The sequence below is a fragment of the Scomber japonicus genome, chromosome 23 (assembly GCF_027409825.1).
Source record: "Scomber japonicus isolate fScoJap1 chromosome 23, fScoJap1.pri, whole genome shotgun sequence".
NCBI lineage: Eukaryota > Metazoa > Chordata > Actinopteri > Scombriformes > Scombridae > Scomber > Scomber japonicus.
In genome coordinates, this window is record NC_070600.1 from 2,714,358 (window position 1) to 2,858,536 (window position 144,179).

General features: G+C 40.5%; 1 protein-coding gene across 1 annotated transcript; it reads left to right on the forward strand.

The window, feature by feature from the left end:
* Positions 1–56,573: 56,573 nt before the first annotated feature.
* lmo3 (LIM domain only 3) lies at positions 56,574–98,040 on the forward strand. The gene is made up of 4 exons (XM_053314089.1): positions 56,574–56,607; positions 59,807–60,020; positions 88,844–88,969; positions 97,842–98,040. Exons 1-4 carry the CDS (start codon positions 56,583–56,585, stop codon positions 97,945–97,947), a joined length of 471 nt encoding a protein of 156 aa, XP_053170064.1. The 5' UTR covers positions 56,574–56,582; the 3' UTR covers positions 97,948–98,040.
* The last annotated feature ends 46,139 nt before the right edge of the window (positions 98,041–144,179 follow it).

Genomic DNA, 144,179 nt, shown 5'->3' on the forward strand with positions numbered 1-144,179 from the left:
CGGCCCCCATTATCTGTAAATAGCAGGGAAATCTGTTAAATTCAGTTAAAATCTGACATTTCCACATAATCTTCCCTCATCACTAATAGTCCACAGGTATACAGTACTGTGCAAAAGACTCAGGCCACCATTAGATTAGTTGTTTTAACAATGTTATAATAACCACATATGATTATTTATTGTGACCTCTTACACTGGAGCAATAGCAGGAACCTGGCTCTATTAAACCTGAAGGGAATGGAACCTTAAATAATAATATTTAATAATTCATGTTAAATTTGTGTACATAGTTCCTGTATTTTTCTGTTAGTATGATGGTGGCCTAAGACACAGTAAATTGAATGTTGTTTTTGTAGAATATGGAAATGATTTCTAGTAGATGGGTTGTGTTAATTGTTTATATTGTAAAACACTGATATGTAACCTATTTTAGGTGTGAGGACTCTTTAAATATTGTATATCAGTAGTACAGATGGGAAATGCATACCATTGTATATCCTATCCCTCCTCACCCCATCATCTGCTGACCTTATGTAATCAATCAAGTTATTAGCTGACCTGTAAATATCTCTGTATCTAAATGCTAAATGTCTCTCAATACTAGTCCCAGAAATGCCATGTCCATGTGATATGAAATATATGAATTTGTTTGGCCCACTAGTGTGGCTCTGGTCCAGTGACAGTCAACAAATAATTGACATAAATAAATAAATCAATAAATAAATGAGATTATTTACTTGCAGTAATATATCCAAAACCCCTAATCAGTAAATGTTCTTGTATCATATTGTGCAGTCAGGACATACATGTCTTATGAATATCAGATCCTACCAGCTTTTAAAGTTGTTTTCAGAATTAAACTAATCATACCTTAAATAATATAGTGTGACTATGCTGTGGTTGAACTTGGCCACCCTGCTGTCATCTCCTTGTTGGAGCATCTTAAAATGAAGGAGTATCACTGCATCCTCCTGCCTGTCTGATATGTTGAGCCAGCCTCTGGCAGGGAGATGACTCGAGCGCACTGACCTTTCCTTATCACTGTGGTGGAGAGCTGAGGACCCTTATCCAGGGTCCCTGTCGGTGCAGCCACGGGGTAGTCAGGGTCTGATAACAAAGCTGGCCCACAGCTGTGACCCTCAAGTCCATCACAGCTGAGTGTACTGAACACAAGTGAGGAGGAGGTTAGACGTCCTGGACTGCATGCTGAAGTTCGGACAGCAAAGTCAATTTAATAGACAAATTATATCAAGTCTGGCAACTACACATTACATTACATTTAGTATAACTGCAATAGACAACCAAGAACATTTACTACCTCTGTGGGCTTCATTCTAACACACCTGGGCCAACAGGTCAGAGCTGTGTAGAAATCTGAAAGAATTGTTGTCAATAGCAGATCATTCCTCCCTGCTACGCCAGCATCCTCAGTCCCATTTAATGATGCATTACCTCTGCTGCACTGTCAAAAACTCAGTCAGTTGTACAATGATAATGAGTAAATCTGAGATTGATACTCAAGGAAAGCAATCAAAGGCAAATTCTGCTTCATTACAATTTATCTTTTTTGATTTTTGTTTGATCGTTCCTATCACTAATCATAATAACAAACACATCAAGTGAACAGAAGACACAGTGACGCCATTAAAAATGACTACTCAAGTTACACGTATCCCCAGAAACCAGCTATTAACTTGGTACATAGAAATCAACAGCAAAAACCATGAAACTAAGACCCAAATTGTAAAACCAGAATTATCCTTAAAAAATCCTTTAAAATTAATGAATTAATGAATCATACAGTCAACCATATATGAGTAGGGAACCGAGAAATTCTCAGAAGCCAGAAGAAATCTAGGAATCACAAGAAGCTCCAGACACGCTGATAAAAGATGAGTACAGGAAACATTTTCAGCAATGGGAGAAGCGCTGGATCAGGCATGTTGCATTTCAAGGGGATTAGAAAGGTACTGTTACATTTATTATAATGGTTTTTATGCAAAATTACGATAATTTTTCGTTTCCTTCTATCGATCTGTCCATTCTAGATAGATAGATAGATAGATAGATAGATAGATAGATAGATAGATATGTTTACACAGTAGTCTAATGAAGGCAGATGACGACGTTACTTGTACTGTAATGTTCCTCTGTGTTTTTTTGTAGTGAGTACACAGATGACATTGTGTCACCTGGCCTGGTGAATCCTGTCTTGTTCTGCAAAGAGCATGCAATCCTCTTGTGTGCAGCAGATGCATATTTAGTGTGTTTTCTAAGGACAGAACAAAGGAAATGCTCTTGTGTTTGCGTTGCAATTCTCGGGGCACAGTGTTACCATAGTTTTTATGTTTATCGTAATTCATCAATGAGCAGGGGAAGCTTTGAGGAGCTGACAGAGAATCATTGAAAAACAGCCTTTGTGGGGGAAAAAAACAAAAATGGAGCATTGAAATTCTGCACCAGAGGAAAGATAGAGAGGAGGGGAGCTTTGAACCAGTTGGCTGTCAGTCTTTTTCTGTGTTTTTGTGTTGGGGGATGAGTGAGAGTTCCCTGTTCCTCCATGCTACCTCTCCCCAGAGTCTGGGCAAACCCACTGCACAGGTTGGAGAAAAGTTGAGTTTGTGGACTTTGAAAGGGGAAAGAAAAAGAAAACCTACCTTGCTTTTGAACTTTCACAGCAACATGCACAACAGCCGTTCCTCAGCAGAGTGTGCATGGGAATAAAAATATAAAGTCAAATAACTTGGGAGTGTAGCACATGGTCAGGGTCCTCCCTCCCAGCTGTGCTCTTCTATTCATCATTTGAAATTTACCGCTGGGTTTATTTTCTATACTTTCACTATCTTAGCTTTTTATTTCAGCAGCTCTTTTTTCTGTCCCCTGGGCCTCCATAATACAACAGTGACCACATGATGGCCATTCTTACTGGGACACAATCATACAGCTTTACAGTATGTGTGTGCCTATGTGTGTCTGTGGAATATGAATACTAAATACTATTTTGACGTCTTGTACTTTAGTTTCATTTTTACTCAACTATACCGGTTATTAGTCTGAGAGGGGCCAGTCTTTTACTTTTGATACTTAAAGACTGTGTAAAGTGAATTCAGAACACATTAAATAGGTCATAAATGCATTTTTAAAAAAGGTGTAAAAAGCATTTCAACCATTTAGATTTGAATTGTGGAGCTAGGCTTCACAAACTGTTTCAAGATTTCTGTGTTCAGGATTTAGTGGGCGGGTCTGAAAATCATAAACCCACCCCTGCTGCTGTAGAGCTATAAATACATTCAGCGTTCACTACTACTGCTACAGTCTACAGTTAGCCAGTTAGCTGAGTTAGCCGCCGAGCTAGCAGCCGAGTTAGCCGCCAAGCTAACAGCTGAGTTAAAGCCAGCTGTCAGACATAGCGTCCATGTTTCTGGTAGAGGTGGTGACCTTGATTGACAGTTGACACTTGGTAGGGGGCGGGGTTTCAGTGAACTCGGCAGGCGCTCTCACAGCGTTTGGCAGCAGAGAAAAAGGCTGAGTTTTACACAACTTTGAAGCCTAATTTCATTTGGCTATTTTTTTAATCATTCAAATTTGGCAGGGTGGTTAACAACACATTTTTCTGTGGTATGTCAACACATATTTATTTTTACTTTACACTGACTTTAAAAGAACATTCTGCAGCTAATTTCTCGTGAAATGTTTTGTTAAATCTGAATTGTTACTTGTCATTAGTATTCATATATTGTGGTATCACTATTTCATTTTACCCTTACATTCTGATCATATTCAGGCATTCCACAGTATTCCCTCATAATTCATCTCTATACATGATTTTGGGACCACAAATCATCATCAGCTTTTAATATATTGGTGATTAATCCTTAATGAAGCTTTCAGAGAGCAGAGAGAGTTTATTCTTTAGTTTTTATGCTTTTTGTTGACGGAGAAAAAAACATTATACATCTATGAAACACATTATATATATGTATTGGTCCAACATTACATAACAGAGGAGGACTTGGAATGTGAATGAGCTTTTTTTTTAATGGTTTTTGTTTTTTGAATTTTTAAATAATTATGTGTCAAACACTCAAATATGTGTATCAGCTGCACAAAAATGTTTTAAAAAGTTCAATTATTTAAATAAATATTTAAATGTTTTGTATATTCTAGTAGACAGGTGACACTTGGTAGGGGGCGGGGTTTCAGTGAACTCGGTGGGCACTCCCACAGCGTTTGGTAGCAGAGAAAGAGGTTGATTTTTACACAACGTTGAAGCCTAATTTCATATATTGGGCATTTTTTTAATCATTCAAATTTGGCAGGGTGGTTAACAACACACTTTTCTGTGGAATGTCAAACTCAACACATATTTATTCTTACTTTACATTGACTTTAAGGGGTCTGTGTATCTCTTCCACCATTGCACTAAACTAGATATCAATAAGAACATACAAACCCTCTGGTCAATCAGATCATATTTATACTATAGTCTTTCATAATATAAATATAATCTGAGATATGTGACATGTATATATATATATATATATATATATATATATATAGTATCTTTCAGCAGGTCTGTGAGTAATTGTCACTGTTGACTGTCACTGTGAGCTCTAATGATCCACTAGACTAGTCTCATTGTTTCGTCACTATCTAAGCACTACGGCTGTCCAAACCATGGATATTAACCAGCAGCCCTGACTGCCTCTATTTGTCTCAACTTCTGTGTAGCCACATCTTCTCTAAATCACTCCTCTCTGAAACATCTATAGCACTGGAGCAGTTTGAAACAGAAGAGAAGGCCTGAAATGGTTCGCCTGATTGGTTCCACGCTGCAGTTGCTGAGCTCCAGTCAGTGGAAGAGAAAACGAGGGCGAGAGTGAGAAAGTCGCGGCCCGGAGAATAACAGACAGCAGCACATAACGAGCCTCATCCTCCAGCTTCATTAGAGAGGAGGAGTCCCTAACCCCGAGGGGAGAGGGGCTATTCCCACAGCGCCCATTGCACTTTTTAACAAGCCCCTGTTCCAGACAGAGCCCACCAGAGATTTGTCCCGTCCACCTGAATTGTGGAGTCCGGCCCACTAGCACGTTTTAGTTTAGATAGGAATCCGCCCCAGATTATGGCGGTCCTTTGGGAACTGGTGGAGCCTCCTCTGACACCGTCTGCTTGTGTTTGCAAACAAGGCCAGAGTCTCTGTGGTAAACAAGGTATTAGCAGCAAAAGAGCCACTGCCTCAGACAGCACACATATTACCTCAGCACAAGTCAGCAAAAGCTTGTTTAAACTGCCACTGCTGTGCCTGCATAACCCAAAGTCAACTACATGTGTTTGAACTTGAAATTGGACTAAATTGTGAGTTATGTTATTGCTCAAAATGTCACCTCTTAATGACTGATTCTACAGATTACAAATCATCTTTTTTTACCCATATAACTATCATCATAAAGCCATTTTTATTGCAGGCTTGACTTCATTAAGATGTTTACAGATACCTGTTAATACCACTTCCCTCATTTCCTCCTGATCTTTCCACAGGCTGCAGGCTTCATAGCCAAAACAACATTATCATAGTGACTGCGTGCTACAATCCATTTACTAGAGGGGTCTCAGTAATAGCTCTCCAGGTATGTTTAGCTCATATTCGCAACAACTGCTTCTCCTAACAGAAGGAGGAGACGCACACAGTAATCACTCGCTTTTCTCAGAGAAAATGCTGTTATTATTCAAACTTCACTGTGAATAATTGAGCAAGTGAATGTGCTGGGAAGGGCCCAGAAATGACACAGTAAGTGTGTGTGTATGTGTGTGTGTGTGTGTGCCTTCTTAGCATTCGCCTGCTGCCTTCCCTTTGAGGAGCAGCCATTACTAATCGCTAAGAAATTTCCTCCCTTTCCTACCTGCGGGCCTGTCAGGTCGTAAATGAAAAGGAATTAAGTAGAAATCCATACGTTTCCAAGCCTCCTTCTATCCCCACCCGCCTGAACCACCACGCCGTATATCATTAGAGGAGCAAATTAAACATTAGCGCTTCGGCTGCCGCTAGTTTGGGCTAATTGCTAATCAGCAGTAAAAGTTGCCTGGCACAGAATATTGCTTACCATAAGCTAAAGGTAATTTGCTTCTCAAGAAGAGCTAGACCGGCTCGTCTGTTGTTGTCCAGAGTCCATGCCTAATTACTGCCGCAGGGTGATGACAGTCACTCAATGGAGATTAAGACCGAGGCGAAAAATGGAAATGTGCCATAATGCTGGAATGAACTAGAAGTGCTTCTGTCTGCTTTTCTTTAATTCCCCCTCTTTTCCCTGCATGGTTTGCTGCTGAAAGAGATTCTGGAGGACGAGACTGTTGCTCTCTACAGCACAAACACAACACACTGTCATGTTTATACAATATAGCCTTTTATTAATACACCTGGCGTGTTGGATATATTATTTTTCAATCAGGAAGGATCCTAAGTGAGTAAACCAGCCCAGAATTATGTCAGTGGTTAAATGGAAAAGAAGGGATTTTCAATGTTTCTCATTTAACCTTTGGAAACACTGCATGATTCAGAAGAAAATATAGGCTTCCTACAATGCTTTGCTCCATATGTGTTCATTCAAGTTGTATACAGTATGTTTAAGATACAGATGTGGGTTTGTGTAAAGATGACATAGAATCAACTAACACTCTGTGTATGTACTGTATGTGTATATTCTTTTGAATTAAATTTAGGCTTATTTCTATAGTGAATATTTATAACATGCACAGACCAAATACATTTACAAAGAAGCAATCAAAAAGCCCTCACCTATCAAGGTTTGGTTTCAACCATGTTCCAACCCAGTCTCATGGCAGTTCATGAAATAGTAAACTAATCTATTTCACTTGGAAGTATTTGTTTGTGCACAACATCTAAGTGGTATATAAGGTATGTGTTTCCATGTTTGGTGGTGGCAGGTTGAGTGGATGGTTAAATACATAGATAAGACTGCATCCCGTTTACAACCCAGAGTGTCATGTTTCAAACCGCAACACAGGACTTTTTGTTGTTGTGGTGTTTATGTTGCCAGGACAATGAACTTGCCTGCCTTTAAAGTAAGTAGTGTGATGTTAGTAATTTTATCATTTAAGTGATCATACCATGATATTTCCCTGACTCTAACCAAGCCAGTTTTATGCCTAAACCTAAGCCCAACAGAAAAAAAGCTTTTGCAGATAGAGATACATTACGGTCTGAAAGTTGTGCTAAAGGTCATAAAAAATGGAAACTTTTGTCTTTGTACATGTATCATTAGATGAAATGTGTGACTATTTCAGGAACTGCTGTGAGACTGTGTGTATGTGGGCCTACACAGCATGAATATCAGAATCCATCTCTGACTCTCCACACACACGAATAGCATATCATTTATTTATTAGCTAATATTACATTTTTGTCATTTTTTAGCTTTGTTTAATGCTTAGAAAGATGCATTCATCATTCTACACTTGTAATCATTGTGTTTATGAAAATGTATTTGTGGGGCAATGGGTGTCAACTTTGGCTATAACACCAAAATGAGCTCACAGGGAAGTTGTCAGGTAAACAGTCAAATGAAACCATTACATGTTACACCAATATGTTACAAAGTATCATTGAATGTAGACTGATCACAACATGGTAGGTGAGGAGAAAGGATGCAAGTTTTGACAATAGGTTTACCCAAAAAAGAATCAGTGTACTGGTCTAATATGAGCATTATTATCACATCATCATCATGTGAGCTCAATGTTATCTGACATCTGACTCCTCCTCTTCAGTCAAGTCATTTCTCAACCACTTCCTGTCTGCTGATCTTTGTCCTACCTGCCATACCTACAGTAGATGCCACACCACACATTATTGAGTACTGTTTCGTCTCAGCTCTGTGGTGAACACACCTTCATGTTTCCAGAGCCTAGGGCTGTAGAGCAGGTGATAGAGATCAGAGGCTGGCATGGTTATAATGGCCCAGGTCACATTTATCATAATTAACTATCTCCAATTACTTCTCTAGATTTTCAAGGTAACCACATTCACAACTAAGATGTATTTATTTTTTCAGGATTCGATATTGAAGGACATGGCAGGTATAGACACAGACTGCCTCCACTGATGAAAACAGTGTTGAAATGTTGGGTCTCTTTAAAGTTAAAACCTGAAGAGTTTGGTTTAGAACCTGCTCTATGTGTAAAGTGCCTTGAGATAACTCTGTTGTGATTTGGCGCTATACAAATAAAGATTGATTGATTGATTGAAACAATGTGATGTGACTGGATGCTCTACAACAAACAAGTCAGTATGGATTATTTTTAATGGTTGTTCAATGACACATTCATATATTAATTACCCTGAAACAAGGTCATACAGAGTGTAAAAACCTGCTGGGTTTGTGTTGCCTCCACATAAATGTGGTTCCTCTCAATGTGCTGCGTGTTCTGTATTTCTTCATTACACTAATGATGACACCAGTGTTGGGAAAGTTCAGTTCACAAATTTTAAAATAAACTAGTTCAGTTCATAGTTCATAATTCAACATTTTGAACTAAGTTTACAGTTCCAAAAATGAACTACTTCATAGAACCACAGACAGCAATTATTTTATCAGTTTTAACACTGAAACTATGCGTCAGATTCAGAGGTAGTGCTGCTGCTGCCTTCATTTGTCTGTGCCTCCATGCTTTGCATTTTGATGACGCATGCAGTGGTGCGACTCTGTGGTGGCTGCTGTTGCCAGATTGGGTGTTTTTTCCGCTACATATTAAGGCCTGTTTACGCTGTGTTTTAGCCGGGTTTTCTCCTGGAAGGCTCTATGGAAATCTGGTACTCTGTTGAACAAAGTTAAACTGTGAGAGAGCGCCGTTCACAAACGCCAGAATGAACAGAAGGACACATCTGGGAATGACACATGGATGATCTGCTGTTGAATGGGGCCTCATTTACTGGCCCTCCAAAATACTATGGGGTAAAAGGCCTCACATAATGTTCTAACCCTGTTCAAGAAAATAACTTCTTGCAAGTGTGCATGTCTTTGTGTGTGTGTGTGTGTGTGTGTGTGTGTGTGTGTGTGTGTGTGTGTGTGTGTGTGTGTGTGTGTGTGTGTGTGCGCGCATGTGTGTATCAATGTCTGTCTTCCTTATTTCAAAGTCCAAAATAGCTCCAAACCAAAATGTACAGCAGCCAGATACTGGACGATGGAGAGGAGGTGTAGGTGTCTCTGGCGTGAAAAGCAGCCTGGTTGGATCCTGGTACAGTCCAATCAATACATCGTTATAGATCGTAATCACGTGAAGCGTATAATCGCCTAAAACCTATCAATTATAGAAAGAGAGATAGCCAGGGCCTCCAAATCCTGGCCTGCAGCCCTCTTCCTCCTTGGATTAGGATCTGAGATTGGGTCAGGATCATAGGGGCTGCGCCCAAGCCGACCAGATATCAGATTAATGACCACTCCAGGGGCACACATCTCAGCCAGCAGTTAGAGGGAGAGGGAGCAGCAAGTTACTGCAAAATAAATAATACATCATTTGGTCTGGGAGCTGACATAATTATCACCTAAGACACAGGATCTCTGGCCAGTGCATGAAATATTTCATAGACAGAGTGATATCCATCTGTTTGGAAAGCACAGTTCAGATACATGTGACATAAAAAAGAAAGAGAACTCATCAGGAAGGCTTGTAGTAAAACATGTTGTTTTTACTGAGATAAACTACTTTCCATAAACTTGTTCTGTAGGATTCATTAAAAAATATGTAGTAATAACAAGCACAACAATGACTTATTACCACCTTATAAAATAGTTATTTATTTACAACATAATCATCTCATGGTGTGATGAGTGGTGTTTGCTTCCAGCTGATGAATGTAATACTTAAACGTTTTTATCTCTGTTTTGGGTTCCACCAACTACTGAGAAAAATATGTAGCTGTGTAGCTGCTAAGTGTTCTACTATGTTCACAACCTATCTCCTAACTGCCTCTGTTCTTGGTGCTGGTCTGGTAATGTACAGTGAGTTTATTTGAGCTTCACACAATCTCCACCTTGACAGACAAGAGTCCTAATTTTAAAAAAAGCACTGTGTCAGGGAATAGTCTATATACTGTGTTGTATGTTGTTGACTGATGCTGTTGTTCTTCATAGAAGGACATGTCTGAAACTAACACATGGATTGCTCTGCTATTGAATGTGGCCTTACTGTCCTGACCCTCAGTAAACACAGTGAAACCAGCCCATAGTGTGCTGCAGATCATAAAGATGCATATTGACCCATCCTCCATGACCAAGCTGGTAAGCAATTCGCGTTCCCCTGCTGAAACACCTTGTTGCCAACAGCAAGGCAATTAAAGTCACAGTAAGTCATTTCACATGCATGTCTCTGCAGCTGAAATCTCCAATCAGGAGACTGCCTGTGAGGTGAGGCTCTCTCATTTCCTACAACTGCCATATGTGGATGGGGAGGCCTCCTGCTTCCAGCTCCCCTCTACCCTCTGCTTTCACTAAAAAATGAAAAACAGTCTGATGGTTATGGGAAATCCAACTACAAAAACAAATATGTATATTTTCAATTTATCTCACCTCCCATACCTGTCTGTGCTCCCCACAAGCCTTGGCATCTCTCCTAGCTGCCCCTCCAACTCACTATTTAAATTCAGAATTCCTAAGCGGATTTTCTCAATTTAGCCATACTTTTAATCTTTGGCGAAATGAGTGATGACTTCTTTCAATAAAAAAAAAAAAAAAAACCTGACAGGCTTACAGCGCACACCGGCGGATTAGTTTCCCGTGGAGATGAGGTTTTCCTTTGTGCCGCTGTGTGTCTGTTTGATGGGGTTTAACAGGAAGCGTCGGTGCTGAAATTGGATGCAGCAGGGATCGTGGGTAGATGGCCTGGGTTCGATACAGACCCCCACACTGCAACTTTGCCCTGTGCCTTTTCCTTCATTTTCCTTTCCCTCGGGACCAATGACTGAGCCTTTAAACACTCATAGACTGACTGACACACAGATACACACCTACACACATGAATACAAACAGAAATACTGCTTCTAAACAAACACACAAAGTAGCGCACACACTGGCACATATGCTGTTAGGAATATGCACACCCCTCCAAAGCACCTGCTTTGAACAGTCCAGTCGAGTATTAAATCCCACCTGCTCCATAATCTATTGGATAGTCCACACTTTGTTGTGCTGGCTGCTCACTACCTTTCATTACACAACAGTGGAGCACCACAGCATGTTCATCATCTTCCTAAAACAGGGCCGCTGCTGGCCTTTTAGGTACCCTAACTATAATTGGTTTGTGCCCCCCCCCCCCCCCCCCCCCCCACCTCCCCCCACAAAAAAGCCTCACACAGATATTTGGAAATCTTTGTTTTTATTCAATATCAATGTTAAAAATATCAATATATGATAATATATAATACACTAATATAGAACAGCCCCCTCCCCCAAAAAAAGTTAATAAAAGTAATGATATAGTAAGCAAAAGAATTACACTATTATTATCAGTGTTACCATTATTGTTAAAATAATTTTAAAAAACTGAACTGCTCAATTAGTCACATAACAGAAGAAAAGTCACAAAACTTCACAAACTTTGCAAAGATGGTAACTAGTACACTGTATAAAAGTGAAATTATGTAATATTCAAATATCCAAAAATTATGCAAAAGGACATTTTTCCAAACTAAGTGTTGTATTATAACCAGCAGGAGACCATTGATGTGTGAAGTGATTTTGGGGACACTGAACTGCATATGAGTGATGTTATTGAATATTTCAGTGTTGTACTTTTTAGATGATGGCTAAACTCACAGCTGGCTGGACATAGAGATCAATGTTAGTAGTCCTTTTAGTGAAAATTAGGTTGTAGCTCATTGTTTACTTTAAGAAACAGACGTTTATGTTTTAATGTTTTGCTTATGAGTTATAAATCCACAAAGTTTTAATATGTGACTATATTTCAAACTTTACAGAAGTGCTGTTTGGCGCCCCCTCTGGCAGTTGGTGCCCTATGTGCTTCATGCTCATGTATTAAAAAAAGGGCACCGTGCTTAAACAATATTCACACTGTCTGTCATCATTGCCACACAACAGAATTTAACATTACATGGAGGGTGAGTAGTAACTGTGATGGCAGTGTGTTAAAGGCAGCACTGTTACCTTTTTCTAATGAAAGAAAGAACTGATGTCTTAATTGGATTGGAAATTAGATTTGATCTATAGGAGATCAGATGAGTTGGATAACCTTGCCTGACTAGCACTGTTCTGTGGAAAACATCCTCTGAAGATTGACTGAGACTGGTGAAGGTGGCTGGACCAATCAGTGGGAGGAGCTATTACAATTTCCAAGTATTCTTATAAATGAGTAATTCAACATTTTGAGAAATACAATTTGCTGAAGCAGTGGGAAACAGCTCGACTTCCAACACCTCTAAAGCTCACTTATTACCAATTTGTGTCTAGTTTATTTAATCCATACATGAACAGAAATGTATTAACAACCATTTGTAGTTTTAGGGTGAACTTGGTGGCAAGCAGATAAAGCTCAGGTTTTGGTTTTGGTCTCCCAGCTGCTGCATGAATAAAAAACACACAGCAGACCCTGCATCAATAAAAAGGCAAACACACATGTTAATCACTGATAAAAAATGCTCTACAGGTGTTGTTAGGTATATGGTCTATTTTTTAACTTAGGAAAGAGCCAGGCCAGCTTTATACTAAACACACGAAGAGTCTACACAGTTCAATCTTTAGCTCCAGTTAATTATTAGCAGCAACCAGGAGAGTCTAATGTCTCTTCCACTTGTCTCTTTTGCTGTAGGTCCTGTTTAGATGATCACATGACTTGCTCTAATGAACAAATCTTTAAACCAGATGTTATCAATAAAAAAAGATTGGTAAAGATCTGTATCATTTAATTTATTTCCTTTCCTCGTAGCAAAGCCAGGTCATCAATGTGACTGTTTGACCTGTTTTCCTCACACTCACACGTATCTCTGCTCACAACATGCTAATTTTTGCAAGCTCTGCAGGACATTCTGGTAATGTTTCCTCAAGAGCTGCCTTATTTTCAGGAGCAGTGTGCCAGTGAGTACTGTGTTCAGAGCAGGAAGACTTTCTGTCATCTATAAAGCATTCTTGAAATGATGTCTGTCTTTTGTCAATACTTATATAATCCTTAATCCTTAGTGACAGTAACCACTGCATGTCGCTAAAGGTCCAGGACCAGGGTCATGACAGATGGGCTCAGCTAGGCTGGGCTCAGACAGTCTAAGACACTTGGCTTGCTGTTACTGGGTGCCTGGGGTTAGGAAGCAGAAGCTGTGCACTCACTGGGTATCTATGGCCCACCATTATTCCTATACCTTCTTAATCCAATATAGAGGCCTTAAGCTTCTTTGTTTGCTCATTTGACTGTGTGGGTGCCATATCCCAAAGCTGGGCGTAAGGATTAGTTAGGCATTGTGTCAGTAGCTTGTGATGATGCTGGGGAGGGGGATGGGACTGCTTGATTAAACAGAGGCAGCAGAAACAACAACACAAGCTTTCACAAGGAGGGACTGCACTGAGGTAGGAGGGATCCCACAAGGATACCAGAGCTGATTCTATAAAATCCATGGGATACTTTACCTTTCCATAAGATCTGTTGACTCATTTTGCGTAGACACAGTCTTGCTCACCAGCAGGAGAGGCGTTTAAGTAATCTAACAATGCAGAGAGCGCTGGTGAAATAGCCATTCTCATCATTTCCTTTGATGTGTACATACATTTAACGTGAGCCAGCACTAGCTGAGAAGCATGACAAATCGCTGGAGAGAGTTTCTTCTTCTCTGCACGTTTTTCTACGGGGTCGGACTGGTGGTAGGGGTAGTGCAGGGGTGGGAGATTTTGGCATTCCTTTTGGAGCTCTGCACTTGACCTACTTTTCATTAATGAGAGTTCTCTGTGAAAAAGAGCCGTTTATCCTGTGATGAAAAGCATAATGACATTTGGTTAAAGGCAGTGGACAGAGTGGATGCAGTCCCATCCACTGACCCCCACGGGTGCGCTGCCTATTGTGATTGGGTGAGGCTGTTGGTTGGAAGGGCTGGCTGAGTGAGGAGCTAGATGAGCTTGGTGACACAAACACCTTTTGAAAAATGTTTGGTGAAAGCACTGCTGGGAGGCTTTCAATGCCCTCGCTCATGAATCCACAAAAAGGCAATTTCTGAGATGCTCGGAACTTAAAGTCTAAAGGGGATATATTGTATGAAGAGCATTCACATCCATCATACTGAGTGGAGATGAGCTAGCCTTAGGTGGTGAGATCTCTAAAGTTTGGCTCAGGCTGAGTACAGTGACAGCAGGTGAGAGAGAGACATGTGAACACTGTCCAGAAAGAGTGGAGGGAAGAGAGAAACGGTACAGAGCCATGGCAATTAGAGACTCACTTCCGAGGTCCACCTGACATCAAAGAGAATAATTCAGGTCCCACCCTTATTCCTTTATTTGATTATGGCCACTCTGACCTCTCATTGCTGTAGCCACAATGTGTTTCACCAATTAGCCTTGCCTTGTGGATGCAGCTGATATGTTGTCAGAGCATGAAAGGTGGCACAGCATACCTAATGTTGTGTCTCAATCTGCAAATTATTCATCCCAGCACATAAATATATGATGACTGTACCTCACAGCCATGTATTGGATTTCTTCGACCCCCAAGGTCATATATATAGAATGTTCAAATTGAAAATATAGATGTTTCATAATAATATTTTTGCCTGTCTTAAGCATCTTCTCCTCTCCCTCTGTCTCCCTTTTCCTTCCTCTCTTATTCTCTCTTATGCTCGTATTCCCTCTCTCTCATTTGCTATTTGAAGCAACTATTAGTGTTTTAACACCACAGGAAAGCGGCTTCATTGAAATGCAATGAAAATTGCACAGAGAAGGCAAAGTTAACTAATGGGCTCAAATTTTCAAACGAATGCAAGATTAAAGTCAATTGAATCTCCCATTGGGTTTTGACTGAAACCCTTTGAAAAGAAGCCCCACAGTGGGTTTCAGAAATGAAAAATAGGGCTTGTTCTAAAATATTAATAACATTTTATACCCTCATTACAGCAAGCAATAACATTTGTTCAGAAACTTACTTCTATCTTTACCTTGAGGTGGTTCAGCAGATAGGACAGGAAGGTGGTTGTGTGTGTTCACCTCTTCCACTGTGTCTCTGCACATGTTAGTCATTGACACATCACAGGGTGGGATATCACTGCAAATAGACTAGATTCATATTTGATGCGCAGCTCTTAAATCAGCTGCCTTTTCTGATGCTTGTTTCATTGTGAGCATTTTTTCAGCCATGATCCAGATAAAATAAATGAGAGGGAAGTTATTGCCTGACAATATTATGGCGTCTTGACTGCCAAAAAAAAAAAGAAGAAGAAGAAGAAAAAAAAACATTGGGGAACAGAACTACAGAATAACCAAACAGAAGAAAGAGAGCTGAAGCAAAGGGGGAGGGAAGAAAGGGAAAAGAAGGTGTTGTCTGACTCAAAACCTTAGAGAGAGAACCACACAGATTCCTTGGAGGGCGTTTTTTTCCTTCCTTTGCACTATTATTTAAGGAGCACACACAGCAGATCCTGCATCAACTACGATGGCCTACTTTTTCAACTTTATATACCATGAATTAAATATATTTTACAATACATGCCCACATTCCCATAAATGAAGTGTGCATGATAAACGAACAACATAGAAGACATTAAGGAAAGTTGCTCTCATTCTTCGACAACAGATTCAACAACTCTTTGTCTCTGGCTCACACACACAGACACACACACACAGGCATCTTTTCTCTCTCCCTGACTGTCTTTGGAGGATTTAAATGTGTCAAAACTCACATTCAAGCCTGACACAAAGAGCAGCAGGCCCACAGGAGTGACAGGAGGAAGATCTGAAAACTCTTCCGTCGCCTGTAATGGGCTAGAAGTCATTAAAAACATCACTGCCGGCCTAATTAAGACGGGACATCTGGTCTTTCCTCACAGAATGGATCGCAGCAGAGTACAAATAGCTCCTCTATGACAAGTTGAGAGGTGTCATACATCTCAGTGATCGTCAATCAACATGGGAGTTACGGAGAGCTTTCATCATTAACGAGCAAATGCTTTGTTTTGCCCGTATGAAAGAAAACAGTTAGACAAAAAAAAAAGAAAAAAAAAAAAAGATTTGGAGGTTTTTCTTCCAATACTGCTCAATCTCCCTTTTATGTTGCTGCCAATTAGTTGGAATAAACTTTACTCTGTCTTTGATGATATCAGTCTTTGCATAGAGCAAAAGTTGGCTTGAGATTTCTGCGCTGCATTTGGTCATTTCCCATTAAATGGGTCAATCACTTATTTGGTTGTTACAGTTAAAATTACTTTATATTCACAAAGGATTTATGTACAGACACAATATAAATCTATAATAGATCATCGTGAATTAAATGAACTAATTAAATGAAATGTCAATCAACATAAGTCAATTATCAATCAATACATTGAACTAATCTCGTCAACCCTGCTGCCAAGTATCATGTTTAGGCTAAGTGAACATTCAGAATGCAATATGAGAACATTCAGGTAACCCAATATTGTGGCAGTTCATGAAATATTGACAAATTTAATCTATAGATTTGTGTATATTTTTCCTTTTTTTGGTGACAATCAGCAAGTATTTCAAAGTAATGTATTGTAACTGGAATATATTTTGTGCCAGAAATAACTATAAGTAACTGCTACATTACTCAACATTTAAAGTCCATGTAAAGCAAGAATAAATATGTCTTCTGAGTTTGACATGCTATAGAAAAGTGTGTTGTTAACCACCCTGCCAAATTTGATTAAAAAAATCGCCAAATATATGAAATTAGGCTTCAAAGTTGTGTAAAAATCAGACTCTTTCTCTGCTCCTAAACGCCGCTGAAACCCCGCCCCCTACCAAGTGTCACCTGTCAATCAAAGTCACCACCTCTATCAGAAACATGGACGCTACGTCTGAGAGCTTTCTGCTGCTAACTCAGCTGCTAGCTCGGCGGCTAATTCAGCTAACTGGCTAGCTGTAACTGTAGTAGTAGTAGTAGTGTGTGCTGAATGTATTTATACCTCTACAGCAGCAGGGGCGGGTTTATGATTTTCAGACCCGCCCACTAAATCCTGAACACAGAAATGTTGAAACACAGATTGTGAAGCCTAGCTCCACAATCGACAATGACGTTCTGACACGTTCTGTGTACATTGTACCAGCCAATTAGCAGCCGGAATTGCGGGTTGCCAGGGTTGTCTGTTGTTCCGGCGCAACTACTGTAGACTGGCACTGGGTGAAATGGAGTTGTAAACAAGCAGAGCCGTGTTGGACTTACTAAAACCAGCGTTTTTTGCTCTCAAATACAACTTTTCATCACAAAACTTCAAAGGTAAGACAGAATATCTGTTAGTAGCTGTAAATAAGTGGTTGTTTTGCCGCTGAGTTAGCAGATGAGTTAGCCGCCGAGCTAGCAGCTGAATTAGCAGCCGAGTTAGCCGCCGAGCTAGCAACCGAGTTAGCCGCCATCGGGGAACATAGGACCCGGGGAACATAGGTACGCTCCCCAGGTTTAACTGCTACTCCCACTGGCGTTACAATGTAATGTACCTCGGTGGTTTCAAGTCAGTTACAGCGAGGTTATGTTCGCTTCCTGTTTTCAAAATAAAAGCACCAACTCTATCGTTATGGTTTTCTTAATAATAAAAGGCAACGGGTGTTTTATTTTGTGAAAATGACCGGAAGTGCGTTACTCGCTACTGCTAACTTGAGTGGCTCCGAATTCGCAGGAACAAAACTTTAAGCAGATGTTATTTGGACAAATTAGCGTCACATTGTGGATCTAAAGGGCTACTTTCTCGCCTAAAAAGGTTAGACATGTGGATAAAGTGGTATATTTACAGAGTTAGAGCTAAAATAAAATCCGCTTCAGCCTGCTGATTTCAGCTTGGGTAGGAACGAAATGCATTATGGGTTATCGTGTAGTTTACTGACTGGTCTGCTCACGCCGATCAGGCTAGAGAAACAAGCAATCATTTTGAGTTTGGAGCTAGCTAGCTAATTGATTACACACCACTCAAAGAAAGACTTCCAGTTGAAGACTGGCTAACGTTAAATACTGTTGTAAAATTAATTGGTCGAAATTAGTCGTTACCCTGTATGATTCATCACTTGACATGACGCTGGCTAATCGACTGACGCACTCGGCAGCGGACCTGGCTACCCGACTGCTGGAATTAGTTTTTGGTTGTTGCGACTACGATCTCGAGACATTAGATGGCGTTGTTCTGCTCATTCTACATATTCTACCTTTAATGTGTTTAGAAGAAAATGTCTGAATTCACTTTACACGTCTTTAATCACAAGATTTGTTTGTTGTTTTTATTTCCTAATTTCATTTCATCACTAAAGTCAGTCACTCAGACTTAGGGCAGACCACATGACCTGCTGGATTTTCCTCACTGTAGATTTGAATGACATCCAAAACATTTCTCAACACAAAAAGACAAACGTGTCTTTGATAACTCAACAATATGATAGGTACAGTTCGAGTTTTTAATTATTTCTCCTTGGATTCAGAGTGTTTTTGTCTTCTTTTGATAGCAGAAGCTACAATGCCCATGGATGGAGACAAAGACAGTCTGCTTTGCATTACGTTACAACACTTTTATTAACAATTATATTTGCTATTTACTTTTAATTACTTTACCTTTACTTTTTACTAATTACTTTACCTTTTACCTTTAATTTTTCGGCCATCCCAACACTGCCAGTATTTAATATTGTCTATTAGCGAGAGAGAGAGAGAGAGAGAGAGAGAGAGAGAGAGAGAGAGAGAGAGAGAGAGAGAGAGAGAGATAGGGTTAGACATTCAGTAGATGATCTAGATGCAGTGTAATGACCAGTTCAGTTGCACTAGATATTTGATGTATCTTTTTACAAACCTATTTACAACCCTAAACTGGAAGAACTACAACTGCTGCATGGCTTGGATTTAGGGAATTGCAGTTTTTAAAAAAGATAGTTTTTCCCAGAATACTGAATGCAAAATACATTGAGGAGTTAAAGGGGATGGTAATCAGATTTTAAATATTTAATTGTTAAATGGCTATAATATAATTTTATCCACAACGCCCCCACTGATTATCCTCACATAACAGCTGAGGTCAACAGCTATCTGTAAACCATGTCTGCAGCCCCTTTTGTTGTTGAAACCAAACATGGTTCAGAGGTCAGTATACATGTTGAATCTTCATACTGTCATATGTAACTCTCCAGGTAGAGGCCTTTCCAGTGATTTATATAATACTTGGTTTAGCTCTACAGCAAAGTTTTAATTTTGAAATTTCATGCCATCCTAAGATGACTTTCTTTAAGACCCAATATCTAAAGTGAAGCTTTTGTTTGTGTGGTTTTCTTTTTTAGTGGAAATATTGTTAAAAATGAGATATACAAGGAAGGCCTGAAGTGCATGGGTTAGGGTTAGGGTTAGGGTTAGGATTAGGGCAGAAAACACTAACCTGGGGCCTGTTTCAGGAAGCAGGTTTAACTAACTCTGAGTTAAAACCTTAACTCTAGGTTGACCAACTCTGAGCTGTCAAACTCAGAGTTTTCTGTTTCAGAACAAGTGTTAACAGTTAGTTCAATCAACTCTGAGTCAAAGTAACTCTGAGTGAAGCTCGTGCATGAGAAGATACCAAGCCCTCATCAATGGAGCACAGATAACATGATTCACCATGACAACAGGAGAAACAAAGGGCTCAGTCCTCCTACTTCTCCCCAGAGGAGTTAGAAATATTAATGAATACATGCAGATGATGAGTATATATTTAAGAAAAAAAGCAATACAGTAGTAGCAGCAAAAGAACATGAGCTGATGTGGCAGAAAATTACTGACAGTCAACAGTGAGTATTAATGAAGAAAAAGAGAAACATTTTGTCTCAAGTGGTCGATTTATTCAACATTTATATTCTGTGTATGTGTGTGTGTGTGGCACATTTAATATTCATGCAGACCCCAACAGGTACAAAACGTAGGCCTACATGGCAGCAACTGAATATGAAATATAAAAATATAGCTAAAACCAGTAAGGTATTGATTACAAGCAATTGTGGTGTTGTTTAGCCTGCCCTCATTAAACAGCATTTAAATGCTACATTCAACATGTGATATATATTTCAGTAGTTGATGAAATCTTCTAAGCAAAAAAGAAAGTCAATTTTTCAGCCATCCCAACACTGCCAGTATTTAATATTGTCTATTTGAAAGCAACACCTATGCCTTTATACATACAACACTACAAAAGTGTAAATGTTTCAGTGCAATAAGTCAAGTTTAGTTTTATTTAAAGATTTATGTTTGGGCACTTTCATCTTAATTTAACAGTAGCTGGTATAGAGGCCGAGAGAGAGAGAGAGAGAGCAAAAGTTCCTCACTGGTATCAAACCAGCGACACACTATGAAGCATGCGCAGTAACCACTTGGCTATCAATCCCCTACAAATATTGCATTTGTGACAGCCTGACAGACGGTTGCCTTGGAAACATGAACTTGATCAGAGAACTTATTCTGAACTGAGAGCATGTCCATGTGGTGTCGTACGGACGATACGAGGGCTGAGAATATTGTTCAGATAAATTATCGATTGTACAGAAAAATGGAAACATTCAAACAGAACATCATCAGAGAATGATAAAACCAATCACCCTCTGACGGAGATTTCTGCATAATATTTGTGTTTCAATATTAACTGACTCTTTAAGAAAAGGACACACCATTTTCTGACAGCTCCTTCAGTCTGCAGGCTTCAACTAAAAAGGAGGAGAAACTCAGGGTTAGTTGATGAAAACCTGCAAGCCAGGAGGTTAGGTTCACGGAGTATGTTGCCAGGGTAACTGACTCAACCCAACCCATTCAATAAGCATCTCTCTTATTAGCCAATGTAAGCATGAAAGAGAATACAAATAGACTAAATCAAGATAATAATAACGATAATAATGATAATAATAATAATACATGTAAATTAAATTGAATTTTGAACCTGCAATATTACATACAGAGGTAAAGTTTCAGATAGTATAAGAAGACTGAGTAACATAATGTTGGTTTAGATTAGATTTTTCAGTCAACATCTGACATTTGCATTATTCCAAAATCAAACTCAATCAGACTCAGTGGACCCTCCTGCCCTGCTCTGTGTGTTTAGTCACATATTTCCATGACCTAGCTTCATAATGCATCACGTGCCAGCTTGATTTTTACACACAGAGTGAAGCAAAACACTTTTTTTTAGCCATAAAAACAATCTAGTCAGACACTGAAGGAGTCAATGCATGAAAATAATTGGAGCCCAAGGGGTAATATTTGTTCTCCTGAAATAATAATTATTCTTATGGTCTTTGTGTGCTAATGCTGAGCCACAGAGGGAGAGCAAAAATCCACCATTATGTTTTCATCAATAAGTGTTTGTGGTGGTCTGTGGAGGCAGCTGTATTTCATGCATGTCGCCAGCCTCACTGTTTACATGGATAACATATCTCCTGCCACAGAGCACTCTGCTCATTTACCTTGTGGCTCTCTGATGGACCACATTATATTACTGCCTTTTTTGTTTTTATATCAATACTGTGGTTGGGGTATTTTTACATTTTCAGCAGGCATTTTGCATCAAATATATTTCCTAAATAACACAAGAGAAGAAATGAGGAATGGATGCAGGTAAAGCAAAGTGAATCTCAGAAAATATTTTAACCTTACATGTTATTATTGGTCATTAAGAACCAAATATGATATGGTTCACCTGTTATTGAAAGCACAACAGCCTTTTGTCAGTTTTATAATTCAAGGATAAAAGAGAAAATAATGACAGTAAGCTGGAAAGGCTGGAGCAAGGCTTTGTGGAAGGCCAGAAGTCATCAGCAGAGCTACATCTGACTCTGTAAAGCATAGTACTTAAATCATTGTAAAGAGAAGTGAAATAATTATAATTGTGTGTTACCATAATGAGTGAGATCATTGTGCATTCTTTCACTCACAATAAAAAGGTCTGAATCTAAATGAGCAGAAATCCTCACACTTTAACACTCACAGACTTCAGGAGCATTTACCTGTCAGGTCCAAATCTATTCATTCTATTCTGTCTGTTCAGGTTTCACACTTAATCACACATCATTTGGAAGATTACCAATAATAAATAGCAATATGAATATGATGATATCATAATCTTCATCATCATCATGCCAAACTACCAATATGATAAACTAAATGTAGAGGAGGCTGGTTGGGTGAACAGATAGATAGATTAGTTGCTCGAGATCACTGCTTTCTTCTGTCATGTTTCCAACCATGAGTCGGGACAGTTTTTAAAAACTGTAACTTTGATTGTATTGGTGTTTACTGTTGCCTAGCAAGTGTTTTTTGTGGCCCAACCTAACCAGGCCTTAACCTCAGTATGTCACATCATAAAACATGATTATATTTTATGGTTACAGCAGATTAGAAAACACTCCTATGGACTGTTCTGGAAACATGAGTGCTGTTCCAATCGACCCATGTGGTCATTTCATTATGAGGATGTGTTGAATTTAAAATATATATATAAGAGTAAGCTTTATTCTTCATATATGTTTTGTATGCTGTGCTCTGTAATGAACTGGAATAAATGATGTGATAGTGTAGCTATTTTTTATTAGTTAACAACAATTTATGGACCAGTAAATAATACATTTCACATTGTTTATTTAGATAATGATGCTTGTACACAAGTTGCCAAATTCTAGTCAGAAAATATTAACATGGATTGTAGGGTCTTGGCATTATTCATGGCTATGAATGACATTTTACAGTCAGACAGCATATTCAACAACTTCTTGGGACATGTTTTGCATGTAGAAACATATAACATAGATATAATCAGGTATAAGTACTTTAAACCTGCACTTTAGTACTTGAGTAAAATGTACCTTCATTACTTTCACCTTAAGATAAACAACAATAGAAGGGGAAGTGTTGAGTTCAGTGCACTTGCATAGAAACATTCTCAATCAATACTGAATTCTTTCCCTGACCTCAGATAAAGAGCTATAATAAATGAATGAAGGAAGTCCTTGTTTAGTCTAAAATAAGGCAATTCCTATGTAAATGAGCAATACAGCAGCGTTTTCAAAATCATCAGCTTTCCTATTGTTGACATGTGGTAGCTGAAAATCGTTCAGCTGCTTGATAGCAGTCCACAAGTATTTGCTTATCCTTTTCTTATATTAATGTTTCCTGCAATATTAAGCTATCCTCCCAGGAGATAAATATCTGCTGTGTAGCAGCCACTCACACTATAGCATTTGATTATTTAGCCAGGTAATTCCTTCATAGACATAGAGCCTTAGCTGAGGAGCCACATGATATTAACTGCAAGCAAAATATCAATTTCAAATTGAACCTTGGATGCATTATTGATTGACCGCTGATATTGTTCTCTGAGAATAAGTGCCATTGGGTTATTGTTTAATATGAATGATAATGCTGAGCCTCTATCTGGAAATAAGGTCCTGGTATCCTACCCTAGCCCCTGGAATGAGCTCTGATTGACTCAACTGATACCGTGGGATTGTGAGGGAGGCAATACTAGTGGAGGCTAAGGTTCCTTCATTATTAGATCCACATAGACAGCACAGAGGGACATGTATGTTTGGAGGATTTTTTACTCTGTTCTTTTATATGACTTTGATTTTATTTGGTTGTTTGTGTGCAACTTTTCTGCTTGTCTTGCTGTATCACAGATAAACACACATTGCAGTATAGTTTTACCATGAATAACATTACTACATTCCAATATTAATATAACCATCATTAACAAACACTGCAACCTGTAAACCTGAATTTTACACTTTATACCATAGTTGTTGCAATGTTTTATGAGTGAGTCCCTGTTTGTTTGTTTGTTGTTGTGGTTGTTGTTGTTGTTGTCGTCCATGTGTATGAGTACATGGATGTCACACTCTTCCATTGATGTGCAGGTGGGCAGTAACATGCTATGCAGCAATGCACAAAACTATGAGTATAAAAATGCATACAAAATGCATTCAATGTTCAGTAAATTATGCCTTTCAAATCTCCCAAACACATTGTGTGGACTTTCATGTCAAGTCAGTTGTTTGATTGACCTGTTGGGAGGCGGGTCCAAACAGATAACTTTTTCATTTTTGGCATTTTCCAGTTAAACTGTGGGTTCAATAGATGCTACTCCCTTCAACATATACCAAAAATAGAAATATTTAAGCAGCTTTTCAGAGACTCTTGTGGTCGAGCTTATAATAACTTTCTCTCCTCAGAAGCAAAGGAGAAAGTAGTGTGACATCATGGTGAGCCTGTCCTCCCAAGAACAACACTATAGATTGTAAATGTAGTTGCCAAAAATGACCTATAGTTACATTTGAGTGACACACACCATAGCAGCTGTACTGTGGTAATGATCTTCTAGAGAAGTGCTGTAGTTTGGATAACATCAGTATATGGTAACTTGATGTAGGTTGGGTGGATGGCTAGAGTTAAATGGCAAAAAGTGGCAAAAGCTGCAGACCATTGTATGCTTTCTATCTACAACCACAAGTCTCCAAAAACAAAACCGTCACATGGTGTTTACTGTTGCCAGGTTGACGACAGTTACCACGTTTAAACACATTTCAAGTGATGATTTTAATCCAAACCATAATCTTTTCCCAACTCTAACCAAGTGATTTTTGTACCTGAGCTTTAACAGACCTTAACCACAGTGTGTCACATCATAAAACACATTTATATTTAATAGTGATTTGTAACACGTTGTAAAGCAGCATATTACACTTCAGTAGTGCAGGTACATCCAACCCTTGTGTTAGTTTCATTAGGAGGACTTGTTGCTTATGGAGGTTTGACTTTGATACCAGACATTGTGGTTCCTCTCTCTTACTCGTACTTGATATTGGTTTCTTTAAGCCATAACTGTAATTTTCCTTTTCAACTGAACCAAATGTTATCCAGCAGTGTCACTTGAAGTCATTTGCGATGCCAATCCTGTTTTTTCATTGTTCTACTGTTTATACTGACCATATATGAGGAATTTGACATAAACTAATGAATGAAGAAATAACATTAGACAGCAGGTAGAAACTGTTCTTCATTAGAACTGTTTGGTTGGCTCATGTTGGTAAAACCAGGGTCTGTCTCAATTAACACAAGGACTAAATAACATCCACTTGATATTCCTGATAATTGATTGATGGCTCTCAGGATCAGTGCCAGCCAAACAGATGCATGATGGTACGTTGCTGATTGCGCAACTGGATAGTTTCCCTTGTGGTGAATCTATGGCAAATCTAAGCTGCATAATGTTTGCTCATTAGCACTTGTCACTTCATTTTGTTTCCTATATTCCATTGCTGATTGGTTGAAGGCTCTTGTGTAACTTGAGATGTATAGTTGCTGTGTCTAAAGCTAGATTTCCTATAACCAGTCTGATTCTGTGGTAAATATGAGGTAAATTTGGAATCTGAAAGTAATTGCTTGTGCACTGTTTAAGTGGAACATATCTGGTTTTGAAGATGCACTTGGATAATTACACTTCATAGTCATTCTAAATGAATCTCAAATCTTCATTGTAAAGCCCAAAAAAGAAGTACAGTCTACCAATATACTGTAAATCTCAACACTCATCTGACACACTAGAAATACTTTAAAATATTCAAATTTTGTTTCCACTGAGGCTAGAACTCCTTTGCAGCTCTACTGTAACAATTTGACAACCATGCAGCTTTGCAGCCACTGTAGCATATTTGTGATTCTTTCATTACTGTTAAGTCCAGGCTCAGCACATACTGTAACTGCTCTGTGTAGCAGCTGTGATTAATAAGGAGACTAATAAAATGGCTTATGAAAAATAGAAATGAATATCACTGTTTCTCAAAGACCATAAAGTAGGTGTCCTCTGCCAGGATTTCTGCAGAACATACAGTATTTGAATCCCAGTCAAGTGTGATTTATCTGAACCAGAGGCTGTTTGGATTTGATCCAGTTGTCTGTCACAAGCTCTGGCTGCTGATAAGTACATCCAGTAGTAGGGCATTGATTTATTCATGGTATTTCCTTTAAATATTCACATTGTGGCAATCCATGGAGACATGCATTCTGTCTCCAGAGCAATAGATGAGGTGACATACAGCCAAAGGAAAATGACCAAGGGCAGCTCATTATTAAATTAGTCAAAAAATAATCAGCAACATATCTCATGCCTGTGAGGAGCATGGGCATCAGCTCTAGAGGGCACGTCATTGATGTGATGGATGAATATCAGTACTAAATAAAAACAGTGCAGGGCTCATCAGCTGCTTAAGTCAGTCTTTAGAAGCAGAAGCTTGACCTCTAGCCTCATGTGTTTCACACTTCATGGAAATAGGAACACATGTGCTCTACCGTTAAGCTTGTTTGTCTGTGAATATTGGTAGACATATTAGACATATAGGCAGTGATTGTGATAGGCTGAGCTGCTTGCTTGTGGAGTCTTACTTTGTCATGATACAAGATCTGCTTTAAATTCATGGTTGAAAGCTATTACTCTATTGGTGTCTTGATCAGTTACAGATACAGTCAGTAGTTCATATCAGATACACAAACTGTCCAATGCTTGATTCAGCCACCTTTCCTTTACACTGTCAACTATCAAACAGTGGGCTTGGGGCAGACAGCCACAGAAATTGTATGGTGTGGTATTTTCATGGGAGTTGTTGACAATAACACAAATATTTAATAAAGATAGCATTATACTATAAATGTGTTATAATACAGATTTTAAGGTTAAAGAGCATGTATGTACATGTTATGGATTCCTTGTTTAATCAGGGTTCACCACAAATATTACAATAGCGAAAGGTTGCTGTAACAGTGCAACGTGCAGAAACTTGCAGACCCTAAACAGTCCCTGCTGCAATGGTTTAAAGCTGACATTTTAGTATTTTGACTTTGCGGGCTCATGATAATGTGTGCTCATGATAACTAAAACAAAAGTCTCTACATTGGTTTTATTATTACCACCAAAAATACGTAGGGAACTATTATCACATTTAATTTCAGACTATGTGAACTTAAAACTTGAACTTAAAATATAAGGTGGACAGATATATACTTAAGTCATTTTTTAATTCAGTTTTTTTTTCTTTAATTTATATTCCTGTTGATGCACCACCTTTACATGCATTTGCAAAATATCTTTGTATATTATTGTGTAATTCAGATACATCCTATTTATCCAAAATATTTGCACAATAAATGATGTCAGATATTAATGTATAAATGGTAAATGGACTGTACTTCTATAGCGCTTTTCTAGTCGTTATGACCACTCAAATTATCACCCATTCACACACATTCATACACAGGGTGCCAACCAGCTAACCATTCATTCTCATTCACACACCGTTGGCACCGTTGGCACAGCAACGGGAGCAATTTGGAGTTAAGTGTCTTGCCCATCGACATGTGGACTGGAGGAGCCGGGAATCGAACCGCCAAACGACCACTCTACCTCCTGAACCACAGTTGACTCTGTGTTCAGGAGCAGCCTGCAAAGGCCAGAATAAAACAGGGAGACAGTCATCAAAATGATTAGCCATCAAATTTAGTTTCTCACCCAGTATATTGTTTTAGTGCAGTGATTTCCCCCTGATGGCCTGTGAAGGTATTGTAGGGGCCTGTGGTCATTTACAAAAATAAAAAAAACTTTTTAATTGTCAGTTTCAAATGGCCATAAAACACTGATGATCAAATATTATATCACAATAATATTATCAAACTGTATTTGAGCAGAAAATGGATATTGGGCCTGATCTCTGTTGAAACTGACATCCATTCAGTCACACATCAAGACTTTGACAGTTGCTATGCTGCAAACTTCTCATTACATGAGTTGCAGGTGACACATTGTATTATTATCCAAAGTGTGATTGAGATCCAGTGTATGTATAGTAACTGTTTGTGGGTGGTCTCACAGAAACTAGAGTATGTCTTGTGTTAATTTCAATGTAAGGACTTGTGAGAGTGAATGCTTTGTTTATATTATTAAATATTACACTGCAATGAGCCGTGCTGATTGTAAAAACTGCACCAGAATGCATGTGATGAAAAATATGCACATGTTGGCCTGATTCAACATTCAAAAGAAAAGATATTTTCTATCTGTGTCCTATGATTTTTCTTCATGTTTTTATTTGGTTGAATATTGTGAAATTTGATGTATAAACTTTTTAAACTAACTTGACAGCTGAATATTTGCATTTCCTCTTTCACATTTGTTGCTTTACAAGTTGTTGCACGTATGTGGATGGAATATGAATTTACATTGTGTTGCCATAGAACCCTGTTTAAACAGAATAGTTCTGTTCATAATATTTTTTAAAAATACAAAGAGTTGTGATTTAAGGATTGGGTGGGCCACACAAGATTGTCAAATAGCAGAATGGGCTGTGGCATTGTAAAGTTTGGGAATAGCTGTTTTAGTGCATAAATATTAAGGCAAAACTAATGGAATTCAGTGGAGCAGACTATCTGGCATATTAGAAAATTACAGTATTGACCAAATGTCAGCTATAGAGCAATGCAATGATTGAATAAAAGAGGATACATAATCGAAGCTGAGGAGTTTGCCAGGGCTGACACACACACACACACACACACACACACACACACACACACACACACACACACACACACACACACACACACACACACACACACACACACACACACACACACACACACACACACACACACACACACACACACACACACACACACACACACACACACACACACACACACCACTCTTTAATATTATCATTGTTGATTCTTCAACAGTTTAAACTACTAATCTGATAAAAACAGATTCATTTTGGATTCAATCAACGTGGCTAAATACAATTATTTTAGAAAACAAGTATTCCCTTTTTTTCTCTTAAGCTTTCTAAGCGGTTCCTGACTTGCTGCCTCACATTCCACGCAAGCAGGTAGCTGGTCACTAGGCTGAAGCCAATACGCAAGTTCCATATATATATTCTTTCTACGAGCCAGCAAGCTGGTCTTTCCAAAAATATATCACAGTTCTGCTCTTTTCCTGCAATTTCCACTCACCCCACCTCTGCTCCACTCCTCACAGTTAACCACACCCACCTCATCAGTTAACTCTATTCACCTGGGCACTCAGCTGCAACCAATCAGTAATCACCTGGACTCTCAGCTGTCTTCAGTGACCCTGAGCCCTGCCTGTCCCCCTACGCATTCTGCCATACACCTGCACAGTTACAGTGTGGACTATAATAAAGACTGTTTTCAAACTGCTCACTGGTGTTCTGTGCTGCACTTGGGTCCTACTCCTCCACACCCGTTACAGTCCCATCTGGACAGCCATGGACCCAGCACACAAACTCGACAGGAATGAGGGCAACTTCAAGAGAACCAGCTCACTGATGACTGCCTTTCATGCTCAATCAAGACATTCGTTTGATGCCTGAGCACAATAACTGCATTTACTGTGCAGTTACAACAGTTAACGGCTGCAGTCAGTGCAAAAACCCAGGCTGCAGGGCTGTACCATATACCTCCTGTTCTGACTGGCGTGCAGCTACCTGCTGCTCTTGCTGACATGCAGCAATCCCCAGCCTCGGCCTCTGCTGACGAGCAGCCTGCCTTGGACCCTGCCCCTGCCTCACCTGGCACAAAGCCTCTCCCGGCGGTCCAGCTCCCTATACCTCTTGGGTCCAGTGTGCAGGCAAGTGGTCTTGGACGCAGGCCACCAAAGGGGTCCTGTCTCCACCTCAATTGCCGGCATCAGGGAGGTCCCTGCCTTCTTTGGGGAAGCCAGGGAGGGGACCACCCTCAGATTCTGCCTCCGCCACCGGCCTCCAGAAGGGTCCGGCCTCAGATTCTGTCACTACCGGCCTCCAGAGGGGTCCTGTCTCTGCCTCAGTTGCCGCCATCCGCAGGGGTCTGGCCTCAGATGCTCTCCCTGTCACCGGCCACCAGGGGTTTCCCCATCTCAGATTCTGCTTCTGCTGCTGGGCCGACTGTCTTCAGTGACTCTGAGCCCTGCCTGTCCTCCTACACATTCTGCCATATACCTGTACAGTTAACTTGCAGACTGCTTTCAAACTGCTCACTAGTGTTCTGTGCTGTCTTTGGGTCCTAACACCTCCACACCTGTTACACTGTATGAGAAAATGACTCTACTTGATTTATTACTTCAGTAAATATTTTCCTAATGAGTTTATGGTCTATTATGCATATTGCATGTCAATTAGACTATCAAGTTTACATTTATGAGGCATTATTCTTAATACTGTATAAATAAATAGAGAAATAATAAAACAGTTCTTCTGGAGGATCAGGATACAGCAGGATATTAATCACATTTATTAAACACTTTATACAAAAATATAACAGTGCTTCACACAAACAATAACCCACCCACACACAGCACAAACACACACTTTGTAATTAATGAAGCACTCATTGATAACAGCACTCAAAGACTAGCAGGAGTAGAAATAGACAAACTCAAAATGGCAAAATAAGGTTATAATAGAAAAATAAGGTATGGGGGAAAAAAAGGAAAGAATAACATAAAATACAATATGATTATAAAAGTAAATGCATAACATAAGATGAAATAATAATATACTAAAACACAGATGTATTACGTATGGGAGCTCTGTCAGGTGACAAACACATTGTGACACTGTCTGTAAATTGAGGTAAACACACAGGCTCTGGATAGTTTCTGAATTCTCATTTGATGTGTGGACAGCGCAGCCCCATCTGTTTCACGCAGACCCTCAGAGCTACCCTTGCTATCACACACTGTTTGATGGTAACAATACTTGCTTAATGGACCTACAAGAGCTCATTTGTTTGAAGCAATTATTCTAAAGCAACTACTGTGAAGTTTCCCTACAGGCAAAGGCACAGATTATTTGCTCCTTGCCTTACACAATGAAGGACATCTGAACACATCCTATTCCTTTGCAGTTTTGCTGCTATCAATAAAAAAAAAAGGTTCGACTTTGGGGAAAGCCATCTGCCGACACTGTATGCAGAGGTGGAGGGGATCATCCACTCAGCTCTCAATGTGGGAAAACAATCTCAAAAATGAAAGAGAAGCAGGCCTGAGTCAGCAATGGGCTTCCTTTTGGTGGCCCAAGACTTCACATCAAAATGGAGATTGAAATGCTCCCAAAACTGCGACAAAATGATCATATGTCCTCCTTCCTCAACAGGGGCATAATTACAGATGACCTAGCTCCATTTAATACATCCTGACACGGGGCTCATCGCTCAGATTTGCCACATCCAGCAGTTTTTCCATCCAGAGGAGTCCAATTATCCTGCTTTCTCACAGCCTTTTCAACCACACAGTCGCATTTAGTTTGGAGACTCTGCCAACATCTCGACGAATACTTCAGCAGCAACGGCACAGTCAAGGCAACAATGATAGCTAAATGCCTATTAGATGTGTCACCCACAGTATTGCTAAAATAAATTCTCATTCAAAGGCAGACAGCTACAGTGTGTTGACAACTGACGTCTGACATGTAAAGACATTAAATATCAAATTCTCCTTTTTATCAGTCAACTATTTTGGATTTCCAAACCTGCTGGATTCCCTCGCTCATCCTCCCCCACACTGATCAGTGGAGTGCATTTGAAAACAGCCCTTAGCCAAGCTGAAAGGAGCCTAAGACGCGGGAAAATATCAAAATGGCTACAGAAGATGACAGGCTCAATGTGATGCGAAGCCTGTATCTCTCAGCCTTATGCTTTGTGATTCCCTTCCTTTTTTCCAGCATATCAATGCCCCCGATGGATAAGAGTGAAAAGAGACTGCTCTTCCTGTTTCTCCTGTCTCTATTAGCTCCCTGGTGGATCTGCCTGATGTGAAGTGACTCCAGTTATAATCTCTTGCTAAGTTGTATGTTGTACAACTTGGCATGATTTAACTCAACTTCTCACACTCTTTTCTTAGTTTTTTTTTCTCCAGTCAAGCTGTGGTGCAGTGGCACTCCTGCATCAGGCAATGAAGGAGTGCTGCTATATTGTGGCCTCACACAGAGAGAGAGAGAGAGAGAGAGACTCAGTAATGCAGTCAACAGTATAAGAGCAGCTGCAGTTTCAAACTGCTTATCTAGGCTGAATCCAGATGGGAAATCATTCCCTTACAGTTTCCTTTCATAAACCTGTAGCTACATGAAAGGCTGCAAAATGCTCACCATGCACACTGTGACACTTCCACTGGCCATTCTGTATTTGTCTATATCAGGGGTCTTCAACGTTTTCCAGGCCAAGGACCCCCAAACTGATGGAGAGATGGAGCGGGGACCCCCTACTTTTTATTGTTTAAAATTGTGTTTTAGGCTATATTAAACTGGTCCTATAGTGCCATGTATAAATGTACCTTGTTATTGTGCATTCAATAAATAATACCAGACATCCCAACCTGCAAAAAGTCATTTCAGGGAGGTCCGTTCCGGGGGTGGGGCTGTTACACTTGGTGTCGGTCTGGGGGGGGGGGTTTTGCGATCGGTGCTGGTCTGGGTGGGGTGGGGGTGGGGTGCGACCGGTCTAATAAGCGGCAACACAGAGCTATAAGGACGCTTTGCTCTCACACGCGCTGCATTTATAGTCACACAAACACACACACTTGTGCAGTCACTCTCTAGTTTGCGCTCTTGCTCGCTCCAGATTCTAGGAGATTGGATCTCATTTGCGGATGTCAGGGAGCTGGAACTTCTGGGAGAGTTGGGATGTAATACACAGGTTCATATATTCATGTTTTTATTTTAAACATGTGCAAGGTACGGCCTCGTGATTGGCACAGCAGCGATAGGGGCGGGTCCTCCTCGTTGGCGGGACAGGTGTTGTGAATGAACTGGTGCCCAGCTTGAAAGAGCCCCTGTATGTCGCTGAATGTGTGCATTGCTGACCGAAAGACGTCTTCTGCCTCCATTTATCTGTTCACTACAGTGTGTTGGATTCATGTTAAAGACATGTTGTGTTTGTATTTAAAGACATTTCAATTTGTGGAAAAAATTGCGAGGGGGAATGTCTAATCACCCAAAACTTTCGCAACCCCTCTGTAGCCCAGTATCTCCACGGACCCCCTGTTGAAGACCTCTGGTCTATATGTTTGTGTGATTGCATTTGTTGGTATGTGTGGGTTCTACTGTAATGGAAATTACACCAAACAGCCAAAACATTAAACCACCTGTATCCCACCTCTTTAACCCCCTTTGTCCCATGTTTTTCTTGCTGTAGTCATTCCTCCTGTTCATACAAGAGAAAGATACAATTTCACAGGATGTGACATCATGTTCAAAATAAAAGTCTCTCCTCTTCAAATTGGGTAATTATATATTCTTTTCCTGACAATTTTTCTTCTCTCTGATTCTCAACACTGAATAGGCTATTTGATAATCAAATTTTAGTTAACTATTAAACAAAATGACTTGAAATGTGTAATGGCAGAACATGATATATGTGATTTCCATATTAGACAGAAGTCAGAGGGTGAAAGATCATATTTGGTTGTGATCTATTTCAACTATTCAATTTTTTTTTGTGATTTTTTTTCTTAATTCCTACCACATTTTAAAATAGCATATTTCAACTGCCGACAATTGTATGTGTGTGACATGATTAATATGCTTATTGCTGGACCAGCATTTTAATATGACCTACTGTTAGGCTCTCTGCAGAATTCAAAGGCCTTTAATCTTATAGCACCTTTCCACCCCTTGCTCACCATCACTGTAGATCATAAATGTTAGAAATGTCCAGCTTGTTTTTTTTTTTTTTAATCATGTCACTGATACCAAACAACAGATACTGAGAAGAAGAGTGACAGAGCCTGCAGCACTGTGAAAAGTGATTAGCCATCTTAATTAGTTGTCGTCTTTGGCCCTGGCCTTCTCTGCATAATAGAAAGTTGTGCTTGGAGGATCAATAGGGAGAAAAACAACAGCCACCCACAAGCTTCCTCTTAAACAACCATTCTTCTGCTTGGAAAAAAAATGCAAAGGTTGGCAAGTAGGGTAGAGGACACTGTGTGCCTTCTCTATTGGCATCAGCTCAGCTCATTATTCATCCAGGGAATAAGTGTTGTACTTTTTGCATTTCACATCAACTACTGTCAAACTCAGTACCTCTGATCTCTTCTGTGCATCAATATGAAAGGACATCATACTGCAATGTTTACTTGGATCATACAGGAAACACTGTGATCCTTCACTTTCTCCAACCACTGATATCCAAGTCAAGTCCAGATCCTTTAATAGCTCTTTCAACTATGGGAACTTAAAGGACCTGGAGCTTTGCTTGAGTACTCTTGCGCATTAATTATGTACAAGAGATGTACAATGGAATTCTAAAAATTTCACCATTGTAAGGCAAGGCAAGGCAAGGCAGTTTTATTTATATAGCGCATTTCATACACAATGGCAATTCAATGTGCTTTACATAAAACAGAAAAACATGTAATTTGAGAAACTTAAAACATACAATTAACCCCCCCCCCCCCCCCCCCCCCATAATAAAAACAAAGTACAGAAAAATAGAAAGACATAAATAAAATGATTGCAGCATAAAATAATAAATTAGCTTTAAAATCATTAAAAGGACAAAGAGTGCAAATGAAAGATTAAAACGTAAAGTGCTTTAAAAGAGCTCAATCATAAGCACAGGAGAAGAGAAGTGTTTTTAACCTGGATTTAAAAATGTTCACTGTTGGGGCTGATTTCAGTTCTGCTGGTAGTTTGTTCCAGTTGTGTGCAGCATAACAGCTAAAAGCTGCTTCACCATGTTTAGTTTGAACTCTGGGCTCAACTATCTGACCTGAGTCAGTAGATCTCAGAGCTCTACTGGGTTTATATTCTACTAACATGTCATTCATGTATTCTGGACCTAAACCATTCAGTGATTTGTAGACCAGTAGCAGAACTTTAAAATCTATTCTATAGCTGACTGGGAGCCAGTGTAAAGACTTTAGAACTGGAGTAATGTGCTCTGATCTCTGTTCTGGTTAAAACTGGAGCTGCAGCGTTCTGAATGAGCTGCAGCTGTTTAATGCTTTTTTGTGAGAGTCCAGTCAGAAGACCGTTACAGTAGTCGAGTCTACTTGAGATGAAAGCATGAATCAACTTCTCCTGGTCTGTTTGAGACATAAAACCCTTCACTCTGGATATGTTCTTAAGCTGATAGAAGCTGTTTTGGTGATTGATTTGATATGACTGCTGAAAGTCAGATCTGAGTCTATCAGCACGCCAAGGTTTCGGACTTGGTCCGTAGTTTTTAGAGAGAGTGACTCCAGATGTTTACTGACAGCAATCCTCTTCTCTTTATTGCCAAAAACAATGACCTCAGTTTTGTCCTGATTTAATTGAAGGACATTTTGGTTCATCCAATTAGTTACTTGCTCTAAACAGTGACACAATGACTGTATTGGACTGTAGTCATCTGGGGACAGTGCTTGTAGTCAAATTCATGTAGGCTTCCTAATCAGATTAAATAAATGTGTGAGGGTTAAATATGCATTTATATCATTTGTTTTTCTTTGAGTCAATTTTATGTTTCCTGTGAGTTTGAGGGTTGATGACCCTTTGGCACAGCACAACTCTATCTATTTTGCAAGATAATGTTTTGCAAAATAAAGCAAGACAACTCAAAAGTAGGTCTTTATTATGTTTTTTCTATGGCTCTGTACAAAACACCATGGAAAATGAACAGTGAATTATTTTTCATACATTAAAATAGATGTCTAACAATTTTTTTTAACATTTTTATATGACTATTTTCTGCACTACGTACTGCAACTAGTACTGCACTTACAGCACAAGTTCAAGTCTTATGCCCATACCAAACACACAGCTCAGCTCTGGCAGATGAAACCAGTGAGTGAGCTGTCCCTGGCTTGCTCTGTCTGGTTTTGCATGGTTATGTTCTGCTTGACCGTGGCTCAGCTGTGCTCCCCTCCAGGGGGGCTCATTTGTAAGACTCCCTCCCTGCGCTGCTTCCATGCACTACTCTGAAGCAAGGACTACTTGCTTACATATGGCCCTCAATTAGTTTGGTTACTGTGGGGCTCAGAGAAACTGCGTTGACAAATGTACTACAGCAAATGACTGACACGTTATTGTTTCGAGCCAGAGGAGGTTGTGACTGTTGTTATTGTCCTCTCATTAGTGCTGGGAATATAGAGAGAATCACTGTATGATGATGATCTATTGTGTGGCAAAGCTCATTCTGTTGGAGCTAATGCTGAAGTCAGTGTTGTAAAACAACTGCAGTTTGTTAAAAATCCAAATTAAATATTGTCTGATATTCCATAGAAAATAATATGTCACCTCTATCATATATCATTACTTTTTGACAAATGAGTCTGCTTTTCCTTCTTCTCATTTCCTCCCAGTGTCTACTGCTAACTAATCAACCTAGAAACCCTACCAACTGTTTCCATCTTGTGTGTTTATATCTGTAGTGAAAGCATGGAAGTTGGAACTATTAAAGACCGTGTAAAGTGAATTCAGACATTTTCTTCTGAACACATTAAATAGGTCATAGGCTACATGTATTTCTAAAAAAGGTGTAAAAAGCATTTCAACCATTTAGGCTTCACAAACTGTGTTTCAAAATTTCTGTGTTCAGGATTTAGTGGGTGGGTCTGAAAATCATAAACCCGCCCCTGCTGCTGTAGAGGTATAAATACATTCAGCACACACTACTACTACTACAGTCTACAGTTAGCCAGTTAGCTGAGTTAGCTGCCGAGTTAGCTGCTGAGTTAGCCGCCGAGCTAGCAGCAGAAAGCTCTCAGACGTAGCGTCCATGTTTCTGGTAGAGGTGGTGACTTTGATTGACAGGTGACACTTGGGAGAAGAGAAAGAGGCTGATTTTTTACACAACTTTGAAACCTAATTTCATATATTCAGAACACATATTTATTCTTACTTTACACAGACTTTACGTTTTTGAGAATTAGCTGTCTTGAGTGTAAAGCAACAATAGTGAAATAAAAGGAAAATACTTTTGGCCTTGACTTTGTAAATGTGAATGACCAAGGTATGGTCAGTTTGGGTTTTCCTCTCAATGGACAACAGCAAAAGATCTGAGAGCCTTCCTTCTCTGTTTCTAAGCTGAGTGTTTGGAGAACAATCACTCGATTTATAAAGTTGTCACTGGCAATGTAGCATATATTTTTAGGAGTTTTGCCAGTTGTGGGAAGACTGTGTTTATATCATTTTCTTCAAGGAAGGGCGACTTCACCTTTATTTCAGTGATAATACTGTCTTCTTGCATGTGGCAGAATAAAGCAATAAGCTCCAGCAGGCTGTGGTTTACAATGATTATAGAACAGGTAAGAAGCATTGTTCATTGATGTACCAGTTAAGCCCTAACTGCTGAAACCATCGCTTATTTTTCACAGTAGCATAAAACTGACAGAGATCCTGGTTTAGCTCCATTTTGGTGATTGATTTGAAATCAATAGCCAGAGTCTCATTTATAACCATTGCATACACACAGAATGGGGCATAAAACAGGTGGACGCCAAAAGCAAACTTGATGGGAAAATGTGCACACGTGTATGTACACTCTGGCCAATGCATTCAAACATTTTGGAGACAGGAAATTGGAGGGACCACTAACTAAACAGTGGAAACAGAATATCTGAGAGATTATTAATATTATAGGATGTACGGTGAAGGAGGAGAAACAAGATGGCAGATGTGAACCACGTGGGGTTACGTCAATGACAGGGTCGGTCACAGGCTGAGGGTGAGAATTGAACACAGGCTGTGGTTAAATGGTGACCGCCAGTCAACACATGCCTGTGATCAATACAATGGCGTCAGACTAAGTAGCATGTTTCTGTTGCTAAGCAACACATCTCTGACTACAGTGTAGTGTAGAGTATTTAAACGTGCGTGAACATGTAAATGAGGTTAGTAAAGAAAGAGGTCAAACTATTAAACACAAGATCACTATGACAGTAAGGGGAGTTGATGTTTGTTTTTATTTCCACAGAGCCATAAAATGGCAACATCCTTATTCTGTCGCTTAATGAGGGGGGTAAGGTGTGTTTCAGCTTTTGAGTCCAGCTTGGTTCCTCTGCTCAGATGTCCTTTTGTTCCAGTAGTTGTGCTTGGTTGAACAGAGAGAAGAAGGTACACATGCACAGGACTGGTTGCCTCCTTCATTGAACTGACTCACAGGGAAAGCAGAGCTTCTTCCAGCAATAATGAATAAATGCAGCTGGTACTTATAGCTAAGGTGACATCATGGCTGCATCACTGCATCTCCACCATTGAGACACGAGAGTTTGGGGCTCCCCCAGATTTCACACTAATGTGATCTGCAGAGAACACTGGGAAATGTAGTCTGTATGAGCAACCTTTGGCGCAGGGACAGAAGGAACAAAGGAAGCCTCCTGGTCAGGCCTCAGAGTTTTCATGCAGGCCTGCCTTTCTGACCACATGGTTGAGGCCCAACAGTTGGATTACCCAAGCCTGATTGTTAGTAGAACAATTTAGTGTGCACCCGAGTGCAATTGATGCTTTCACACCAACGAAAACGAACCAAACTAAGAGCTTTTGGTCCGAATGGACTGTTTAGTGCGCACCAACTGCTGTTGGTGTGAAAGCACCCTTAAATACTTGTCAACTGAAGCGTCTCGAAGTTTTTTAAAGTTAAACAAGCCGTTCAAAAGTCCAGTAGCTCTCTTACTTTCCATCATCGCGGTAGGTTTACTGCAGGAGGCCACTTCAAAGCATAGCGCTACAGCTAGAGGAGCCGTCTACGGCCCTAGTTATTACGAAGTAGTTTTCAAGTGCCACACAAAATCGTAGGAATACAACGTTTTGTCATTTGCGGTGGATTATGTTTGCTGGTAACGTTTTCTAATTACGTTTCTAATAACATCATTTAGTTTTCCTACAATAAGCTCGGCCACGCGCTGTAATATTAATTCAACAACCGTCTTGTCTTCATTATTTTTCTGTGAATATTCTGAGATGAACAGTGATTTAGAAGAGCTGTAATATTGGTGACAGACTGATGAGGTTACATTTAACAAGTGATTTCAGATTGTTAACAACAAATGATCTGTGTGTGTTTTCATTGGACGAACTCATTTTAATTAATAGATTCTTTTATAATTCCTGTGTATCTTATAACTTCACTGATATCTAATGCTTTGTGCATCATAATCGCTTTTTGATCAGCTGTCATTGTTGAGAGGAATAAAGAAAAAAACAAGATGACCGGGGGAATCCCGAGTGACATCATGCGCTCCCATAGGGAAACCCCTCCGCCCCTGCCCCCTCTCACTCACACACCTTTTATTTCTTTATATTATATATATAATATTTAATTGATAAAAAACAAGAGTTTTGGTTACATGAAGTATGTCACCTGCCTTCGTCTCCTTCGTCTGGGTTTTTTTTAACCAGACACGTGACTCCAAGCGCCAGACACATGAGCGACCCCACAGTGTCTACAGTAAACTACATCATGCAACCAAACTACCGTCCCAAAAAGGCCATTTCTAGAATATTACCAAAAATATCTGAAATAAAGCAACATCTAGACTTTTTCTTAACATAGATCATCTAGACACAGTGTAATTACTAGTTTTGCTGTAGCAGATATTTTATATATTCAGTATAAATATTGTTTTAAAACCCTATTTTACAACCCTACTTTAAGCTTCCTACAAGCACCAAGTTTAAGGTGTAAAGGTTTAAAGATTTTAAAGCAGGAGCCATATAAAGTCTTCATACTGACATATGTTACTCTCCAGGCTGAGGCCTTTCCAATGATGTGTTTGGTTAGCTCTATGACAAAGTTTTAATTTTCACATTTCATGAAGCCAGGCTTAGTTTCCAAGAGCACTTTGAAGGACCAGTTGATATAATGAAGCTTTTTGTTTATTTGTTTTTTATGTTTTATCGGAACTAGGGACCGAAATGAGATTACAATACTGATAACAATCTATGGCAGCACTATAGGCTTTAAAGAAGGCCTGGAGTGCTTGATTTAGGCTTAGGGTTAGACCCATTCTCAGTCATACATCAACTATTTACACAACGCTGGATTTTGTTTTTTCTGAGGAACTTGTAAACTTTGAACCTGAACCACCTGACCCTTTATTAATACTATATTTGAGGCAGAGGGGAGACCTTCTGAGAGTTCCTGTGGTACTTGGCTCCTTGCATATAATGTGGTTGGTCTGACGGGTGGTGGTCACCTTATCCCGTTTGCAGGCTGTAGTGTTTGTCATGATCAGTGTGCACACGTTCTGGTTTCTGTAGACGTATGTGATAGATTCCCCCCCGGCCCCCCTCCACCACGTATCATACAGTCCTCTGTGTGTTAAAAACAAGGGGATAAAAGGGGTAGGACTAGAAAGGCTCCTTGCTTCATCCTACACCCATTCGAACATTGGATATTTATTGTTTTGTGTATGCCTAAAACATTTTTTTATTTCTATTTTGTTATAAACCACAGCCTATTTGTTTTGTTTCGTTATTTTAACATGTTCGAAATGTGTTTTTTTTAATTAAAAATGGACGTGTCTACATTGTTTAGTGCAAACCAGGCACGGACTGGTAATCTGGCATACCGGGCAAATGCCCGGTGGGCCGACGTGCTATTTGGGCCGGTGCAGGGACGGACTGGGCGGTCTGGCAATTAGGCAGATGCCAGAAAGGCCACGCAGAGGTCTAGACTGGCCGAGCACGCCAAATTGATCACAGCGGCCCCTAGTGGCACTGACGCGGCCCACTCTCTCTTGCATGCTGAACAAGTTCCCAACGTGCTTCTAGGTTTCATATCTCTTATGATTTTGCATGCAGTACTTGGCACTGTTGACCTGATTGGTATTTATACCACATATACCTGTATACATCATAGTCATGGTGTATTTCAAGTTTTTACATCAGCCTGCTTTACTTTTGAAGGGAAATTTCTTGTTATGATTTTAAAAAATGTTCATGGTTTGAAATAAAACAAATCTACTGGTATTTTGTATTTGATTGTTTGAGAAAATTAAAATGAAGCAATGCCTTCTGGGAATTTCATGGCAGTGTAGTAAATCGCGTAAAAAAGTAAAAAAGTGTAGTAAATCACGTCTGCGCATTTGTGTGTTGGAAGTTGGACTAATGGTGGTCAAGTCATTCAGTAGATTGGTTGTGGTGGTGATTATACGATTAACTGGTTAGAAAAAATGAATAGAGGCACTAAGCGACAGAAAGGGGGAGCGGAGAAAAAGAGAGACAAGATCAAGAAAGCGCTGCTGTTTGAGGGTGAAAAATGCGCCAAATTGGATAAATTTTTTTGTTGCGGAAAAGAGCAGGCTCCTTCGCAATTTGTTAACTGCATGACGGTAAGACAAATGTTTTTATTATGGAGCGCGGCTGGCTCTAACAATCTATTCATAATGGTTTATTTGTGCATTGATATGACAATTTTCTTATGCAGTTGTTGAAATTATGGGAGTTTATCTGCACCATCATTGGGGCTATCAAAAATGCTTCTCTTTCCGTGCGTTGGGTCTGCATCTGCGAGTTGGGCCGCTTGTGGGTGCAAATGCCAGGGCCGTTTTTTTATCCCAGTCCGTCACTGGTGCAAACCGATTTTTTTAAATTTTCAAGGTACACTCCAGACAGACAGATAAAATGAGGTGCTACCATATGTCCCTTGCACCACTGGCAGAGGCAATGATGGGTTCAGTGTGACTATTGTTTTGCTCCTGGCATAGGTAATCACCTCTGCTTTGAAGAATGGAGTACAACACAAACAATCCCTATGTACAGCAGATGGCTTAATGTCAGAGGTACAATGACTGTTTCAAAGATTTCTGTTCATTTTCACAGCTTTAATCCAGAGTAAGATTAAAATGTAAAAGATAATATCATGGCACTCTTGCCAATTTTCTCTCCAATTTGTTCACAAGTAAATCAGCTGTTTTTCTTTGGCCTGTGTGACCTTTTTTGTCTCTGTTACAGTGTCTTGGAGAATAGAATGGGAAATGACTATAGTGAAGATGTCTGGAAAGCAATATCCCATCTTCAGTGAGGGGAGAAATGTACTCAAAGGTATTAAATTGACTATTCATTCATGTGTATGTAAAAATGGCAACCGCAAATCCAATATAAACGTACCATTCTAAGCGGCACAGTTTGAAGTTTGTCAACTGATGCTCTGCACTGCAATCAGGGATTGTCGGCAAGAGATTAAAAGATATTTTCCTCTTCAGGCGGAGTAAATTGGTTTTGGATTAAGGCTGATTGATTGCTGCTGAGGTATACAGCAGTCTGTTTGAAATGCTCAGTTCTGAACACACAAGTAATTTCAGCCCAAGCTACTCAAGGAAATCGCACCGGATGGAATCGATAGATATTATGTAGCAGTTACCAGCATTGCATTGTTCAAGGTTATCATTAAAGCTTGGAGAAATGTCTTTCAAAGGCTCATCTTATGGTTCTGAATGAGCTTGCGTGGTAGTGTAGGATACAGACAGAGAATATATGTATACTGACGTGTAGTGGCATTAAACATGTATGTATTGTCATTTCCATATCTATATTAGTGTTTACAGATGAATGGGTCTTGGCTCCAGGAGTAAAAGGGGTTTGAAAAGAAGCAGAAGATGTTCAGCTTTGTTCCCCTACATTCTCCATGTTATACTTGAACTCTGCTCGCTGGATTAGATGCAGGGGGTTTTGGCACCAGAGGCCTGTACTACGAAGCTGGATTAACCTATCCAGGATCTCTCTCCGTTACCTGGGTTGACTTAACCAGATCTTCGCAGTCCAGGATAAGCGGTACTACGAAGCTGGATATCAACTCGGTAATTGAACCCAGGGTTTTCCAATCTGGATCTCTGCGCGCTCACATAAAGGGGAGGTGTTTGCAGCGTCTGACCAATCACAAACATGCAGAAACCCTGCAGAGCAGACTAAACCATGGAGGAGCAGACAATTATTCTTCAACAATATGAAGAATTCAAACATCATCCAGGCCAAAAGCAACACTGTTGCTGCAGCAACAGCCAGGAAGCAATGCTGGCAGAAAATTGCCGACTCTGTTAATGTGTAAATTCATGAGATCATACAATATTAATTTATTGGTCAATATAAACGGACAGCACTCTGATCACACAATGTCACTTTTAACCTATTATGCGCTTCAACCATTTGAGTGAATGATTTCAAACCAACTGTATAACATACAGAATAATATCCCTCATGTGCCTCAATATATTTTCTACAATTTTTTACAATTACAATAAATAAATACCGTTATTATGCTCCCTGACACTTTGATCTCAGGATGTCAAACCTACAGAATAATATCCCCCACGTGTCTCAAGGATTATTTTACAAATATATAGGCTATTTTGGCCAATTAAAAAATTGCATCTATCCCTAAAAACTCTTTCTCTCCTAAGCGCTCCTCTCGCGATCCGCGCACCAATGTTGACAGGATCTTTTAAGAATGGGCAGGTCATTTTGTAAGAGAGCTGATTGGTCAGGAGGTGGTGCTTTTGTACTCATTGATCTCTTATCCAGAACATAACCTGCTCCGGAGCAGGTTAGCCGTTCAGCATAAGTTACCATGGTGATTTACCCCGGTAAGAAGTGAACCAGCTTCGTAGTACGGAAAACCCAGGGTTAACCCTGAAGTTACCTCGATAAGAGAAAATCCAGCTTCGTAGTACAGGCCTCAGGGCCTTATCCAAAAATAAACAATGCAAAATATACAAGAACACACAAATATTTCAACAATGTCCACCCCAGTACAGAATATTAAGCACACAAGTTGTCGTTTCAATGATCATACTCAGAACCCCTCAACTATGAAGGATGCAAGAAATACATTTAAATAGCACTTAATCTGCAAGTAAGTGTTTGTTTTTTTGAAGGATGGTTTTAGATTACATTTTTATCCTTGGATCAAACATGGTGTTTTAGTCATATTTAGTCATATCCTTTCTACTTTTGTTAAACTTCACTCATTTTAATCACGTATGATCAAAGAAAACTATAAACATTTTATTCTGGTCTTGACCTAAGCACCTTTGCTTATGTTTTACCCAATAGTTACAATAAAACATCAGATGACAAATATTTTGTGAATATTTCAGTCACAACACAAGCAAACTGCTTCCAGTGTCAGAGGTCGTGTTTTTTTTAACATGCAGAGAGGTGTCCTAATAAAGGATCTTAGTAATTAATTCAGATATGAAACATATTCTGTTCAGCATACTGTATTTATTTTATGTGAAACCAACATAGGAAAAATAATTGATATAATCCAGTCAGTCTGCAATATGAAGGGATCAATACAAGGATGACAAGATCCAAAGACACACAATGCAGATTTTTGTTTTAGAAACTGTTTCACGAGCAAGGACCACACCACCAATGAGGATGAAGGATCTGCTGCAGCACCTGGGCAGCAAGGACCCCTAGGGACCTATGAGAGGATTTGATGTGAGAAAATATTTGAGTTCTGAGTTTAAAGTTGGCATTGAGAGTAAAGTCAGAATTCTGACTTAATTTAACTTAAAATTATTTCATCAAAATAGAAAGAAGTCAGAACTTTTTTCATGTGGCCCTAATCCTTGGTTATTTGTAGTAAACCAGAGCGTATCTGTTCCAAATGTTCCACAGTGACACTTTTCATTCCATTTTAAGTCCTCTTCATGTTTATTCTTCTTGTTGAGCTGATTTTGAAGCAGGTTTTATTTTCCTCTAGCCACAGTAAAATTAGATGTCTTGACCTTGTTAGGTCTGTCTCTCTATAACATATTCACAAGATTCCATTCCAGTCATTTTACAGCACTGTTTTCATGCCAAACCTAAGTCAGTCTCATGTACATAACTTTAATTTGCATTCATTGCACAGAAGGCCAAAGGAAAAACTTGTTATTGTGTTGTTCCAATCAATATGTGCTTGAATTTTACATTTGAAATGTAACAAAATGATTCTTTACTATTTGTCAGAAAATATGGATTAGAATATATTGCTTTTTCTTTTTGAGAACCATGTTCACTAGAGATTTGCCCAATATAATCAAACAACAATATCTTTTCAACAGTAATATCATTTTAGAGCGTACCTGACATCAGTCATATAGTTTTAAAGATATTCTATCATCTATGACATTGTCCATTTACACTGATGCACAGGTGGATTACAAATGATCACATGATTAGTACAGATTGAAATAATTCCTCCTGAATAAAGGCAGTGTTGATTACGTTTGAATATTGCTTCTTTTTTCAATCAGAAGAAACTGATGGATGTATTCAGAGAAGTGGCGAACCTATCTGTTTTCATTTTCACTTTAGTATAGTAAATATATAAAGCAATAAATATCAGGCTTTTAACATATACGCTAGTTGTCAGGGTCATCATGGCAGACAAAACGTTACTTTTATTGACATTATTACTAGGGTATATTAGGGTCTATTTTTAATGTTATGTTATCTGTTCGCTGCTGGACCTGGGTAACAAATTTTGTTCCTTCATATTTTCAATATTTTTAAATGACAATAAAACTGAGCTGAACTGACCTGAGGCCTGTACTACGAAGCTGGATTTTCTCTTATCGAGGTAACTTCAGGGTTAACTCTGGGTTTTCCGTACTACGAAGCTGGTTCACCTCTTACCTGGGTAAATCACCATGGTAAAGTTACCATGGTGATTTACCCAGGTAAGAGGTGAACCAGCTTCGTATGCATAAGTATGCTGAACGGCTAACCTGCTCCGAAGCAGGTTATGTTCTGGATAAGAGATCAACGAGTATAAAAGCACCACCTCCTGACCAATCAGTTCTCTTAGAAAATGACCTGCCCATTCTTAGAAGATCCTGTCAACATTGGTGAGAGGAGCGCTTAGGAGAGTTTTTAGGGATAGATGCAATTTTTTTAATTGACCAAAATATATATTTAAAAAATAATCCTTGAGGCACATGAGGGATATTATTCTGTATGTTATACAGTTGGTTTGACATCATTCACTCAAATGGTTGAAGCGCATAATAGGTTTGTATTTTGAATGTTGAATATTAAACTAACTTAATGTCGCTATGAAAGGAAGGGCACTGAGGAAGTGCTCTGCCCCAGACGTCTGTGCCGTAATAAAGTGACATTGTGTGATCAGAGTGCTGTCCGTTTATATTGTCCAATTTATTAATATTGTATAATCTCATGAATCTACACATTAACAGGGTCGGCTATTTTCTGCCAGCATTTCTTCCTGGCTTTTGCTGCATCAGTGTTGCTTTTGGCCTGGATGATGTGATTGACTTCTTCATATTGTTGAAGAATTATTGTCTGCTCCTGTATGGTAAAGTAGTCTGCTCTGCAGGGTTTCTGCATGTGTTGGGATGGCTGAAAAATTGACTTTCTTTTTTGCTTAGAAGATTTCATCAACTACTGAAATATATATCACATGTTGAATGTAGCATTTAAATGCTGTTTAATGAGGGCAGGCTAAACAACACCACAATTGCTTGTAATCAATACCTTACTGGTTTTAGCTATATTTTTATATTTCATATTCAGTTACTGCCAAGTAGGCCTACATTTTGTATCTGTTGGGGTCTGCATGAATATTAAATGTGCCACGCACACACACACATACACAGAATATAAATGTTGAATAAATCGACCACTTGAGACAAAATGTTTCTCTTTTTTTTCATTAATACTCACTGTTGACTGTCTTTTCTTAAATATATACTCATCATCTGCATGTATTCATTAATATTTCTAACTCCTTTGGGGAGAAGTAGGAGGACTGAGCCCTTTGTTTCTTCTGTTGTCATGGTGAATCATGTTATCTGTGCTCCATTGATGAGGGCTTGGTATCTCCTCATGCAGAAGCTTCACTCAGAGTTACTTTGACTCAGAGTTGATTGAACTAACTGTTAACACTTGTTCAGAAACCGAAAACTCTGAGTTTGACAGCTCAGAGTTGGTCAACCTAGAGTTAAGGTTTTAACTCAGAGTTAGTTAAACCTGCTTCCTGAAACAGGCCCCAGGAGGAGGAGAAAGAAACTGATTTCTTTAATGTGAAGAACACACACACATTTCTTTTTCCAAATGCCATCCTATAGTAAAGTTCAGCTTTGGAATGACAACTAAAGGTGGATGAAGACTAAATCAGTTTGGAAAGTCATTTCAGTCTTTTTTCACTTTTATATAAGTCAGACTCTGTATTGTATGTGCTGTAAAATAATATAAAAAATAAATAAATAAATAAAAATATAAACTGCAAGCAGAACTTCTGCCAAGGTTGGATTATCAGCAACTGTACAACTGTCCCTGGGTTTTAGCGCTATGTGTCAATTCATTTGGTCATTTGATTAGTTGTAAATTGTTTGTGTGAGTATTAACCAAAGAAAGTTCTGGATTATTCATTTATCTTGGCCCCTGCCTTGCAAAAGGCCTTTGTGTTGACATCTAGTTTTTAGACCTTATTTTAGTTTACACTGCACCCACATTGTGCATTGTCCTTCGGTGATGTTGAATTCAATTAGCCAAGTAACTGACAGAGAGCAATCCAAGTAGTAACTTTTATTCCAGCATAAGAGTACTGGTGTGTTGTACTTGATAGGAACATAGAGGTGACAGGAAAACACAAAGCAGAAATGGTGGTAGGGGTGCAAGAGCACTTAATTAATAGGGTTCTCAGTTACCAGGACAGGTGAATCCTGATATTACTTTTACAAAATGAGTTCTTTTAAAAACACAATTGGAGTAGTTTACTTACATGTGAACATGATCTACAGGTGAAGGCAACACGCCAAGAAACACATCACAACAGCAGAGAAGACTGGAAGCTAGTAAACATTCATGTAAAGAAAAAATATAGGTAAGAAACATTTCATGTAAACAAAAATATTTAGAAGAAAGCTCCACAGCACATATTCAACATACATGGTTTAAGAAACCATTATAACAAATTCTCTTTAATTCACAATATTGCATTAAAATGACACATCCAGTATGAATGTTAAGTGTTTTCAAAGGGTAAAGCTGCTCTTTGATTGCAGTTTCTCCCACTCACCCATCTCCCCCATCTCACCCACTCACCCATCTCCCCCATCTCACTCATCTCACCCACTCACCCATCTCCTCCATCTCCCCATCTCATCCATCTCACTCATCTCCCCCATCTCCCCATCTCACCCATCTCCTCCATCTCCCCATCTCATCCATCTCACTCATCTCCTCCATCTCCCCCATCTCCCCATCTCACCCATTTCACTCATCTCCCCATCTCATCCATCTCATCCATCTCACCCATCTCACTCATCTCACCCCATCTCCCCATCTCACCCATCTCCTTCATCTCACCCCATCTCACTCATCACACCCATCTCCCCCTCCCCCATCTCACTCATCTCACCCATCTCACTCATCTCACCCATCTCACTCATCTCACCCATCTACCCCATCTACCCCTCCCCCATCTCACTCATCTCACCCATCTCACCCACCTCACTCATCTCCCCCATCTCATTCATCTCCCCCATTTCCCCCATCTCATCCATCTCACTCATCTCCCCCATCTCACCCATCTCACTAATCTCCCCCATCTCCCACTTGCCACAGGCCACTGTCTTTTATTTGCCGTTGTTGAGTGTGAGGGGATAAGCCAGCCTATACAATAGTCCCAGCTCTTTGACTGCTGCTGTTCTTGTTTTATATTCAGACTAAATGAATGGCGCTTGAATGAAGTCATCTCCATTAACTCTCTTTGGACTAATAAGAAGGGTCAATACTCTTTGGCCCAGCTATTCTTTAGATTTGGAGGGTTCCCTTCTGACCTATTACCGAAGGTGATTCTCCTGACTTTTTGTGGAGAGACGGCTCTGGAACTTAGTTCTGCCACTTCTCTTTCTGCCAAAAGACAAAATTGGCCTGCGGGGGAGAGAGAGGAAAAGTTGTCATTAAAATTATGTATCCCTGACCCAACTTGAAGGTCGTATACTGGCAGCAATTACTGAGTGTGTCTTTAAGGAGAGGCTCTGCTGGTCGTTAGTGAAGATAGTCCCCTGGGTTATCCCCTGGGGGAGAGGGGGGCGTGTATGTGTGCATGAGTGTGTTAGTGAGGGGTTGGAGGACCAGGGTCTAGTGTCCAGTCCTTAAGTTCCTGGGTGGCCTGTGAGGATTTTATGTGGGAGGAAAAGGACCTGGAATGTCCTCCACTAAATGTTAAAGCACTCAGAGAGGAGCTTCTAAAAAGATTACTGATGGGACAAGCAACTCATATCTGGTAATAATGACAGCTTGATATCAACATTCTGTATTGTTCCTGTCTGTTGCTGGTTGTTAATGCCAAATAGTGAGTCAGCCTACAGCCAATTCATGAAAAGCTTTACATCAGCTGTTCTGAGCACCTGCTGTCAAGGAAGTGTCTCATTGGAAAAAATCCTCACACCGATTGATATGTTTGTGCGTCATATGTTTTACATTTCAAGGGTGTTTGGAATAAATTGGAGAAAAAGAGTTGAGTAAAGATGAGCAGACACAGCTGAACAGACAGTAACAAATGTTAACAGAATATCAAAGTAAAATTCTGTAAACATACTAAACTGACTTTGACAAGGTATGTAGAAGAAATGCAGACATCACGCTCTATGTATTTGCATTGGCATCTCACTTTTGTCAGGAGTGAAGTAGTGGCGAATGTAAATGATTTGCTCAAGTAATGTTCTTAAGTACAATATTGATGCACTTCCATTTTATGCTGCTTTTTATTTCTGCTGCATTTATCTGACAGCTGGAGTTGCAAGTCACTTAGCAGATTAAGAATTTAGATACAAAACACACACACGTATATTTGTGTCAATTAACTAAGTTTAAAGTCTGTGTAAAGTAAGAATAAATATGTGTTCTGAGTTTGACATACCACAGAAAAGAGTGTTGTTAACCACCCTGCCAAATTTGAATGATTAAAAAAATCACCAAATATATGAAATTAGGCTACAAAGTTCAAAATCAGACTCTTTCTCTGCTCCTAAACGCAGCTGAAACCTCGCCCCCTACCAAGTGTCACCTGTCAATCAAAGTCACCACATCTACCAGAAAAATGGACGCTAGGTCTGAGAGCTTTCTGCTGCTAACTCAGCTGCTAGCTCGGCGGCTAGCTCGACGGCTAATTCAGCTAACTGGTTAACTGTAGACTGTAGTAGTAGTAGTGTGTGCTGAATGTATTTATACCTCTACAGCAGCAGGGGTGGGTTTATGATTTTCAGACTAAATCCTGAACACAGAAATGTTGAAACACAGTTTATGAAGCCTAGCTCCACAATTCAAATCTAAATGGTTGAAATGCTTTTTACACCTTTTTTAGAAATACATTTATGACCAATTTAATGTGTTTAGAAGAAAATGTCTGAATTCACTTTACACAGTCTTTAAAAGATAACTATGTTCACAGTAAAAATAAAAATAATATACAATGAAGTAAAAACATCTGGACAATGATACATTCAGTACACTTTACAGACAATACTACCATACAATTATAATGCAAGACTTGCCTTTACTTGAAGCTGTAAATATGTATACTATTTTTATATCAACAAAGGACTATGTAGAATGTGAAAGCTGTTGCTTATAGTGACAAACCACGGCTCTGCTAAGCATTTTAGCCTCTTTGAGCTCATTGTTTTGGTTTTAAGACCACAAACTTTGCTCTCATCAACCCGGTACTCTGTAGATAACTCTCTGAGGATTGTGAGGTAGTGATAGTTGTATTGTATCACCAAATGCTTACATGTGTACTTCTGGAGGGCATTAACTGTAAAACTGTATATTCTCTAAGAGGAAGTAACTAATCTGTGTGTCCATTGTCTAAAAAACAGAAAGACAAGCAAAACCAAATAGATTATTATTTACACACCACTGTGGATATTTTGACAATGCTGCCATTTAAGAAAATGTCTAACAAATATAGCTTTGTACTGGCAAACAGGTGGTTGAGTGGTTAGAGTGCATGCTACATACACAGCAGACCCCGGTTTGAATCCCAGCCGTAGGTCCTTTGCTGCATGTCACCCCCCCCCCCCCCCCCCGCCCCCCCCCACCCTCCTTTTCTGTGCTGAAAAAATCTTAAAAAAAGAAAAGCTCTAAATCTGACTCTAAAACTAAGTGTGACTATTTAACTTTAAAGTGTTTCCTCTCTTTCCTCTGTTATTCAGACATTATTTGAATTAGCAAGCACAGATGTTTATGCTGGTACATCTTCTGTCCACAAGGCCCAATTTAAAATCACATCTTGTGATATTTTATATTTTTCTGATGTTGAACAAATTCAGTGAAACTCAAAACCCTAACCCTAACCCTAACCCTAACCCAACAAAGCTCCAAGAATCTTTGTTGTGACGTTCATGTTTTTATGGTTCAGTAATTTCCTAAAACAGCTGGATACTGTAGTTTTTAGTTCAAACTTTCTTCTATTTTTGTTTCATTTCTTGTGAGTTTTTCTAAAAGTTAGTCAAATAAAACAAACTTAGGCCTTTTTCTAGAGCTGCATGGCTATTAATTGATTATTCCATCAACAAAATATTAATCAGCTACTATTGAATAATCACTTAGTCATTAAAAATTAAGCAGGTTTCAGCTTCTCAAATGTGATGCTTTATTTATTTTATTTATCAAACATGATCATAAAGTGAAAATCTTTTGACTGTCTATTAAAATCTGAAGGTGTAATCTTGGACTGTAGGGAACTTTAACTGATGTTTTTCATAATTTTCTGACATTTTATGGATTAAATGATGAATTGATGAATCAGGACAGTGTTGTAAACTACAGTGTGTGTGTTCATGCTAATGAGAACGTGTGTTTTTGGTCGTTTTTGAACTACAATGGAGCTCTATAACACAAAGCATAAAACACATAGTACTTATAGTAGGATGAGTTCATTGTTAGTTTGTGTCTAAACAGGACGTTTGTTGACAATAAGAAAAATATTGAATATCTTAAAACTTTTGTGACCTTTAGACTTGACCTCCCACAAAAGAAAACACCTCAAACTCAAACTATACATGTGTGCTTCCAAAGAGACATCATGCATATACTGATGTACTATCACCATCATGTTTATAGATCTGTGTCCTCCATTCAGGAGCTGCAGGCCATACGAGTGCTGCTGTTGTGGTAACACACAGACATAAAGCAAAGTTTCAATCTGGGTCATGTACATCTGCGACAATATAAGGATGTGAGAACATTTTATTAAACATTGCTTGCTCAGAAAATCCTTGATTAAACCCAATCACAAATAGTTTATTATGCGTCAGTGTGAAAATTGCCTTCTTTTTAAAGTGCAAAAGCGTGACATTACCATCTCCCTAGTTTTAGCACGCTGGCTAATTAGATGGGTGATAGGAGTGGCACTGATTGGCATTATAAAAGCTGCACTATCACTTCTCACCGGTTCCCAGCACCAGCTCCCCTCTCTCTCTGCTCAAAGTTGCCATCAGAGGAATTATTTAAGATAAAAGACACTGGAAAAAATATTCTCCCCTGACAGATATTATCATTACAACCCTTTATGGAAAGTGCTAACTTACTTTTTTCCCTTCCTCTCTCTTTCTCTCTCCATCTGTGGCACTCACTCTGTCTCCCTTTTACTGTCTCTGTCTCCCGGCGGGTAGAAAAAGCCAAGGAGAGAGACAGGAGGAATAGAGGAGTGTGAGTGAGCTCTGTCAATTGGAGTGAGTGCACTGCTAAGTCTGGCTTCACTACAAAGGTTAGCAGATCTGACTGTCAATAGTGTCTTGTGGGTGGGAGGGGGAGGAGGAAGGAGACGTGGAGGTGAGGTGGTGGGGGTGGGGGTCGCCTTGAGAGAAAGAGATACTTTGATATTTCGGAATGTTAGAAGGGTGAATGTGGAGAACTGGAGGTTGGGGATCTAATTACCGGGCCATAATTGGGGGCTGGGGAATAGGTTGCCGTCCTCTCAACTCGCTGCAGATCAATTATGTTAAGAGAACATCTGTAAGTAGAGCTTAATGAGGTCCATTAGAGCAACATGCGCTGCCTTCCCTAACGGTGCTTGTCAGCTTCTTGGATGAGCTGGAGTGTGCTGCTGACTGGGGACCTGGTGGAGGGGTTTAAATAGGAGAGGAGGCTCGACTCTCAGCCGCTTTTCCCTACCAGAGAACCAGAGAGACACACAGACAAACAGGGAAGGGAAGGGAAGGTGAGGAAGCAACAAGGGAGAAGACAGACGCCCTGTGAGCGGGGTCCAGCAGGCGCAGAGCCGCAAGGGGGGGGGAGAGAGTCGAGTTTAGGGTGCTCCGACATCCCAGAAAACTTGAGGGAAAGAAGTAACTGTTCTCTAACTACAAGTGTTCTGTAGACAGTGTGGAGTTGAACGAGTTTTGTCAAAGTTGCCTCTTGGACACTTTGATTCAAAGTCAAGTAAAGCAAGAAGACGCGCCGCAGCTGTGACCGTGACCATTGTTTTTGGGAATCCCTTGCTGTAACTTCAAGGTACGTGTGCTGTCCTCTGTTGTGTATATGAGTTTAGAAGGCTTTCCGCAGACTGACGGCTGAACGTGAAGAGTCATGCAAGCTCCGCAAGAAGACATAAACACAGGCAGCGTTTACCTGCTGAGGGAACGACATCAAAATAATTGGCTTCTCCAGGAAAAAAAAGACTTTTTCCTCTGGTAATCACTCATTGGAGGTTAAATGAAGCCGCCGACGGTGCTGAGGATGTAGTGTCGGGTTTTTTGGTGGTGGTCCCCGCTGTCATTTTATTTCTTCATTAGAGTCAGAGGCGCAGGGCTGGCTCAGGTACAAACATAACAAGCTTCTACCTCCTGTCCGTTTGCGCATACAATGTGTGAGTGTTTCCGTCGGGATAAAAAGACTTAATCCGAGCCATGTGACGCTCTCCTCCATCCTCCATCCTCCACCTTCACCACTGCCTTTTGTCTCCATTTTCCATTCATACGGAGGATGAATAATTGGTGGAACGCAGTGAGTGAAAGGAGGGTGGAAGGGCACCGGGAGAGAGGTGGCAGCCTCACACACTATACACCTCTGCAGCAAATTGCATGATTGCCAAGATAGGCCGCCTTGAAATAATTCAATCCATGACAAAACCTAATTACTGGCAGGTAATACCCTGTCAGCTTTAATGCATCTCATCACTCATAATGGCGCGGAGAGCATTTTATGACCCATCTCATTATCGCTGCATTTTAGGCTGGAGCAGCATGCCAACTATTGACTTGTGTCTCCTCCTCTCACAGCGCCCCCCCCCCCCCCCCCCCCCCACCCCTCTTTCTCTTCCTACCAGAATATTCAAGAGAATAATTTACACTTGTCACGCTGTGTGTTGGAACTTGGTACCTTGAGTGTGTGTGTGTGCAATAGAGACTTTAGATGGTGTTGGTGGAGGTGGGGCGGAGGTGTAGGAACACCGTGCCCTAACATGTGGGCCTCATCATGGCCTACTCCAGTCCAAACTGGGCCGCTAATTGATGCGGACTGGTATAATAACAGGACGAAGAATAATTCCGTCCTTTAATTAGGTTACAAGAGTGATTTAAATAAAGAGTGTGGATATAGGCGTTAATCAGTCCAGGCGGTCACAGAGGAGACTGCTACATATGCTCCTGAGGAGGGATCAATGCAGTGACCTCGGCAAAGATGTATTTAATTGCCCATGTTAGTGCTTCTCCCCCTTTATTTGCACCCCGATGTTCTTATTTTTCGTACCAGTCTGTCTCTGAATTGAATGAAAAAACACCATGTTACCCAAAATAAACATGTAGACTATGAACAAACGGTTGACGAACAGTCTTCTCTCGCTTTTGCGCACAGACTAATTGCTTTAAGGTTCATTAATTCTGGCTCCTAATGAACTTGACTTGAACAGCCCAGTTAAACCTAACACATTAAACCATCAGTCTGGCTGCATGACTGAAACCATTTCATTATTTAAATCATCTCGTGATGCGGGTGATTGGTCGTCATGCACTCAGATGTTGGAGAGCTAGTGTTTGTCCTGGAATCACCTCTATATACTTCCATCTGAGCTCCTGTTTAAACAGACAAGCTACACTTCAGTTTAACACTGTATGGAATTTACATTACTGTCGCAAAGATTTATAGGTTTGAACATTCTCTAGTATATTTACTGAAGCACAGGTGTCCGTCAGGGGTCAGAAGAGAAGCTGTTTTTTTTCTCCGAATAATAATAATGAGCACCTGAAAGCAGCTTTAAACAAAAGAAATGCTGATAAGAACTCATGCTGACACCAGCTGCTCGGTGTGTACCTCTAAACAAACCTACCTGTGTTTCTGTCTCTATAATGTAATGAGTGTCGTGCCTCTGCGCGCTCCCGCTGCTCCAAGAATGAGGGACGTTGGCAAAAGTGGGCGTTCCGGAGGCGCGCACGCGATACATGCTCTCAGTTATAGTGGAGCGGCTCGTAATAAGTGAATGACCTTATCGTGGCGATGTTATGTCTCACCGGTGAGGGATTGGGGATTTGGAGATAATAAAGGTTTACTTCTCCCGTCTCTCGCCACTCGGACGCTGATGCATGGAGACACCGGCCTGAGCCACACACACTCCCTGAATGGTCCACGGCGGGCGGATGAACACCTGTAGCTTGGTAGTATCCAACAAACCAGTGGCTATGATCAATGTGGAGCTCATTATATCCACCCTAAAGATCAGTGCTGTCCCACACGTGATGTCAGTTTGGTGAACTTTTTTGCTCAGAGAGGATCTGTAGCTGGAATCCGCTGCTGGAGTTCAGGATTCTACTTAACTTGTTGAGAAAGGTGAGTGAGAGAGAGACGTTTTTTGTGACATTTTTTGCATTTTGAACAACATTCCTTGTTGGTAGCTACTTCATTTTAATTCTCATTAAAATAGGCGGATTCAAATGTCACGCACACGCGATTATTACATTTAGATACATGAGAGAAAGATCTTTGGGAGTGTGTTTTATGTTCCTGTGGTGATGCTGGGAAAGCGGAGTGTGGCTGTGTGCGCGGTGCTCTGTGGCACGTCAAAGCTGTGATTAGAGAAGCAGCGTGCAGCAGGAGTCGGTGTGATTAGGTGGCCAGTAGGATTAGATGGTCGCTGCGCCGCGGAGGAGAAGCATCTCTTTGTCGTCCTGTCATTCGCTGTCTGCGTCCCATCGCTACATACAGCTCTGGTCGGCGATAAACGTGCTTTCACACGCCGTGTGACGACGGCAGCAGACAGCTCGCTCTAGCTCCTCCGCCTGCGTTTTGTTGGCCGGTTTTCCCCCTTCTTTTCATTCCTCTCTGATCGCCGTGCTGGATTGTTCCCTCTCTAACAAAGCCCGATCCCAGCCTGCTTACAGACAGCTGCTTTCTGGACCAGGCGGCTCCGGGTTGCATGGTGGTGCTTCGGCTACTGAAGCGGGTCAACAAATGCAGAAAAGGGAGAAAAGTTTCGGTAAGGTGCTTTCTTTGCGTTTTGGCTTCTATGAAGAACACGTTTCTTGTGTGTTTAGTATGTTCTGCGTCGACAAGTTACAGCATCTCTCTGCGTCGACGAGTCAGATGTGACCTGCTGCTGCTCTAACCTGATCTGTTTTCTCTCTTGTTCCAATGATAATCTTTCATTAAGACATTAAAGAGAGATCCCCATGTGTTATTGTCAGTGATCACACAGCTGATATGTCCCAGCGTTCATAATGGCTTCATTTTTCGTTATGTGCTTGTGAAAGCTGCATGGCAAATTGAGTCTCTGTGTTAAATCCGTTATTGGCCTTTACCGGCACTCCGCTGCCATGGCAACAGTAATTAAACTGATAGGGTGAAATGTCAGCATCTCGTTGCCGAACAGCTGGGACTGAAATAGCAAGCTTTTCTCTCCTCCATCCCTCCATCATCCTCAGGGCTCAGATGATGATATGTGGCCGGGGACGCGCAGCGGCAGCAGCCTGGAAGCCCACAATGAGAGAGTGGAAATGAGGAAAGGGAGGATACGAGCCAGCGAGCAAATAAAACAGATATCATTAGGGGCTTCGAGCAGCTGTGATTTCCCTTCCTGTATTGAAAATGAAGCTTTTGTTCAGCACTTCCCCCCGGTAATCGGAAGAGCGAAGTGGCCAAATTCCTTCCATGCTTCTCCCTTTTTTCCTCTGAGTTGATTGCTCAGTAAAAGGGGAGTCGAAGCTCTGCCTTCTTTTGGTTTGGTAATGAGTAGCGGGGACTTTGTAGTGTTAAAGAGGCTGGACGGATCAGTGCCGCTGAAGAGGCGCTGCGGAGAGCAGCCGGCCGAGCAGCCGTGCGCCCCGCTCTCTAAATCCAGCCAATTAACAAATCAACAGCCTCAACGCACTGTAACAAATGAGCTGAGCTGCTCACCACACTGCAACCAGTCTGATGCTGTCTCTGCTCATTCTTTATTATCAAAGTTTGTAGAAAACAATGTGTGTCAAGTTAATAACATTTATCTTTATGTCCAGGGGCAAAATTTTCTATTAAATACAAGTGTTTTATTTATGTTTTGAACCTATTTATTACAACTCAGGTGTAGTGCTCTTCACTGTCATTGAGGCTTAGTTTGTTCTGTTTTACCTACTATATGGCATTCTAGGCAGCCACTGGTTTCTATTTGTTTTAGATTACAATTTAAAGCTTAAACCCCACTTGAGGTTAATCATCCATCCTACTGAACATCAGTTTAAAGGAGGTGTTGCATGGTCAGTACAGACTGTGACAGACTGTAATAATATCAGCTGACATGGTTTTGACTGAGACTTACAACAACTTACAAGTTTCTGTAAGTTGTGTGTAGTGAATTAAATGGAAACCACTGGCTATCAGGAAGGTAGGAAAAAAAATATCTGAAAAAGTAAAATACTACAGCATCCCTTTAGTAATGATCTGCAGTCATTATGTTGTCAGTAATAAATGGATGAAAACATTCAGAAACATTTAAAGTGTGCTTCCATATTAAAATGTTACAGTGTGAGAAATATCAGGAATGGAATTTACTCCTTTACATATTTGAAAGAAAATGGTAAAAATAAAGTTTCACTTTTTCAAAATGAGTAAAAGTTCAACTATACCTTAAGAAATATTGAACTGTGTGTGTGTGTGTGTGTGTGTGTGTGTGTGTGTGTGTGTGTGTGTGTGTGTGTGTGTGTGTGTGGTGAATGGGGGACAAAGGGGAGTGGGGGTGTGCCTCTCCTCAGGGAATGGTAGGAGAATACTAATTCCAGCCTGGTGCGAAGCCACATTGTCCCTCCCTCTCACCCCCAGTGGGCCAACAAAGGCTCTCCACAGTCAGCTCAGGCCAAACAATACAGGCGCTGCAAAGCTCTGCGCCTGTAGCCACACCCCTTTAAACACAGAAGAGGTCAACGTAAGAAAAAAGTGTCCGGGGGGGAAAAAAAAGTGAAACTGTGGCTTTGTGTCTGTGTGGGCTGCTTGTTGGTCTCACAACACATACATAGTTGTGCTGTTAGTGTTAGTGTGTGAGCTAGTGTCAGCTGCTGTCAGGTCAGAGCCAGCTGACTACAGTCTACATGCTCTTCGTCTTTGTCACTACTAGAAAAGTATATATTCACACAGATGTTGAATTTGATTTTTACTAAACATTGTTTTGAATTACTCTCTTCAAATGACAATGGAATTACAGCCACGCCTGATGCAGTAAAGCATAGGTCAGGTATTATAGTTCAGGCTAGTATAACATGTGGTGCGTGAATTCAAAGTTAGATATAATCTTTGGTTTTAACACAGACCTTATTTTTTCCCCAGTTTGTACTACACACTGACTGTATACTGTATATAATTGTTGTTTTCACTTAGTATTCAAGAAATATTTTACATTGAGAGGAAATAATCAGTGACATGTCTCATCATCATTTGCAATTTATATTCATGTTTTGCATGTATGAGGAGAGGCTCCATTTCCTTTGTTATTGCATTTTATAACAACACTAAAATAATCTAGTGATGTTTAATCTTTGTACTGAACAGTTTGCTTAATAATGATCTTAAAATGATATAATTGTAATTTTAGTATACTTTCATACAGCAGACTTATTTTTTAGTATACCTAATCTCATTACATTTCATGAAAAGTTTACATGCTGCAAAACCTGCTTATTGAATTAAGACACAGATACATTCTGGCTTAAAAATATTAATGCCAATTAAACTTACAAGTGTTTTCTTTTGTGTGATCTTCCTGAAGCTGTTTCATCACTTCCACATTTGTTATATTTTTGCAGTTCTTTGTGAAGTATACAAAGGAACAACACACTCAAAAACCAAGCAGTCTTTAGGTTGCTAACTGACTTTCTGAGTATAATTTTAATGTTGCACTTTTCCAGTGTACATATAGAAATATTACTGTGTATGAATTGCACCATTGTTGCTTAATCATCAAGTAGCACAATGAAAACAATTTTGTTATCTTCGACATACTAGTGGTCTTCTATCCATCATCATTTCACTTTTATTATTAACTAAACTTTTAAAAATCATCAAATGTTAAAAAGTATTTTAATGGATCACATTCTTTGCTTGATCACATGGATTTTTTTTCATGATTCAGAAAACATGTGCTGTCTCCTCAGTTAGCAGTCTTCTGGTGTTCAATGAGTGCTTGACGCTTCTCTCTGTTCTCCTCCCAGGTATACAAATGCTCTCCGTCCAGCCGGACACCAAGCCAAAAGGCTGTGCCGGCTGCAACCGGAAGATCAAGGACCGCTACCTGCTGAAGGCCCTCGATAAGTACTGGCACGAGGACTGCCTCAAGTGCGCCTGCTGTGACTGCAGGCTGGGCGAGGTGGGCTCCACGCTCTACACCAAAGCCAACCTCATCCTGTGCCGGAGAGACTACCTACGGTAAGAGAGACAGCCAGCATCCTCAGAACGTTTGCATGATGTTAAACAAACACTGATCATGATGCGTAGAGACTGCTTCCAAGTGTTAGCAGTGAAGAGTTTTCTCATCGAAATGAACTCTCACATTTTAGGAATTGAGGTTGAGCTCCCTTTTATTTAGTGGAATGGAGCATAGTCAGATTTTTAGGAACAACAAGGCTCTGCTTGTATTTTGACTCGTGGTCTTGTTTCATGTCCTCAAATTCTGTCACTACCCAGCAATCAGACAGCAGCACATAAGACATTTAAATAGTATATATAAGGGCATGCTATTTCTAGGTTTTTCTTTTTTTTAATTTGTGTAATACTTTGTGATTTCTTTCATATTATTTTCATTTTTTAAATTAGTTTGTCAGTAACTTATTAGTCTTGTGTGACCACATTTCCACAAATTGTGCTTTTGTATTGTACACATTTATCTTCCTCAAACTCTCTAATTAGTTTAAAATCTGGATGGCACTTTTTCTATTTCAGGATAACCACAGATATTTTAAAAAATGAAGAAAGATTTTTAATTGATCATAGCATGTATATAAGTAGAATTTAAGCTTGTCTTGAAAAATCCAGTTTCAAAATACATGAATATACAATTTTGAAGGTGTGAAACATGACCAGTCATCACTGACCTAATCAGTGAGGTCTGTGAGTTACAGCAGCTATGGTCTGACAATAAAATCATAGCTTATAAATAAAAACAAGTCGTTCCTCTTCAAACCATGTCACTATCCTTTCTGGGGTCAAAGGTGAACATCTAGAATGTGAATGATCTAGTCAGTAAAACAAACATTTTACAGCTTCTGACATGAGAGTGGGACATAACTAAACACACAAATAAGAAAAGCTGATGATGATAGCACACTTTGCTCAGGAAGGTGACAGCTGATAGTCAGTGTAGACTGAGACAATGAGATATACATTATCGTCATTCACAGTAGGACTGCTGGTGTTACGCTGGGACTGACACTGTTCATTTATGTATTTTGTTATTTTTGCCTGGAAGTGAGCCTACCTTTTTTATTCTTTTTCTGGGAGTGAAGTTGGAGCTTTATTCACAGGAATCAATTTTACCTTTGCTGGAATAGAGTTGAGTCACCTGTTTATTTGCTAGAATAGAATGTATCACTTTTGGATTAGAAGAAATATAAGTTAATGCCCTTTTTAATAGCAGGGTTCTACTGTCAGATTGGTAAATCTGTAAGGTAAATGTAATATTTTTGTTGCCGTAATCTGCTGATAACTATCAGCAACATCTGACTCATTTCATAAAGCCACTGTTGTCTTTTTGCATCTATAAGAAATTCTTTAGTTGTATATGTTTTGTATGGTCAAAAATTCGTGAGCCATTAAAAACAATTGGTAGAAAAAAATTGGAATAAATTGTGAGATAATTAATCAATTTATTGTGTCTGTTTTTACTGACACCTATTTCAGAAATTCTCAAAGGAATCTTATCTGCTCACTAGCAGATTATTTTCACTCATTTTAAAAGCCCAATATCTTTTAACATGTAATAAGAGGCTGAATGATGATTAATATGGAGATGTTTTTTGTCAGACTGAGGGTACATGTCGTCATTGTTGTGGGGGTCTTACTAAAGCCTGCTGAGAGACAACAGCTGCTGGCAATAAAGCTGTTTACATAAGAAATGAATTAGTAGCTTTTGGAGGCCTAACATGTGTAGTGCTGTATACTTGTGTTTTCAGCTGGAGTGAGCTGTGAGACATCCAGGATTTAATTTCTGAGGGACAAAATGATGAATAACTTTACTGTATTTCAACAAGACATAGTTCATACACTGAATATAATTACCATCATTTTACATTCATTTTTGACTGATTGAAATGTATTCATTTAAAACAAAAAAGGATGACAGGCATCATATGTCATATATTGCTGCTGACACAGGATCATTGTAGATTTTTCTTGCCTACAGTCATCCGTCTGTTCTTAAACAGTTCTTTTGTTTTCCGCTGAGGCCCAGTCATTAATAATGATCATATTAATTACGGGAACATGCCCATATATAATGTGATCCAAATCAGCAATATGTTTTGTTTCTCAACTGATCAGTTTTATTGTTGCTGAAAAAAGTGCAAGTAATCAAAGTGACATTGTCAAAGTGTCTGAGCCTGAAAACAGAGTGTGTGTCCAGGTGGTTGTGGGAAAATCAGTTGGGACATTTTTTATTTCAGAAAGTATATTTACATTTGCTTACTTTATGCATCTATTCAATTTTCACATAGAAACCCTGACTGAAGAGATATTGTGGAAGTAATGCAGGGATGCTGAATCTCAGCTGATAGCATCACAAGCTTCCATGTCCATTATGACACATTGAAAAAATAGTTCCTGATGTGTGTGAGAGGTGAAATGTGAGTTGCTTTGGAACAGAATGTCTACTAAAAAACACATTAGATGAAAAGTAGTAAACAATGAGTTACAGGCTCTGTGTGTATGCTTACTGAGTACTGAAGGAGCCTTGCAGACCTGAGGAAGCAGGGATGATTCACGCACATTTTTTCTTCTGATATTGATATTTCATTACAGTTTTATTAATGTTATCCTACCTAATACAGTTGAGCAGTGTGTGTTTATTGCACATCAAGTATTTCACAGCAGAATACACTGCTTGGACCAATTTTCAGACCTCAGCTGACAACATCATGTTTCTTAAACACATACTGTAACTGAAATAAGAAATAGAGATTGAGTCTCCTGGAGACTTTTATTTTTGTTCAGTTGTTGGAAAACTGAAACTGTGATAACACCTCATAACTCAGCTGTAGAAATTCTTAATTACAGATATTTCAGTTTCTATTGTCAGATAACTGTACAAGCAGAAGGTAGCATTTTGAACACAGCTCATAAATGACACCTTAACTCCTGCATGACCTAATGACCTCATGACCTCATGACCTCATGACCTCACCTGGTAATCAGCTCATTTAATAATAAAAATGAGTGATCACAGATGCTAGGCTAATTGTATTGCTACACAGCACAAGCTTGCATTATCAAAAGGCTGGTATGAAAACTGTGTACAGAAGGCCACAATGTACAGGAAAGTGTTAATGTCCTTAGACTCTAATAGATTTCTGGTACAGAGTTGTTGAAATGTTGATGAACAGAATGCACAGAAACATGTTTACATATCTGATAAACATTTATAGATCTTCACTTTACATCTAGGTGACACCTATAGCCATGCCTCTGAGGTGTTTGTCAATGTGGTGCCAGTGTGCACATGTCCTTGTTGTCCTGGCAGTTGCTGTGCAAAACAAAAACTGTAAATGTCATCAGAGAATCAGTAGATGTGTACATTGTTTGCTCAACACCGATGCATATAGTAGCAGCGAGGCTGGCCCAGCATTTCTGAACAGGCATGAAGGCTAAGAGGGAGACCAATTCCAACATGTTATTCTTTCATCTTCAAAGTTCAAGGTGACTGAATTGATTTGACGCTCGCTATCACGCGAGTGGCCTGCCTGCGAATGCGCCCTGACATCTCCTCACTGCCGGCTAATGAATGGCAAATATAGCAAACCGCAGCACTCCACATCTGATCTGCAGAGCAACAAAGAAAGCCAGGCTCCATCACTGAGGCAATCAATGGCTGCAACATCACAACGCAATACAATTTTACACACACACACACACACACACACACACACACACACAATCCCTCACTCAAAAAGCAACCTCAAATACAGTATATTATTTCTACTTGTGTTTATCTCAGTGTGTCAGCCCAGGTTAGGGACAAGAGAAGCAAAAATAAGGATGACTTCAGATTTGGTCCATTTTTGTGTTCCATTGGCTTTAAAAGTAAATTATTTCTGCCTTCATTATACCCCAACCACCCCCTCCACCCTCTCCACCCCCTTCTCTGAGTCAATCCTAGTCTGTTTAGCAGGGTGGCATGTTATTAGGCCTGACATAACCAGGGTTAATAGAATTCTTCAGGGGTCTAAAACCATGAGTGATGTGATCCCACCAGCAGAGAAATAATAATCCTCTATCGTAACACATGCACACAAAAAAAGAGAGGGGGAAAAAAACAAATACTAGGAGGAAAAAACATAAAGCTTCAGCAGTCCCTGTGTGATCAAACATGATATACAGAGAGGGTTGTGTAACTAAGCCATCCCTTCATAAACCTGTGACTGCAAACATAATTACAGGTATTATCTCCTAGAGCTTGATTTGTGCCTTGTTCTCTCTGAATATGGAGAAATGCAGCAAGAACATTTTTATCAACAAATGATCCCTTTGAAACCAGAGCTTCCATTGAAGATACTGGTAATAGCGCGACGCCACTGTTTATGCTGATGTGTGATTTTCACAGTACTGAGCGATAATGTTTGAAAGCCCAGAGGAGGGAGGAGAGCAGACAGACTGACACATTTAAGTTAAAAAAACGCTGAGAAAATGAAGACTGCGGCACAGCGGCCTGCTGAGTGTCACGGCACACACACACACACACACACACACACACACACCGCTGGCTCCAAGGCCACGATGCAGGCATGAAAAAGCTGTTGGGCATCAGTTAATGGAAAACTGTAAATTCCAGGCATCCATTTTAAAGACAGCACCAGGAGAACACTTATTTATTTATCTATGTATTCATTCATTTTTTAATCCAACTTCAATTTTCCTCTACAGTGGTTTTACTAAGATTGTAAATGCAAGCAAACTCACAGAGCCGTCAACATGGCTGGATTTATTAATGTTTTGGAAAGCTGGCTATCAGTGAGAGATAACCAACATGTAGAGCATGGTTCAGTGTAATAACTTACATTTCTTCCTCCTTCAGAATCAACTTTGTAGTCCACCACCACCTTGTATAACTATGTATGTAAATGTAAATGAAAAATGTATCTTTTTTCATCTCACATTGGGCTTGTGATGCATTGTCAGTTTGTATGTCGGCATGAGGCGTGACTATGACATCAAGTCAAGCTTTATCTCCAGAGACTAGCAGGGAGTGAAGAGAGAAGGGTGAAACTCATCAATTCTTTTCACAATTCTCATTTAGATATATTCTTTCTTATGAACACGTGTCATATCTTGATTTTTTTTTAAAACAGATTGGTGTATAATTGCAAAATAGCAAAGTATAGTTTTCTGAGCTCAGAAACGCAGATTTAAATAAAGTAGTGAAGGCCATGACCCAGACAATGAATCTTCTGCATCATGGGAATATTCATCTCTGGAAATGTCTTCTTTTTTAACATTACTTTATTTATTCTGTGTGTTGATTTATAAGATATAGTAAATTATCATCTTAAATAATATAAGATGCCGTAAATTCACAGCTAGGTCTCTGATTGTAGTGGAGGTGTGGTCCACACAAAAAAACACAACAAAAACAGGCGTTAGAAAAAACAAGAGTGGATAAACTCCAGGTAGACATGAATAATAATTACATTGATGTAACTCCAGTTATATGAGTACATGCATATCCTCTAGTCAATCATCACAGAGAGGACAGTGGGACTGTTTAAATACCAGGATAACAGATAGCAGACCAGGGAACAAGTACATACATAGTACATGCATTTTACCATTTAAATATGAACACTCTTAAGGTGCATTCAAATTGAATATGAGGAGAAAATCTGCTTTGTATTCATGTTGTGCAAATTTGACAACTCTAATTTTCGTGGAGTGTGTGTTTATTTTGCCATACCAGTAGCGAGCTGCATAGAGTGACGCTGCAGCTACCATGAAACATCATCTGTTTTCAGACTAAGTGTGAAGTTAGATTCATGACTGAACACCACTCACACTCTCATCTCTGAGGCCCTGCTCTTCCATCAGTGGTTGTGGCCATCTTCAATGTATTTGTTACCCAATTTCAGATTTTTGACGGTAAGAAACAAACCTTGTAGACACATTTAAAGCACCACATATACCTAATACAGTTGGTGGCATGAGTAGAATGATAACATTACAAAAGCAGAATAGTCAGAGTCTAAAAACTAACTATTTTGAAGTAGACTGAGCATATGGAAGCACAGCAGAACATATCATGATTGGAATCATTGCTATCATTGACATGAATCCAAACTGACGTAACCACTGTGAAAAACTAAACTACAAACTCTTTCCAGCATCATTTCAGGCCTCACAAAGGACACAAAGAAAAGAGCTAAAGAGTGGGCATGTCAGACTGAATAATGAAGTGGTGATTAAATGGACAATCAGTGTGAGTATCAGGCTAAACACATATCATAGTTCCACCCAAATTACACATTGAGCGGACTGGTCTGCAGCTCGGTCAGTTATTATTAAAGCAGCCATGGATTGCAAACAGCACTAAGAAAGCCTGTGATTTGAGAGTAACCACTGCAACATCCCACTCACTTCACAATAGATGTGCTCCTGGGACATTTGCAGGAAGGTGTGTGTAGTTTGTCATCAGCTCTCTCCTCCCTGAGGCTGAAAGATTTGGGCCATCTCCTCTTCCTTTAATGACTAGCGCAGATGTTCAGCTGTTCTTCCAGCTAACACTGAAGGGCACAAGGACATCTTTAGCTAGGCTGCTGGTCAATGACACCATGGCTTACTTTTCAGCAGGTACTCTAGCTGGAGTGTAGGGTCTGTGTCTTTTAGCCAACACCTCACTCCTTACTGTGGAACATTTCTAAAGTATTTTGTTGTGTCACAATTTTTGTTATGGTCTGTACCTTTTATTCACGGAGATGGGAAATGAGGATGTGGAGCTACTCAGCATGGATATTCATGCATGCATGGGGCCCACATGGGTTGAACCTGTTCAAATTAACATGAGAAGAAATGATCTCATCTTGCATGTTGCAAATTTGATGAAATGCATGAATGACACCTAGAAACATTTTCTGATCGGACACCCATCAGCAGTAATCAGCAGGATGACATCACTTTGTCAGCACTTTCTAAAACTGTTACAAATCAATGTTGAAGAATATGTATCAACAACACTATTGTTAAGGTCTGGCTAGATTTATGGACCTTTGTCACCATGGCTACAATAATTACCATGTGGTTAAGGTTAGCTTTGTCTTGGTTTTTAAAAACCAATGTGGACTCTCAGTTGGAAACAGAAAATGAACAATGATCAGATGTTGAGCACCCATATATCCCTGCCTAACTGCTCACCATGCATTTTTCATCATCAAAAAAAATCTGACTCTGTATTATTATACAGTTTATAATCATTGCATTGAATGCCATGTAGCAACCACTCAAAATACATAGTTCTCAAGGAAATAAATGTAATCAAATTTTGATATTAAAATCTGAAAAAGAATTGAATGGAAACAAGAATCATAAATATTTGTTTCTGAAAATCAAGAAGAACTGATCCATTTTGTGTCTTCCTCACTCTTGTTTAACAGCTGTAAGGTCAACTTCAGCAAGTGTGCAACATCAAAGATAGTGTTTCTTTCTTTCTCTGCCATGACTGCACCTGTGCTGTAATTGATTTTTTTTCTTCTTTATTGGAGGAGAAAGGGGAGGGTTGTGTTTTTTTGAAGGATGTGGTTCTCTAAAAGGTTACAGTGCCTGCTGCGCCAGTGAATGCCACCAGCATCCTTGTGCCTTGCAACATTTTTGTATTCCTTTGCTGTGACAGCAGCAGAATGGAGCTCTATCAATGGCTGCAGTTTAAATCTAAAACAGATCAACCCACAGTCCGTGCAAAGTAAGAATAAATATGTGTTCTGAGTTTGACATACCACAGAAAAGTGTGTTGTTAACCACTCTGCCAAATTTGAATGATTAAAATAATCACCAAATATATGAAATTAGGCTTCAAAGTTGTGTAAAACTTTTTTCTGCTGCCAAATGCTGTGGGAGTGCCCACCGAGTTCACTGAAACCCCGCCCCCTACCAAGTGTCACCTGTCAATCAAATGGCGCTTTTCCACTACACAGTTCCAGCACGACTCGACTCGGCTCGACTCAACTCGTTTTTTTTTGCGTTTCCACTAGAGATAGTACCTGGTACCTGGTACTTTTTTAGTACCTGCTCTGCTGAGGTACCAAGCGAGCCGAGCCGATACTAAATGTGACGTCAACAGACTGCCGACCACTGATCGGTCAGAAGAGTTGTCAATGGAAGAGTCTTGAGCTGTCCCACACAAGAATCAAACCATTTTTAAATACCAACAACAGCGTTACAGCCATACGGCTCAATTTTCTTGCTTTGTGTGTGACATAAAGCCACATACAGCAGCAAGTACACCATTGCTTTCATGTCCCCCGTTGTTTACGTGTTTGAGTCGCGTATAAAACAAAGTCACAGCAGTATCGCGGAGCCGTGCTATGACGACCCCGCCCACGTTGAGTAGGTACCTTTTTGTAATGGAAAAGGTTGTTCCTGGAACCGTGTTGAGTCGAGTCGAGCCGAGTAGTGCTGGAACTTTGTTGTGGAAAAGCGCCATAAGTCACCACCTCTACCAGAAACATGGACTCTGTGTCTGAGAGCTTTCTGCTGCTAACTCAGCTGCTGGGTCGGCGACTAGGTCAGCTGGTAGCTCAGCGGCTAACTCGGCGGCTAACTCAGCTAACCGGCTAACTGGCTAACTGTAGACTGTAGTAGTAGTAGTATCGCCACTGTGCGATTTTCAGACCTGCCCACTAAATCCTGAACACAGAAATGTTGAAACACAGTTTGTGAAGCCTAGCTCCACAATTCAAATCTAAATGGTTGAAATGCTTTTTACACCTTTTTTAGAAATACATTTATGACCTATTTAATGTGTTTAGAAGAAAATGTCTGAATTCACTTTACACTGTCTTTAAGCTCATCTGCTCACTTGATTTCAGTACATCAATCAGGAATGTTAAGTTACAAAAAAAAAAAAAAAACACGATAAAGTTAAGTTTAAAATCTGGAATGAGTAGGCCTTCATCTCTAACTCAAGATGAAATCATTTTTGAGACTTCCAAAAGAAGTAGCCTTCAATTTGTTGAATCCTTTGAGCACTTGAGGGGGAGAATTTGTCTGGAATGCATCGTTTTATTCAGACCCCAGATTGAATCCTGTCTCTGCTGCTTGTTATTACAATAGAGCACTCAGCATGCACAAAGGGCCTCTCCTGCTCAAGCTTTTAATGGGACTTCTAGGTGGAGAATGCAGCACTCAGTCTGTAAGCCTCGCCACTTTACCTTCTTATTCCTTCATCTTTCTCAAACACCCACATAAACACACACACACAAACACACACGCACACACACACGGACACACAGACCATACCTCTCCATCTCCTTCTTAGTCCCAGCCCTCTTGGCCTTCTTTGATGCTGCTAATCAGGCTCTCCATCACTTTAGAGGGGCCATAGATGATTACCTGATTCTAATTACATGCAAGGGGGGAAACATTTGTTTGATGTCTATTGTGTGTATCTCTTTCTGGCCTCTTATAGCTGCATGTGCTACACACACACACATATACGCACAACCTTCTCCTCCACCCACCTCACCCTCCATCCCGCTCTCCCCCCTGGAGACCCCTCTGTATGAGCCCAGACATACACGCAGCAGCCTCAGCGCTACAAGGTGAACTATTCCCTGGCACGTGTTATTATTAATAACTGCCAGAGAGAGGGGTCACCCAAGACAACTCCTTGAAAAGAACCCCGGGCGAGGCAAGTAGACTGCAGCTGGGTGTGTTGTAAAACAATACACCCCCCCTTCCCCCTGAGGACGTGCTGCTTAAAGCAAGAATAATGCATGGGGGAGAGAGGGGAGAGCCGCGCAACTACATTTCTTGGCTGTGAAAAATTAAGATCTCACCACCTGGCACTTTTAAGCATACCTTTACTATTGAAGTGAAGGTATTAGAATATGAATAGGTCGGGGGCTATAACTTTCAACACCCTTTTTTCTCTGTCTTTTCTCCGCACCCCTGCGCTGTCGTTAAACTTCTGATGGCAGTGTTAAATTCAGACGGCTAGGTGAGCACAGAGTCACTGGGAGGAGCCGACATGAAAATGGGAGAAATGCTAATCACCAGTCAAATTATTGGACATCTCTAGTTAGTGGAATTCATGGTGGTTTTATAGATGTTTTAGTAGTGCAGCACAACAGTGTAGTCTCAGTAAAAATACAGTAGTTGAAATGAAGGTTTGGTTTACATGTCTCCACTTATTAGGGCTGGGTGATTATGACAAAAATCAAAATCACGGTTAATTGAACTTTTAATCTCGATTAATGAACAATTATCTCCACCCTTGATGAACAATGATGTGTTTTCACAGTTTCTTTAGTTTAGTATTTTCCACTGCTGCCCTCACACATGAGGATCTTTAGGGAGTGGAAGTAATGATGTTTTAAGGTGTGCTGCTGTGGTTAATGTCTAGTTTACTTGATTAGAACTATGTAAAGATCATGTTTGGGTTCAAATGATCACTGGAGACAAGTTTTAAATTCCTTACAGATATGCAACCTTTACTGTCATGGCAACAGTGAACACCACCATTAATTGACATGAGCAAGATTAAGTCGATTACAGTTTCTAAATGTCGGTTTCCATTATTTTTTGATTAATTGCCCTGCCCTACCACTTACCATACAGTAGATGCCAACAAGGATTTGTTTTTTTAAGTATTTTGCACACTGAAATTGCTTTACAGCATCGCTCACATATCTTAATCATACATTTTCTCCTAAATATTTCTTTTGACCAGACAAAATATATGACGACTGTATCTTCCCTCTAATCTTTTCATAAGGTTTCTTTAGGCCTCAGTTTGTATGCATCACAAATCCTGCTTTAACATCCTTGACACCATGGCACAATTCACCTGTCTAGTCTGTCCAAATGAAATTGGTTATGGTGGGGTCAAAGTTCACAGAGTGCTCTATGTTATGATTTGATCTCATCTGTGCTGAGGAAAAGGATGGACAATCTTCCCCATGCAGCTATCACAACTGTAGCTATGTATTTTCATGCCTCAGTGTTAAGGCCTAAAATTGCTGCATGACTTTCTGTTGTTTGTTTTGGGGGTTTGAAGGGAACTGATGTGTCCTGCTGCAGTAACTCCTACACAATCAGTACAAGGAGTCTGATGGGTCAGGCTATTAAAGTGAAAGGGATGATGGAAGATTGTCTGAGTAAAACTCCTGCATTGTTTATTCTGTTAACTATTACATTCCTGTGAATCCCAGTTGATCCTCCCTTCAAAATATTTTTGGGCTGTATTTTTTTTACCACTGATATACAGCTTGGCATCTGTCCAGAGGAATGATGCAACCACTTACTGCAGGTAATGGATGAACAGTGCTGATTCTTTTTTTCACATATGATTTCACTTTAGGGGTTTTTAGTTTAGGAAAAGTGAAGGAAAGTTCAGATGGTCATTTACAGCTGTCAGTTCTACACTGTGCATGGCATAAGTTTCACAAAAGTTTGACTTGTCACTAAAACATAGTTTGTAAAATATTTTTATCGTTGTAAATATTTCTTTGTGTTTACCTCTGAGAGGATGTGCTCCCCTCCAGATGAGTATATACATTATATATTATACATTGATGTGAAACATCTGTGCAGGAATCTGTAATTGAAAAGATTGATTGAAAAAATGGCAAAGTGAATTATTTGGGCATTGACAATACAGTTACTAGAATATTATATTAGCATTAGACTTATATCAGAATGTAAGAATATTATAAGTATTCAGTCATTTATTTATTTATTTTCACGTTTTTCAGTAATTTAAGGTTTAGAGTTTGTTTGGTTTTTTTACTCCCAATTCACACTATTATATTATCCAACCCTGTACCTGATGTCTCACCTGACTTTGCCTCTGATGTTATTTGTGAATCCTTCAAAAAAAAAACATCTACATGTATGCCTACTAAGAATAGAAATGTGTCATTAGAGACTTATTCATGTTTTGTAAAACAAGATCTGAATTTCTTTTTAAAAGGAAAAGGGAATATAGAATGTACAATAATTAGTCTAAAGTTGAAAGTGATGCACTTTGTGAATAACAGTTATTAGCAGACAAGGGCAGAACTGTTGTCATACATGCTTCTGATTATGAGTCAGAGATTAGGAGACTATTAAATGATGACAGTTTTTATTTAAAACTAATGAGTTCATGGTATGAGATTGACTCCAGTTAGTGACACATGATGCACATAGACACATAGTGAGAGTCTATGCCTGTCTATTTATCACTAATCTGTCTTGAATACTTCTAAACCCATCTTCTCAGTTTTACAGTTAAAGTATAGTTTTATTGATGATATAGTCATGATTGTTGGTTGTATCAATAATATTCATTAATGTAATGAAAGTGTTTTCAGGGAATGCATCAGTTGCTGCACAGACTTACAGATAGCAATACTACTTTAAGAGGCAACAGTTATCACCAGTGAGCTCTCTTCTAGAATTAACAGCAGACAATTCCATCATATTTGTATGCAATGATCACACATCGTAACACAAACACACCATGAATCTAACAAATAGGCTTTGATTATTACAAGAGTGAATAAACACATCAAAAAATTTGATTAATTTTGGAAATAAGTGATGATATTTTTATTTTATTATTTGAATCATACTTGTATGTCTACTTTAATGTTTTAACTTTCCTTGTGATAAGGATATGTTGACACATTCATTTTATTAGATGATTATGATGTATGTCATTCATCATTTTGTTCTATCCTTATTTCCATCTTGTGGGTATTTGCATCAGGAAGGCTGTATTTGGACAAACCTTTGCATAATAAATTGAAAGTGAGCTTTGATTAATGTGCTGGCACTCCTTGCATTCCAGTTTGATTCTTCTTCTTATTAAATCCAGCACCTATCCCAGTGAAGTTTTCTTGCTAGGCGCACAAAGACTCTGTTTAAAGTCTAACTATCTGAAAATGGATGGTCATTTGAATTTGAATGTTCAAATGTTTTGTCACATTGTCATGCCATATTTTATTATGCTTTTGTGGATAACATGCTCATTCTAACACATCTTCATAGCTTCCATAGAAGACAATGAGCAGTCTGGATTTAAATAATCCATTGATACACTTTAGACAAGCCTTTAAACATATCTCCTGTCAATAAACTTGAGGATAGACAGCAGCAGCATCTCTGTTTTCTGCCCTTTAATCAGAAAACATTATTATTGTGAGTACTCTTTCTAGAATTGAATGTGTGAGGTCACACATGAATTATCCCACAAGTCATTATCACAAACTTCAGTTTGGACTCTCCTGCTGTTGAGTGTAAGCAGAAGGTGAGGTGATGGTGATTACTCAGAGGTGAACAGACAGCTTGCACTAGCTGAGCTTGGTGTTTACTGGAATGGTTCAGCAATAGAATGGGCTGTGTTTGTGCAGCCTTAACTTTGTGCCAGTTGTTGTTCTTGTATTGATTTCTCACAGCCACATATTCCCCAAATACTAAGATCAGACATCTTAAGCAGAGGTGTCATAAGGATCACATATTTTCACTCACCATCCAACTACAGCAATTAGTATGATAATGGCAATGTCACACATCAGTGTCAAGGCAAATCTAACTTCAAATGTTTTTATTATCATTATTGTGTACTTTATATGAAGTAAAGTAAAGTGTTCAGGGAGAGGGGAGAGGGGGAAGGGATGGGTAAGATAAGTCACATTCTACTTTTTGTTTTTGTTTTGTTTTATGTTTTTTTCTCAGCTAGACTACGTGAAGGAAAAGTATTGTTAAGGCTGAGTGCAATTTTAGAAGTGGTGCAAAGTCAATTCAAAGACACAAGTGAATGTGAAAAGATGAAAATTCCTCCTGGGCATTGAAAATAAGGCGAAAATGATCTGAAAATGTATCTGTTGTTGGAGTAAAAAAACTTATTCCAAGACTTTACACTCCACAATGTACTCTTTGCATATGTTGGGATATATTAATGCAATTTTACACATTCATCACCAGCAGTTGATTCACCAAAGCCCTTCAGTCTGACAAAACTAGAAAATAATACTCAAATTGGAATCTATCAGTAGAGTGTCATTGAATCTATAGATCTTTCATGACAATTTCTAAACTAATGTATTTCAGTTGTAAATATATTTGGTGCCTACACCACTTATTTTCCTGTCAGTTGGAACTTGGAAACCCTTACACATCACAGTTAAATAATAATGATATTTTATGATGTGACAACGCTGTGGTCCATGTACACAAATGTCCAGATTAAATTGAATGAGGGTTTTCATTGACTGGGTTGAATATAGAAGCACATTGTTGTCCTACACCTTTACTTTCTGTAGAAACAGGAAAATTACTTTCAGTTTGGGCCACTACCTCTTAAAATAGCCTTCTATCAATCATTATAATGTAGGCCAAGTTTAAGTTTACACATGGGCGACACAGTGTACAATCCACTCAAAACTTTCTCCTGCAATCTCTCTTTATCCATCTCTATCTGTCGCTCAACACAATTAATTGTAATTTGCTATGCGTCTATGTGTACCTGCAACCTTGGCAAGGAATATAGCTTCCCCTTGATCTACTGTGTCTTAGATTGTATCTCATTTGTACATCACTTTGAATAAAAGCGTCTGCAAAATGAATAAATGTAAATGTAAAAGTGAGCCCACTGCTGTATCCAGAGATACTAGAAGTGTGCTCCTCCTGTATGGCCCTGAGAGCTGGCTGATACACAGCCTCAGCTCTGTGTTTCATCAGTGGGCTTATCTAATTCACTGTCCCAAACATATCAACCAGGGTAATGAAAAATTCATTGAGTCAGTTACTTTGTGCAATTGAACACATCCATCATCTCCTGATACTTTGTAATATTGTAAATCATGTGACTGTCCCAGTCATGAACCCCCTCTGACCAGGCAGACCTCTTTGTAATGAATATTGACTTGTATTGCGTTAAATTCATCCAAGCAAACCAAACCTTTTAAATGGTTGAAACCCACCACGCCCCACTTTGGTCATGGGCACCAAAGTGTCAGCATTAAATTTCTTTCAGGGTTTTCGTTTAATTTTCAAATGTGTAGAAGCTGATGTTGGTAACTCCATTACCTGCTGACTGGACTCAGGCTAAATTTAACTTTCCTCCATAGTGGTAGCTCATGTGGATTTCTCTGCTCATCCCAACTATTTGATATCCTCTCTCCTTCCAGATTAACCTTTATGGCCCTAATAAATGGTCTATATTCACATCAAAGGGATGAGAAGATGGCGCTATGCCTTATGGGAAAGAGAGCATGGGCCTGCTGAAAGAGCCTGAGCCCAGCTGTCCCTCTCACTGAACAGTAATCGTGCCTGTCCACTTCGAAATTATGCTCTTCTTTGTCTTTTTAATTAAACTCAAGTGCAGTTTGGAGGCTGTTTGACCTTTGCTGGCCCCTCTTTATAGGGAGTGCTGCAGGTCATTTCCATGCATATATTAATATCCCTTTTCCTCTTAGGCAAGGCTTTACAGATTAAGGAGAGGTTTTGGTCTCGAGTATTGACCATTTTTAATCTGCTATGCGGGAAGTTCTTTGATAGAGAAAAAGCGAAATATTTAAGGCTTTAGTTAAAATTGTTAAGAGAAAGTGTACTTTAAGATATTGTGCTTTGTCTGTAGCTACAATTAACACTCGTAATAATTTTCTCCTTAAATATCCTCCATGAGAAATAAAAATCCTCACATTTTGGTAATTTCAAACATACTGTATTTGCTTGTTTCAAAATGACATTCATGGTGCATTGTGTCATGCTTATATGTGTTTCAGTCCAACATGTTGTTGCACTATTGCATCAAAAGGACATTTTCTAGATTGTTTGCACATTGTTTGAACAACCAAAAAATAGGTCATTTTATTGTGACTTCCAAAATAAATATGACTAGAAAAAAAAGATGATGTGAGTATTGCCACTGTTATAGTTTAAGACAGCCCTAACCCTAACTACTTAGGTAAGGTTTAGGGAAAGATCATCATTATTTTGTCCAATCATTCACCCAATTCTCCAACGTTTAACCTTTGCTTCTGAGAGACAGCAGTTATTATGTACCAAGGCTATTATTTTACTGTTGTAGCCAGGACAATACTGAGGTCATGAATCTAAATCCCCTCATGACACCCCACCCCTTAAATCATTACTCTCAGTTAGTTTAGTTTATAAACCTGTTTTAAGTTTATTGATTTATTTATTTGCAGTAACAAATGATCACTTGTATAGAAGAAACTTGTTTGGTGCAAGTGGTAGTAGAGCAAAATAAAGACATTTGAGAAGAGAATGAGATCATTAAGATTAGAATTTAATGAAATGTGTGATAGAAACAATGTATATCAATATGCAAACACACACATACACAAAATACAAGTAAGCAGAGAGTAAGTGTCTGTTTTATATGTTAAATGTACACAGTGTGCAAAGATACCAGTCGTTTGGAAAAAGTGTAGTGTAAATAGTATGCAAAGTACAGATAATGGATTCTATTTGAATTCATTTTCATAAACAATCAGATATTTAGTCTAAAAAACAATTTTAAACTTTTAAAAAACAAATTCTCCAGCATGATGCTAAGCACATGACTTTATTAGCTATACACACATTTCCCCAAAATGTGTCTTGATGTACTGATACCTTTTGAAAGCAGGAACACAATGTTGGTTTAAAACAATGCTATACCATTATGGAACCCATAATGTCATCATAAAGGAATTCTCTTTTTTAGTTGCATTGCTGCTGAACAGTTTGCAGCAGCAGCACTCTCCATGTGCTGTGATTTGATTGTAATGTTTAATGTTGTGTGTGTGTGTGTGTGTGTGTGTGTGTGTGTGTGTGTGGGTGGGTAAAGGGCCCTCTGCGGTCACTGCCTCTACAGCACGGGCCCTTTGCCTGGAACACACGGCTGGCTGCAGCGCTGCCACATATTTGGCTGCCACCTCTTCTCTGCAGGCATGTGAGAGCATGATAACAGCCCTGCTGTTTGACACACAGTGATATGCAGCCCCCCCCCCCTCCTCTTCTCTACCCCACAGGCTTTGGCACACATTGGTCTTGTTTTGTTTCAGGGCTATGTGTTTGGGAAGCATCCACAGTTTTCAGCCTGTATGCACTCACACTCTCATAGTCAGTCCAAAAAGAAAAAAGAAAGCCCCCTCAAATCTGGAAAGTTTAGTGTGGTGGAGGGTGAGGTGGAACCTGTTTGATGTCTGAGAGGGAAAAGGACAGTCTCCTCTGTGAACCAACACTCTGTTTTTTAACTGTTGATGCTAAATAGCTCCAAGTGACAGCAGATGTGTTGTGGTGGGTGGGACCAAATGCGACCATGCATGATTTATGTGGCCTGCCGGAGCAGATGACAACAGAAAAGGGTCTTGCTATGTGCCTGTTGAAGAGAGGATGGATTAAAAGGATGGAGCAGATAAGGGAAAGAAACAGAGGTGGATGACGAAGAAAGAGAAAAAGAGAGAGAGAGAGAGAGAGCACCGGTTAGTCAAGCACTGCCCCTTTATAATGACCTTTGACCCCTGTGTGTTAATGTGTAAGTGTCTGTGCAAACACAGTAATTACCAGCTCAGTAATGGTCTAACCCAGACACTGGTGCTCTGGTCTGGAATCAGCTGAGGTTGATGTGAGGCTGCTGCTGCTGCTGGTTCATCGCTCAGCTTCCACACACTCAGTGGGGATGTGAAGCCTCAACATGACCCAGATGAGTTCACACACAGGAAGGACAGAGAAGAGATTTCTTCTGCATTCTGAATTGGAATGATTAACATGGTTGTTGAAATATTGTCTATGATTGCAGTTGTTATGCAGTGTGCTTGTGTCAGAGGTGGTGTTTCACATTAAGGAGGTCACCTCACCTCAAACCATCAAATTGTAAATGGAAGTGTGTGAGTCAAGCTCTATTATAGAAGCATGGAAGCAGCACTTCTGCATGCGTTACACTGAACCTGAGCTGCAGTCAGTCAAGTCAGCTTGCCAGCAATTAGTGTGGTGGTGTGTGTGCACATGGTGGTGTGGATGTGGTGGGGTGTGTGTGTGTGTGTGTGTGTGTGTGTGTGTGTGTGTGTGGATGTGGTGGGCTTCAGCCAGGCCTTCTGTGTCATCCCTGTTTAATGAGGCCTTTATGGAGATGAAGCAGGGGTGCAGGACAGGAGGACGTAGAGACAAGCGCTAGCCAGGGAGACTCAAGCTGGCTGCAGCTGTTAGAACAGTGAGGGGTGGGGGTGGGGGCGGGGGCAGCACTGTGGAAAACAGGATTTTAAAATGCTGATTGGTTGGTGTCAGCCCCACTTAAAGGCATTTGGATGGTATAGGCAGAGCTGTGAGGCCTTTGCTGAACCCCTGAGCGACTTCTCAATTAGTGGGCGGCCTAGCGGAACTGCCAGACATTATTGTGGAACCACCCCCCCCTCCACACACACACACACACACACACACCTAGCCCTCATCCAGTCTCTGCCTCCCAGGCCATACAGCAACCAGATCTCTCTAGTGATCAGGCACTGTTCGAAATATTATATGCTGACTTGGTGAGAACATGATAAAAGCCTTTTTGACACCATATTTTGGTAAATCATCATATGAGTGAGAATCCTTGTTGTTTTCGTAGTACAGAAGAGAATAATATGTTTATGATGTTGTACTCTCTTCAGTTATAACCACAGTGCTCAGAATGGAGGAATGTGATGCTCTGTGACTGGTCGAACCTGAATCTTTCAGATAACACAAACCACGCAATGAGGAAGGAGAGAACCCGCCTTGCTTAACCGAGTCCACCCAGTTGTAGTCACTGTGCTATGCTTCTGTAAAATGAGATGTAAATGTGGAAATTTTAACAGCCTGATTTATTCATGAGGAAGTCAAAAGAAAGAGAAAAATGCTAATGCTACACACTGCTTTGCCCTTGGCTAGGGCACTTCAACAAACAAGTCACTCAGCAAACAAATTAACAACTTCATTAAGTTATGTGACAGCATTGGCACATCAAGCCCTGCATCACTGTGTCTGTGCTGCTTGATGCAAGAGCTATCTACTACTACAAAAAGTGCCAAATATACATTTGCAGACTTAATATAACCAGAAAACAATGTTTGCCTCAATAGTTTTTAAAGCATCATCTTGGATGTTTGTTCAAGTAAAATGAAAAGACATCTCTAAGAAGGAATCAGTGTGGTGAAATCCATACAAAGACTTATTATTGAGAAGACATCCAACATTTTAATTGGTTTGGCAATCAAAGTGATCTGCAGCAATGCTGTCAGAGAAGCGTGCATGTGTCAGTCTGGCCATTTCTGAGCCGCCTTCGCTGCATTAAGACCTGATCAATGGGACAGAGGAGGTGAGCAACTCAAATTAAACTTATTTTCCACTGAATGTCATACTCAATTTATTAAACACACAGATACCATAATTATACAGCAAAAATATAGAAGTAGCACTACTAATCACTATCACTAGGGCATTCTTGCTGAGTTTGCTCCATGTGGTTAGTTTGAATGTGGTATTGATCAGTGTATATAAAACATATTTCATATTGAGATCTGAACACAATGCCAACAGATTCATGGTAATGACAACACTTAGCAAGAATGTATCCAAATATATAGAGTCAAACATGTTTAATAAACTCAACCCAAGTCACAGTTGATTTTCAAATGGTCAATAATGAGCTAGCATGAAGTTTAGGAGTTGGGGTTTAAAATCAAAAACTTTGTCAGGACAAAAGAGTAATGATTCACAGATTCACTGAAGGAATGGTGATACAAGAATCTTTAAAATGTTTAAAAACTCACATTGGTACAGCACTTGCCAACTTATAAAGCACATTTGTCTTCATGTTTCTCCAGCATTCTGACAGGACAAGTGGTCTTAATGATGTTGTAGTCATCAGCTCTCCTTTGGCTGCTTTTAGCACAAACTGTTAAAAGTTGGTCTACCTCAGTGCTATAGAAAGCTTCTCAGTCTTTAATAGTTTCACATATTTGGGTTTGGCCAGACCTGAGGCTTTTGTAGGCTCTCATTAAGTTAATTGGCTGCACTCTGTCCATTCATTAGCCATCTCCTTTGTTCCACAGCTTGCCTGCCTTCATTTTCTCACATTTTTACTTCATCGCCACATTTTTACAGAAGGGCCATTACACCCCTGGAAATGAAGGTGCCACATACCCAGATGTAGTCACTCATAAAGCACTTCTGCTTTTGATACTTAGTGATGTGAATATTCTACCGTGTAAGAAGAAAATGTACTGATAAGAGAGTTCATGTGCTTACATGCATAATTGTTATTCTCAGTAAGATCACTGTGTTAAGTGTTTCATTTTTACATGCCAAGATCACAGTTTTATCCATTTAGTTGTAGTTTCAGTTTGATTTCCTCACTAAAAATGTATCTAAACAGTGTCAGATGAGGACAGAGAGGAGCTGAGCAAGACGCACCTATGTTGTAGTTTATAAACTAGCTTAGCTTTAGAAGCATTCACAAGCTCTGTCCTTGCCATCTGATTGGGGAGAACCTCTATGGCTGTCCCAGCAGTATGCAACCAAAAAGTGACAATGACAAACACTACTAACTACTTACTACAAATTTAAGCATAATAATGTTAACATTAAAATGTTTCCGTTATATTGCTGTGTGAGTCTGAAAAAATAACTCACTTTATAAGTGAAGAAAAAATATCAGCAGCAACTGATTAATGGCAAACAAGGTTTCACTGCTTTCTTTGTTTTATGTATATCACTGTAAATTAAATCTTTGGGGGTTTTGTACTTTGTCTAATAGAAAAAGAAGAAAATCTAAAGATGTCACTTTAGCTTCTTGGAACTCATGATTTCAGCCACTGTGTTCTTCAAACCTTGTATTTGTCACCTAATCAAAAAATATATATTAAGGATTTTTGATACCCTTGGCTGTGTTAAAACTAAGGACATGAATGAACAGAATGGTGAACTGGGGGTGTAGAAGAATTAGACATTTTGTACTTTCCAAAAAAATCCTTGAAGTAAAGAATAAGCTACAATATTTATTAAAGAGTTACTCTTGAGAAATAAATGTTGACCTTTCTTGACGGCAGATTGTTCAGATATTTCCTCTGATATGTAGCTGATAAGATAATAAGAACATGGAATGAATATGAGAAGATATTACTGCTGACAGCTTGTGACGGTTGGGTTGGAGGCATTGGTGGGAATATTTATAATATTCCTATCCATGTCAATGTTTCAACAACATGTCAGTCAGCCAGATTTCACCTGATGAGCCACGTGTCAAGTCAACATCTTCTAGATTTCTAGATGCAGATTTGGAGGTGTAATAATACTGGACAGCTCTGGCTGTTTGGAGTTAAATGGAATTGTTGAGCTGGGTGCAGCCGTCCCCCAGAGATTCTTCTAAAAGTGAAACAAACCTGAGGTGTTTGTATAATTTCAAAATGTTCAATCATTTGTTATATTTTTCTGTGTCTCTTAAAGGTTCAAATGGCAGATAATATGATGCAAAGCAATGTGTGTGTCTACCTCTGCTGCTTCCACCTCAGTTTGCAGTTTAATGAGATGGCACATAGATGTTAAAAGCTCTGAAAGCACCCTATAATTGTTATGTTGTGCTTAGGAAAGCTTGGCTGCCATTAACCCCCCAACACCACAATTCACTTCACACATTTAGCAATTACCTCGCCAATAATGCCCAAGCTCACAAATACGTGTGTTCTGAATTTCCTGTAATTAAATTGGGCTTTTCACATGTAATCTGGAAATGCTAAAGGGTCAAACTGGGCGCCAGTAATCGTGAGTGATTCAGTCTGAAGGAGGGTCACACATACTGGAGGGTCTGTTTCCACCCAGTGCTTAATTGTCCTGATGAGAGGGGTCATATTTCCTTAAGGAGAGGTCAAGGATGGGGTGCCTTTGTTTTGTTTCCCCAAAGCGCAGAAGGAATGTCATTTGATGGAAAAAATGACAGGCTCTTGATGACAATATCATTTAGCCTACACATGAAGTGTAGCCTTTATGATTTGGGAGAAAGCTATTAGTAGCCTTTTGTCATGTTCAATTTCAAAATAAAGCAGCTGTACTACTGAATAGTTGAAACCCATTTAAAGTGATACATACTGTACATCTAATCCCACAGCATGCCATTGAATTTAGAAAGAGTTTATGAAGTTAAAACATTACTTTTTTCAAGTTTCACATGGTAAAAATATTTTTGAGACATTTAATATAAGTCAGCTCTAAACCAACAATGAACTGGTCAAAGCCAGATATATCACTCCTCTGTCATAAAGAGTCATTGTTGTCCAAAAACTATTAAAAATACATCAATGAGTCACACTGTTGCACTGGCTGACATGTTCCTTCATTACCATGAACACACACACTAGTTTATTTTGACTATGTTCCACAATTTGGATTAATCCACAGTTGAAAATTGTCTCCAACAAATGCACTATTTCACTGAACAATGTTTGATCAAAAATACCAGTTTTATGAAATAACTGAGCCTTTTTTTTAAAAAAAAGAGAAAGAGAGAGAAACTGTGTATTTAAAAGCTATTTTTACAGATGTACGTCCTCAGGAGGAACCAAAGCTGAGTGTCACAGATGGGGTAAGAAGTCAGAAAGTATTAAAAGCTTTTATAGTATTCTTTTCTTAAAACAGGTTAACAAATCCACTTGTGCACAAGCAAACATTGCACTGACATACTGCTAGATTCTATTTCAGTATTTTCCAGAAGCTGCTATTATTGGTCTTGACTTTAATGTAGCAACCTGCCACATAATTGTTTGTTTCTAAATATATATACTTATTTTTCTAGTACCCAGACTGACATATTCTCACTGCAGATTTTGGCTTTTCTCCCACTTTTCTTGAATAATAAATCCTCTGTTTTGTCTCCATGTGGGACACAACTCTGGTATTTTCATTTCAACTAAAATGCCTCAGAGTTCAGTCGCCTGGACACATTATTTTTTGGACTGTCCCCTCCAGTTGAGATTAGCTAAATTAGCTGTGAAGTGCAATGACTCGTGGGACTGTGCATGTTTGGCGCAGATAATTGCAGGGCTAGTGTGCCACAGCCTGGCACCCAGCTTGGTATTGCAGGTGGGTTGGCATAGGGAAGTGCCTATCGAGCTGCACATCTGGCCGCTGCAAGGGTCACAATCTTTCATACACCCTCTTCAAAATGGAACCAAACAGAGCATCGCCAAAAACCTGTGCTGAAAGCCTTTGCCTGCTTACTTTTACTTGTTGTTTTGAGAATTAGTTAGTTAGTTTAATTTAGATGAAATTTCAAAAATTGATATAAATGCAGGACATGAGTGGTACCAGTAGTTTATCTCTTCTCACAGTTTCAGACATGCATGAGGTGGAATATCAAGTGTTTTTCAACCTTTCCGAGAAGTTTCTATAGGAGCTAATTGGGAAGCGCTCTGTGGCTGCTCTTCAAGCTGACAGTTCAGGGGAATGTTCCTCTGTATGGTCTGCAGTCTCTCAGAAAGCAGGCCATAATTCATCATTAGGATATCAGAGTCCAGGTGCAGATGAGAACTGATAGAGTCGGCAGTCTGGCAAGTCAGGGCACTCAAGGAGGAAAATCTTATCCCAGGGACAATTCCCAGGTCATGCCCGCGGTAATTGAAATAATTCTGCCCCTAGAGTTGTTTAATCACTGACAATCACACATGCTGGGGGGACTAAATTGAGGGACGCAAGAGCCTGATTACATCTGCCACCCTTAACTGTCACCCCTCCCCCAAACTCCACAGTTCACATCAACACCTTGGATTTCTGTTCTCCTCTCTTGCTACTGTTAAGATTTTATTGATATTAAGCTTTATTCAAATATGAACTTGGAGTTGCATTATGTATGGATGTGTTATTTCTCCTGTTCCTTACATGGACACATTCATGGTTGTGTAGCTAAACTTGAGCTTCTCCTCACTGTCATTAAATCCCAAGTGGGACAACGGCAAGGCTCCAGACAGGGTGGATCATCAAATGGACAAAGCACAATCCCATTAAAAAACCCTATGTTGAGATGCAACAAATCATTTGTCTGTTATTAACCCTGAGCCTGTAATTATGCAGATTGCCATAGATTTTCCCTGGGTGCCTGGAAGTGAGATCCAGGGGTTGTTCTCAGCGTGGCAGGCGGACGAGGGAATGGCCGTGCATTACTGAACTTGCCACATTCATCATGTTGACTGATGGCACAGGGAGTCGGTCCCTGGGTCCCGGTGGTTAATGTAGTGGGTAATTAACTGTCATTTGCCTAGTAATAGGCCGATGATCAATGGTTTGTGAGGAAACAAATTCTAATCCGGCAGCTGATGAATGCATGCTGAGGCAGGAGCAATTGAACTAGTGGGAGGGATGGAGATAGGGATTGGGGGGAGGGAAGAGGAAAGAGAAGAGCAAAGCCACTGCCTGAATTTCAAATGGATACTGGAAGAACTGGTCCCCCCCCCCACCCCCACCCCTCCAATCCCAGTTAAATGGTTTCATCCCAAAAAAAAACATTTTTTGCCCTTGATAGTGCTGAACTACCTGGTCAGGCGAATGATGGAGGACTTGGTTGATCCTCTTGGTCAAACTCTTTGCAGTATTTCAACCTTCAGACACTCATTCACCCAGTGTTGAAAGACACATTTAAACAGAACACACTGAACTATTTTCAAAGGGACTATTTCTTCTGTACCTGAAAACAAAGGTCACAACATCAGTTTTTCAAAAGGTCTTACCTGTGTCTGCAGAGCAGAGGACTGATGTTTTCTTATTTTTACAATGGAATCCCTTATTTAATTATTGCTCCACACTTTTACTGTAACAATCCACAATGTTACTCCTCCGTTATCATACTCTGTGTGTTGACATTATTACACTTGTGCGTAACCTAGCAAATCACTGTATTTTAAGCTGAAGTGTATCACTTCAATATTTAATTTCTAAAACTCAAAGATTACTGTAAGATAGAATGAAAGCTAAAATGTTTGTAAAATGCTTTGGGACATGACTGGCAGGGAAAGTAGGTATTTGGTGGGTGTGTCAGGGTGCAGGTGGGCACTAACATACAAACAGTGCAGTATTACAGGGAACCAACAATACACCATAGAGATCATTTTTCAGCATTAAACATATTTTAAAATATGTGTTGTGCAATTACTTGACAAGTACAGTACCTGCAGGCTACATTCATTTGCAACAGGGCCCTCAATACACCTTAATACACAAATAATGATTTAAAGATCATAAATTATTATATTTTTTTATTTAGTTTTTCATCTCAGCCATTTTTTTGTATATGTATAAATATGTATATATATGTAATTTCTTACACTCCACTAATCACCAAGGGAGGGGGGAGGGAGGTGGGATTTTGGATTGAAGTTGACAAAGCTGAGAAAAGGCATTGGCATAACACCACTCCAGCATTCTCTAAAGGGGACAGGAGCCTGCAGATTCAGATTGGGTTTTGGGGTCCACTGGGCTAAAGCCTTGTGGAATAATTTAATTGGTGTCTGTTTTTCTCTCATCAAATAGGTACCACTGAGCCGTACCAGGCTGTAATACACAGTGAATGCTTTTTGACTGAAACAAGGTATTGGGCACTGACTGTCTCTATTCTCTTTCAAATTTAGATTTGAGCAAAGCATGAATTTTAATTTCATGTTGTATCTTCAACCTCTTTAAATATACATGCTATCTTGTCAGCTACGGATATGAAGTGTATGTCAAGCCCCCTATTCTACTTATGTTATTCTGGGTTTTTTTCAGCAGTCCCCTTCTAGATATAGCAGACAGCTGTACCTTTGTCAGCCTGAGAGAGATGCATTAGAAATGTATTTATTACCAATTATAATGTGCTGCTAAATCATTGAGTCCCAGGCTCTGGGTCTTGCACACTAAACCATCATCCTCTGATTGTGTTGGAGCCTGTACCTTTGAATTCATTATAAGCAAACCACGCTTAATTTGCCTTCTCCCTTGAGAGCCATTAGTGTTTGTGGCATCAAACTAGCGGAGCGGCGAGAGACGAGTGGCAGGTACGCTCCATCCATCTTCCCTCCCCACAGGGTTAGGGTTTGAAGAGTGTTTGCCACACAAGTTCCCAGCAAGCTCGACTGGCTGGATGTTGGCTGGTGCTGCCACAGATGTAGTTTGGGAACATCTCTTATCAGTCACCTCACTTCTAAGCTGTGCTTGTAAGAGACACTAAAAAGATTGTTTGATTTGAGGAGCTGATGTATGTATTGTTCCTGTAAGTCAGCGCAGGCTGTGAGGTGCTGTTCAATCATTTAAAGCAGTGGTTAAAGTAGCACAAGATGAATTATGCAGCAAACAAGTGGATGAGAAGCTGCCAGGAGTTTACGTGTTCTGTCTGGGAACCCTGGGGGTCTTTGAGATTTTTCAGGGAGTGAAACAACTTTTCAGTGTTTTATCTGGGTGTGGGGGTCTTTTACATCAATTCCATTTTCTTAGTATGAAAAAATGAAGTATTGGCTGAAAAATATTCTCAAAAATATAATCTTTTTTAGTCTAATCTTGAAATGGTAGAATGTTGGTGTCCACTAAAAGCTTATATATCAGGGGGAAATTACCTATAAAATATCTATTTATCTTCTGGTCTATGTGGTGTACCATGACATTTATTTATTTTTATATAAAATAATATAATATAAAAATATATAAATATATACATATATATATATATATATATATATATATATATATATATATATATATATACATTGTTGAAGAGTATACCAGATCTCAGACATCTGAGAAATGTTAAGTTTTTCTTTTTTCTTTTTAAATGTATGAGCTCCTTTTTACATTAAGGTTTTGTTGGTGGTCCTATTCTTTTTAGTTTGATGCTTCACCTCAACAATAATCAGTCTCTGAGGAAAGTAGTAGTCTCATTCATTGATTCAAGCGGTAGACACACACACTAACACTGTATGGTCACAGACACAAGGACTTTTACCCAGGATTTCTCAGAGAAAAGTAGTGTGACAGTCCTTTTCAACATTGCAGGCCACCTTAAATTTGCAAGAGGTGAGAGAAGAGCACGGACAAACACAGTGAACAGTGAAACAGAACACCGTTTTGATTCAAGTTGACAGGCAGAAAGCTTAAAACATTGCTTTTTTACAAGAATACCTTCCATCATTTATAATCCAGAGCCTTGAGTGCATGCCATCTGAAAATGATTCAGGTTACTGAAAGACAAGGACACTCGCCCCTGCACAGTGTGAGGCGGCTCACTGTGACTCTTTGTCGAAATCTGCCATACAAAGAGCCTCTGATATGCTGAAACACTCATGCTCGTTATCTCACACTAAATCTAACATTTCTTTTTCTTTCTTTTTTGAGGATTTTTTAGATCAATTACTCTGCTTTGTAAGGAGAGAAATCATCATTTCATCTATTTCATGTGAAGGCCTTCCGGCAATGCACATTTGCGCAGAAAAGAGAAAGGACAAGAGATAACACAGATGTATCTAAATTTAGATGGCTCAAAGGAAAAGGCATAATTCTTTTAATTAAGTCAGCACTAATCCATCGAATTGGCCCTCTTTGTTTTCACCCACCTACCATGTTACAAGAGATATCGTTCATTGTCTCAAGGTGTGTTGACAGTGGCCCTTAATTCTGTAGGTATTCATGAGGGCACAATCTATCTGCTTCCTTTGCCTCTGGGAAACATACTTTCTGAAGGTTAATAAACAACCCTGCATATCCCAAGCCCTGAGATCATTTATCAGATTGCGATCTCTTACAGACTCTGAGAGTGGCATGCCGTTTTATCATTTTAACAACGACGGCTAAAAGTGCCTCAAGAAGTCTGCCTAATAGGTTATTTTGTTATATGATTTTGTTATCAGATTTTTTTCTCCCTTGCTAGCCTGGTCTAGGTCGCTGTGTAGTAACAGCCCTGAATCCCTAATGAATACTCGCATTAATGTCCCCGGAGCAGCCAAAGAAATAATAGGATCCTCCCTGGGCAGTAGTGCTAGCTATGTCCCATCTATTTCCATGGCACAAGCTGCAGCCCTGCTATTTTTTACTGCGTTACTGTGGCCCAGCCCTGTCCAACCTATTTTTGTGACTGATTCAGAGACCCTATCTGTCTCAGCAGCTCATGTTAGTGTGTTTACCACAATGCCTTTGACAGCTGTCACTCCCATTTTCAGAGTCACCAAGAAGCAGCAGAAGCAGTCATAGTCCTGTAATTCTATTCTGTGTATTTCTGTTAACTATGGGTTGCAGAGGTGGGACAGAGTTGTGGGTGGAGTTAAAGATGTGCTGTGCTCATAACTTTCAGCTCACAAAATCTCAACACAAAATTAAATAATATAATAAATATTGTTTGTTCTTAACTGTTGTGTATTTTGGTTTGAAAACTTTCATCAGTGCATGTATGACAGCGTTCTTATTAAATGACACACAGTCAGTCAGTGGAGAAACAGTTGGACCTGTACCAAGGAACTAATAAGTAAAGGAAAGATTTTAAAAAATATCAAAATAAAAAATAATTAGGAGGAAAAATACTGTTTTACTGTATGGCACTGCTGTCGGTTCTAAAATTATTAGTCTGTCTGATAGGCTGACAGGCTTTTTTTTAATCTCTGAAGTTGTCCTGAAGGTGTATTATATAAAAAATGGTGAATAAGGTGAAACAATGGCACCGTTATTTTATATATGTGTAAGAATACTGGAGCCGTTGCCTTGCTTTGCTTTGAATCCTAAAACTTGAGGAAAGCATTTACATTATGTATTGTTTTTCTCTATTTTGTGTGTGTGTGTGTGTGTGTGTGTGTGTGTGTGTGTGTGGGTTGGTGGCTCAGGTTGTTCGGTGTAACTGGGAACTGCGCAGCCTGCAGCAAGTTAATTCCAGCCTTTGAGATGGTCATGAGGGCTAAGGAGAATGTCTACCACCTGGACTGTTTTGCATGCCAGCTCTGCAATCAGAGGTGAGTAATTGGAACACACTCCTGCTCCTCTTCCATACCCGCATCCAGTCAAATTGTCATTCAGGGAACCAAGATTACAGCATAGTAATCACTCTAACCAGTGACCAGGGCCTCAAGGACACCTGCTGGATCCAGCACAGTGATTATAATCCTGGACTACTACTGTAAAGTGTCAGCCTAGAGCTACAGGTGCAGTTCCTACAAACTCACAGTAGTGTTTGATGGATCCTCTGAAAAAAGCACTGCTGCCGGTTTGAACCTCTGCTGTGGTGGCGAAAGTTAAGGCCTGAGTCTTCTTCAAATTCACTCATTTGACATATCCAAAAGCAACAGAGTTAATATCTCTTCTGAATGGTCACACTCAAAGCCAGAGAATAAAGCCAGTCCTCATAGCTTCCTCCCAGCTGCAACCCACTGTCTCCTTGTGTCACTTTAAATGCCAACTTATGCTCAACGTACGTATGAAAATGTATCCGTCCTTTTCAAATGATGTTACTGTCACCGCTCACATACTTCCATGCATCCTGTACGTTGGCATGGATGTTAACCAATACATCCACCAGGGGGCAGCACAGAGTCAAAAGTTTATGACAACAACAAACTCAAAAACAAACATGGCGACTGTGGAGGAGATATTGATAATGTTCCTCTTGCATAAAAGACAAAAACTATATGTTTAAAGTTTCTAACCAACTCACACAACGTTTCCTCAAAAAGGTCCGCTATTGTTATTTCTTCTTCTTCGTGTCTCACTAGAGCTACATATCGAGTAGTGACAGCAACACTGCCCCCATGGTTTCCGGTGGTACTGCTCCGTTTGGTCTGTATCCGTAAGCTTTATGGAAACGTGCAGAAATACGGACGAAATGAACGCAGAGCACAGACAGAAGGCTCGATCTGTAACCGGATCCATATTTAACGTTGAGCATAACTGGGCCTTTATAATGCTGGGTCTCTTGCATCAGTCTCTACAGTTCTGATATGAATAATCACACAAATGGAGATGAAAGAGCACACTTTTTGGAAAGTCTCTCCTTGATGGAATACAGAAGAAAAGTGACAGAATTATCTGTGTGAATAGTCTAACGTAGTCTGTTTCATAAAACTGTTATAACCCCAGACATAGTTTACTTGACATATTTTAAATATTTTGTGCAAAGATATGGCAATCTTGTTGAAACATTTTGTGAACATCCTGGAGAGCTTCACAGAATGATGGAACGCTTTGGAGACTTTCTTGGAGCTAATGACCCAAACAAGAATGTTGTCAAAGGGTTTTTTGAAGCTTAAAAGAAAAACTATCAAACAGAAAACTGCAGGGGAACATCACGGGAAGGTTACAAGTTGTTCCTGCGTCTTTCTCACCTTCTTTCCCAAACTCACCTTTGTTGCAGACATCCTAATGCATCTACACACACACACACACACACACACACACACACACACACACACACACACACACACACACACACACACACATCGACACACACAAATCAGACACACTGCGCAAGCAAAGGACCTGGTTACGCACAATTAGCACTTGGTTATTGTCTTGACGCTTCAGCCGGCTGAACCAGACAGCCTCCTCTAATGGAAGAAGTCAGCTAGTCTTCATCAGCCAGACCCAGGCAGGCCAACTCTGCTCTCCCACATTAAAACCCATTTAAGCACGAGCAAATCTTTCTTTTTACATTAGCGCAGCTGATGAACTGTTGAATAAAATAGATTGAATAAAATAGTTTCACATGGTCCGCTGTGGCCTTGTATGCACTGTTCAGATGCCCATCACAATTTCACTGGGGCCTGGCTAAGATTTATGGTGTGGCATTGGCTGTAATTGATGCTGTTTCTCAGCTTTGACTTTTTGTTTTCCGTTTTGTTTCTTTACATTGGTGGAGATGTGGGAGAGATATCTGTGCAGGAAGATAGATTTAAAGGATCACTCTGCATTGCCCCAGAAGCAGCTGGAATAACTGATGATTTTAATATATTTCAATGGGCTTTTAAACTTTGAAATCAAACTCTGATGTGCAAATGATTACTGTAATTCCATCTGTTATTATATGTGCTTACATTTTTGGGAACATCTTTCCAAATTGACAGTGCAAGCATGACAAAAGTCAAGTCAGCAGCCTGTTGTTCTGAGAGGACCTGTTTTAGAGAGAGAGAGATTTATGCCACAGTGATTCAATCTCTGCAGTCATGAATCAACATTTATGACAGAAATGATTTGCCTTTTAGAACGTTTGGGATTCACAGCAAGTATAATGCATTCTTGGCGATGTCCACAACATTACTAATAAGTCCAAGTGGGTTTTTTCAACATTTATATTCTGATTAATAGAATGACCTTTTACACATTTTCTCAGCTTCAGCCTGAGATCTATCAGGAGATCTCACTTAAGATTCCCTGAATAGTTTCTCAGCCTCTTATTGTGGCCAGTCTGAAAATGGGCCCCTGTTCTTTGTCTTGCATACCCATCTGCTGCCTTGTTCATCCACACCACACCATCTCTGTCCCCTCTCATTTCCCAGCCTCAAACAAACATTAAAGTCCCCGTCGACCCCCTCCCCGCAACAGGCCCTTCAATAAAGCAATCTAATCCATCTCACAAATGGCCCAGAGATTTCTCTGTGGAACATCGTCAGAAAATGTGAAATCTGATAAACAGAGCAGGCTATAGCAGGGTCAGCAGGGGTCACACAGTGTAATTATCCATCGCTCCTGCAGGTCAGCCGCAGCGCATGTTGGCATTTGAAGGTTGAATTGCTACAATCGAGTATGAACATACAGCAACCCCCCACCACACACACACACACACACACTTACTCCCATGCATCTATCCACACCATCAGTTACGTTGTGGGTACATCCACCCTACCAAGCAAGGGCAGGGAACTCAAAGCCAGTGATTACTCTGATTTCATCAGGGACTCACAGGCAGAACTCTAATGGTCATTGCCATGCTCAGCTATTAAGGGCCTTGTTTAAGTGATAGGCCAATTAGTGGAGGATAGAGATGGAAAGACTGGTCGGTTAGCTGAGAGTGGACATGTCACTGTGATCATGACCTGCAACTGCTTCTTTGTTCTTTGTCATCATCACCATCAAATTGGCAGTAATCTCTTGCTTGCCACGAAAGAAGCATTGAGAGCTAAACCTGCTTCAAGAATAAGATAAATGGAAAAGGCTCACCAGTTATCTTACTTGTGTATCTGCCAGAGAGCAAAAGCCTTTTTTCCTCCCATTTTTTCGCACTGTGCATGACTTTGAAATGGTATCAAGCTGAGGGGAGTGAATAGCTTCTGTCCCTGGTCTATCAGTGAAAATATAGGATCCTACATTGGCTCTGATTGCTCATGTCTGCACCCAATGTGGCCTTACTCTGTTAAACTGGACATAAATCTACCATCGTGACCTTCCCACCAGCCAGACCTGTTATTTTCCCTAGCTGAGCTGGGGGAGACGAAGAACCATCATGGTCTTAGAGCCAAAGGGACGGGTTCTGAGCAGTGTGGGGTTGTTGGTGTGAGTGGGGGGTGCTGGGAATAAGGAAGGAGATATGAGACTCCATCCAGCAAGCAGTTAGCCACAGATCAGCCCTGGGGGACAGCTAATCGATGGGGCTGTCGTCCAGCCTCATCATCTAGCCAGTGCCGGCCCAATTTCCCCCTGATGAGCTGGAGGCCACAGTCTAGGGAGGCTGGAGGAAGGTTAGAGTAGAGGGGAGTGAAGTAGAGCAGGATGGGTGACAGTGCAGGGGAAGGTCAGTGCTGATAAGGGGGGAGGCTCCATACCAGAGTCTTAGAAGGAGAGACTGACACCAATTGGGTTCAGCACAGCTAAACTCAGCCACTGGTGCCTTGTATGTCATGAGTTAGGCTTGTTAGACGGGGGCCTAATAGGCAATAAGGGACACAGTTGTCACTTTGTGTATGATTGGTGTTGAGACCTCAGAGCCTGTGCAGCCAGGCTACTACAGAACAGAATTCAACCTCCTAATCCTGCACTATTGGAGGAGGAAAAAAGTAAAAATTACAAATTTATACAAATAAATGGAAGTTTTTCTAGTGTTTCAGCTGGTGCAAAGCCTGTTCATACATTTTCAACATTCCAAAGACCCTAGCTTAGTACCATCAGGAGCCACATTCTGTGGCTCATGATATTGGTGTTACTGGAAGCTTGATGACTTGTCACTAATCAGACAGTAAGCTAACATAGTTCATTCAAGGTAATATTTGCACCAGCCACTCCTGGGTCATGACTGCATGCAAACTATGATGTATGTCTCTGGAGTTTATGATTCTGCTAGATTGTGCATTACACCTACAGTAATATAATGCCTTCCTCCATTTTGGCCCCACCACTTTCTGAAAGGTCAGTACTGTCAAGACAGTTTGCAATTGGTCAAATGTGATCATTTGTGTGCTAACATTCTCAGCAGAGTAGGGAATCAGCTATAGATTGTCTTCTGTAGGCACAGAGCCTAGTTTGAGCTCAGTGGTATCTGAAGGCTACACCTTTGTATATGACTATCCCTCGAGGAGACAACCCTTGAAATACAACATTGTGTCAGGGTTGGTCTTTACCTGGTACACAGCAACTGATGTGTTCTTGCTCCCGATCCTGAACAAGGACTCCAAGGAAATGACACACTATTTGATTAATAATTGATTTGTCAGTGGTACAGTTCAGAAACCTGACATGTGTGACTGCTGAGCTTCACAGATGTAAAGAGAAAATTAATGGTTTAATTAAAACCAGTTTTAAAACACAGTGGTTGTGCACCAAAAATGGAAACAAAATAAATAAATAATATCATAACATCCTTTCCAAATGTGAAACTATGTTCTCTACATTACATTCCCCAAAGAAAACCTCATCTTCACAATGCCCTTGTACTGCTGCTTCTGATTGCCCAGCAGCAATCTGCCAGAGAAGATTTACAACATGCTGTTACAATTAAGCATCAGTGTCATAGTGCCAAGTGTTTCTGAACCTGCATGCATCCTAACAGTAATTAGATTTGGTGCAGTTGAGACTATTTTCTCTCTTTTACAATCTCACTGTTTCTTCATTTGAGTCGAAAGTGACTACTCTAGTTAACATGGGCCTCCGAGGCAAATAGCTGGCGTCGCAATACATCTTTTAAGTGTGTGCCTGTGGAAGCCATTCTTTCTCTTCCTCCTACAACAAGAGGTCTCTAAAGACTCATTAGTCACAGTCACCTCTAAATAAAGGAAGGAATATAGAGGGAAGAATGTGAAGGGAGAGAGGAACAGCACCCGCAGAGGGCGATTAAGCGTATAGTTAAAACCATTTGATTTCAGACCACAATATACATATAACTACATAGATAGCATACTTGTGAAAACAGATGTGATGTTAAGGGACACCTTTAATGGAGCTATAGCTAGCTCCTATGATAAGTACTGAGCCCTCACAGTAGCATGTGTTATTAAGTACAGATGGGTGAAAAATTAAAGGAAAAAACTGAACCTGAATAAATAAGTGGAGAAACATAAAAATAAAAAAAACATGAAAGCAGATGCTCAGTGAATGGTTTGATGAGTATGAAAACGATGTGAACCATATGCTATGATATTTACAGACACCAGATCTCAACCCAACTGAAAACCAATTTGAGATTTTGGAGGAATCAGTGTGCTTAAAAGTAACTATACAATGTTGCATGAAATGTTTATACTGGTAGTCACGTTAGAAAGTGGGCTTGAGATGCCATAATGAAATGGACAAAGTCGCCAATAAGCATCTAATCTAGCCTAGCTTGGTTCCAGACTTCAGAAACACTGAGAACATTTTTATTCTTTCAGTGAGTTACATGGATCTGGTATTGTGCTCATTCATAACTGCCAGAAAAATAAAGGAATGAGAACATTTCTATATCAACGGACAATGGCATTAGTGGGATAGAGATGTAATAATCAAAAATCAATACAATGCTAGACTAAATGAATAGTATGTGAAATGCATACTTTTTAAATGTTTAATTTTCATTGCAAACTATTCCTTAAAATGAAACCTAATGAAATCTGTATTTGTATATTTGACAAATCATTGTAATTCAAGTCCTGGACCTTACAGCAGCATCTCTTGGTTGCGTTAAGTTCCTTCATGAGATACAGTTATGGACATAAAAATCAATCATAAAATAATTTAATGTACAGCAGATCTAAAACAAGGTACTAATTACCACAAAATTCAATTAAATGTTGAGAAGCCTTTGAACCACAGGACACTATAACACTTCACTGAAAGCTAATCTAAAGAATGTGTTTAAAGTGGTACCATTGTAGGTTTTATATATACAGTATAATAGTTTTGATCATCCCCATTCATCATATCATCAGTAACACTATTTGCTTGTTTTTGTTTTTGAAAGTCAACTAATAGCAAACCAATTTATGAGTACTCACTATATAGAAGATGTAAACATGTAACCTGCAACTGTTTTTTAAGAAACAGGAAACACTAGGACAACACAAGGTCTTTTATTAGACATGCCTGTGATGGGCCGAGCGTAATATCCTCATCATAATTGGTTCACATATGTCATATATGCTGTTGACATTTCACAGAGCAGAAACAATTTAGCTGTGTGAAATAAGTGGAAAGCAGGGATAAGAGCTATGACAAGAGAGTGAGAGGAAGGAGGAGGAAGAGGGAGAGGAGGAGTGAGAAACAATCCCACTGGTTTGAAACAGAAAAAGGGGTGGGATAAGGCTGAAGTAGTGGGAAGGGTATTATTAAAGGCACTCACTAATATATTCTGAAAGACAATGGGTGGTTTAAACAGGACAATTCATTAGAGTGGAGTGATACACTTACATGAAATACACATCCCTCTGCTTAATCACTGTATCAAACAGCAGAGATATTAGTTTACTGTGTTTAGTGTTGTAATAAAGGTCTGCCAGCACCGTGATGACAATTACAGGAAATATAATATATTAGTTTCAAATTTGAGTATGTGTGGATTTGGATTTATGTCCTCTCTGTTTATAAGATCCCGAACTGCTATCATTTAACTCTTAACTATTGTAAAGTGCAAAACATAACAAAAGGTTTCTCACACTCCTTCTATTATATCTGAACTTCAGTCACTTCAGAGTGTCAGAGTCAAGAAAGTGATTTATACTAAAACTGGATGCTCATATCTTTGTAGGTAGACCATTTGGTTTCTATTTATTGGTCAAGATTGTTGGCCTTAAAGTGGATATAAAGCAGTCAGTGAAGTTAACAACATTTAATATTCTAATCAACAATTATATAACAAACATGACAAATATATACAGACACATGGCTGAAGTTACTCCATCTGTTATCGTTGCTTATAAAGAGTTCTCTACCAACTGTCCATCATACTCTGTTAACAGCATACAGAAGCATTGAATAGTGATCTTGAGCATTCATAAACACCTGTTGCATTCAGCAACACCTGAATGCAGCAACCCCCACTACCCCAACACACAGTCTGACGCATGTCCACTAGCCTATAGTGGCATCTCATACTAGCCTATAGTGGCTAGCCCATAGCATCTCGTAGCACAGCATTTATTTGATGGGAGGATGGCTATGCAATATAGCAGTCAAAATCACAGGTTGATGTGGCAACATGACCAAAATAAAGCACAACCATTAAAAAGATCCAGACCTTAAAGTATTCATCTAAAACTCTGTCTTTGTTAGCTGGACATTTGGGGGCAAAGTATTATTGTGTTTCCTTTAACCAAAGCTTCCCAGAAAGAGACAATAACGACGACTGCTTAATTCATTCTCTACAGTACTGTGAAGTTTGGTAGGATGGCATCACTAAAATCAGCCTTTATATTATATTAAACAGGATGAAGATGACTAACTAATCCTTATTTCATCCTTCACTGAAATGTTAATGAATTAAAGAGACTGCATCAGAGTTATGAGTTTGCAGCTTTACATGATCTGTGTTTCAAAATAATTGTCATCTCTTCCTCATAACATTTGGCATTTACACATCATTCTCACACTTCTTGGTATTTTGTGCCAATAACTACGGTGTATTTGAATCCTGCTAATTAGTCCCAAATGGATGTAACAAATCATGCTCTCAATCTGCCCTCCAGCCCTGAATAAATGCTGTGAACAGCCTGAGCTCGTCAGGTACCTGAGCTCCGTCCACTGTGTGCAGCTCCCAGCACTGAACTCAGCAGTCTTAACACCCAGGGAAGTCAAATGGAGGTGAGGCTCACTGTCCCCACCCCACCACCCCAGCTACACCTCCCCCCTGGTAAACACTGGCACCAGCGCTTGCCGACCTTGTCCAACCTGCACAATAAGGGAGATAAGCGGCCCTCAGGACAATACAGCAAGAGTTACTCTTACTGCTCTTACACGTTCAACATAATCTCCACTTGGTTCTGTGCTGAAAGGTCAAGTATAACTGTGCTCCCCCCCCCCCCCCTCGGCTGGAATAGGATGGCTGCTGAGGTCAGTGGGGGTTTCGGTAACAGCTGCAGGTGGAAAGGAACCCCAGCAGTCTGAAACAGAGATAATTTCATCCATATACACCAGAGCACCTCCCCACCCCCCCTAAACTAACCCCCACCCTCAAGCCCTGCATTTCCTCCCTTGTAAGTGAGTTGACTGCTTCCTAAGAAGAGAGCTCCCTGTCTGCACACAGCAGCTTTGCAGCTGAAAGGGGGGTTGGCACCAAGGTTACAGTAGCTGAGGTAGAGAGTTTACACTACAGCCAGGAAGCTAGTGCTGCAGCCGGCTAGGCCTGCTAGCCTTCAGCTCAATACTAATGATGAGATTCTTGCTTTGATGCTTATGTAAACCTCGCCCCCTCCTCTCTGTCTTTGTGTGGTGCAGGTTTTGTGTGGGAGACAAGTTTTTCCTGAAGAACAACATGATCCTGTGCCAGACAGACTACGAGGAGGGGCTGATGAAGGAGGGCTACGCTCCCCAGGTCCGCTGACCCGCAAAGGCCCACAAATAGGAAAAGGAGGAGAAAGAGGAGGAGTGGGAGGAAGACAGAGACTGAAGGAGAGCTTGCAATCACACAACAAAAAAACACTATTGCCTCCTGTCCAGCTCCTTTCCCCCACATGTACATAATGAAGCAAGCCTCCCTGGGAGGGGGGGGGGGGCACTCTGCTGTACAGAATAGCCATAGAGACTGCAGTGTGGCAGAGAAAGGCCCTGGAAGCCTTCAACAGACTACAAGTATGAAAAAAAAAAGTTCATTTGTTTGTTTGTGACTGACGGATGCTGCCTCTTTCTTCCTGGCCAACAAAACAACGGCCTCAGAGCAATTTTTTTCAACAGCTTCTCCTGGTTGTCGGGGGAAAAAATTAACCTGCCCAAAAACTGTCTTGTCTCATCCTATCTGACAAGGAAACGCCATGTCCCACCTGTCTGCACAGGCCACCAACTTCTACTTGAATCTAAAATACACTGAGGTATTGTCAATCAATGTAATTTTGAGATAAAGACCTTTTTACTGTATGTTTTTAAAAAAAAAAAAACGGTGAATGTAAACTGAAGAGGGGCAAAAAGATGATTAAGTTGATTTGTTGCTCTGTGTGTGTGTGTGTGTGTGTGTGCGCGTGCGTGCGTGCGTGCGTGCGTGCGTGCGTGCGTGCGTGTGTGTGTGTGTGAGAGCATGTGGTTCACTCTTCAGTTGCACAAAGGCTTGGTCTGGTCCATATTGTGTGCTCATAACATTAATCACAAGGATCAACACACTTCCAAATCACACAATGAGTTTCTTAAATGATCAGTGCTTTTCTCTTGACAAAGGGTACAATTTTTTATTTTTTGTTTTTGGGGTAGTCACCACTATTTCACTATGAGTTCAGCCATTGTACTGTCAATCCGTGAAAACTAGTAGGTGTGCCTTTTTTAACAACTTCTCAGAATTGATAAAGTAACATTTTGGTTGGGTGTGGTTTGAATGCCAATCAGAATACCTTTTTGGTCAAAATATGCATCTGTTGAATACATTTAAAGCGACTTTACTTTACTTTACAGTTCTCCTGAGCTTATTCACCTCTTGATCATTGTTTTGCTTTTCTGGCCAGTAAACTCTGCTTGTATTAGCCTCATTTCTAGAAGCAGTAGTTATCAGTGGTAAACCTCTGATAAACTGGCCATACACTACCTGCTCAGCACCAGACAGCAGACACAAATCAAAACTAGCTGGTGAAGTGGAGCATTTAGCAGTAGAAGTGACATATACTTTTCTCAGAAGTTGGTAGAGATCAAACCAAAGCCAAAAGCACAGTGAATATTGGACTTACACTCATCAAGTGGACACAAACACAACTTCAAATAAATGATAGAGTTGCTCTGTGTCTACTGGATGTGTGAATAGGCAACTGTTAACTGCTAACATGTTAACCAACACATTTACAACTGTTGTGTTTTCAGCTTGTCCTGCTATCCCCAAGTGGCCACAATCAGTGGATGCAGCTTTAAACATCATATGGACTAGACTTTATGCCTGTTGACTATTTTTCATGGTGTGACAATTCCTAAAATGTATTCTGTCAGAGCTTCTTTCAACAGTGTCTGGGCAGCCTGGGTTTGGACTGACTAGGTTCTGTTCTTGTGAAGAGAGGCTATGTATTTTTTGATGGAGCCTTTCTATTTATTAAAAACTTGCTTTCACACTGGCCAAACTTGTGGGGAAATTCTCTTGGAGGCAGGTTGTTGTAGCGGTTGTAGAGGTGTATGGATTGGTCGGGGATATTGGGGGTTGGTTACTTTTTGTACTCTATTTATTTGATAAGTATTCAGTGCATAACCTGTTGTCCAGAAATATGGCATCATTTGACATGCTGATACTTGAATTGAATTGATCATTTCTAATGTTGAGGACGGTTGTGTGATTTGCATCACAGCTATGGCTTCAGTTAAGTACTCTCTGCTGCAGGTCAGTCAACTTAAGACCTGGTTCTATCCATCACAACAGTTGCAGAGGAGTTGTGTCCTTTTCTGCTGATAAAAAACAACACATTTATGATCTCCCAGTATTGAATTTCAGCATCTGAGCATGTGCAACAATGCTCAGCATCATTTCTTAGTTGGCAAATAAAAGAAACCCTTCATTAATTTGTAAATTGTGGGTGTACATAAAAGAAATATTCACTTTTGCTTGCTATTGTACAATGATTTCTTTTTATGTGTCATCCAGCATGAGATGTTTATTTTTAGGACAACGCTTGTAAATACTGTAATTGCAATAATTTTAAGCACAAATGTAATACAGTTTTATTGTGTTACCAGTGATTGTGGTGTCTTTTTTCACTCATACGCTTGACTGTTACTTCAACTAGCTCTCTGATTTATATCTGTTAAAGTTTACACTTTCATACTTTACATACCCATTTATAAGGCACTGTTTGCTTAAGCAACTAAGGTTAAATATCTAGCTCAAGGGCACAACATTAGATGCAAACCAGCCGCCTGAGAGAGCCGGTTCCCTGTCCATTACCTTAACCAACAGAGCATGTTGCAGCCCATGATATATGATTGATCTAAAGTGCAATCATTTCCTCAGTGTGTTGTCTCTTCTGCTTGTAAAATGCCCTTTTCAGTTTTGTTCTGATAAAAGGGAGCTCACAAAATCTAAGAGTGAAGAGGCTTGGTTGCAGGGTTTAAATTCCCCATTCAAATGAGATCTTTGTGTATTTTTCCATTCCATCTTTTGTCTAAAAACACAATAGGCTTTCATCTTGTCAGGAAAAAGTGATTTATCTATTTTTGTACTGTGATCATCAAACATTGAACAAGAGAAAAAACAACTTTGCCATCAGCAGCCAGCTATCTCCTTGTGGGTTATTTCAACAGATTACCTGGATTTCAATTTAGAATCATCTGGAACATTGAAGTAAAACATTTGGATTAAAGTTATTGCTCTAATTAACAAGGTGCTTCTAAAGTGCCCTGTGAAGTTTGTCGACAGTGATGCTTACATCACATTACAGAGCATAATATCCAGGCCAATTAAGCTAATTGAATTTCCTTATCCAGAGACACAAAGAACAAGAGAGAAACTCTTTGATTAGGCTCAAGCTGTTGGAAGTCCTTTAGTAGATGAAAACACTCAGAGTAGATGGAGATTATAGCCTAGTCAAATTGTTTTTTTAAAGTGTGGCTTCCATGGGGAGAATTCTCACTAATGGCAGGCGTGTCATGTGTTATTATGGCTCAGCTGCTCTGGATAAGATGTTAACCCCTGAATCCTTCTGCTGATAATATGGCATCATTAGTGCCCTGTTGTCTGGTGTCACAGGGGTGATGCAACACAACGTGATGGCCATCTGCACAACTACAACATAACGTTTTCTATGTTTCTATGAATTTGCTAGAGCCTAAGTACACAAAATCATGTCATCTGTCTTCCCAAGAGATGTCTACTATAGAACCCATATGTGTTCTCATCATTATGGTAATTATGTATGTATGGTTTTACATGCTTTAAGGCCTCAAAGAAGGCCTTACAAAGAATATAAAAGATTCTGAATATACCCTGCTCTGAAAATGTACAGTTCTCTACGCTGATTACCTAAGCCTGTCACATTTTAATTTACTGCATGTTGATTTTCCTACCATTCAATGGCATGCTAAGTGTGGTATCACAAAACATTTTAACAGAAATGTCTAAAATGACAGACCCAAATTAAAATGGGTACATCCTTCATCTTACACTTTCCAAGTGCCATATGCTCCAGTATGTCCACAGTATGTGACCACCAATGCAATGTTGGATTTTCTATATATGCATTCATATTCATAATGTGTTTTCTACTTAGTTTACAGTATCTTCACTGACACCAGCCACCACATTAAGCTCTCCTTCAAGAATTATGTTTGACTGCAGAAGTGTTACTGAAGGTGGTAGATAAACTCACCTTTACTCAGTTGAACATACAGTAAATGACATGTGCAAGTAGCCCATGACCAATCAATGTTAACAGTTTCAGAATGAGGATAGTAAAGAAAACAAGCAATTGTTAGTGATGCGGCTTTCCTTTTAACTCTGGATGAAGACCCATAGGAAAAATAGATGCTTTAGCAGGAATCTAGAGTAAATCAACCCTTAGTTGCTTATTTTCATTTCTTTCTATGCTTTGAGAATATGACTGTAGGTCATAGTTTTACTTTATTATTGTTGTTGTTGTTACATTACCATTTCAATAGACAGCAGTACAGTGACACTGAACATTTAATCTGCCTACAAAGCTGACTTGAGAAAATTACTTACATCGAGCTAAATTTTGCCTCCTCTGACTCTCTTCTGTGTCTATCTGGAATTTGGAGTACTCCTTCACATAAACACTCAGATTTACCAAAGGGAAGGCTGAACTGGGAGGCATGCAAGACTGTGTTTCTTTATTACAATATCAGCCGCTCACAGCTCACTGGGACCTTCAGTGAGATATGCGCTCCTCCCCTCCCTCCACCCAAAAAGAGGGTAAAAAATATCTTACAAGAAGTAGAAACCCTGAGAAAAGTTGAAAAAATAAAAAAGGCTCAGCCATGCCCCTGGCAGCTACAATGAGCTGACCAAGCACAAAGAAAAACACGGAGCCCGAACTCTCCCACATTAGGGTCTGCAGTCATTAAGATCATTTAGGAAAAGCATTAGCTGCCAGGCTGCGTATCGTTAGTGTCTTCATCCCTGTGTTACAGCTGACCCTGGAGTTAGCGCTGGGTGTGCAGTTAGCCCTGCTCTCCTTTGCCAAATGGCTCCAGGGGCAAAAATAATGATCTTTACAGACATGCCAATGCTATCTGGACCAGATAACACTGCTTTAATGACTCCTTATCCTTTGGCCCTTTCAAGGAGATGGGCGCCCTGGCAAATATATTCCTGTTGTTGGGTCATTAGCTCTTTATTGCAGGGATAATGGACTTTTGTAATTTTGGTCTGATTTGAGTGTACTACCCAAGTACAATCTTCTGAAGAATTATTCAGTCCTCAGTAACAACAATACTCAGGTCACTGTTATTAATTCACAAATCACAGACTGGTGGGCAATTGAATTGAATAGAATTATCTATAGAATTATCTGAGGAATGATTATTTATGCCACAGTTTTGGTTGTTTGAAATTGTTGTGAATACTAATTATGTAAATGTATTTTCTTTATTTGCGATCTGTGTTGTCCATTAAAAACTGACCTACTTTGCTGTTATTCAAGGCCAAGCCATTTTGTACATGAAACCGCAGGTAAACCCTTTCTGATCCTTTAGTATGCATTGTGCAGTCACAAAATCAAGGGAGGAGACAGGGAACAAGGAATGGCAAACTGATTCCATGCGGTGTTCTTAAATATTATCAAAAGCAGTACTGAAAGATAACAGTGGTGGTATCAGGAATGCAACTGCTGCTATATCTCAGTCATGGCTGTCAAAGCAGCTGCTTTTCATCTGCTGTTAAAGCTCAAGAAAAGTGCTTTGACACCAATGATTGAAGTATAAATGTATGTGTTTTCTGCCCTGATTCCATGCTGGATTAGCCTTTAATTTCACCAGTACATGATGATAGCCTTCATCACTTGCAGACATTTTAAATCCATTTCTGTCAGTCGGTCTGTTTGCCCATCTAACCAGATTGCCATGGAATTTATATGGATATTTGTGGTCCCCACAGAATGGTGATCCTGTAACCCCTTCCCTTCCACCATCAACATGACCAACACTTTGGTCCATGCTGAAAATGAATAGCTGGATATGCAGTATTATGACAAATTGAATGATTATTCATGATCACTAGCAGAAAATCCCTAATACTGTTGGTGATCCCTTGACCTTTCATTTAGTAACATTACACCTGAATTCAACCATGCAATACATATTAAAATGTACTGACTAGACTGCCAATGAAATATACTGAGCCATTCATGTCCCTAGTGATTTTACACAATTCATTTGTTGTCCTTATTCCACCATCAGGCTATATCTCATTATCCAATTAGCTAATTGTTTTGAAAGTTCTTCATGCTCCCAATAAGATGTCACTGTTTGACTTTAATGACCTCATGATGTTTCCTGTAGTCCCACAATCTGTATAAAGGTTACATGTACATGGTTCCACAACAGCTTGGTCACATGGTCACATCAGTAGATGCCATGGCAAAATTTATTTGGATGTCCTTGTCAGACAATAGTCTGACTACATGTTTCATTTTGCTGACTTGAGCATGAGTTAAAGTCCGTGTAAAGTAAGAATAAATATGTGTTCTGAGTTTGACATACCACAGAAAAGTGTTTTGTTAACCACCCTGCCAAATTTGAATGATTAAAAAAAATCGCCAAATATATGAAATTAGGCTTCAAAGTTGTGTAAAACTCAGTCTCTTTCTCTGCTCCCAAACGCTGTGGGAGTGCGCACCGAGTCCGCTGAAACCCCTCCCCCTACCAAGTGTCACCTGTCAATCAAAGTCACCACCTCTACCACAAACATGGACGCTACAAGCTTTCTGCTGCTAACTCAGGTGCTAGCTCGGCAGCTAACTCGGCTGCTAGCTTGGTGGCTAACTCGGCAGTTAGCTCGGCGGCTAATTCAGCTAACTGTAGGCTGACCAAACGTCCTCTTTACCCTGGACATGTCCACTTTTTACGTCCTGTCCGGGGCATCCATGGTTTTTTTATTAATTGATGATAATGTCCGTTTTTCCTTCTGTGTGTGTGTATATGTGTGTGCCCCCCCTCTCCCCCGTCATTGTTTGGGGTAGTGTGTGTTACGTAATCCCCGAGAGGCTGCCCTGTGGGCGGATCTCCAAAACTCACAACAAGAAAGCAGCAGACACCGGCGGTGCAGCTGAAGCGTTCAAGATGCCGAAGCGCAAATGCACGTTCACAGATGAACTGCGAAAAAAATTCCCAGTTTACCGCCCGGGTCGGGGCATATGGGAGGCTGAGTGCACCGTGTGCAAAGCTGGTACATATGGGTCTGTGTCCAATAAAGGTGCCGGGGACCTCACAGCTCATATGGACTCAAAGAAACACAAAAAGGCAGTGCGAGGTGAGAGTAGTTCAGCAAAGTTTATTTAGAACATTATTTCATATTATTTATTTATTTATTTGTCCACTAATAAAGAAAAGAAAGAAAAGAGAGCTATTATTTTACAAGTAGATTTTTCTAACACAGAAGAGACATTATTTCTATCATTATTTTATACATTATTTTAGATTTTACATTTATTTTACATTTACATATATATGTGTATATATATATATATATATATATATATATATACATATATATATATATATATATATAGTAGTAGTGTGTGCTGAATGTATTTATACCTCTAGAGCAGCAGGGGCGGGTTTATCATTTTCAGATCCACCCACTAAATCCTGAACACAGAAATCTTGAAACACAGTTTGTGAAGCCTAGCTCCACAATTCAAATCTAAATGGTTGAAATGCTTTTTACACCTTTTTTAGAAATACATTTATGACCTATTTAATGTGTTTAGAAGAAAATGTCTGAATTCACTTTACACTGTCTTTAACAGTTAATTGAAGGGAACATATATGTACCATCCACTTTCGTCTCATGACTGACTGCCGATGATGCTGTATCTCTGTTTGCAAATGATCAATGGTGCAAATCGATGTCCCAGTTCACCAGAGCTGAACTACTCTACTCAAAGGTACTGTAGCAGTGAATCCACTGATTGTAGCGATTCCAGTAAAATGAATCTGTTTCAGTACAAGACTTACCAGTGTGACTGTACTCTAAGAAACTTCTATCAAACATGTCTCAATTGTTGTAATGAACATTGCAGCCTTCAGAGGTCACGTCTGGTACCATATATCATAAATTTGCTAAAGGTAGTGTATGCACTTTTTGCAGAAGATTAAATGTATTATTATGTGTATCACACTAATAGTCAATAATTAACTTCATGGGATCATGGCATCTTTCAATAAAATAAAACTGATGTTGAGTCATAAGCTAACCCAGCCGATTATTGACATTCTAGATAGCAAAGGATACCTATGTCCCTGAGACATACAATTAGCGCCCAATTGATTGTGTAGTTGCATCTCAAACACATGTTCCAGCACTAATCTGACCCAGTCAACTGGTCTTCTATTCAGAGAACGCATTAGGTAAGTTATCACCACTGAGCAATCTGCCTGTAATTAGCCTCAGTGCAGTCAGGATGCGTAGTGAGAGGCAAATAGTCGGGGCGATGCAGGATTCTGTAGGCATTCAGCTTCCTGACTCTCTGAAATCTTTCTTTTGATGTCTCATGGTAACTTCTACCAGATGCCCATTTAGGCTTCAGTCTACCAGCTCAACCATGCAAGGAACATTACTGCAATCCACCTCCCACACACACACACACACACAGACAGAGAGAGAGAGAGAGAGAGAGGGAGAGAGAGAGAGGGACCAGCAATACAATGTAAGTGTTTTAGTGATAAAAGTGGTCCTCTAGTAGTGCTTACAGAAATATTAATGTTCTTCTCAGATGGCAGCACTGATGTCAACACTGTCATATCTCAAACACTGAGAAGTCGTTTGTTTGTTCAGATATGATTTATGTTGAATCAAAAGAAAGAGCCAAAGCTGTAGTGTGTTTACTGATCCAGTAGCAAATCAAACATCCAATCTGGTCATGCTGCTTTGGGAGGAGTGTGGGGGGTCGACTTCTCTCCTTCTCCCAGTTAGTAACAGAGATCTGTGGATTTCTGTTTGTTTGTTGCCCTGGTTTCTCCCACCGCCAGTGTCATGGCAATCAAGACTGGATGCGCCCTGAACAGGGGGAAACGATGCCAGCCGCCCCATCCTCCATCTCTGGCGTGCCGACCCTGTGTGTTTACGATGCACTGTTTCCATATGACCTAATCTCAAACAAATTGAAAAGATGATTGTCATCTGCAGGGGGGCAGGAGATGCATTATTCTCAACAATAACCTTCAGAGAACCTTTCAGGAGGAAAAAATAAATAAATCAAGATGAAGATTATTCAAAAGGCAATTTTCTATCAGTTTCTAACCCACCCAGCTCGTTTGGTGAAGAAGCGTTGTGCAATGAAACATCTTATTTTGTTGTGTGAAATGGCGGAGGAGACTCAAAGGTGCTGCTCTCACTCTCTCTCCTCTCTCTGGAGGATGAGTGTAATCAAATAGGTCAGATGGGGGATCTGAGGAGAACTGTGTGTATCAGCGATAAACAGAGGAACAGTTTTAGAATATACAGAAAGCAATAGGCCTCCTACCTACACACTACACACACCCTCAAATCTTCACTTCAATTTACAAGCAAGCAATGGATATCAAATCAAGTATGTGTGCAAGATTATGTGACGCATAATGTGTGTTTTTGCTCTGTTGTTCCTGTTTTGGTGGACCACTCCACTTCAACGAAGAAAAATCATAATTACTCAGCATATAATAATATTATAGATAACAGTGTTGTTACATGAGTTTGTTTTTGTCCATTTGCTGTTACAATATTATGATGAACCTGTGTACTGAATCACTGAATGTTTAGGTCCAGCATACATGAATGACATGTTAATGTGTCTAACGAGGTCAGATAGTTGAGTCCAGAGTTAAACTAAACGTGGTGAAGCAGCTTTTAGCTGTTTGCTGCACACAACTGGAACAAACTACTAGCAGAACTGAAATCAGCCCCAAATGAGAACATTTTTAAATCCAGGTTAAAAACATTTCTCTTTTCATGTGCTTATAATTGAGCACTTTTAAAGCATTTTAATGATTTTAATGCAAATCATTATTTTTATGTTGCACTCTCTATTTTATGCTCTATTGTAGTCTAGCTTTTTATTTTCTATCTCTCTTTCTATTTTTCTGTGCTTTGTTTTAATTGGGTTTATTGTATGTTTTTTTATGCTTCCAATTTTTGCTGTCAAATGTTTGTTTTTATTTAAAGCAAATGGAGTCTCCCCTGGGTATGAAATGCGCTGCCTTGCCTTTCCTTGCCTTGTGCAAAGCTAGATCCATAAAAAATGCTTTTTCCAGTTGTAAAACGTGACTATCCTGCACAGAAGCCTGACCTCAATTCCATCCAAAACCTTTAGAATGAACTAGATCATCAACCTGTGACCTAAAATCAGCGTCAAGTCACAACCTTTACATAAGTAACATAACAATGTGTAAGGTGGTAGTGAATCCACAGAGAGATGCATCACCAGCCAGTGAGTCTTTCAGACTAACATCAAATCTACAGAAGGGTTGCGCAGCTTTTGTGGCTGTCAAACCTGTGCAGATGAGACAAAAAACTGTGTGTAATTCACAAAGCACTGCAAACTGCGCTGCCAAGCAAATAGCGTCATGGTGCACCTGTTCTATTAACATGTATGTAAATGAGGTGTTATTCACACATTCAGCCTAGAATTGGCCCCTTTCTATAAAAATAAGCATTGTTTCTACAAAAATAACCCTAACCCTCTCTCTCTCTCTCCTTCTTCATATCTTCAAGTTTGTGAGTCTTGAGTGATATTGAATTGAAATTGAAGGATCGTAAGGGCAAAATCTTCAGTTAGACATTGGTGAGATCAAGTGGGTATGGGTTTGTAGGCTTATCTTGGACTTTCAGCTATTTCAAAATAAAAAATGTCCTTACAGCTCTGGGTTCATCCATAAGGGCTGCTTTATACAAACAATCCCACATACGTATAAACCTGAATGTATACATGTGTGGCAGAACACAGAACATTAATCACCATCAGCACCTGACTGATCCAGTATTAATGAAGTAACATAACATTACTAACTGTAGCCTATTTTGATGGACATTTTGGTTTGGTTTGTGATTATTCTTTGTGTGTGTATGTGTGCACCTCTGTTAATTAAAGACACACTTTTGAGGCTTTTGTGGTCTCTGCAATTTTCGTTATGGACCAATTTCTGTGCTGAAATGTGGAGAAAAGCCTGAAGCAACAGAAACTGCTCCAGTCACACAAACAGATGCAAAACAAGACCAAATTGCACTCAGCAGCAAATCATTGTGGGCTGTGAGCTTGCACCAGTATATCAGTGGCCCAAATTTTTTTGTGAATAGGAACATGGTATATTTGCAGGTATAAATGCTGTGTGTGTGTTCAATGTGCTCTTACCAGGCACAATCCATTCTTTTTGAATTCTGCCCTCTTTATGCAGCAACTCAGAAATGGTTTAACAAGGAAGTCAGTACATAATTGGCCATTTTTCATCCTACTTGATCTGCAGATTAGGATTTTACACTAGAAACATGTAATTAAGTTGTAAAATATGTTTATTATTGATCAAACTTACTAAAGGAGCAAAGCCTTCTCAGAATAGTGGAGACTGTTGGAGCAGTAGATTAATGCCAATGATATTAGAATAACCTGTTCACCTATTGTTAGATACATAATATACCCAGTCTCACATTAAAATGTGTTTTAGTTTTAGTCCACAGCACAACATGTATAAGTCTCACAATAATGAATCTGAAATTGTGAGATTTTTTCCCAGTCTTTGCTATTCCATTGGCCTGCATCCATGGCTGACATTCCTTTTATTACCAGTATAAAATGTTGATGTGAGCTATTCAGATCACTTTTGTGTTTTTGAGTTGAGAAAGATATTATTAAAAGAAAACTTTAATATGAAGACAGTGAGGGAAATACTACTGGGCAGCAGGTCCTTTGGTCAGCCAATTGTAGTGCTTCAAATTCTGGATTTTAAATCCAATTAATGTCTGATGCTCTCTGAATTCTAGGTTTTTTTAGTGAAAGAATATGAAATAGTTACATAAAATAACACACATAATATAAATAACATGGGTTTTAGTCATAGCAGAGTCCATAGCAACCACCAAAGCAACAATAGAAATTCTGAAAGCATTTTTATTACCTGACAAACTGAATGTAGATTATAAAAATGCACATTTCTCACTAGAAATGTTTTGTTGTTGTTTATGCAGATAGAAACTTGACATGGGACATGGACACTGACCAATAGAAAAGAATAGGCCAAAAGAAACAAACAAAAACACATAGGCACAATTTTAGAGCCATTTTTACTTTTTTCTCAGTGGGCCAACATAGCAAGTAGATTATGATGTGAGACTGGGTTGACATCATTGTCAATATACCTATGAACAAACATAATAACAACAATAAAAATAACCCTTCCTCCCCCTATCCCCCATAAAAAGCTGTGTATTTATTTCAGTATTAAGACATCCAGAATGTGCCCTGAATTGAATATTAACCCAAACTATGCGTATAAACTCTGGGCAATTACAAAGTCTGCAGACTTGTTGTTTTTTCAATAATGGGTCCAGTGCACCACAAGGTCAGGCTTTCTCTACCAATCAGATCTCATGTAACATCACACAGAAGCCGTAACCCTCATCATTAACTCACCCTGCACGTCTCACTCTGCTGACTGCGGGTCTGCAAGCTCTCACTGCTGAGTGTGTTATTAAGGAGGCTGTGGACTGAGGTGACGCTAACAACAACAGTGAGCGGCACAAATGAGCGGGCCTAGTTGTAATTGTGCAGTGGAAGAGCACAGGGGTTGGCTTGATCAGGACGCTGGGCCTCCGTCTTAATGGGTCCTCTAGAGACTCCGGGGCTGGAGCTTCTCCTGCCAATCCAGCGCTCTCCTTCGACACCAGGGGATCTTGATGGGGGCCAGGGCCTTGCTGTAATTACTGTTCACCGTCCCATCACTGAACCTGACACCCCTAATACCCCAGCAAGCCCCAGCCTGAAAGGCTAAGGTGCCCCTCAGAGGCCTGTAGAGGCAGAGGGGGGCTTCATTTCTGATCCGTCAAAAAACAGGAAGGGTGAAAAGTCAATAGGATTGCAGGGCTGTCAGAGAAAGCCCCTCCCAGTGCAAAAAACTGCACCCTTAGCTTGTATTAGCATCAGATTCAGTTTGTCATTTGGAAGTTACTGTTGTGACAGTTTGTGGTTATTTGCTGTTTAGATTCAGTCCTGCAGGAAGGGAAGATGTGCTGTTGTTAGATAATATATATTTAGATGGATATTACAATATGGCACTTTTCACATTTTACACAGCTGCTATCGGTAGAAATCACCATGTCCCTCCTCTGGGTTTGTTTGGTGAGACATATTTGCATCGGTGAAGTCATGAAAGGCGTCTTCTGGCCGCCTCCACTGTTGACCCCTTGACCCCACTTGCACAATATTGAAGAGCACGCCCACATACAGAACTTGGAGGGTGTAAATCACTTTGGGTTGAATACGTGGGCAGAGAGAGATAGGAGGACAATATGAGTGAACGCAGAAGAGAGAGAGAGAGAGAGAGAGAGAGAGAGAGAGAGAGAGAGAGTGGTTGCTGATGGAGACTCCAGTGTTTGTATTTATCTGTGAAGATGGAGCGGACCAGTTGAGCAGGAGCAGTCTCTGGAGAGTGGCTGGGCCAAAGCCATTGCCTGAGGCTCTACCCTGAGGCCCCCCTGTTCCATGCAGTACTACTAAGGCACCAGGACTTACCTGGGATGCCTGCAGGAACAACAAAGAAACCAAAACTGTGAGTATGAATTATAAATACATGGTACAGAGGGAAGCTGCTTAAAAATACAGCAATCCACAGAGTGAATTGGAGCTGTAATTAACATGTTACATAAAAGAAAAATAATCTGCACAGACAAGGGCCTATCACCATCATTTATACTTTCATGCAAAAGTATACATTTATGCATTTTTACTCAATCGATGAATGTACTTGTGTTCCACTATCTGACTTTTTAAAAATTAGACCTCAAAATAATCACCTTGAGCAAACTGTTAACTTGCCGTGCAAAAATGGTAAACAATAAACCTTACAAGGATAGCCCAACCTTTTACTGTAGCTCTGCATTCCCATTCATTCCGGGGGTCTTATGAGACAGAAAAAAGCAGAGTGATCAAAATTGAGATAGCATAGGCAGAGATGTCCTGACTTCTAAATGCTACAATTTAAAAGATTGTAGCAAAAGAAAACACATTTAAAAGATCTTCTCTGCCTCTCAAATACAACCTGAAATAAGGCCTACATTATTAATTATCATCAACTGAAAATACATGCATGTGCTTGTAAATAAGGCTGTGCAGTGTGGATATGAGAAGAGCTAGCAACTGATGAGTTTCATTATTGATTAATTTGTCAATTATTTCTCACCATTTCCTTGAGCATACAGTGACATCAAGACCACCAACCAACCAAAAGCCTGGAAGCAAACATATTTAATCTCATAGAAGAGGCTGGGACCAGAGTTTTTCAACCCCTCTACAATAGAGGTTGTATACACAGAGTAGTAAATATTAGGTGCTATAAGTTGTATTATAAACTGACAATATGAACACATCAGACTAAGACTGATACAGTGCTTGTTGTTGATATTTGATAATGAAAGGAAAATTATACCATACACACACATATGAACAGTGTATATTGTGTAAAAATAAACCTGTCAGTGCTCTTTTGTTTGTCTGTCATTAGCTGAAATGAGTCACTCCAATGTCAGGCTCGAATAAGAAGTGTGTGAAGAAAATGTGTTTCTTGGCCAGTGAAATAGACAGTGTCTCAGTATGGAGATTCAGTACTCAATGTTACTTCCTCATCTTATCAGACCCTGCTCAGAAGATATGTTTGGCTGGAACAAACAAACAAATCTTCTGCAAAGTCATCAACCTGCCAAATTAATTACCATTGCTAATAAATGTTGAACTGGACCATCTGCTGCAGTTGGTTGAGTTCACATGGCTCTCATTGGAAATATAGGAGGGTTTTATTTTAAATTTGGACTGAAAAGGTCTTGTCTCATAAGACAGCATCCACACTGGAACCCTCAAGGTACCCCAATCAAAGCTACTCCTCCAAGACCTATTTATTGGGGCTGGCATTAAAAGGTATTCTTTTTTCCCCCTTTTCCTCCCCTCCCTAAACTTAATCAAGCGATGGAGTGAGGAAACAAGGGGTAGTAGATAAAAGTGTTGGGAATGGTAATGATGCCAAGTAATGATTTCCCTGGAGGAAATCTGATCTATTGCCACGGGGAAGAGATGGAGAAGAAAGACCTGGGGGAGGGAGGGAACCACATCAGCATTTCATGCAGGAGCACCTAGGCCATAGGAGAGGGAGGAGAGACCAAAATAATGGAGAGGAAAGACTTTTTAGCACCCTGTGGGTGGCTTCATCTCCCTCCCTGTTTTTTTTTCTTTTTCCCATTCTCTTTCCTCTCTAGCTCTCTCTCTCTCTCTCAATTCTCTCCATCCCTCCTCTGTACTCAGTGTAGATAGCATGTAAAAAAAAGAGAGAGAGAATGCTTGGGGGGAATGAAGGTCTGGCGCAAGGTGGAATTAAACAGCTGAAAGGTATGATTTAACAATGTTCAAAATTCAATAAGTGCAAGATAAACATCAAATTAAATGTGTGTTTGGAAGACAGGGAAAGGGGGCAAAAATCTCTATTGATCCCAATGTCAAAAATGAATCTGGCGTTCTGCTGCTCCTGCCAAGGCTGGTGGAAAGTAAAGAAATGAAAGCACAGTGGACGGCCCTCACCTGTGCTGCATTCCATCTTCCATTTTTACATTTTCTCTAGATGCTGTTTAAAACTCAACATGTTTTAATTGGTGTGAATGCTGATTCAGCAATAGTGACTCAGCAGAGCCGGTACTAAAAAAGTACCAGGTACTATCCCTAGTGGAAACGCAAAAAAAAAACCGAGTGCTGGAAATGTGTAGTGGAAATGCACCATAAGTCACTGTCTGATCTTTCTCAGTCATTGAGTGCTCGTCAGAATGGACATAAGAACAAATCAAGAAAACTCCATCCAGCCATGTCGTATTACCAACCGCTGCTGCAGCATCATCCAGTGAATTGCCAAACGCTGTTTCAGGTTGGTGCTAATGTAAAGCTAATTTTAGAGCATAGCCTGGCTGCCCTCGCGTAGGCTAATGCTAACGCTATGGCTGAAATTATTATTAGAATTTATTTAATATCTCTTGCAGTGATTTGAGTGAGAATTTGTAATCATCATTGTTCATTTACTCATTTTGTCCAAGATGCAGCAGAGCTGTGATGTAGCAAGAATACCTTTTCATAACTTGCATCTTTTACTCTTTTCATTAAATCATTTTGCATTGCACTAACAGCCTCTCAATCCCTCGATTGATTAACATGACAAAACGGCAGTAACAATAGTCATCATAATCATTTAGTGAATGAAGACAAAATGAAACTGAACAGGGATGTTGAAGAGTAACCTTGAAGGTGTTTTAGATTGTATATAAGAGCTATGGTTTCTACTACATCAGCTAAAATGCATTTTATTTATTTACATAGCCACCTCGTGGACAATAAATGCAACAGCATGAAAAAGGTACCTAAAATAGAACTACAAGAGTGCTTTCAATTCCAGTGAGCCACCTACTAAGCCTATTGATTATACAGTAACTTGAATGTATTGTATTTTAAGTCTAAATTTTGCCATTATAAATCTCTTAAAAGTCCCCTATCCCCCTAGTCCCCTAAAGCCACTATTTAAGGGGTTGTTTTTCTAAATGTTCACCCGGGGGAGCATACACCCGGACCCCCCTAGTAAGACCGAGGTTAAGCCCTGGATGTCTACAATGTCTGGCACCATCCCTGCCTGTATCCTCACCCAGTGATGTAATGGTGCACTGAAACACCCTGGCGTACACGTTACACCGCTGGTTACACTACTGGAGATAAGAAAAGAAAAGAAAGAAAAAAAGTATAAATTACTTTACTTTAATTAAATTACTCTTGAGTGTATGTTTCAGTAAAGGGCTTAAGTCTGAGATGTATTTTGGAAATAGAAAAATCCAAAGTGTGCTCAAATACACTTTGATTAAATCTGCACTGACCAATGGCGTTATATAATCAATGTCTATATATTTACAAGGGATTAAATGATTATGTGTAATGTGCAAGGTGTCACTTATGACAAACACATAGAAAATTATCACGAAACTCTTCAGTTCAACATTCAGATTTACAAAGCTTCTGTCATCTTTCATGGCTTTGTTTTAGTTGTACACCTGACAGACTCAGTACCAAACAGTAGACACATAGACAAGTTAGCAACTAGCTGGTGAACATAGTTGCTAGAGAGTCAGATTCTATTCTGAGCTGTTTGTGGACACCAAAAACGGAGCTAAAAGAAGATGCCAAATGAATGCTAATGTTACTCTGTGTGTATTTGGTTAAAGTAAGGGAATGAATGTGACTATTTGCTTTTCACATCATTTTTAAACTCTGCACTCTCTCTGAATATTGGTATTGGACATAAAACGTGATGCAGAACGATCAAGGAGGGAGTGAATTGATTGATTTTGATATTGGGAAAGAAATTCTCAGGTGACCCACACAATATGTGGTCAGACACTTTTGTGGGTCTTTCATTCCCTGACTGCACTCAACAAAGAACAGCCTCAATTCTGTAATTTTGAAAGTTTAATATACTAACAGAATAGCTTTTTCCTCTTTTTCTACTTAATTAACAATGTCAGTAAATAAGAAAGCAGAAAGGTCTCTTCCTAAAATACCTTCACTACCGAAAGTTTAATATTGACTTTTACTTCCAAACTGTTCACTATCCGGTTAAAAACAGATTGATATGAGGTCTGAACGTCTTTCAACGTCTTTTCAACCGTCTAAAAACAGTTACAACATCAACGTGTCACAAAACACACATTTGTTTGTTGTCGGTTGATAATTACCTCAGTTGTAGCTTTCTACAGAGATTGTATTGATTATTTTGACGTGTTTTCTATAAATGAGAGGAGTTGAAATGACATCTAAACAAAACATAATTTCAAAGCATTTAATGTTGAATAAAATATCATAAATTTGAAACTATATAGGTTATGTCTTTACACTAAAGCTGGGACTTTTCTATACAGCAATTCCCAGTGAAATATGTTTTCTATGTGAAAGTTGAATAAATGTCTCCATATAGCCGGTAAAAAACGTTCACTTTTCAACCAATTTTCAACGTCTTTTCACTAGTTACCATAGACGTCTTTTAGACGTCTTGCTGGGAAGTAAGGTGGGAGTAGTTACATTACTATTATCCATCCAATACTTAGGCCCTTCCATAACATTAACTGGATGGTTATGCTAATGGTTAACGACGTTATCGTCGTTCTGCTACAGACAAATAATGTCATGACATCATCTTGATTGTAACATTACCTCTGTCTTTGTCTCGTTTTCCTCCTCTTCTTTTCTTTTTTTCCTCCCCTGGGCACCAGACAGTTTGGGACATTTTGACATGTTGTTGTCGAGCTTGCCTTGGGGTCACGTTAAAAAATGACCATCCTCCCCCAGGTAGCAGGTACAGTCTAATTAGTGTGTGTGTGGGGGGGGGGGGGGGCGTCTTAGGAAAGTAACGTGTCATTATTATTAGTAGTAGTAGTAGTATTCCTATGCAGTTAAATTAATGTGGACTTATTATCTTCATATTAAGACATGATACCAAGTAGTTGTAAGAATAGTGGAAGTTACATTTTTTTTTCTTCCCCCGTTTGTGGCGCCCCCTGGATGGACGGCACCCTTAGCATTTGCCTATACTGCCTATGCCACGGGCCGGCTCTGAGTACTACCTAGTAACAAACAATGGTGGAGGTCGGCAATCCAGAGAATCTCAGTATATGAATGATTACAGTAGACAGACTCTAACTCAATGTATCCCATCCTATTTACATTGCACCACTATTTAGTGCTGCCCTCCATGTGGTGGGGCTATCACACACCTAAGAAGTTTTACTGATTTACAAGAACTGGCAAGAATACAAAATCATCATTCATCAACCTTAGTTTGCTTGCTTAATTACAATCTCATCTATTGACATTTGTAACCATTTTTCTATTTTATCAACTTTTGTAAAGATATTTTTTTCTACACATGGGCAAAAATACACACCTCAGCAGACATTAGCTCCCTGAAACTGCCACTTGCTGGTGCCTAGGGTAGATCACAGAGAGTACAGTGCTTCTTTAAGCTGATCTTAAAATGACAGGGCTACCTCAACAAAAAGGAGCAGCTATTACATTGCTAATTCCACAAGCAAATCATACCACGCTATCTAAACAGCACAAAACACTCTCTACCCTTCATTCACCTGGATACATAAGCTTCATTGGCTACATATAAGCTTCAGTACGTTGCTTGGGCTTGCATACAAATCCCTGAGAGCAGCATCGCTGAACAGCTCAGCATTTCTTTTCCAGTGCCATCTTTATTCACATATACAGCTCAAGAAACTACCTGATTCCCAATACCACCGGGGTTGAAGCCTGCCCCAGTATTTCACAATCTCATTATGAGATGACCACAGTAAAGCAGACCTCACCATGAGGATGCCACCATGATCCAAGAACGATGTCCTTTTCTAATCTGTGGAATGAGAAATCAGGTCAAACCTTCGAGACTTATTGTGACAGGAAGTGGGAGAGTAAACAGATGAGTGCTTTATGTGTTGGAGGACATGTAAAGAATTGGCAGAATCTCAGCATGCAAGCTAATGTGTGTGCACCCAACACCACTCTCCATTCATCCTTTGGAGAGGAGACAGGTGAGCAACTCTGGACCATGAGCAATTTATTTAGCCTCCAAATCAGTTTTCCTCACCGTAGTCAGTGGGTGTACGGTATGTGTAGTAGCTATCATCCTTGCTCTGTTCATTTATTGATTAGTGAATGCCACAAGGTGAAAACCAGAGTACCTGTATCTGTTTGAACATTTTAAGCTTCATCTCCATATTTCTCTGCCTCACACTGCTGTTTCCACATTCCAGTTTTGCCAGCAGGCTCAACCCTTCAGCAGCTCTGCTTTCCATAGTGCAGTCACAGTCCCACCCTCTCAGCAGAAGCAGCATCAGTGACAACTCCACAGTGCATAAGGGATGATGCCCCCCCGCTCCCCCAGAACTTATACTCACAATCTGATCTGTCAGAGGGCTGGCAACACAACTAAAACACTGATATCATTCTGTACTCAGTCTTCGCCTACCAGGTGCAATTTGTCTATGCCTCCTTGGCCTGGAGAAATGTTGAAATGATCACACACAAACTGCTATAATAGTCAGTTACATCACTGTAGCACAGACACTCAGCAACCTACTGTGGTGACATCATCTTACATCCTATATTGAAATCTTTGGTCTCATGGAGAGCAAACTGCCAGTCAAACATTTATTAACACAGTGCCCAATACTTAACACTTTTAGTTCTCAAGTAATCACATTTTAAAATGATGATAAATACACTCACAATTTGTAAAAGTCTATGTAAGTAAAATATATTGCTATATGGATATGGTATAAAATATCATGTGGCTCAAAAAATAGTGTTACAACCCAGCTTGTTAAAGGTTTAAACAAAAATTAACCAAGGATTTACAAGAATAAACAAAGGCCGGGTGATGCTGCTCAAACAAACAAAGAAATAGATCCAAAAGAGGAATCCAAAAACAGAGATAACAACAAAACAGAAAGGAAACCTACCAAGCCTCTATTAACAGTCTCTATAAAAATACAAAAGGTGAGCAGCACCCCTACTCCTAGTGAGCTAGTACAAAATAAAGAGCTAGTGATGGTGTGTGTCAGTACAAACTAAGCCTTGGCCAACAGGTAACAATTCACGGTATCAAAACCTAGCAGAGTGCAGCAGCAAAGCGAGGCGGACTGGCCACAGTGATCCAATGATTTTGTTTCACTGAGGACTCTGAGGACTGAGAATTTTTCCTGCAGAGACTTAAGTGGACCACGAGGAGTATGCGCAAAAACGAGCTCTGCTGGATTGAATCCTAAGGATTCCTGAGTGGCTTCACGGGCCGCAAATAACACAAGTGGAATTCCTTCATCCCAATTTTTCCCAGTTTCTACACAATATTTATGGAGCATAGACTTTAACATCTGATGCCACCGCTCAAGTGCGCCTTGAGACTCTGGATGATGCGCACTGGATACAGCGTGTTGCACCTTCAGAGTTTTGAGGACCTGCTTGAACAGTTTTGATTGGAAATTTGTCCCTTGATTGGATTATATTACGCGTGGAAGCCCGAAGGTGGAGAAGAACTTGATCAACGCTTTTACAATAGAGCTAGCTATTATTTTGCACAATGGGACTGCTTCAGGAAAGCGGGTGGCAGTGCACATAATGGTAAGTAAATACTCATTCCCATTTTTAGTCCGAGGTAAAGGCCCAACACAATCTACAATTACTCGTTCAAATGGCTCTCCTATCACAGGTATTGGATGCAGTGGCGCAGGGGAAAGAACTTGATTAGACTTTCCTACTATCTGACAAACGTGACAACAACGACAGTGTTTAACAACATCTGCTTTCAGACCAGAGGCCTGTACTACGAAGCTGGATTTTCTCTTATCGAGGTAACTTCAGGGTTAACCCTGGGTTTTCCGTACTACAAAGCTGGTTCACTTCTTACCAGGGTAAATCACCATGGTAACTTATGCTGAACGGCTAACCTGCTCCGGAGCAGGTTATGTTCTGGATAAGAGATCAATGAGTACAAAGGCACCACCTCCTGCCCAATCAGTTCTCTTAGAAAATGACCTGCCCATTCTTAAAAGATCCTGTCAACATTCAATCTTTATCAATCTTTATTTGTATAGCGCCAAATCACAACAAAGTTATCTCAAGGCACTTTACACATAGAGCAGGTTCTAAACCAAACTCTTCAGGTTTTAACTTTAAAGAGACCCAACATTCCCACATGAGCAACAGTGGCAAGAAAAAACTCCCTTTTAACAGGAAGAAACCTCAGGCAGAACCAGACTCAGAAGTGGGCGGACATCTGCCTCGACCGGTTGGGGTTGAGAGGAGAGAAAGGAAGGATAGAGGAGAGAGGCACAATGAATCAACAATGGAGCCAGATGGTCCGGGACTGGAATCCGTCATCCGGACGTCTACAGGCCCAGATTACCTGTAAAACCAGAAAGCAGAGCCAGAAACCAGGAACCAGAAAGACAACTCCGGGGAAGAAGTTTAGGTTATTGAATGCATTAATAGAACATAAGTGTTAATGGATATAGATGGATAGATAGAGAGAGAGAGAGGGAGGAGGAGAGAGAGGCCCAGTGCATCATGGGGGTGGGGGTCCCCCGGCAATCTAAGCCTATGGCAGCATAAGTTAAGAGCTCAAAGAGCCCGAACTATAAGCTTTATCAAAAAGGAAAGTTTTAAGCCTACTCTTAAATATAGGGAGGGTGTCTGCCCCCCGGACCAAATCTGGGAGATGGTTCCACAGGAGAGGAGCCTGATAGCTGAAGGCTCTACCTCCTGTTCTACTTTTAGAGATATTAGGAACCACAAGTAGACCTGCATGCTGGGAGCGCAGTCTTCTAGTAGGTACATAAGGTACTATCAGTTCTTTGAGATATGATGGGGCCTGACCATTGAGAGCTTTGAAGGTGAGGAGGAGGATTTTGAATTCTATTCTGAATTTTACGGGAAGCCAATGCAGTGAAGCCAAGATGGGAGTAATATGATCTCTCTTTCTAGTTTTTGTCAGAACACGGGCAGCTGCATTCTGGACCAGCTGGAGAGTCTTTAGAGACTTGTTAGGACAGCCTGATAATAATGAATTACAGTAGTCCAGCCTAGAAGTAACAAATGCATGGACTAGTTTTTCAGCATCATTTTGAGACAGGATATGTCTAATTTTTGCAATATTACGCAGATGAAAGAAGGCAGTCCTTGAAATTTGTTTTATGTGGGAATTAAAGGACAAATCCTGATCAAAGATAACTCCTAGGTTCCTTACAGTGGAGCTGGAGGCCAGAGTAATGCCATCCAGAGTAATTATGTCGTTTGATAGTGAATTTCTAAGGTGTTTAGGGCCAAGCACAATAACTTCAGTTTTTTCTGAGTTTATTAACAGGAAGTTGCAGGTCATCCAGGCCTTTATGTCCTTAATGCATTTTTGTAGTTTAGATAATTGGTTAGTTTCATTTGGCTTTATTGATAGGTATAATTGAGTATCATCTGCATAACAATGAAATTTTATTGAGTGATTCCGGATAATGTTTCCTAAAGGAAGCATATATAAGGAGAATAGTATTGGTCCAAGACATTGGTGAGAAGAGCGCTTAGGAGAGTTTTTAGGGATAGATGCAATTTTTTAATTGACCAAAATATATATTTAAAAAATAATCCTTGAGGCACATGAGGGATATTAACCCAACTAACTTAATGTCTCTATGAAAGGAAGGGCACTTAGGAAGCGTTCTGCCCCAAACGTCTGTGCCGTAATAAAGTGACATTGTGTGATCAGAGTGCTGTCCATTTATATTGTCCAATTTATTAATATTGTAGCTATAATCTCATGAATCTACACATTAACAGAGTCGACAATTTTCTGCCAGCATTTCTTCCTGGCTTTTGCTGCTGCATCAGAGTTGCTTTTGGCCTGGATGATGTGATTGACTTCTTCATATTTTTAAAGAATTATTGTCTGCTCCTCCATGGTAAAGTAGTCTGCTCTGCAGGGTTTCTCCATGTTTGCGATTGGTGCAAACACCTCCCCTTTATGTGAGTGCGCAGTGATCCAGATTGGAAAACCCTGGGTTCAATTACCGAGTTGATAACCAGCTTCGTAGTACCGCTTATCAGGATTGCGAATGTCTGGGTAAGTCAACCCAGGTAACGGAGAGATATCCTGGGTATGTTAATCCAGCTTCGTAGGATGAGTTTTATTCACTCCTAAGTGTCCTGACCATTGACTTTCATGAGCTACTGACAGAACATGACCGCGATAAACAGTAGGAACTACAATTTGATAAACTGTGCTCCAGTCAGCGGTGGAGGGAGACCATTTACGCATCAGGACATTGTTGTCAAATGGATATGCTACTTTCTCACTCTCTTTCTCAGTCCCCTGAGCAGCACATAAGCGTTCTCGCGTCACAGGCAGAGACATGTCCGCAGGAAGTGGCATCTCTACGTTGTAGTTTTGCACCAGCTCGGTCATTACTACGCTATATCATTACTCATCAAAAGCGTTATCCCTGGAATTGGCAATGCAGGGCAAACAGCAACAGGGAAAAAAAACTGTAATCAATTTAGACTTTATATGTATGCGATGGACTGGCCGAGGGATGTAACCCATCTCTATGCCACGAAGCACAGTGCCGTATCCCCATGAAGACTGCTCTGAGAAAGGCAGCGCACTAGAGAGTATCACAGACTGATCCACCGGTGTCAAGCAAAATGCGCACCGGGCACTGGTCATCAGACCCACCTGTCAGTGATACTACTTCGTCAAATATGAATGGTTTGAAACATTCATCTGGTTGTTCACAGTCAAAACCAGTGGGATTATTGAGATCAGTGGAAATGCGAGGTCCTGATTTAGTTAATCTGATACCCTTTGGCTGAGTCGCACTCTGAGAAGGATGCTGCTGCTCTTTTCTCTTAAGAGTCAGACAATTGGTGATTACATGCCCAGTTTTGTGGCAATAGAAACACTCTCTCTCCTCTTTCTTTTGACTATTTGATTTAGAGAAATTGTTCTGTACAGCCGGAGCATAACGAGGCTTATCAGCAGAGACTGACAGGAAAACAGTCTTGTGAGTCAGCGCGTACTCATCGGCTGAAGACAGTCTATCTACCTTCTGCTCATTCAAATACACAACCACACGATCAGGCAAACACTTCTTGAACTCCTCCAACAAAATTAACTCCCGTAATGATGTGAAATCAGTGACTTTACATGAGTTACTCCATTTATCAAAGAGAATTCCCTTTTCTCTTGCAAACTCCATGTACGTTTGATTTGGTGTTTTTCTGTGATTTCTGAATTTTTTGTCTGTACGCTTCAGGTACCAATTCATAAGCGCGCAGGATAGCAGCTTTTACTGAGTCATAACTCAGGCCATCTTCCACGGGAAGAGCGGCTACAGCTTCTTGAGCTTTTCCATGAATTTTACACTGCAGTAAAAGCCACCGCAGCGCGGCTGCAATGCGCTCGAAAGCACCAAAATAAGAATCCACTTTAGACTCATGTAATGTTGGCATCAAAGCCACATGTTTACTAACATCAAATGCCCCCAAACCACTGTCAGTAGGTGCTTGCAGCACCTGCGTCTCTTTCTGAGACTCGAGCTCTAACTGACGCAGCCTGACGGCTTTATCAGCTTCGATCTCCAGCTTTCTAATTTCTAGCTGGTACTGTAACTGTGCCTGTCGGTTTTGTGCTTTTTCTTGGGCTTCCATTTGGAGACGAGCAAGGCGTACTTTCAGCCACGCCTCATCTCGGGATGACCCAGCACTGGCAGTAGAGAGAGGATCATAGTGAACTCAACATTGCTTGCGCACCAGTAGGTTCATGCACTTGGCTATCAACCAAACCAGGCTTATCAGGCCGGATATCATTCTCCAGCACAGCAGGCTCTAACTGCTCTGGCAATATAAGAAGCTTCAACTCCACCAACTTAACAACTAGAGCTTTAAGCTCTCTCTTGAGTATTTGTTTAGGATGTGAGATACTGAGGTGGCTTGCTATTTTGGCCAAGTCATCTTTACCACAACAGTCAATCTGAATAATGGATGGATTAGCGAAGAAAGACTCCAAATCAAACAGCGACTGAAACATCATCCTCTAACAATAATCCTTGGTATTATTATTATTATTATTGGATCAATAATTTTGTTATTATGCTTTGAAAAAGGGAAACATTATCCCGGACGAGCCCCCATTTATGTTACAACCCAGCTCGTTAAAGGAAATGTAACATAAAAACCAGATGTTAAAGGTTTAAACAAAATTATTTATTAACCAAGGATTTACAAGAATAAACAAAGGCCTCCAAAAACAGAGCTAACAACAAAACAGAAAAGAAACCTACCAAACCTCTATTATCAGTCTCTATAAAAATACAAAAGGTGAGCAGCACCCCTACTCCTAGTGAGCTAGTACAAAATAAAAACCAAGTGTATACAACAATAAAATTAAAAACTGAATTAAATGACCCTAAAATGCAATTATAACATATGTGTGTATATATATATACACACATACATACATACACATATACACACATATATACATACATATATACATATACACACATACACATACATACAACAATAAAAACGATAAACTAAATAAAAAGGACCTTAAAGCGCAATTATAACATATATATACAACAATAAAATATAAAAAAAAACTAAATAAAGGACAGTGGAATGAATGACCTGCGGAAGTGTTCCTTCTTACACTTGGGATGTATTAGTCTGTCTCTGAAGGAGCTGTTTAAGGCCTTTACAGTCAGATGCAGAGGGTGAGAGGTGTTGTCCATGATGGAGGACAGTTTGGCTAAAACCCTCCTCTCTCCCACCACCTCTATACAAAGTTGATATCCTGACAGGAGTGCTCTTGTCCAAGATGACAGTGCCCTCATCTACAGGGAACAAGGGTTCACTTAATGCTTTAATGAGTGTAGTAGTATTACTACACTTTCAAATTAATAATGAGCACTCATAAAGTTAAAGGACCAGTGTGAGTTGGCAGATTGCAACCAAATGAGTATCCCTCCCCTCACTCTCCACTTCCAAGTGTGTTAGAGTAATAACTATGGGGGCCATGAAACTCACAAAAAATGCCCTTTCTGGAGCTAGTGTTTGTCTATTCTGGGCTACTGTAGAAACATAGTATGCAGAGGTATACTTTTTGTCATAACTCACGGGTGCTTTCCCATTTGTTTTTACTTTTTTCAGTCAATTTGTTCCTTATGATGTTTCTGTTTTTGTCCTGGGGGACCCGGGTCAAAAGCAACTCATTTAAACACAGATTTATCAGCAAATGGTGACGTTCGTTGACCTGCGACGCCAGAGGAGTCTCAAAATTCACCACACAGATTTATCCCACAAATGTAGAGAGGTTCACAAATAAGAAGCAGTTTGTAAATGCACATTCAGTGATTCGCATGATCGGTGAATTTATATTACAAGTTTGCTTAAAAATTATATTTGTGAACCAGAGCCTGTGCATTTGCGAAACAGATCGTGTGCATTAGTGAGTCCGAAATACAACTGCAAACCAGAGCATGTGCATTCGTGAAAAACCCTGCGTGAGTTCATTCATTTTCAATATTAATTAAACCATTCAAATCATTGTGGACGAAACCCTCAATTACAAATATGTCAAGCATGAAAGAAGAACAAGCAATTAATAAAGTAGTCAATAAAAAGAGCAGGACAGTGTTTCTTCTTATCATAAGTTGAACTTAAATCATTCAAAACAAAAGTTGTAGCACATAAGAGTGTTGTGCTTCTCTCTAAAACCAGATTGGTGTGAAATTAAAATAGAATGTGCCGAAAGGCACAATTTAAATGTATTTACTAGAGATTGTAGTAAGGTATAGCAATTTAGAGATAGGTCTATAATTGTTAACATAGCTGTTTCACCACCTTTATACAAAGCATTCACATAAGCAGCTTTTCAAACAGGGTCCCTGCAAGCCCTTAAAAGGTCTTAAATAAAAAATTAGATTTTTAAGGTCTTAAAATGTCTTGAAATCCAGAATTTACGACGAGGAGGTGTTCAATTTCATGTGGGACCGAGTCCGACTCATCATCTTTTTATTTTCAACCGCAATTTGACCAGGGCACCATCTGGGGGAAGCACTTTGATCTATATGGGTGCAACCTGCATCATTCCATAGGTGACAGACGAGTCCGTGAAGAGCAGTGAACAGTTGCATATTATGGTTCAATGGTTGGTTGAAGTGAAATCACAAACATGGGCAAAGCTGTGTTTAATGACAATTGGTTGGAGGACGAAAAGTATTGGCAGTGGCTGAAAAAAATGGCAAGTAATCATGAGGCGAGGTGTGCTTTATGTAAAAAGACTATACAGCTGGGGACAATGGGCCACATAGCGCTCGATTCACACAGGAAATGCTGTGACCATATTATACGTTTCACTGAAAGTAGTAGCTGAAAAAAACACTTTTAAATAAATGCCTGATTATGATCTTTCCTACAATGACTGACTGGATATTCATTCATTAGGTCTATCCATAGATTATTGAATGTGCTTTAATTTATCTGTGTCTGAAATTATATGGAAAACAGTAATCAGACCCTGGACAACATTTTCTTGGAGGAGAACCCCCAAACCCCCTTCAAGGCTATTTGGCAGCCACATTTACCCATAATTTAGAGGAAGGATGAATACTTTAATTTTTGTGTATTTGGGCTTTGGTAATGTTCTGGGGCTGTCCTCCATGTCTTTTTCATACTGCTATGAGGAGCCAGAATTTAGGAATGACCTGAAATGCATTAAAGGCTGATTTTATAGTTTATACATACGCAGTCTTGAGGGTGGCTCTGGTGAGCTGTGCCACGCTACACTTCGCCACACCATTCTGTGTCGTGTCGGACTTAACATTATCCTGTTTTTTTGTTGTGGTAAAGCCTTAAATTTTCCTTTTAGAGGACTTGAAAAAGGTAATTAAATCTGCTGTTAAAAAATGTGCAGATACCCTGTCAAACTGTGGAATAAGTAATGTATAAAAATGTGTTATGTACCTTACACCAATTAGTTTTAAGAAGTAAGGATCGAATGAGTCCTCGTCAATGGAATATTTCAAATCTGATGCTAGTCAGACATCGGCCACGTCACCAGAAGTGCTGTGGGTTTCAGATGAGAACCGAGGACTTAACCTATTCTGGACCCCATGTTTTTAAGGGTGCATGCTTATTGACTATGGAGATTTACATCACTTTCATAAAGATCAGACAGGAAGGCTTGCTCAACAAAATATTTAAAATTTAATCACCACGCAAAAGCTTTTTTATTTTCTTATTTCTAATACAAGCTGTCAGACAATGATCACCAAAACCAAGCTATAGCAATGGAGTAATTTTGTAATTTCCACTAATTGAAATTAATCAATAAAAGTCAATTTAGAGAGGTCATCTAAGGTCTGCCTGGTAGATTCAGTGATTTGTTGTGAGAGATTGAAGTTTTCACAGACTTCTTTTGGGTAATCAGAGGCAGAGCTCAACTGGTTCAGATTCGGTCCGGTGGGCAGACGCCCTCTCTAGGCTTAAAACTTTCCTTTTTGATAAAGTTTATAGTTAAGGCCAGCTAAGCTTACCTTGGACTCCTAGTTTATGCTGCCTAAAGGCTTAAACTGCCGGTGGACTTCACATGATGCACTGAGCTCATCTCTCCTCCTCCCTCTCTCTATCCATTTACATTAATGTACTATTAATGCATTTACTAACTTAAACTTCTTACCTAGAGATCTTTGTTCTCTCTCACCTCACAGGTGGTTGCAGAAGCCCAAGGCCATGGACATCCAGGCCCTGATAGACAGCCATGTGTGCTGCTCTCTCTCTCTCTCTCTCTCTCTCTCTCTCTCTCTCTCTCTCTCTCTCTCTCTCTCTCTCTCTCTCTCTCTCTCTCTCTCTCTCTCTCTCTCTCTCTCTCTCTCTCTCTCTCTCTCTCTCTCTCTCTCTCTCTCTCTCTCTCTCTCTCTCTCTCTCTCTCTCTCTCTTTCCCTCAACTCCAACCACAACCTGTCAAGGTAGACAGTTGCTCATCTAGAGCCTGGTTCAGCTTTGCAGTTTCTTTCTGTTAATAGGGAGGTTTTTCTTGCCACTATCACAAAGTGCTGCTCATGTGGAAATGCTGGATCATTTTAAATTAATTTAAGAGGACAGTGTGAATGCATACCTGCTCAGTCAGAAGTGCACATGGGTCTTTAACCCCCCACATGTGTCTAACATGGGAGGCAGTTGGGAGCGCATGACAGGAACGGTACGCCGTATCCTTGATTCAATGTTGCTCCAAGATGGGAGGTCGAAGATTACCCATGAAGTCCTGTGCACATTGATGGCAGAGGTCATGGCCATAATTAACTCTAGGCCATTGATACCAGTCTCCTCAGACCCGGAAGCGCCTCTGATACTTTCTCCAGCAATGCTGCTTACGCAGAAGATTGGAACTCCACCAATTCCTCCTGGGAACTTCTCGGACACCAATCTATTGAAACATGAGTGGAAACGAGTTCAGGCGTTAGCAGACACATTTTGGGCAAGACGGAGGCTGGAGTACTTGAGTACACTTCAGAGCAGACAAAAGTGGCACACCAAGAAGCCAAATCTCAAGGATGGAGACATAGTGCTGCTAAAGGACATGAATGGTCAATGGGAGTAATAGCAAAGGCCTTTCAGAGTAATGATGGGCTAGTTAGGAGAGTGGAAGTAAAGGTGGCCTCCCACCAACCCCCCAGGACTTACCTGAGACCGGTCTGGGAGGGCGTTCTACTCTTGGAGTCAGAGGTTGTTTAGGTTAATGTATATGTGGCATCCTACAGATGCCAGACGGGGAGTGTGGTGTAATTAAGAAATGTATTGTATAATGCCTTTATTTTGAAGGTGTGTGTTTTATTTTGTAATTTCCTGTGGGTGGGGTCATTTTCTGTTGTGCTGCAGTTACAGCCATTTTGAAGAAGCACATGTTGTGCTTAATCCATCCATCTTTTGTTCTTTCATGGGGTATCGCCAGTGAGTATATTTAATTCAATAACTTAAGATCTAATTTAGGAACAATATTATTATTTATTTTGTGCTGAATTTATTTATTTTACTTACCTGTATCTCAGGGGCGATTGCTCTGAGACAACAAGGGAAGCTTGCCTTCCCGTAAAATTTCATCAAACTGGTCACTGTCACAACTGTCATATTAAAGTCACACTAAAATTATAATTTACATCACATCAAATCTGCACTTGAATGCGTTCGATTTTACAACTATGACATCCTGTAAGCAGCTGTTTATTGCCGACGCTGTTATTTTCCGACGTGATTTCCCTATCACACACTGGCAGTCCGCCGCAGACTCAGAGCGTCAACGGTGTTCAATGAGGCTTCTCCCAACAGCTGTTTTGGGCCAGGGCGGGACAAGCCAGGATAAGACGCTAATTGGATAATGCGACAAACTCGTCCCGCCCCTGGATGCTGAGCGTCTCTGGCGGTCAATGGAGCAGTGGGCGGGTCGGACGCGTATGATGATTGGAGGAAATGTTTTATAGGGCTCAAAGCCCTTGATAGACAGCTTTGGATAGGCTGACTCTTCTGAGTGTAGTTTTGCCAATGTAGCTTGACTTTATCGCTAAATCTGGCGACTTTCCAACTCTTCTTCGCAACTTTTTTTCTCAAAGGCAACTATCGACAAATCTAGCGAGTTTTTCTGGTGTTATTAGAGAGTTTTCTGATGTTTTGGAGACTCTGACATGAAAGCATGTATCACTCTGTCCTCAACGAGGGCCCTTTGTCCTGTGCAGGCCTACCTGGGCAGGCTAGTGGCTAGTTTTGATGTTGATGTGGTTCTATGGCATAGAGGAAGCATACAACAGCCTCAATTAAACACTCCTATTTTTTGTAACTGCCTCGCTTCAATATGACAAGTTTTATGATGAAGATGTGAAGTGAGCTTCCCCTGTTTAAAACACCAGCAGCCGCCACTGCTGTATCTTAATTAGGACATTTTGAAGGTGCAACCTGTAAAGGGGAAAAAAAGACATATTTATTAATTAGGCGGTAATTAATTAACGGTAAAACGGAAAATACTTACCTGTATTTTGTTATGTGTTTGTTATTTCAGTTTTACCTTTTCTTCATTAAAATTACCTGCCAAGTACAACACATCGCCTGTTCATTGGAGGAAAACTTTTTGAAGGAACGAGTTTAGCTTGCTTTTTCATGTTAGATGAGAACAGTATAAATGATAAATTACATATATGTGTTAGCAGATCCACAATTCCATTTATTGTTTTCTTTACAAGACTCATATCAATATCATTCCAATCTGTTGACGTTTTACTTACACTATGTTACACTTATTTACAATATCAATCATTTCCTTACTTTTTACTGTTCTCAATATGATTGAGTTTGGATTTCTCTCCACACATTTCTCCTCAACACATTTCTTTGGCCAGATTAGGATCTACATTAACAAAGAAACTGTTACATTTATCAACCACTGCCCACATTGCTGGAGTTTTAGCATGTTATTAATTACATGCATAGCTTAAATAAATTCAATTGGATCGAAATCACAAGCCTTAATTGCAGTGAAGGTAGGAGGCTTCTTTAAAATCATTGCAAAAACACAGTTTTGAATCTTTGTCACATTCAATCAATAAAGGGATTCTGCAGGCCAAAGCCATAAAAGAAGTGCTGACATGTTTTAGGTACACTAAATGATACCAGGAAACATGTTGATGCTGCACCTCGTCAAAGCTTCTAACAGGAGCTGAATAGAGTGTGGTCACATGTTGTGGTCAGGAGTGATAAAGATTAAAGTGAAATGTTTTCCTTCACGTCAGAAAAATTTTACATTTCAGTAAAGCAGTTCTGGCTTGGAAGCTTCCAATGGCAGCAGTACACCGCCTTCTGCATTTTAAAGCTCCACCCTCAGCCAGTCCTTGTTACACCCCTGTGATGGCAATGGCCAGTCCCATTGACAGTCAACCACTCTGGACTGTTAATTGCTGCTACCCATTCACTGTCATCAAGCTGTCACTGAAGTCAAACACCATCCCTTCTTCTATGCTCCATGCATTAAACAATGCATATAAACAATCAGTATCTCAGAATGAGAGATCAGACCCAAGTCCTCTCTGAAATTATCTGGACATGGGAGAGCATGGCTGCACATGTCAAACTTGAATTACACTGAACTCAGGAAGCAGGTCAACTCACAACCAAAAGCAAACATGTCTTGCCCATTTCACAAAATAGTGAAAGTGAAATCTGGTCTGACTTGCAGTTTAAGAAAGTGTGTGTATCCATCTCAGTGACACGGACTGACTTTACATTATTCATTCCCATATACAACTCTTATAGTGATCTGGACCAACACTGTAACCATATCATTTGTGGAAAAGGCCCTCTCTGGCGGTGACATTCTTGCCCTGATGTTTCCCCTCACTCACTCTCCTCACCGGAACGTCCCCTGAATGGCATGGACTCTGAGCCAATCAGATTGCACTAATGTACTTGAGTTTCCTCCCAGAGAGCAACTTGAAGTCTGTGACGGATGCTTCACTGGACTTTTTTATGTATAAACAGTCATCTGATGTGAAGTATGTCTAACGGAAGTGTGTGGATGTGTGTTGTATGTTTTATAACTGATGTTATTTCTAGTTCATAGTTTGTAATGTTTCAGCAGACTGGAGTTCACTTGCCAGCCACTTGTTAATCCACTCGTTATCGTTGTGCACTGATGGTACCACAGATGGTGGCCATTAACCAACTCCCATAAGAGACTGTACTGTTTCAGCATCATATAAGGCTGTTTAAAGCATAACTACATTTAACTGCTGTTGTTACTGTTCAACTTTACGTGTCTTGTTTATTTATGTATGTATATATATATATATATATATATATATATACATATATAAACATAAGTAAGTAAGGAAATTTGTGTTTGGTAGAGTATTTCTTTGTTGTAACAATGCTTCTTGGCAATAAATCTTATACCGTTGGAAAGCCTGTTTATTTCTCTTTTGATTGGTGCCACATTTGTAAGGAACATGCATTTGTGGGATGAGCAGCAGAGCTGATCTTCAGTCAGCAATCATCTATGACTGCGTTCTAACTGGACCTAGAATCCACACAGTCTGTATTTGAATGTAAATAATGCACATTCCACTACATGGGAAAAAGTTAATATAGATTTATATACTTATACTATATTTAGATTTACAGGCAGGGTTAGTGACACATCTATTCAAAACAGCTGTCCATATAACTTTGAATGGAGATGTTTGATTAGTGAGTAATGTCTTTGTTAAGTTCTGTGTTGAACTGATTGTTAAATGATGAGTTACACATTAATCCTCTTCAGACATTCGCTGTGCCATGTTGAAGCAGGAAGTGAATGACGACACTGAGTGCTGGGCAGTTTGTCTCCTGCACTAATCTTTGCCACTGTATCACATGTGTCTTACAGTAGCAGCCCAGTACTCCATTTGAGGAGACCAGGATGAAATATAGCGGTTGAGTCTCTCCACAGCCCCCACTCAGCTGCCACTGAGGTGGGGCACCTGACAAGCATAAATTATGTTAATAGATTTTAATAAAAAACACTTTATTCCAAAGGTTTCAGTACTTTGAAATGTCAAGATGATCTAGTGTGCTACCTGGAGAGAATTCTGAAGCTTAAGTTAGAGCACTAAAATATTAAAACAAGAAATTGTGATCCCTTGTGAGAAATGGCAGAACGTGATGAAAAATGGAGAATGCACGAGTGTGTCTCACAGGTGGAGTTTTCTCCATTTATTAATTGATCTGAGGGCTGAATCTAGTCCTCCATTATTGCTCTGTATAAAGAAGAAGATATGAAACAGATTTGGGAATATTTTAATGAAAGCATTGCCAGTATCATTTTTTGTCAATTATTCTCTGTAATTTACAATCACACTGTCCTTGTTATCTAAAAACAGCAAAATTGTAATTAAGTAAGAAATTGGGCTTTTGTGTTAAGGTTGGTGATTAGTAATGACAGTCTATTGAAGGGTGGAATTATCAGAAAATTATTCTTATGAATACAAAAAAACACTTTTGTGTGCCACCTCCCTTCTCCTCAGCCCTCTGACACATGCACACGATGGAAAAGTAATGATGGAGAGACTGTAAATTATCCACTGCTGGTTGTTAATTGAAGCGTTCCATTGTTACCATGACAGACTGTTAATTGATTGGCTATTGATGTTTCTACCACTTCCCTTGGTCAGAGGATACAAGCTGACAAAGAGGCCTATAATTTAGCATAGGAGTGATGTAAGCTGAAGAGGAACTGGATCTTGAAAGAGGTCCAAAAAACAGAAGAGTGGGCTGGAAATGCTGGAAAACCAAGTCTGGAAAAACTTGGAAATGGAATGAAGAATCAAGATGGGGGAGCAAAGTTAGGTCCTTGGCCATCGTATTCAATTACAGCATGCAAGAGGTTAAATCAATAACATTTAAATTGCTTATGGTAATCACCTGCACTCCAATCACTGGGATCAGCATAAGCAATCTGCTGACCCCAGCCAAAGATTGAAACATATGAAGAGGAGTCAGCTGACTGGAAGGGTCAACTTGGATTCTTTGTGTGTGCATGCGTACGCATATGTTTTTTGTTAACCAAGCGTGAAGCAAGACATCATATCTTTTTTTTTCTTTTTCTTTTTTTGGAGAAAAAAGACACCTACAGAATCAATACCAATGATAGATGCAGGAAGTCATATAAGGTTGTTTCCTTAACCCCAAAGTAGTGACTGAATACATATAATGTGGCGGCATCGAGTGGAAAATTATAAATTTTATTTTAAGTCGCCTGACAACGCCACCTTGGGAATTTCACCCAAGGAAGTACTGAGCAATTTAGTCAATAGGACACAGGTACGTCACTCAGACAAAGGGGAAAGACGTGCTTCCAATTATGGTACCAATATACAATTTATTAGAAAAATACAATTACTATAAAAACAGTATAAAACCTCTCAATATAAGAAAAGGAAAAGGGGAGAACTGAAGGGTCAGGAGCTGCGGCCACAGGTGTGGATAGGAGATAATGGGGGGGAGGGTCCACCAAACACAAAATAAGCAAAAATCATAAAACACCTACACACAAGTGACCAGCACACACAGTGTAATCACCCACAATCCCGAGACACAGCACACCAAAAACGGGACGACACTACCACCACTAGGACACCAACACCACCACTGGCCAGCAGCAACTGGGGGGAGAAAATAAACAAAATTACTTAAACAATCACAAAACAAACAATCAAAATGAAAAGGTGGGCAAGTAAGACTGTGAGACTAGAATGCCCAACATAAAAGTTAACAAATAATTACACAAAATTATTAGTTAAATCACACAAAAAGGAAAAACAAAGAAAAACCCAACTCAGTCAAGATAGATAGGGCTAAATGAAATTAACAAAAATCAAACCAAATAATGGAATGAAAGAAAATCAAACCAAATAAACAAAAGGAAAAAAATAAGCAAAATATTAAACGAAACAAGGCTTGTACATAAAAGATTTGCACTAAACTGTCAGGACATTAGATCGTTTTCAGTTCTTTCCCAGGCCCAGTTCAAACTGGAGTGTGCCACCGGGAGACAGTCCGCCACACCATACAATCCCTGTAACGCAGCCGACGCAGCAGAGACTGCCAGCGCCAGAGGGGAAGGGGAGACGGCCAAGCAACCCGAGTCGCGGAGTCACTCAAGGCCCACGGGCACACAGGTATCACTGGCTGTATAAACCAGGACAGTAACCCACAGCCACACTAACGAAAGCCGGGTGCCGCTTGGCAACAGGAGGAGTAGATGGCCAGCAGAGACAAGTGGAGACAAAGCAGCAGTGACGATCAGCTGATTAGATTCCCCTCAGATTTCGAGCAGGCACAGGCGTGAGGAAGAGAGGACAGTCACACAAGTACCGGCATCTACCAACAACACGATGCCACCTAACACAGGAGCACAAGGCGCAGAAGTCCCACAGTTACGCGGCGGAGGACACAAATGCCGTCAGCACCCCGAGAGTACACAATTTGAAGCAGCGGCAGGTGGCAATTACCTGTGATACAACACAGCTGGTGCGGAAATGACGTGGCGGGAGCGCAAGACAACGAGGCGGCTAGAGACGACCGCACTTCTACAATGCTGGGCCAACAGCCACCAGCTGGCTGTAATCAAGGGCAGTGCCCTCTATGCTGCTACATCCCACCCCCCCTTTCTGAATCGTCGGCCCGACGATGAACAGACAGACAAGCTAGCTCCAAGGCCTAAAGATAACTTGAACTGCGTTAGACACAGCAGGAGGAGCAACTGCTCTCACTTTCACTGGACGTGGGAGGCGATGAACATTAGTGTGATGTCCAGCAGTGGACCTTGCTGTCCGACGTGGTGCCTCATGGCTGGGACCAGCATGACTGGCCGGGGAGCCAATGTGAGAAATAGAGGCCCCACCAGGTGGGGCTAGAGGTAACAATACACCTGCAGAAGAGGTCACTGGCATATTACCCTCAGGGGGAACGGAGGCAGGTAGAGCTGGCGCTTGGGGTAAGGACTGGGTCAGAGCAGTTGCTCCAGTAGGGAGTGGGGCAGAAGAACCCGCAGAAGGCTGTGGCCCAAAAGCTACCAGATCATAGTCAAAAGAGCAGCTATCCTCAGAAGGTGGTCCTTCGGAGGACAAAGGAGGGGAGGAGGTGTCACCAGGCGAGTCCATGCCGACCACAGCCTTCAGCATGGTGCGATGCACCCGTTTGATCCTAGTGGGGTCATCCACTGGCGCAATGGTGTACACCGAGCCACCTTCCTTTGGGGCCACCAACACCTGGTACCTCACTGAACTCCACCGGTCCTGGGTTTTGTGAGGCCCTCTAGCAGTGAAATCACGCAGGAACACCACCTGACCCTCCCTTAATGGCAGGGCTTTGACCTGCTTGTCATGGTGGCGCTTCCTGCGGTCTGCTGCATGCTGCAAGCGCTCCCTTGCACCTTCCAAGGCCACCTGCAACCGAGCCTGGTGCTCCTGGACCCACTCGTGAACCGTGCCGCCAACAGGGCTCTCAACCCTACCTAACAGGAAGTCTACTGGTAACCTGGGTTCCTGGCCGAACATCAGGAAGAAGGGGCTCTCTCCAGTAGCCTGATGGGGAGTGGTGTTGTAACAATACAACACTTGAGGCAAGCACGAGTTCCAGTCTCTCTTCCGAGATAGCGGCAAGGTGCGCAGCAGGTTATGGAGTGTGCGGTTGAACCGCTCACACTGTCCATTCCCAGCCGGATGGTAAGGGGTAGTACGTGTCTTCACAATACCGTACAAGCCACAAAGCTGCTGAATAAGCAAGCTTTCAAAGTTACGGCCTTGGTCAGAATGTAAGCGAGCTGGAACTCCAAACTTAAAGAACCATTCGGACACAAGAACCCTAGCTACTGTGGGGGCGCGCTGGTCTCTGGTAGGGACAGCTATTGTGTATTTACTGAAGACGTCAGTCATCACCAAGACATTCTCCACACCATTTTGTGCAGGCTCCAAAGTGGTGTAGTCAATGGCCAGGATTTCATTGGGGCGTGAAGCTAAAAGATGTCCCATGTAGCTGTGAGCTGTTGGGTGAACATCTTTAGCAACCTGACATCTCTCGCACTCCTGGCACCATTTGGCCACGTCAGCGGACATGCCAGGCCAGTAGCATCGAGACCGGAGGAGCGCCAGCGTGCGCTCTACTCCCTGATGCCCATGCTCTTGGTGGACCTTGGTCAACACCTCACTCACCATCGCACCTGGCAACAACAGCTGAAGCACAGCTTCCGCCCCGTCTGACCGAAACACCTGGCGATAAAGGACTCCATCCTTTTCAACCAGTCGGTCCCACTGCCGCAACAGAGCCAATGTAGGCCGGGACAACTGAACCTGCTCCTCCGGACTGGGCCGCTGCTTCTGTCCCCAAAACACCAGCAGTGGGTGGATGACAGGGTCAGACTGTTGGAGAGCACAAATCTCAGGGGAGGTGTGCTGTGGTAAGGCCACGATAGTGGCTGTGCTTACCTCGACCTTCAACCCTAAAGCTTGCTGCAAAGGCTGGGGCACAGCAGTACCAGGGAGCATTACTTCCACAATCTGGGGACCAGGGGGGTGCTGACGAGAAAGTGCATCAGCATTTCTGTTACTTCTCCCTGTCCGGTACTTGATCTCGAAGTCGAACGACGCAAGCTGGGCGGCCCAGCGCTGCTCAGTAGCACCCAGCTTGGCTGAGGACAGATGACTCAGGGGGTTGTTGTCTGTATAGACAACGCATTTGTGACCCAACAAATACTCCCTGAACTTCTCGGTCATGGCCCACTTAAGGGCCAGGAACTCAAGTTTCATGGAACTGTAGTTCTGCATGTTCCTCTCAGTGGGCCTCAAACCGCGGCTGGCGTAAGCAATGGGCCTTACTTTACCGGCTTGCTCCTGGGAGAGCACGGCACCCAAACCACCATAGCTTGCATCTACCTCCAAAATGAAGGGGAGGGAAAAGTCTGCATAAGCGAGCACAGGGGCAGTTGTGAGCTTTGTCTTCAGTGCCTGGAAACTCTGTTGACATTCATCAGTCCAGCACTTGATAACCCCACGCTCTGATGCCCTACTAGCCTGAGTGCGACCAAACTCAGCCACTGTTTTGTGCAGAGGGGCAGCAAGCTTGGCGAAGCCCTCTACAAAACGCCGATAGTAACTGGCGAAGCCCAGGAACGACCGCAGCTCAGAGACTGTTGTGGGGACGGGCCAGTTGGCTACAACCTCAATCTTACCTTGGTCCGTGGAGACACCCTGACCGGAAATCACATGACCCAAATAGTGGACTTCTTTCTGAAAGAAAGCGCACTTGCTAAGCTTGGCCTTGAGGCCTTCAGCCTGAAGCCGACCGAGTACCACCCTTAGCCTCTCTAAATGTTGTTCCACTGAAGAAGAGAAAACCACAATGTCGTCAAGGTATAGCAGCAGTGACTGGCACTGCTGATCCCCAAAAATGCGCTGCATCAACCTCTGAAAGGTACTGGGGGCGTTACAAAGACCAAATGGCATTCTGTTCCATTCAAACAGACCAAATGGTGTGCAGAATGCAGTCTTTGGGCGGTCTGCCTCTGTCACTGGCACCTGATTGTAACCGCTGGCCAGATCCAGAGTAGAAAACCAGCATGCACCGGACAACGCATCGAGGGACTCATCAATGCGTGGTAGAGGAAAGGCATCTTTTCTGGTCTTACTGTTGAGTTGCCGATAGTCAACGCACATGCGGAGACTACCATCTTTTTTTCTCACCAGCACGATGGGGGAGGCATAGGGACTGCTACTCTCTCGAATCACCTGTGTTGACAACAGCTGGTTTATGTGCTCCTTAACAGCCTCATACTCTGAGGGGGGGATACGCCTATAACGTTGCCTGACAGGAGCATCATCAACCAAGGGGATATCGTGGGAGATCAGGTTTGTACAACCCAGATCCCCATCGTGAGCTGCAAAGACACTGGAGTACTGACCAAGGAGAGCTTTCACCTGATCCTGTTGCTCGGCAGAAAGAGCCGACAGGTCCATATCCCCCATCTGCTGTGATACAGTGGCCGAGACCGTCTGGGATGACATGGTAGCTGCCCCGGTTGGCACCTCAGTGACTCCAGATGGGAGGCTGACAACATTAACAGTGTCCAATGTGCCAACTACCGTGCGGGGATACAACACCACATCCACCGACCCGACATTAACCACTGGTATGTAGGCTGTGCCCCTGATGACCCGAACCAGGGAGGGAGAGGCAAGCAACCCCGCAGGCAGACCAGAGTCCAGAGGCTCAAACAGCACGGTTGAGCCTGAAAACTGTGCAGAGCAGGTGGCAGCCACAATCTTCATGACACCACCGGGGATGCGCCAAGCTTTCTTACCCCTAACCTTCACCCTCCCTGAGCTGTCCTGCGGTGCTGCAATAGTGGCACGATGGCACCGCTGCAAGGCCTGCACAACAGGCCCCGGAGCCTCCGAGACACAAGGCTGGAAGAACAAAGCCAAACCATGCTGTCCAAAGAGCTCAAAGTAGCATTTGCGAATGACATTCATCCCCAACACACCAGGCACTCGAGTTGGCACACCACCAGGGGGGTCCTTTACAACTAACACACCACACCGGGGCATCACTTTACCACAGAGTTTTACCTCAAGCTCCAAGTAACCAATGTAAGGAATTGCTAAGCCATTAGCAGCTCTCAGCTGTAACCAGTGACATGAGCGGAGGCGCTCCTGACCCCAAGGCTCAAAATGCCGGCGGAAAAAGCTCTCTGAAATAGTGGTCACCATGGAACCAGTGTCCACTAAACTAGGGACTTCCACCCCGCCCATGTCCACATCCAAATGGGGACAAGAAGAAATCAGCTCATCAACGTCTAAGCTACTCAAAACATCTTGTGAGCCAGTAGCGGCCCCACCCAAACTGTGGCTCGAAAGTTTGGTGGGCACTAGTTTTCCGACACCGAAGCAGGGCGAGGTCGCCTACCCATGTCAGATGGGGGTTGCAAAGAGGATTGGGAGCGGGGAAGAACACGCACTCCCTCACAATCTCTTGCCATGTGACCAGGCTGGTTGCAGCGGTGGCAGATTACAGGGCCAGTGCGCAGGGGACGGCCGCGCTGCTGGACATTCTGCAACTGGGCAATACTTGCAGTTAGTTTATTGAGCTGCTCTTGCTGACGCTTTAACATCTCCCTCATCTCACCCATCTCGGACACTGGAGGTAAAGAGACTGCATTCTGGGGGCCACCTTGAACACCATACTGGACTCCAAGCACTGAAGGGACTGAATAACTGCGGCCTCTCGCGCCACCAGGTAAACCCTCACGCTCCCACCGGATTGCCTCTGTCCTAACATCAAGCAATGTGTAATCAGGTTGCCTACGCACTAACTGCTTCAACTCGCGCCGCAGGGAACCATCCAACACATACTCAACAAATTGATCTCTCAAAAGTGCTCCAGCATTCGGCATGCCAGCAGGTGCGCGCTGTTTCACCCTCTCCATCAGGCCCATCAACGCGAGGGAGAACTCCTGAAGAGTTTCTCCCTCCTGCTGCTTTCTGGAAAAGAAAGCCTCCTGCAGAGCAACGTAGGACTCCGAGCACCCATATAGCTCCTGCAAAATGGCAACTATCCTATCAGGGTCCTGTCTCTCTATACTAGAACGATACTTTATCTCCTCTCTAGCTTCACCCTCCAAATGGTCAAACAGAAAGAAGGCCTGATCAATTCGGGATAAATGCCGGGACCTCATACATGCCTGCGCTTCCTCTACCCACTCACTCAACCCAACACCTGCTCTACCTCTGAAGGCAGGACACTTCCTGTCCCGGGGCACAAACACTAGTCTTTCTGCTACAGGGACATTAGAAGAGGGGGCAGTAGGCGGAGCAGAAGAACCGGACTGTGAAGTACTAGGGTCAGCCCGTTCTTGTCTTAACTGCTCATTATCAGATTGTAATCTGGCAACCAATTCTCTAAGCTGCTGTAATTCTTCAGCCATAGCTGCAACACAACCCACCACAACAAAAGTAGCGACTTACAAGTGTGCAACTGATCTACAAAGCCTAATCGGCTACTACCACCTCACCAGAGCTGATTCAAAAATCCACTGCTGCTCTGTCTCCTTCCGCTGCCCAGGGGTCCTATAAGACAGACAATTTTTAGTGCAAGAAAAGAACACAACAAAGAAACACAATGAAATCAAAAATAAGAGGAATACACGTCTTTGCCATTAGAGTAAATCCTGCCGACAACGCCAAAATGTGGCGGCATCGAGTGGAAAATTATAAATTTTATTTTAAGTCGCCTGACAACGCCACCTTGGGAATTTCACCCAAGGAAGTACTGAGCAATTTAGTCAATAGGACACAGGTACGTCACTCAGACAAAGGGGAAAGACGTGCTTCCAATTATGGTACCAATATACAATTTATTAGAAAAATACAATTACTATAAAAACAGTATAAAACCTCTCAATATAAGAAAAGGAAAAGGGGAGAACTGAAGGGTCAGGAGCTGCGGCCACAGGTGTGGATAGGAGATAATGGGGGGGAGGGTCCACCAAACACAAAATAAGCAAAAATCATAAAACACCTACACACAAGTGACCAGCACACACAGTGTAATCACCCACAATCCCGAGACACAGCACACCAAAAACGGGACGACACTACCACCACTAGGACACCAACACCACCACTGGCCAGCAGCAACTGGGGGGAGAAAATAAACAAAATTACTTAAACAATCACAAAACAAACAATCAAAATGAAAAGGTGGGCAAGTAAGACTGTGAGACTAGAATGCCCAACATAAAAGTTAACAAATAATTACACAAAATTATTAGTTAAATCACACAAAAAGGAAAAACAAAGAAAAACCCAACTCAGTCAAGATAGATAGGGCTAAATGAAATTAACAAAAATCAAACCAAATAATGGAATGAAAGAAAATCAAACCAAATAAACAAAAGGAAAAAAATAAGCAAAATATTAAACGAAACAAGGCTTGTACATAAAAGATTTGCACTAAACTGTCAGGACATTAGATCGTTTTCAGTTCTTTCCCAGGCCCAGTTCAAACTGGAGTGTGCCACCGGGAGACAGTCCGCCACACCATACAATCCCTGTAACGCAGCCGACGCAGCAGAGACTGCCAGCGCCAGAGGGGAAGGGGAGACGGCCAAGCAACCCGAGTCGCGGAGTCACTCAAGGCCCACGGGCACACAGGTATCACTGGCTGTATAAACCAGGACAGTAACCCACAGCCACACTAACGAAAGCCGGGTGCCGCTTGGCAACAGGAGGAGTAGATGGCCAGCAGAGACAAGTGGAGACAAAGCAGCAGTGACGATCAGCTGATTAGATTCCCCTCAGATTTCGAGCAGGCACAGGCGTGAGGAAGAGAGGACAGTCACACAAGTACCGGCATCTACCAACAACACGATGCCACCTAACACAGGAGCACAAGGCGCAGAAGTCCCACAGTTACGCGGCGGAGGACACAAATGCCGTCAGCACCCCGAGAGTACACAATTTGAAGCAGCGGCAGGTGGCAATTACCTGTGATACAACACAGCTGGTGCGGAAATGACGTGGCGGGAGCGCAAGACAACGAGGCGGCTAGAGACGACCGCACTTCTACAATGCTGGGCCAACAGCCACCAGCTGGCTGTAATCAAGGGCAGTGCCCTCTATGCTGCTACATCCCATACAGATAACATACTACATATGAGGACCTACACAGAGACATCCTTTAACAAGGGGGAGGGGACAAAAATAGGAGTGAGAGAGGGAGACAGAGAGAGAAGAAAAAAAAAAGTGGGAGAAGTTGTACAAATGTACATGAGAGGAACATCTTAGATTGATATAGAATGATCAGGAGTGCAAGAATTTGGAAAATGATGTCCAAGAGGAACTGGGGTCATGAGTGATATCCGGGGTGACAGGCGATGTAATTTCCATTGATATGTGGTCCAATAATAGGTTTTTCCAAAGCGAGATGTGAATATTATTCCTGTATTTCCAGTTCATAAGGATGACAGCTAGCGCCACAAGTATTATTTTTCTGTTTGAGATATTCAGGTTGGCTGCAGCAATGTAAGGCCAGTAAGGTGAGTTCTGTGGAGTGTGTTATATTGAATTAGTTGCAGGTTCGTGGTTTTTGTCATGAGAAAGGTATTTTTACAGATTTGTGTCCAGAAATGGACCATAGAGAGATCAGATTCCCATTTGGTATGTGGGAGGCTGATTTATGTGTCTGTTTGTGTTATTAATCTATATATTTTCGAGAGTAGTTCTTTCGAGTGAGAAGGTATATTTATTAGCTCTAAAGTAGATGTGGGAAGTTCTTCATTTTTCTTTTTTTTCTTCTCTTACTTTCCATGAGGAACTTCCAATTTTACCTTACTTTTGTTGAAAAGATCAACCCCCTACTTCTAGAATCTTCTTGTGCCTCACCTTGTCAACAATATTTTGTTTTTGAGAAAGGAACTCCAAACCCACTAGAAATAAATCCATAAAAATGCCATACATCAGTTCAGAGATTTCATGTCAAGGAGAGCGGAGCAGGTGGGCCCAGGGCTGCAGAAAAATGTCTTTATTCCTTGGACATGCATACAGAAACCAACAAGAGCTGCACTGAACAGAACAGACTTGATGAACTGGAACAAAGGAACCAACAAAACTGAAGTGCAAACCAAGACTTACATATAGACAGAACTAATACATTGGAGTGAACAGGTGATTAGACAAGGCAGGGCTGATGAGACTGATACAAGACAGGAATGAAGGCTGGGGGGGGACTGAGGGAAAGGCAGGGCTAATGAACCTGTTGCAGGGCAGGTGTGGAGGGAAAAATGGGCTGGGGAATATTGCAAGGACACAGAAGGGAAACACAGAGAACTGAAAATCAAAACCCCCCAAAAAGTAACTTTTTAAAAAGTTACTTATTTACTTTTTTTAGGCGGTAGCACGAAGGGGGCTAGGACAAGAGGTTGTGTTATTTTAGTGCAGACCGTCCCATAAAACATTTTCAAACAATACAACCATTGAATTGAAGGTGGCATTAATTATGGACTCTATAAACCATCCTTTTCTTCACCAACAGTCATATTGCATATCTATAAATCAAAACAGGTCAAGGTCACAAAATGTAACTTTCCCTAAATGACCCAAAGATGACCAAACTAAGTATCCCTGTTAAAAAAGGCTGTCCCCCTGTGCACCATTCGCTTAAAGCTATCATGTCCAACGCTGCCCTGTGCACATGAACGCATCATGCTCTCTGCGCCTGTACCTGCAGAGTGAGACCGATGACGTCACAACACTTAATGGACATTTATCTTCCTGTGCGTCCATGAATATGTGAGTTTGTTCTGTTCTCTTCTATGTGGCTCTGAGAGCTAGCTGCCAGGTTGACATAGTCTGCAGTAGTTTATGAATGCTAAGCTATTGTATCATGCTAGTTAACGCTTCTATACAATCCTGCATTTCAGCAACGGATGTGATTTAAAATGTAGTGAAATACAATACTTAAAACAAAACATACTTAAGTAAAAGTAAAATTACAGATTTTTAAAACTACTTAAAAAAGTACACAAAAAAAACACTCAATTACAGTAACGCGAGTAAATGTAATTTGTTACTTTCCACCTCTGCTCTTACATAACCCAAATATAAATAAGCAAAACCAAATGACTGAACAACTGGAGAAACACACTGGAAACCAATAGAACACAAAGGGCCTAATTTACTAAGATCCCAAATAAAGGGTAGTAAACTGTGTGCACAGTGCAATAGATTAAGCATTTATTTAGTGTTTGTTTTGCAGGTGATCTAATAAGAATAACTGTGTAAATGAAAAAAGGTGCAACAGTAACTGCACACTAACTACAGTAACTGCACACTGATGACAGCAGTCATCAGTGTGCAGTGTGCAGCAGGTTAATACCTGTCCTTCAAAGGTTTTATTTATACACACAGTTACCATCAGAAAAATTACCTTTGAGTTTGTTAAATCACAATGTGTGTGATGAATAACATATTTACATTTTCTCCTCCCTGTATTTCACACACTGGGGTTGAAACGCCCCACATTACATATTCATTATGACAAA

Excerpts from the sequence above, each read along its gene's own strand:
- lmo3 (XM_053314089.1), top strand. The coding sequence starts at position 56,583 with ATGCAGAAAAGGGAGAAAAGTTTCG. Across the intron at positions 56,608-59,806 it reads GAAAAGGGAGAAAAGTTTCG|GTATACAAATGCTCTCCGTC; the intron begins GTAAGGTGCTTT and ends TTCTCCTCCCAG. Across the intron at positions 60,021-88,843 it reads TGCCGGAGAGACTACCTACG|GTTGTTCGGTGTAACTGGGA; the intron begins GTAAGAGAGACA and ends TTGGTGGCTCAG.